The following is a 144,179-nucleotide window of genomic DNA, read 5'->3' on the forward strand; positions in this document are numbered from 1 at the left end:
TCACCGTGCAGTCAAAAAGATGCCTGGGTCTTTGGGAATATAAATGTTAAACCTCTCACTGTGTATGAAAACATGTCTATTAAAAGCAACATCAGACAGAGAAATAATCTGTGCTATTTTCCCCTCAAATGCTCATGGCACCAACAGAGCGAGCTGTTTGAGAAAAGTAAACATTTGCTTAAACATAGCAGCCTAGTGAGTGACTCCAGATTTTGGGTTTAGAAAGTTACATAAGTACATACAGCATTGTCTGTTCCTGCTATCACTGACAGAACTGACAATTCTGCCTTAATCCCGACTGCCCTGTTCAGCCACTTCACAGCAGCACAATACGAGCTCTGGACATGCTGATTATCCCTTGCTGGCCTGTGAGATCTAGTAGGGAGCTCTCTGTGCAGAGAAAAAAAGCTGTAAATTAGCCTTTGTCCAAAACATACCTCCTGGCCTTCATCTACTCATTCAAAACATAGCAGATACACTCAGGAGTTGACCAGTGCCTGCAGAAGTCCAGCAAGCAATGGGGCAACAAATGCCAAGGACAGCTCTGAGGAGGAGAGCTGCAAATTGCTTTAAATTCAATGTCAAACCTTCCCCCCACCTTTTATCAGAGAGCTATATTAAGAGATTTTCAAATGGGATGATCTGACCTCCGTGCTTGGTATAGGCAACAGAGATCATTTCTCTATTAACTGCTGTAACGCAGTTGTACTAGGAAGTCCATTGCAGGTCAAGTTTTTGAATAGCTTACGGTTACCCACAGGAGAATTACCTGAGCTCATAACATACCACATTGCTGAGAACCCATAGCTGGCCACAGTCAAGTCCAGACAGCTCTCTATTACCAAAGGTGTTTGGAGAAGCATAAGGTAGGATATCCCGTATAACTGAAAAAAAGATGTTATGGTACTAAAGAACATGATGCCTAGCCTGTGTTTACCAGCTGCGGCTACGACTATCTTCATTTTCCTGAAACTGTCCAGACAGACTTTTGGTAAAGGCAGCCACGATCACGTTTTTGAGCATGTTATGTGGGAACTTGGAGTAAAGGTGGGGAAGGACTGCCAGGGGATGCTCTCTAGACCCAAACTAGTTCCAGAAAAAAAAAAAATCAGACAGATGTAAAATGAAGCCATGTCTAAGATGCCCAGCTGTTTGCAGGCATATCAGAAACTCCAGCAGATGAAAGCTTTGAAGCAAAAGCCTATCAGTACAGGAGACCTCTGCTCCACCTCTACTCCTCTAAATAAAAGCCCCTGACAAGTTCAGATGTTACTTTTTGGGTTTGTCTCCACTTTGTCACACTTCTTGTTCTTACAGATAGGCTAATGACCGCTGGTCTAGAGGTTTATTACTGCACACTGCTATAGTGACAAGGTGAAAGCATCCTGACTACATCACACAGAACAACACAAAACAGATGGACAGTTTGATGCAGAAACTCCATCTGGCCCTTACTCAGCTTTGGGCAAGGCATACACACAGCACCCCCTACAGCTGCCAGCTCAGAGATCTCCAGACTCAGCTTCCAGCTCCTGGGTCTAACTATCCCCTGCATCCAGACCAGACGGCATTCATGGGTTGCTACAGCTGATCAGTTATCTTCAGAGTTTTGTCTTCCATCCCTATGCATATGTGCAATAGCAGCAGTGCTTGAATCCTGACCTCAGCAACTTTTCTTGGAGGGGTAATAAAACATGTAAAAAACATGTTCCAGCTACATCTGTCCTTATGGCTCCCACTGGACAACCAGCACGCTCCACTCCCTAAGGTGTGCTTGCTGGTAGATATGCTCACTAGATTATGAAAGTGATTATATTAGCAGCAGTTCTGATCCCTCATCAATATGTTGTTTCAAGAGATTATGCTGCTTAATAGAGTAAAATCTCTACCCAGTTTAATGGAAGACTGCCTTGAATGCTGATTAATAGCTAATTTTCCCTCATTGCTGTTTCCTGCTAAACATACATAAACATAAAGGCCACCATCAGCTCAGATACCAAATCCCCTCTATAATCACTGAAACTGTTATATATATATGCCTTTAGTAGCAGAAATACCCTCTAAACTTGTAGTTGCTGTAAATAACTTCCAATCTATGAGTATTAATTAGGCTGTTGCTATCAGGCAGCAAAAATAACACAGCAATACTTCAATGCTGCAGGAAACATTGCTTAAACATTTCCTCAGCCTGTTATCCAGGCCTCACTTTTGCCCTTCAGGTACTTCAAGCTGACCTGTCACCGTCGGGCGAGCTAGCTTCCTGCATGGGCTAGCTAGCTCCCTGTGGCCCTGCATGTGCACCCAGCTGCTTCCAGGCAGCAGCCCCTCAGCATGCAAACCCATCAGCTACAGCCTTCCACAGGCCCAGACCCAGCACACAGAACCTTCAACAGCTGCCAGGTGGCCCTGCTCCTCCAGAACCTAATGATGCTGCAGGTGGGTGGTTTTTAACCCCATCCCTAACCTGCTGTGCTACTTCCCAACAGCAGCACACAAAGAACAGCTACTTCCATCATTAGACCTGCGGTTTGAATCTGAACCTGCTGCCCAAGACACTGCAGGTTAATATATATCCCACTTCTTCACATCGGCTTCATCTGAAGGGGCTATTTATTTCATTTGCATTGCCAGCAGGGTGTACAAATGCTACCAGACCAGGACCTGTGTGAGACATCTGCCAAGGCCTGTCTGCGCATCACGCAGACACCACTCCCAACTGCCAGGCTAATGGGCACAGCAGATGGAGAATGTCCTCTCCCTCCCTGCAGGACACTTGCCACCGTTCAACCCCTCTGCATGTGCAGACATCGCATGTGGGCAGCACAGATGTATTGACACAGATTTTTCACCCCTACTGAGGCCAGATGTATAGTCAAGTCATCTGGGATATGGAAGTCAGAGGTACAGGAAGCAATGCATCTTAGGGTTCTTAACTACCTCTCTGGTATTAGGAAATTAGGTATTAGAAAAGCCTTTAGCTTCTTCTTGTTTAGTGGTTCCCTACTTCAGCACATACGTACAATTAGCATTTCATTCTCCTGCTCTGCAAACCTGGAAGTTTGCCAAACAGCATCCAGGGAAAGGCTGCAGGGTTTGGATGAACATCTGTCACTAAGTTTCTCCAGCCAGCAGCAGTCATTCCCGTGAGCTGAACACACTGCACAAGGGAAATGTCCAAATCCTCACAGAAGCTGACATCAGCTTCCCTTCCTTCCCAGACTGCTGTCACTTCTCACTTTTCTGTAGGACTCATGTATGAAAGAATGTGCAAAGCAGTGACTTACCTGGGAACAAGATAATCTACACCTTTTACCAGGCCAGCCAAAATCCCCACTGAATTATATTCTGCACCAGCTGCTCCCCACACAGGATATAAGGGAGAAGCTGAAGGAGAGCCTTTGTCCAAACAGAGGCAAAGTGCAGACTATGCCTCTCCCTTTGGTTCAGAAGACAGACCTGTTGTCAACCTTTAGCACCCAGCTGTTACCTACAGAGAACTGTGCCCTAGCGATGCTTCCTGCAGCACAGCAGCAGCCTCAAGTCTCAGCTAAAGAACTTTTACTTCAGGGTGTGTGAAGCTATACTGCCATGAGATCATGCCCCTTTCTCCTAGCTTGAGGTACAGGCAGCTCCACATAAGCAATCACTACACAGAAGCACTGTTACCATCCAAACTCCCAAAACTAGTTAGGAGATCCAGAAATTGGCTGTTAAAGGCATGTAAAGAGTTTCAGTCACCAGCCAAATTCACCCGGTACTCAGATTTTATTAAAAATAGGCTCTGAACAGTACAGAAACACAGACTGCGCTGCAGCATCCAAGATGCCCCCTCCCCACTTTACAGGCTGCCTGTGATACATCATTAAATTTTTCTGGATGACAGGAGAGCGCTGAGACTTGAATCCCCACTCTCCTTACACAGAAGGCCATCCTCCCATACTTGACAAGTGCTCTCTAAGGAGAGGCTTCCTTCTTTTAATGACTATGGTAGGGTAGTATTAGCTATCAGGCGGTGAATGCAGCCCTTGCAGACAAAAGCATCCAATTACATTAAACATGCATCAAATTCCAGAATCCATTACAGTAAACACCTCATACCAAGGGAAAAATACAACACCCTTCATCTGTAAGTTGGCAGGACACCAATTTATCCCTCCTGCTAGCTCTGAGAAAAGACCAGGGCTGTTGCAGGTTGATGTGAATGCTGTTGGACAAGGGATCACAGGCACCAGCATGGAGAGTGACATCATTAGCAGAAGACAGCTTTCTGCTAGTACACTGACATCACATCAGGTCCCCAGACAACGTCTGACAAATCGCAACCTGTCAAGAAAACAGCCAACATTTTGTCAGTCCACTCCAGCACAAATAGCAAATACATAGCTTTCAAATGCCCCCCCCCCCCCCCCCCCCAAAGAACTGTTAGACAGCAAAGGTTGCTCTGCAAACAGCAAAAACTTCTTCACTGCCAGGCACTCCAAAATAGGATGCACTCTTAAAACTGCACTGTGGGAGCTTTTAGAGTAGTACTTGATAAAAGCCTGGGGGAGTTGACTGAGCATAGAGTGCCAGAGTTAACATATTCGGTCAGCTCTACCAGCTTCGCCATCTGACACAGACCACTCACACCCCTTCTGAATTCAAGAGTACAATATAGAAAGGTCGCATTTGTGCTCTTCATAGATAGAGGTTACCAAGGAGACTTCAGCCTCCCTGTAGATACGACAGCTGCACAACAGGCACCTGAACAGCAACACAAGGCTGTAACTGAAGCCAGTGACAACAGCTGTTTACCCAATGAAGTAAAGTTGTTAAGAGTTTTCTAGAGCATTAGCGAAATCCTAGTCAAACAGCCAAGTTTTCAGATGTCACAAGAACACCAAAAGCAATCCCTCTATTGCAAATAGACACACTGCTAGAAGCTGACTTTCATCCACGCTTCTCCAAGGCATTGAGAACCTCCCATCAGGGGTGGGAAAAAGAATAAACATCAAAAACAAAAGCTCCCTGACTCTTTAAGAAGCACCTCGTTTTAACACTGCTTAAATGGGGCAAAACAGAAAAGCTATGCTTATGTCCTTAAACTGCCAGAACTTCCTGTCATTTCCTTGAGCAAGAATTCTTTCACTTTTGATCCTCAAGTCTTTCACGTATGTCAGATAGTGTTACACAATCAGTTACTGTCTGTGCAGACAGCACCCTCCAGTGCTGCCCGCCCTCAAAGCACGCAGTATACATGTAGTTTCCCTGCAATAGAGGTGCAAGGACGCATAGCCTCAATATACAGCCACATGAGGAACTGAAGCCTCTTGCATCTGTGGAATCAGTCTGGCTAAAACAGAAGTTTGCAGCAGCATTGCCAGTCTGGTGGGGGAAAAAAAAAAGTCCATACTCATGACAGATGCTCTTCAGCTGAACATTAAAAGGCAATCAATTACATTTGAAAAATCATGTCCATAACAACTGACAAGGTAATAATCCCTGCAGGAAAAATGGTAAAAGGAAATTTGAGTATTTCAACAGGTGTTGGTACTCAGGTCCAACACTTAAAAGGGCCCCTGATGCAATGCTCAAATCTACACATCTGTCAAACCTCCAGGGACACTGACCTGGCAAAGCATGGTAGAAGCAACCCCCTCGCAGAAAGGTGTTTTTTGCCTTATTTTTTTATTTATTTCAATGAACATAGGTGGATCAAAGACTTACCACTCTCCCCACCAGAGGGGCACGGATGGTGGAGCAAACCAGGCAACTGTCCCCATCACACAACTCATCACTGCCAGCCAGAGCCATCACATCAGGTCTCCCAGAGGCTCAACACCCCTGCTGCCTTTGCAGCAGCCTACAAGTAAAGCCAAAGAGAACAGTCAGCACCAGGCCCTGCCAGGGTATGGGACACAGCAGCACTTCCCCGCTGGTGCATCAGACATGATCTGGCTTGAACAGTGAGAAATCAACACTGTCGCTCTGATGGGGAAAAAATTCAGTCATCACGTACACCAGCAAGTCCCCAGGAGTTACGTGGCTGCACACCCCCAGTGCTGTGCGACACTGTCACCTCCCCCAGCAGATCCACAGGGACTGAGTGAAGTAATGGCAGAGAAAGCAGCGAAGCCATGCACACACATGGCCACCACCGAACACTGACATCTGCAGTCTCCTCACACTCCAAGTTGGCCAGAAAGGGGCAGAGCAGAAAAGACTCAAGAGGACCTAAGAGACACACTTCAGCCAGGATAGTTCCTGTCCCTTACTGGGGCAGCTGCTCTGAGCAGCAGATCACCCATTGTCTCCATGCAGGGCGTCCTTAAGCTTTCAGATTCCTTGCCCTGCTGTTTCCTGTTTACTAGCCACACCTGCCACTTTGGACATGCTGGAACAGGAGCAACATGAGGCACAGAGGACCTTGTTGCAATTCTTCTGCACGAGGGAAATCTCTGTGTTTTCACCTCTACAGTATCTACACTAATGTTCAAATTTACACATCAGTCAGTTCTCAGTGACAAAGACTTCTAGAAGCAACTCCCATGCAGAATGGTATTTCCTCCTTCCCCCCCTTCTTTTTTATTTAATTTAAAGCAATGACCATCAGTTACTTTAAGGACTTACCATTCTGACTTGCTAGAGGCAAGCATGGTAGAGCAAACCAGGCAACTGTCCCCATCACACAACTCATCACTGCCAGCCAGAGCCATCACATCAGGTCTCCCAGAGGCTCAACACCCCTGCTGCCTTTGCAGCAGCCTACAAGTAAAGCCAAAGAACAGTTAGCACCAGGTCCTGCCAGGGTATGGGACACAGCAGCACTTCCCCGCTGGTGCATCAGACATGATCTGGCTTGAACAGTGAGAAATCAACACTGTCGCTCTGATGGGGAAAAAATTCAGTCATCACTTACACCAGCAAGTGAAACCGTAAGCTGGTCTGAAATAACTCTCTAAAACTCGTTTTGGAGTTTTAGAAAGTAAGCATTCTTTATTGAGGTGCCAGACACACAGGAGATAGCTCCACCTAATGTGCACACTGGGGTATTTCAAGAGCACTAAATATATAGTTAAAAGTATATATATTCATCAGTTTTCTAAGAAATTATTAACATATTCATACAATTTCCTGGAACTCATTTAACGTATGCAAATGTCCTTAGCACATGCATCCTCATATTCTTCAGTGGTCATCGACAATCTTCCTCACTGTGTCCAGTAGCTGAACTCAGCTTCTGCACATGCTCAATCCTACTCCCCACCTAGCTTACATACCTCTATCTACAAAACCAGTCTGTGCTAGTACTGTTATAAACGGCCAGGATTCCAATCCAAGAAAATAACTGATGTATTATAAAAGACAATAAGCAAAGCAGCGCTGGGTGGGTAGGGAGTCTCCGCTCCGCCAATACGCACCCCGAGTTCTAAAAAGCAGCGTCTTTTATACTCTGGTACCATCGTCTTAGCCAATCTCTTTTCGTCAGATAGTTGTCCTGTTCTTCTTCCACTAGGTCAATTTGAGCTGCTGGGGTACGTGTCCTCCTCCTATTGAGTCTTTTGAAAGTCTCGAAGCCTTGGTCTCTTGGCGTGCTTTTCTTCTATTGGGTCTTTTGAAAGCCTCATGATTCCATCTTTCGGCGGGCCTTTTCAAACAGCAGTTATATCAGCTCTAGGAGGGGCTTCTAGGAAGCGATTGCATATCAGCTCTAGGAGGGGTTTCTGAGAAACGATTACATTGTTCCACACGAATAGCACACTTTATATTTTACCCATATATTCAAACATTCTTCATAATTATAATACAGGTTATAGTGATCACAAATCATTTCAGATCCTCACAGGGTACCATATTCTACTTTTACAATATTTCCGACAGCAAGATATTATGGTTTGACATTTACAAATCATTCAAGCGTAACGTACCCGCCTTGCTTAACTTAGCAAATTATTTACAATGGTTTATTACAGTCCCCCCTTTTTCTTTTTATACCTCAATTTGCTGGTTAAGCTTAAAAATAGCTTCTTTAGCAGCCCCTAAAAAGGTGACATCTTCTAGTTCAGTCTCTAATTGGTGTTCTTGTTGAGTTAAGTCAGTATATTGTTGCCTTAATATCATGAGTTGGACAGTTTCAATTCTGTTCTTAACAAGGCTAATTAATTTGCTTAAGATACAATAATCAGGGGTCCCATTAAGGTTGTTATTAGAGTGGTCATCCAAGGGGATTGATTAAACCATGATTCAAACCAGCTTTGTTGAGCTTCCCTTTCCTTCTTTCTTTATATAATGCCCTCACGCAGCTTGGTCATGGATTCCCGAACCACCCCAGAGTGATCTGCATAAAAGCAGCACTCTTCTCCTAGAGCTACACAGAGCCCTTCTTGCTGTAAAAATAGTAAGTCCAACCCCCTTCTATTCTGCAAAACAACCTCTGAAAGAGAAGTAAGGGACTTTTCTAATAATGATATTGATTTTTCAGTTCTTTCTAAATCTTCATCAACTGCAGCCCTTAAGGATGATAATCCTTTATGTTGTTGAACTAGAGAAGTAATTCCAGTCTCTGCCCCTGCAGTTCCTAGACCTATGAGGGTCGCAATTGTCAGGGCAGTGAGTGGTTCTCCTTTCCTTATCCTGAGGTTGTTATTATTCCAATATTTAAAGACAGTCTCTTTTGAATGATATAAAATCCGAGGCATGACTGTTATTTGTATACAAAATTCTTTGTTCTCATTAAACATAGTTAGGGACAAACAGGGAGTTAGTCCTGTCTTTGAGCAAAGCCACCATCCCCCTTCTCTTGGTATAGCCCATTTATTTCCAACTTTGTTTAATCGTTGTACCTTATTTTCACACAAATTCTTCTGGTTTCTAGGTACTCTTCCTATACATGTCCCTTTCCCTCTAACTTGTTGCATAGTAAGCCCGATTTTCTTTTTATTCCATTTACATTGTTCTGGACTAGCTTCATTACTTAGGCTGTATGTAACATTAAGTCCTATTCCTTCGTATAAAGGTGGTCTTACATCATAACACAACCAACATCCAAGAGTAGCGTTAGGATTGGTACTGTTAAGGGCTTGGTACGCAGTTTGTACCAATCGCCATAAGGAGTTAGATTCTATGCGTCCAATATTTTCTTGGATATTTCTTGTGCGTCTCAAAGCAGTAATATTTTCCTGGGTATTCGTGATGTTAGTTTCAAGGTTATCTGCTACTGTCTTGTTCTGGCCGATTTCATTTGTTATTACCTTATTCGGGCCTACGGGTTTAGGTTTAGGTGTCAGTGGGACAGGTCTTTTCTGGATCACGATTAATCCTCCCCTATCAGTTCCAGGTTCCCAATATCTAAGTCCCCATGTCCTACCAATTATCCATGCTGGATCCTCTGGCTGTAAGATATCAATTTTTAAATGCAGACAATTACTATGACTTATCGAACCTCCACTGAAGTCATGTCTGGGCGGATCACATCCTTCGGGGCCCCAACTTGTCTTTAAGAACTCATCTCTTGTTGGAGGAGACCAGGAAGAAGCGACTGTTTCGCAGCCCCAATAAGCACAATAATAATGACTAGGTTGATTACAATATTCTTTTCCAGGGTTGGAAGCAGGACACAAATAATAGCCTTTCAGATTTAAGCATGGCTGTATAGGCACTAGCTCACAGAGTGAAGCAGTAAAACTGGGAGGGCCTACTGTTGTGTTTCTTTTTATAACAACTGAGTCTTCCCATCGGGCCAAGATCCATTCAAAAGGTTGGTGTATCCAATCATTTGTTACACTTTTGATATAGATTAGGTATAACAACACTAGAATACGACTCATATTTTTAGGCATTGTCTTCAGTCATAGGCTGCTAGTGGATGTATTTTCCAGATTTTATCTCCACCGTTATACCCCTCTGTCTCCTTCGTCTACTCCTTTACTTGGAGCCACAAGGTATGAATTCTTCTCGACAGCAGTGGTATTCTTCAGGAGCTATTCTTTTCAGCAATAAACTTAATTACCTGAAGACACACAGTCTATTCTGAGTTTTATTCTAGGTTCATAATTGCCAATCGAATTTCAGAATCTGAATTTGTTGATATTTCCACCTATTTTGTTGTTGTGCCCGCTTCCAAGCAAATCTTGCGGCACACTGTCTTAAGACTTTGTGCCAATCTGCTTCATATACTTCCCAAGTTGTAGGTATCAGCAACTCCCATCCACAAAACAAGGTACAAATCTCTACTTGAGCAAATTGTTCTCTACTAACTATAATATTATCTCAGCATTGCATACAATAAAGTTGCCTTTTAAATGAAATACAAGACCATTTTCTATTACAATCTGAACATTGACAAGTAACCCAACACGAGTGTCCAGAAGTAGGATGTTTTATGCATGGAATTTCCAATATATTTTCTGTTGCGGCCAGTTCAGGTGTATCAGTTTCTGTTTCGCAACAGAAAGGATGGACCTGTGGAGTTCCTGTTAACTTATATAACCCCGCTTCCCCAGTTTGGTAAGGTATCCTTTCTCTCCTCCAAGGTGCAAAATACACTTTTTGTAAAGTATCCCCAGAGGCTATCTGGAGCCACTGGTATAGACTATTTCTTACTTCCCTTCTAGAGTGGGTCATTCAGTCATCTTCTGGTCTTTCCTTATAGTCATTTGGAGACCTCCCGGTTTAGATACCACAGTCCATTCCGTTGAAGGCTGCTTCACTGGTCCTTTAGCTCGAGTGGCGTGAGTCCAACCCTTTTCAGCTGTCCATACCGCAGTCTCTGTAGTTAGAAGAACAAGAAATGGTCCCTCCCATCAAGGGGATAAGCTATCTTCTTTCCAACTTTTAATTAATACCCAATCACCTAGTTGTATTTTATGTATTGAAAATTCGAGAGGGGTACTTTGAGCCACCAACCCCTTACTTCTTAGTTCTTGCATATGACAGTTCAAAATTGTTACATATTGTTGAATTGTAATATCATCCATTATGGGATGATCAAGGGGTAATCCATGAGTATAGGGTATTCCATACAACATTTCAAAAGGTGAAATCCCAGTTACTGAGTTTGGCATGGTCCTAATGTTTAATAATGCCAAGGGCAAGCACTTTATCCATGACATCTTAGTTTCAATCATTAATTTTGATAATTGCTGTTTCAAGGTTTGATTAGCCCTTTCCACTCTTCCAGAGCTTTGGGGGTGCTATGGAGTATAGTAGTCCCACTTGATTACTAAGGCTGTAGTGATATTTCTAAGAATTTTTGAAGTAAAATGTGACCCTTGATCTGAATCAATTACTCCTATCATGCCATATCTCGGGATGGTATTTTCTAATAATTGTTTTGCCACTATTTGTGCCGTAGCCCTGGTAGTAGGTATGGCCTCTACCCAATGGGTAAGTTGGTCTGTTATAACCAGCAGGTATTTATACTGTCCTGCCCTAGGTAATTCGGTATAATCTACCTGTATCCTTTCAAAAGGCCTATGGGCCAACGGTCTCCCTCCTTGGGGGGTTTGCCTCATGTGTTTTTTATTTATTCTTTGACAGTTTATACACCCTTGAGTTTCTTGTTTTGCTATTTCAAAAATCCCTATACATCCATAAAACTTTAAGAACAGGTCTACTAATGCTCTTGTACCCCAATGAGTCTGTTGGTGTAATCTATGTATTATTTTTCTAGCAAATCCCTTAGGCAACATTTCGCGTCCATCAGGAAGTATCCATTTATTTCCTTTTAATCTCGCCCCTAATCGTTCATATTCCTTGATTTCAGTTTCAGGATATATTTTTTGGTTCTCAACGAATTCCCCCTTTTCCTCGGTTGTAAATTTATCAACAGTAATCATTAGGAGTGCTGCTCTTTTTGCTTCTTCATCAGCCAAATTATTCCCTCTAATTTGAAACTGTAATCCCCTCTGATGTCCTTTAACATGGGTTATAGCTATAGCTTTCGGTTCCCTGATAGCTTGTAATACTTGCTTGATTAACTCTTCATGTATTAGCCCTTTTCCTTGTGTATTTATTAAACCTCTTTCTTCCCATATTTTTCCAAAGGTATGTATCACTCCAAAAGCATATTTTGAGTCAGTAAAGATCGTCCCTTGCTTACCTTTTAGTCTCCTTAATGCCTGTAATAGAGCACATAGCTCACAAGCTTGGGCAGACCAACTTGAGCTTAGGGGGCCCGATTCTAATACTTCCCACGTTTTCCCATTTATGATTGCGTACCCTGATTTCCTTTTCCCTTCTATAACCCGAAAGGATCCATCTACAAATAACTTCTCTCCTTCCTCTAGTTGTTGTTCTTCTAAATCTGGTCTTATTTTGGTTTGTAATTCTACCATATCAATACAATTATGGTTTTCTCTTTTCACTTCTTCCCAGTCTCCATATAGAAATTGTGCTGGGTTCTCAGCCGTTGTGGTTTTTAAATTTAATTCGGGTGAAGATAACAGGATTGCCTCGTATTTTAGTAGCCTATTATCTGTTAACCACTTTTCTGCCTTTTGTTGGAGCACTCCTCGAATGTCATGTGGAGTATAAAGTATTAAAGATCCCCCAAAAGCTATTTTCCTGGCCTCCTCTACCAAAAGAGCCACTGCCACTATAGCCTGTGAACAGGTTGGCCATCCTCTGCTAACAGGATCTAGTAATTTGGAAAAACATCCTACGGGTTTTTTACTTCCCGCCCAGTCTTGTGTCAAAACTCCATAAGCAGTATGATTACCAGTGTCTACAAACAACTGAAATGGTTTGTTCAAGTCTGGTAAATTCAGGACTGGAGTTCTGGTTAATATTTCTTCTAGATGTTTAAATTTTTCTTCATCTTCTACGGACCATTTTACTACTTCCGTGGTCAGCTTTTCGTAAAGAAATTTCACCTTTTCACTAAATCCTTCAATCCATTGTCCACAATATCCCAACAGACCTAATAACTGTCGAATTTCTCTTTTTGTTTTCGGGGCTGGTAAGGCTAAGATTCCCGCTACGCGGTCAGGGTCTAACTTCTTTGTCCCTTTGCTAAGCCAATGTCCCAAATATTTCACTTCAGATTCTACAAATTGTAGTTTGGATTTTGAGACTTTTAACCCCCTTTTCTCCCAAAAAGTTTAACAACTTAATAGTATTTTCCTTAACTTCTCCTTCAGACTTTCCTGTAACTAATAAGTCCTCTACATACTGTAAAAGTTTCACTTCTCCCTCACATTTAAACATTACCAATAGGTTCTCTAATGCTTGGCCAAACAGATTTGGTGATTCTGTAAAGCCTTGAGGCAGCACTGTCCACCTTAATTGTTGCTTTCTACCAGTTTCCAGATCTTCCCATTCAAATGCAAAATAGTCCCTACTATCTTTTGCTAAGGGACAAGCCCAAAATGCATCCTTTAAATCGATAACACTATACCAGATATAATCTGGCAGAATTTGATTTAATAATGTATATGGATTTGCTACCACTGGGAATCGGGTGATAGTCCTCTGATTGACTGCTCTTAAATCTTGTACTAATCGATAGCTACCATTTGGCTTCTTAACAGGTGAAATTGGGGTATTATGAGGTGATTTACAAGGTTCCAATGTTCCCCTTTTTATTAAGTCATCAATCATTGGTTTTAATCCCCTCCTTCCTTCAAGAGGAATGGGGTATTGTTTTCTTCTTATTGGTTCTTTGGGATTTACTATTTCTGTCTTAAATGGTTCAATGTCTATTTTGCCAATATCTCCATTATTATACCAAACTATCAGATTTATGCATTCCTCATCTTTTTCTGTTAACTGATATAATTTTACCATAATTTCCCCTTTTATTACTTCCATATTTATTCCCAGTTTAACAATTAAATCCCGTCCCAAGAAATTGCTGCTTCTTCAACTAAAAGAAAATCCCCTATACAAAATTGACCTTCAGATTCAAGTTGCACATTTTTGATGATAGGAACCCTAAAAGGTTCTCACTTCGCTCCCACCACTAGTGCAGTGCTTTTGCTTACTTAACGGTGGATCTTTCTGCTCCCAGTATCTACCAAAAATGTAACTTCATTCCCCTGGGGACTCAATTTTAGGTTTATCAAGGGCTCAGATGGTGACTTTGTCCCCAGGATATATAGCCCCTGACACCCCTAGTCTTCAATCTTACACATATCTTCATCTTTCATTCTCTTCCGACAATGCCTTTTGATATGTCCCTTTTGCCCACAACAATAACATTCGGGTATTCCCCTGGAAGAATCTCTACTCCTCTCTTTTGCAGTCACTGACCGCCCTCTTGTGTCGGGAGCAGGAATTCTTCTCAGTTGCTCCTTTTGCTGAGTTTCCCGGACTGCTGCCACAAATATTTCTGCTTTCGCTTTTTGTTTCTCCTCATCCCTCCGTACATACACTTTCTGAGCCTCCCCCAATAAATCCTGTAACCCTCGATTCTGCCAATCATCCAATTTTTCCAGTTTCCTTCTTATATCCCCCCATGATCTGGCCACAAATTGGGTTTTTAGCAAAGCCTCTCCGACTGGAGAGGCTGGGTCCACCCCAGAATACATTTGTAAGTTTTTCTGCAATCTCTCTAGCCAATCCATGGGGGACTCTTCCCTTCCCTGGTGTTCGCTGAAAGCCTTGCTAATATTATGCCCCCTTGGAACGGCTTCCCTAATTCCTTGTATGACCAATTCTCTTAAATCTGACATATTTTGTCTATCCTGAGCATTTTGATTATTCCAATTTGGATTCTGGTTAGGCCATTTCTGCTCTCCGGGGGGCCCTTGTCTTCTCTCCCACATCCACATTCCCGCCTGTCTTATCATAGATCTTTCTTCGGCCGTGAATAATATTCCTAAAATAGACTGCATCTCCTCCCAGGTGTAAGTATTCGGACCTAGGAACTGGTCTAATCATTCAGAAACCCCCAGGGGATCATCCGATAATCTACCCATTCCTTTCTTAAAATTTCTTACATCCCCCTGTGTTTAAAGGGACAATCACAAATCCAATTCCCCCTACATGCCCTCCCATCGGTACCTCTCAAAGAGGGGCTAAGAGGGTCACTGCTTCTTCTTTACGTGTTTCATTCCTCCCTCTCTGTATAGTTTTACTCCTGGTATTTTTAGAAGGAGGGGAGGGTGGTAGGCTAGGAGCCGAGGGAGTGGGATCCGATGGTAATTCTGGATATATTTGTTCAGGTTCCCGTTCCTCTTGCCTCTGATGAGGAGGGGGTAGGTTATCTAATGGTTCCCAGGATGGCTTCCCCAGCTCCTTGCCTTTCTTTTTCTCCTTCATAAGGAATAATGCGACCATGGAGGTTGCTCCCTTCCATACTGCTGCACAGTCACTTTCTTCCTGATTAAAAAGTTCCTTACTATCCACATATAGGTTCAAAGCTTGACATACCCAATCATCAAATGACCCAAAAATGGGCCAATATAATCAGTTGGGCCTAATTTCTTTTCCTCCTCAAACTTTAATGCAGTAATAAACCATCTTCTCTTTATTTTTTCCTTTTTGAGAAGGCCATAACCCCCAATATTTTATCATCAGCCCCAAAGGACTGTCAGGAGGTATATTTGGTAATTTGAACTTATCTTTTAAACTCATTTGAGGGTCTTTTTCCTGATTAGAATTTCGACTCTTGTTCTGGCCCATTTTTAGGAATTTTGTGGCAACTCTTGCCGCCCTTGTAGGGGTTTGGATCCAGGCAGTCGAATCCCTCACCCACCTACGTATTCCTACGGCAATTCCTCTCGCCCTTGGTTACCGGTAAGAGTGTCTTGCGGGGGCGTTGAACCCTTCACCCTCCCACGTACCCCTAGGACCCATGCTCCCTCCCGCAAGCCCTATAGGATCCGCTTCGGTCCTTCACCGGCCAAATCCCTTGCGGGAGTTTGGAACCGCAGTTAGACGACCTCCACTTTCGATTTGGAACTCAAATCCTGGCTCCGAAACTACTTTCGTCTCCAGAATAAGGCTCCGTCTCGCTCACACTCTCACACACAAGCAACCAACTCCCACCCAACCAAACGGCATCTCTTATACTCACGACTCCGTTGTCTTCGTTCGGATCTTCGTGCACGAGAATTACGGGTAAAAAAAAATTTTACTGCAGTTTCCTTTCCAATCCTGGAGCTCCAAACCTTTTGCTTATTGCCTTTCCCTTTTGTTCGTTAATCTCAAGGGGCGAGCCTTGGCTGGTATTTTCTAGGGCTGCAAGAATTAATTTGCGGGGCGCCTCCCGGGGAAACCCAACTCCGGATGCCACTCGGAGATCACGTCGGGGTCACCAATTTTGTTACAAACGGCCAGGATTCCAATCCAAGAAAATAACTGATGTATTATAAAAGACAATAAGCAAAGCAGCGCTGGGTGGGTAGGGAGTCTCCGCTCCGCCAATACGCACCCCGAGTTCTAAAAAGCAGCGTCTTTTATACTCTGGTACCATCGTCTTAGCCAATCTCTTTTCGTCAGATAGTTGTCCTGTTCTTCTTCCACTAGGTCAATTTGAGCTGCTGGGGTACGTCTCCTCCTCCTATTGAGTCTTTTGAAAGTCTCGAAGCCTTGGTCTCTTGGCGTGCTTTTCTTCTATTGGGTCTTTTGAAAGCCTCATGATTCCATCTTTCGGCGGGCCTTTTCAAACAGCAGTTATATCAGCTCTAGGTGGGGTTTCTAGGAAGCGATTGCATATCAGCTCTAGGAGGGGTTTCTGAGAAACGATTACATTGTTCCACGCGAATAGCACACTATATTTTACCCATATATTCAAACATTCTTCATAATTATAATATAGGTTATAGTGATCACAAATCATTTCAGATCCTCACAGGGTACCATATTCTACTTTTACAATATTTCCGACAACAAGATATTATGGTTTGACATTTACAAATCATTCAAGCGTAACGTACCCGCCTTGCTTAACTTAGCAAATTATTTACAATGGTTTATTACAGTACTACCCCTTTTATCTATTCTATTCAGAGATAGTGTCTCATAACAGGCTTCCTTGTCTACAAACATTTGGCCTAACTACACAATTCCAGTGGGAGAAGAACCACATGTCCTTCAGTTATTTTATCAAGAGAGCTGGATGGCTGGCCTGCTCAAGAGGCTCATGGGACAAGAGAAATACTGCAAAAATCCGGATAAAAACCACTGTTACATAGGGCTTCTGTGGCAGAGCACAAAGCAGCCAAGACAGATTTAACAGAAAGAGGTGGCCGGCAGAGGTAACGTGTTATGCACTTTCGCAGGCCCAGCCTTTACGGCCATGGAAGGCCTTCCTGACACAAAGGCAGGAGGTCAGAGCCCGGGCAGAGGCAGCAGCTCGGCCACGTGTACCGCGTGGCCCACGCCGTGGCCACCACCGCACAGCTTCCTGCAAGGGGCAGGGCAGGAAAGCTCCAGGAGCAGCCCCGGCTCCAGGGGCCCACCGCAGCCAGCCCGGCTCTGCCCCACGCCAGGGCTGCAGCAGACTGCCCGCCTGTCTCCAGCGTGGCCTGGTCCCCAGCCCCCCGGCCACGGGGGCCGTCAACCCAGCACCCTTCCCAGGCTGCAGATTTTGCACCCTTGCACACAGTGGGAGCGAGACGAGGCACAAAGGGCCTGGCTGCAGGAGGAAACCCTCTCTGCTGTCAGCTCCGCAGTACCTAGGTTAGTGGTCAAACCCACCCATCTATAAAGTCTCCAGGGACACCAACCTGACAAAGCACTGCAGGAACAACTCAGTTAACTTTTTTGAGAAGTATATATATAGATGGATTTCTAAACCAGTGAGGAACAGTTACTTTAAGGACTTACCATTCTCACCTGCCAGAGGCTCAGGCCTGGCGGAGCGCACCAGGCCGCTGCCCTCATCGCACGCCGGCCCCGCCGCATCGGGTCTCCCAGAGGCCCTGCGAGGAAAGGCAACGGGGGCGGTCAGCGCCGGGCCCTGCCAGGGTGCGGGGCACGGCGGCGCTCCCCAAGGTGCATCAGACACGATCTGGCTTGAACAGCGAGAAATCAACACTGCCGCTCTGATGGGGAAAAAAATTGTCATCACCTGCACCCGCGAGTGCCCGGGTGCCCCACGGCTGCACACCCGCGGCGGCCACGCCGTGCTCCCGCCTCCCCCAGCGGGTCCGGGTGAGCTCGGGAAAGACCTTCCCGGGAAGGGCGGCCGCTCCTCGGGAAACATCGCAGGAACCCAGCGAAGAGCACGTGGGGATGGGGCCCCGAGGCGGAGCAGAGGAGAGGCGGCCATGCCGCCAGCCCACGCGGCCCCGGCTGCTCCTCAGCGGGCAGCGAGGCGATGCCGGCGGCCACCAGAAGCCCGCCCAGGCAGGGAGGGCCGCCAGGAAGGAGCAGAGGGGGAGAGCCCAGACCCACCAGCCACCCGCCCACAGCCCAGTCCCGATCCAGAACTCACCTCGGCCACGCCGGAGCAAGAGGGCGGCTGAGCCCGCGCGTGGCGCTTTATAGGGGCCGTGGGCCCGCCCCAGCCCCGCCCGCGCTGAAGCGGGAGGGCGGGCGCCACCGCCGCCATGTTGGGCGGCGCCGCTGGGGGTGCCCGCGGGAGCCGCGCTCTGCTCTCTCCTCCGCTCCTCTCCGAGGGGGGGCTGTGGGTTCGGTCGTCCGCTCCCCGCCTCGGCGGGCTCGGAGCCGGTGGCATGAGGTGCGCCCGGCAGCGGGGGCGGCCGGGGCCGCCATTTCGCGGCGGAGGGCAGGACGTGGCGCTGCTCCCCGGCCCCCTTCACCTCATGGCGGTGCGCGCGTTTAGTGCCCGCAGCCCGGCCCGGGGCCGCCGCTGTGCCCGGGCTTCGTGCGAGGAGACGGCCGAAGGCGGGCGGGCGCAGCCGGTCGGCCGGTCCCCGCGCTCGGAGGCGGTCCCGCGGCGTGGCCCTGGCCCGGCGGCCACAGGCCTCCCGCCCGGCCCCGCGGGGGCCTTGGTCCCGGTGCGGGGTCGGTACGCGCGGTGCGGCACCGCCGGGGGTTGGACCGGGTAAGCGCGGCCCATGCCCCGCGCTCGGGCCATCGGTACGGCTGATGTGCTTCACCGGGATGGGCGAGTATGGTTTCGGAAATGTAATTTCTCTTTGTTTTTTTTGTTTTTTTTTTTTTAAAAAAACAACGCTTCAGAGATGTTTAGAGACTTGTCCAAAGGCATGTGCAAACGCAGTGGCAACATCAAACCTGTGATCCAGCCTTAATCCAGAGCAGGAGTCCCCAGGCAGTTAGTTCAAGGACTGACCGCTTACCCCGCTGTCTCTCCCAGCTCATGCGCGATCGGGTTTCAGCTCAGGTTTGTGTCACTGGGGGGATGCCTGCCACAGTTCAGGAAACGGGTCACAATAGCAGTTACTTTGCTTTCAGGTGGCCATAGGCAGGCAAATAATACTGCGTTAAATAGTTTGCCACTGAATAAAGAATGGAATAGAGAATAAAGGATGTGGTTTGCATGAGAACAGCCTGGCTTGTAACTCGAGCACGGCAATGTGCAGTGATTTTAAAGCTATAAATTCACCTTGGAAATGGGGTGTGAATCCAGTCATCCGTCTCTAGTGGAGACCAGCCACATGACATCCTTGAATACACATTGAAGGTATTTTCAGTGTCCTACACATGCAGGGACTGTGCATCTATTCATGTTCAGAAAGGTCAGCCAAGCACAGCGTTTCATCCCTCACCAGCGGTTGCTGTATAGCAGGGAGTGCCACGGTATGATTCAGGAATGTGCTTGCTACCATGACCTTCCCCTCCCAGCACCTCCCAGGGAAAGTAGGAACTTCTGTTCCTAGAATAAGACCAACTGAAGAGATAGGGTTGAAACGCAATCAAAATTTAAGAGGCAGGGGGACAGGCAGGGAAAGGCACAAAGCCATATGCTAGTTTTACATCAGCAGGGTGGTCTTTTGGGTTAAACACAGGAGTTGAACAACCCTGAGTTCTGCAATAAGTAGCTCTGGTCTAGACTAGCTCAAAATCATGTAATTGCTCCATGCTTTGAGTTTTTCTGTTTGTAAAATACACACTGGTTATGCCAAGGCACCAGGCATAGCTGTTCAGTCGCTCACTCTGAGTTGTATGAAGTGTTGGCATTGTGTGACTTGTCACATCAGTGCTTCAGCAAAACAGCTGTTACTTTGGTATCAAGCTCCTACAAACTGAACAGGGATTCAGTGGCAAGGGGACAGGATCAAGCTGATTGCAAGGTCAATATGTCCTGTGGGACTAATAGAAGGCGTAGTTCAAGGGTGGTCCTTGAAATGTGATGAGAGCAAGAAAAGGCATGTGGTCAGTTTGTCAGCTAATTTGCAGACATCCAGATGAGACTCTGCAAATCTGCCTGGAGAAGCCACCTGAGATATTTTACACACTCTGAAACAAGAAAGTCTATCTTATTTTTTTCACCTCCTTGTCTAGTAGTATCCAGACATACATACTGCAAGCACATATATAGGCTGTGTAGTATGTTTGGCATAACACTGCATAATTCAGCTGCCATTAAAATGCTTTTTCCAAATTAAATGTGTTTGTAGGCAACTAATTCTTGAAAGCAGTTTGTCAAACAGGACTTGTGGAATAAATCTCAATCCTATTCATCCAAGTTCCAGAACACCAAAAGATGAAAAGACAATCAAAGGAAGGACATTGTTAGAGGATTACAGGGAAAACTAATCTTGTTACACTTGCAAACCCATGTCACATGTACAATGCAAAAGGAACTGTAAATGTGATTTGTGTTGCCTAGCTTGGCAAGGAAGGAAAAATGGAAAGGTCTGGGATGTTAAACAGCTGCAGCAGAGCTTAGCATCGAATTTATTTTATTTTATTCTCCTTGGCAGAACCATGTTGAAAATATCTTTAGCTAGGTGAGTTCTTCGACTCACTGTAGCAAGACTGAACTCTGGAAGTTCCTCAAGAGGCAGCAAAAGTCAGAACAAATTCAGGTCCCAATTCTCCTGTTATTTACTTGCAGAGGGACCTCTTCTGTGGGGCATTGCTGGCCGGAGCCGACAGCCTGGGGGAGCTTTGCTTCGCAGTGGGTGAGCAGGACTTGGGGCCGCAGGACGGCTCCGGACTTCCCTCGCACGGGGGGTGACTCGCTGCAGCCGCAGGCAGCGGCGGGCTGGGCTGGGCCTCCAGCCGGGGTCCCTGGGCTTGCTCGTGTGAGTCACGCAGGAGCGGTTGCTCTGTCCAAGCTTGCAAGAGTGGCCAAAGAGAGGTAAAAGGTTAAAAGGCAGTTAGTCACGTGCATTTTTTTTAAAGTACCACAACCTCTGAAGAACGCTTTTGTATTACATGCCAGCCTTCACAGGGACATGTTTTCAGCTTCTTCCAAATGCCAACACCGAGTGCTAGCACAGAATCATTTTTTTCTCTAGGAAGCAGAAACCTGATGAAAGAAGAAATGCTTCTGAACTGCTAAACAAGACCTTGTTAATCTCACGGGATGATTAAATATTTCACATGCCAGCATCCAACTGCTACACTGTTACGTTCAGGGTTTTTTTTTTAAATCAGAACTAAGTATGAAGAAATCCAAATTTTAATTGGAGTGTAACCTCTGCATTCCTGACACAATAACCTAGACTAAAAACCCCGCACAAAATACCTCCAATATTCAGGAAATTTCTAATACAGATTGTATTTTTCCAGCATAAAATTTTGTAATAGAATTAAAAAAAAAAAAAAAGCAGCCATGAAAAGATCTCTCCAAACTGTTGGGTCAGCAACTTCACTGTGAAGCACTATGATGATCAAAATAAAACAGCACACTGGCAGGGTATTGAAAAAAATCTTTGTGAGCATCTGCCAACATCATACACACTGGTCTTTTGGAATATGAAAAATTCCAAACACAAAATTCACAGAATAGATTAAAGGGCAGTAAGAAGGAAACTGCCATAGTTTAGTTGTGGAGCCAGAATTTTTTTAGCCTGCAGCTAAAACTAGAAACAAATAAAGACTGTGAATGACCCAGCTGAGTTTCAGCAAAAGAGACCCAACAGGGAGATGTATTCAGATTTACCACTTCAATAGGCCTATTTGCACATAAATGACGTTCTCTCTTTTTTTTTTTCTTCCTACAGACTGCCTTCCAAAAATGACAGCAATGGATCACACAGGGTGACTGTAGCAGGAACTTCGAGCCTGTTGGCAGCAGCTGGTTTAGGGGTGGGTAACAATGGGTCACCAGGGACCCAAAGCACTTTTACCGAGAGATCCCAACATTCGTTTTCCAATGAACACAAATCTTCCCTAGGGCTGCTGCAGTTTTTTAGGGTATGACCGTTGCAGTGAGCCTTAGGGTGAGCCAGAGCACTCCACCTTGCAGGACTAGGTCCTTTGCTGATTTTATGCATCTGTTCAGGTTTAGCCTTAAAATTGATCAAAATGTTTCAACAATATTTTCAAGCTCAGATAAACCTATTAAAACATGGAAGCAATAAATACCTGTTAGAGGAGCAACTGCCTTGTTAACAGCTTTGTACTGCGGATACAGCAATTTCCGATGCTGTATGACACCAGTAATATTTTGCAAAATTATTGGCTAGAGTCTACAGAAAACATTTTTGGAGGGAAAAGGGAGCTTTGATGGCTTACAGATTAGTCTTTTTAATTATTAGCAAATGAATTTTACATAGGCATTGATGAAGGACACTGCTCTGTCAGAAAGAGATGGAGGAAAAAGACAGAGAAAATTGTAGACCAATATGGTGTTGACTTAAAAATGACTTTAGAAATGTTTACGTCCTTCTTTATCTTGCAAAAGTAACCCAGTATTTTTAGTCCATTTACATGGGACAAGCTTTGCAACTGCAACGTTGAAAGAAAATGTGCAAGAACTCAAATATATTACAAAACTTTTCAATTTAACTCAGATGGAAATGCTTTGGTCCAACAGATAAACAGTTAATCTGAACTGTGTATTATTATTAGCTACAATCAGGAAGGCATCACAAGCCTTGCTAGTGGGTTCTTGGGATCAGGAGGTGTCAAGGTCAGCAGCACAGGATGAAGAGAAAATGCATCTCCTAGCAGCTGACCTGTTTCCCGAGTGGTACAGCACCAGTTTTTGCACTGAGGATGACAACCCTGCAGGGTAGTTGGGTGAAGAGCAGAGGACCCCACACAGCCCTGGCTGTGAGCGCAGCTCGTGCTCTGACTTCTTCCCGAGTTTGGAAGAACACCTCATGGAACATTCTGTTGAAATGTGTTTCTCTCTAAGGAAAGGTCAGATACTTCATATACCTCACAGATGCTGGAATCTGTCCATCACAAGTCAGATAATCTCAAAGACTACTCTAAGAGATGTTACTTTTCTAGGAGTTCATGGAGAGAAGGGAAGGGGAAGAGAGCAAGCATCTTTATAAAGTAAAACCAGTAGTAGAAAGGGAGGGGTGAGCACGCCACATAGCTAAAGGCTAAACCAGCTTTCTAAAAGAAAGTGCCAACAGCAAATATTGACAGACAAGAAAATGGGAAGAAATGGCAGCATTCACAGGGAATTTGGAAACATCCCTCGTGATCCACAAGGTTCATTCCCTCCCTGGGTAGCCCAGAGGACCATGGGCTCAAGTGCTTGGAGATGCAGCATGTGCAAGCTTGTGCACATTCACGGTTGGAACACTTGTCACGTGCACCACATTCATGGCAAAAGGCCATTACAATCAATGAAGTTATATCCAGCTGACTAATGAATGACAAGAGGTCTGCATCTCACCCAGTCTCAGTATCACTTCAATCCAGGTACATCTTCCCTATCTGCACACAATTATAGACCAGCAGAATGGGGAGGGTTTAGACAGTAAAAGCTCTTAAATAACATTTTTTCTTTTAAATAAAAATCAGCATGGGATTTCTACATCAGTCCTTTAGCACATGGAAATGCAAGAAGTTAAAACACTCACTGAAAACGCCAGTTACCTTTGAAGTTAGCACAGTATGAGAGAGCACAACAGAGCTATTCCTAAGAATGCTTAGAAGAGATTTAAATGTATTTAGCCTTTGTGAGTTTGAAGTAGCACATTTTCTTCAAGTTTTTATCCACTTTAGTAATTAAAATAACTTGGTGGCTCAGCGTTTTAATACATAAGCTCCTCTGTGTCTACTTAACGAGCTTTAAAGGGAATTTACAAACTTTTTATGCAAATACAGTGGCAGGTTGTAGGACAGTTATACTGAATCTTATTTACAACAAACCATCGATGGATTTATTTTTCCAGTGATGCCTTCCTTTCCCAATTGTTTTTTCTAGGCAAGAACTAAATGGCCATCTCGGTTAAAACCAAGCTACTGTGTGAAAACAGCAATGGAAGCAATACTTACTCATCAGACCACAATAGATATCCCTACTGTGATGTACTTATTTGTGGCTTTAAAATGGTAGAACAGCAAGCTGGGAGATTGCACCCATGATGAAATGGGGAGCGTGGATAAGTGTCTGTAGAGATGCCAGTTGTCCCTAAACAGATTTTGCATTTGGACTTTGATACGAGACATGTCAGAGGTTTTGCCCCTTAACACAGGGTTGGGATTGCGTTCTTTGGGAGCACTAATCTCCCTTCTGAAGGAAAAAAAAAACCAAAAAACCCATTTAAACATAAAAGACTGTCTTTTGGTTGGAAATAGTAAAGATAAATGAAAGAATGGTAGCAGATGATCAAAGTACTGAAAGCATACTCTGTGAAGAATATTTTCTGCATCATTAACACGGGACATTTAAAAAAATCTAAACCATCCTCTATTAGCAGGTTGCTAAGAAATACTGTGAAATTGTAAGTGGGAGCACAAGTAAAGTTTAAAAGCACTATAATTTTTTCATTTCTAATCAAATACAATTTTGATGCATTTGGATACTGATAGCTGTATACAATTTGTAGGAGAATAAAATACACTTTTGGATAAATCTTATTTGCCATCTGTATGTTTTTATTCAGTTCTAATCCAGAGATTAAATGAATACCTTAGAGATTTTAATTTGCTCTAACAACTTCATTTTTTTCCTCAGCCTCCTTCCATTGGATGTTCAGGTTCTTGCTCAGAAGTTCCTGGGTATTAAATAAGTGTACGTATCCACTCGGCAGGTAAAGGGAAGCAATACAGCATGTCACAGCCACAGAGATGAAGTTCAGTATTTTCAGATTTGTAACCACCTCTGGAGCAGCATTCTTCGTCTGAGCTTAAACAGAGGAGTCACTTAAATATAGAAGCCCTCAAGGACAATATTACATTGATTCACAGTTATTCTGTTGTTTTTTATCTGCAGATTTCCAAAATAAAAGTAGCAAACGTTTATCTGGTTGCTTCACAAAAGAAGATTAGTGAAGTGGTATACACACATCCTATCCCTTCCTGCAGTTCGGCACTTTTGGAAGCTCCACCATTTGTCTTTCTACATTAGGACAAAATATAACTTTTTAACTTTCATCAGTGGGTTAGAACAGAATTTTGGTTTGATCCTTAGGTAACATAATAATTGCAGTGGAACTCTGAGTACAACTACATTTAACTCTGAGGTATGATACTAAAATTTGGCCAGAGAACTGAGAACAAGGATAACTACCCTGCTGACTCCACACTCCCCAACTGAGTCCTTTCAGACAGGCTTTATCCTAAGGAAATATCAGCTGCCTATATATCCCAAAACAAAATAACAAAAAGTTAGGGGAATGTATTTTAATATTATGGATCAAACAGGTATTGCAGTGAATCCAGGCTGCTTCTCATTCTGTAGGCACATTTTCACTACCCTACAGGTCAGCATTCCCAAAAAGAGATTTTGCACAAATCCTTCTTTAAGCTCTCCATCCTGCAACCAAGAGTGATGAATCACAAAAAGTCGTGTTTCTTCCTTTGGGGAGTCAGGACTTCCTACTATCAAATATTCTGCTTTAAAAAAATTCCATGACCAATTTTCATTTTTTTCCCCTTTAACTTCTACGTGATGCAGGTTTTTGTCTCAAGGACAGCAAACTGACCTGTTCAAGAAAGCAGGTAATACTCCAAAACCCCTGGGTGACCATGGACTACCTTCCTTCTTGTACACCCACTGCAGAGTGCAACCTGTTACTTAGAACAGGAGACTTGCGCAGCAGTCTTTAAGCTTGGTAACACAGCACTGGAAAATGCTTCACTTGTCAGGTTTCATATGCAGCACATCTACAAAGCCACTCTTCGGGTTCTTATCCTATGAGTTACAAGACATTTGCACCTCTTCAAGGAACAGTGGCACGGGATCATTCTTTTGACAAGAGCCACTATTAAGTGCAGCTGGATACTTGTAGGAATAAGGAAAGGCTTGAAGGAAAGCAATGCTAGAGCTGCTAAAATTTAGAGGTTGCCTTAAGGCTTTGAAATTTGAGAAAATGGTAATGAGTGCTTGCTTTCCAATACCAGAAAGGAACAACATGAAGACTGGAATCTGTCAAAGTCTAGACATGTGTGGGAGTCCAGGCAGACAGGACATTTTCTTTGGTGAAGGAAAATGTATTACCTACACTGTCTGGTCTCTGCTGATCTTATTTACAAGTTTACCTACTGGAAAATCAACATTAGTATTTCCAGAATCTGGTTTCCAAACTCCTCAGCTACTTCCTTTGAGCCTGTATGCTCCGCATTTGGAAGTTGGATGGGCAGGCATTAAAAAAGGTCCAAATGAACAAGACTGAAACGCACTGAAATTCAGTGACTTGTTCTGCCACGTCACATCTCCTGTCCCCCAGTGACCTGCCTCCTCAGGAATCGCCCTGACTTACAAGTTACTAAACCTGGAGCGGAAGCCCCTTAGGATCAGACCTCCTTCCTCTGCACTTCGAAGCAGCAGCCTAGGGGCAGTCCTACTTGCAGAACACTGGCTGTATGATTTAAGAGGCTGGGATAATAACGTGGTGAATTCTGAAAAGAAACAAATCACACTCTCAGTTGTTAGCACAATAGTTATGAGCCTGATAGATCAGACTAAATACTTTGTTTTCCTTACTCCCATTTGAAAGTGATTAAAGGGAAGTTCTCTGTAGCTGAACTAAACTGAGTATTTTGGGTGCAAAATTTCACAATTTACTAAATGTACAGCAGATTCAGAACACAAAACACAGGAAAAAATGCATTAATTTACAAAAATGTTTGTGGTAATTTAAGCAGAGTCAAATAAGATAATGGGGAGAAAAATGCTTGTGAAATCTGCTTGTGGGAGAACAACCCTAACCAATTAAGATATGAATATGAGAAAGTAATTTTGGAACAGACCCTATACTTAAATTTTCTACAATGGGATCATTACTGAAATGTGTGGCATGAAGCCCCAGCTAATGTACACTGATATTCCTATTTGGAAGCTGCAGCTCATTCACTTGCAGTCAAAAGGTTTTTTTAAGATCAAAAACAAAAGTAAAAACTTCAAAGAAAGAATCCAAAAAGGTGAGGTGTCTTGCAGACAGCACTTTGCTAGTATTCAGAAATGTATGCTCTAATAGCCTGCTAGACTACTGCAGCCAGAGAATTTCACCTCAGTTTTCTCATATTTGTATTTTTTCTAGAACATTTTACTATCTGTTGAACAAAAGTGTCATATAAGCCTTCAGGTGATTACATATAATATGTAATTATTCTTCCTAACCTTTGCTGCATCAAGCACAGATGAGACAAGAGAAAAAGCAAGTGACTGTAGTGCTCTGGAACTCACTTCGGCTTACCTAGAATCCACAGAGTGACCTGAAGTCTCCCATCACGAGGCTGGGATTACATGATTTTTGATGAAAGAACCTTCTCTTGCATAGCGCCTCTAAGATGACAGATGCATTTAAGAGTATCAAAACAGAGGTATCTATGGCAAAGTACCTTAATTCGGGTTCACATGAAACAGCATTACTGACAAACTAATGCTGCAAAATAGTCAGAATAGGCTCTAGTCCCATCCAAAGAGAAAACTCCTAAGTAGCAGCAGATAAATGTAGGGAGACCATTTACACTGCTATCAATGTGGTGTCTGTTTTACAATATAAATGGTTTGGTAAGTAGTTTCTAAGTTGTAAGAATTTGCAAAACAAAGCCTCAGCCTAGCAAGTTTCTTTTAATTTTTAAATGTACAGCATTTTAGTTCTACAAATGTAAAAAAAAAGAAAAAAAACCAAAAAACTTTACAATGTTTTTTTTCCGCTTATAATGATCAAACCCAACTTGATTCAATAAAATTTGATATGCAGTTAATGTGGCCCAACTGCCTTTGATAATGCAAATAAAATGGCCGAGACATTTAGCTTTGAGACACAGCCTATGCAGTAACTGCTTTCCATGACAAGAGTTACTACACGCACTGCAAACAGGTGTTCAGGAAGTGCTGCTACAGATTACCAGGTAAGTACACACTGAACGTAGTTCACATCCAAATGATACACTGTCATGTGTCCATCTACGGTGCCAGTTTTTGTTGCTAGAGGGAAAGTTTTGTTTTGTTTTCAAAGTACCAGCCCCCCAAAATTACTAAGTGCAAGGCAAGGTTGTGACTCAAATTACAAGCAAACAAGGAAACTTAAAAGTAGAGACTTAAACTTTGAAATCATACCAACCTGTTGCGCCAGGTTTCTTGTCATAATCATAACTTTAGTTTAAGCTCCCATTAATACAGTTGCACTAACACACTGTGGCACAAATAACAAAATGTACCCACATTACTTTTGAATTTCCTTGACCTTGCCAGGTTTTCACATCCTCCACATTACTAAATAGTAGTTATTTATATGTAATTGATAACCATTGTACAGTTACTCCATAGCTTTACAATACTGCCCGTACTATATCACAAGCATTACAAATCCTATAAAAAAAGCAGCCCCTGTAGTGGCATACAAGAATAAATTAACCAAAAAAATTTAGTATTACCATTTATTGGTGACAAACACTACGTTTTACTTACATTCCATGGGGAGAAAAAATTCCAGCGTAAACAATGAACTGAAGCAGTACTTAACTTGCAAGGCTATCGTGCTTTACCTGGACCATATGCAAAAAACTTTATTGCGCACAGTTCAGTGCGCAATAACACAACATCAAAAGCAACACAGTTTATATATAAACATAGGTAATTTTTTTCAGCCCTACATGGAGATGTAATTAAACAGTATAAAGCACTCAAGGAAAATCAATCTGCGGTTTTATATGCACTACATTGAGATCATATCCTGTAATGTAGTGAGCTGTGTGCCATCGATACACACAATCCTTAAAACACAGATCAGAGATCATTTAAAGTCATGTTGCATTCGAGTTCCCCTACCCCCCACTCAAGAAAACTAGAAATTAACCAAAAACGATCAAACAAAGTTTAAAATTCCTAAAGCGTTTTAATTCATTCAACCGTTGGATAATTACGCTAGGTTTGCGAAAATACTGAACTTTTTAAAATGGTGGGCACACAATTTGTTTCCAGTGAAACTTCGTTATTTCAATAAAAACAAAATAACCACATACATGGATATGATCTTCCCAAGTTAGTTCACAGATAACATGTCAGTCTCAGAAGACAAAGTTTCTAAACTGTGCTATTGTTCTAGATACAATTAAGAAACTTTTAAATGAAAAATTTATAGTGTCATTTCAATCAAAACAACATAATGAAACTAAAAATTTATCACTGTTTGAAGAGAAAGCAACGGTTATGATTTAGACACTACAGTAGGTTGTAAAGACTGTAGCACTCTAAAACAGTTAGGTTACATTAATAGGAAGCATTTGATTTTCTCTGGTGCTTTCAGGTTTGGGTCCAGTCAAAAGCCTTTTTTTAGGCAGTGCTGTCCAGTGTTTGTCCCAAAGTGTTTGAGTTAGCCGGTTTGAGAAGAGGGTCACTTTCCATTTCTTGTTTCACACATCTATAAATGACAAAACACCTGTTACTTAGGAGATAAAACACTATTTCCATGAATAAGATGCTTCAAAATCAGACACAAACAATTTGAGGTGCATATAACAACTTGTTTCCATATAACTGGCCTCCATTTTTGATCAATTAGCACTTTGTTAATTCCATCATTTTGACAGCTTATTATCTAAATGAGAGGCTAAACTTTTGCTGTGAAACCTATACATTGTTTACATTTTACATACAGAAGATTTCTAGTAAGAGAGGAGCAGCTGTAACAAACACACTGAAAAGTCACACTATTTACAAATCTATGTAAACGAATAGTTTCAGCAGAGGGATCACAGTCAGAACTGCTCTGTATCACAGTCATTACATTTTATCCACTTGCTCCTGCTTAGTAATTTGCATTTGACACATGAAAATTACAAGCTTGATCATAAAACCTACCCTCTCATCCGTCTGAAGAAGATAACAGCCTTGGCATTTTAACTTTTCTGGCAAAGAAAAAAACCCTCACATTTTATTTGTTTATAGAACATCACAGGGTTAGAGGTTTCCGTTAATGCAAGGGAAAGTCAATGGGTCACACTCACACAGACATTGGTCCATTTCCTGTTCTTGGCATCTCTGTGGTTTGTTGGTCCAACTCAGACAGCAACTTCAAAATATTCAATGCAGCCTAAAGAAAAGAGAGAGCATTCAGCAATTCAACCTGAGTACATTTCATTAATTTAGTGAAAGCAGTACTGGCACTCACTTAAAGTAAATGTCCTAATTTTGGATATATATTAAGATGCATAATCATGGTGGAAAAAATGCAATGGTGTAGAATTTCCTCTTGCTACAACAACAGAATGGTGCTGTGGCTCGGGGATTCCCATTGCATTTGTTTTAGCATGGGGGAAAATGAATTCAGCAGTACTATTAATATCAAGGAAAAAGACACTAAATTAGCAATGGCTCAAACTGTTCAGAGCTTAAGACAAAGGACATTAAAATACACCAAACCAAAAAGTCCTTTGCAGAAAAAGAAAACAAGTTACACAAGAATCAAGAATACAACACAGATAGGGCACGTGTGACTGTTTAAAAGAAGAGTCGATGTGACATGGCTAATGCAAAACTAAGTCATCTCCCTTGAGAACTGAAGATTTTTTTCAACTTTATTCAGATCAATTTCAGGTGCACCTTTTCAGAATATCCCCAATTAGTTATGGCACATGTATTAGTGAAAGCTGAATATCTGAACAGAGGAAGGTTCTCACGTTGGCCCAGTCGCAATGTTTAAGCTCTGAACTGGCTGTCCTTTTCCCTTCTACCCACTGCACTGACTTGTGTGCTTACTCTTACAGGAGCTCTTTACAGCAGGATGTAGAGACGGGTATGAAAACATCAAAATTAAGTGACAAGGATCAAAGAAATCTGTATCAAATTATAGCCATTAGAAAATTACTGCAAAATTTTTTAGTATAAAAATCAGTAAAATCAGGTTTTCCTAAGTGTATTTACATATTGCAAACTTTTACTTCAGTCTGTAGTCAGTACTCAGGTCACCACTGGATACCAGAAGAACGAAACTCTCTTCAAATTATAGTAGACTGTGTACATATTGTTAGCAATATGTAATGTCTTTTATAGACAAAGTTCCTTACAGTTTAAAGTCTAGAAGACTCATTCTTTCACATAGAAATATTCCAGCTACTGCTAATAAAAGACCTTATTTATAAAGGGAGCTTAACAGATTTAGAGTATCTCCTGCTGTGTAATGGTGAATTGCATTTCTTCCATTTTGGATTCCCTTCCAGCAACAAGTCTGGTAACGTGAATCCAAGTATTACAGTTCTCAATGAAATATCAGCCCATTCTGTTACGGAAAATAAGCTCATATGCTCTTATGTTTTAAAAGTTCCTGTTCATACATTTTCTTTAATATGTGCTCATGCAAATATTATCAAGATAAAGCAAATGCATTTTTGTAGACCAAAATTGAGAGCATATATTAAGCATTTTAAAGGTTATTTAGATTAGATTCTGATATTATTAATCAATTATTTCAGCAACCTGTGAAATACTAGACAAAAATTAGCCAGGGAATTGTACAGCATTTAATTAATTGCTATCCAGCAGTAACATGAAACCTTGGTCTATCCGCTGCATCCCTTAGTTCACTCAAGGCCAAAGAGAAAGCATTTCAGCAGTATTCATCATACCATATCGTGGCAAGATTCTACATCCTTTCCAATTCCATGGCTGATCAGTGGTGGCTGAGAGGAACAGTTTATAAGAGATACAAACTCGTTCTTGTTATTTTTTGGAAAGTCTTTATATTCAACCTGAAGACAAAAGAAGGATTTAGTTATTTTCAGTTAACCAAGTACAGGAAATAAATCACAATTGCTATAGATTATTTGCCCATATATGAAGCTGAACCTTACTTTCAATCATTCTGTCAACCAGTAGAACCATTTACTTTGAAGTCTGACTTCACTTGCGATGTTTTTTAGTAATGATAAGAGCTCTGCAAGCCTTCTGAATAAAAGTGGCTACTTAATGATTGTTGCTGGGACCTTTATTCTGATCATAGCTATCTGCATTTAAAATTTTCTCTATTATACTTTTTAATCCACTGAGCTTCTTTAACATATTAATATAGGAACTTAATGCAATTCTGATTAAAGGGAACAAACACAAGAAAACGTACAGCTTACAGCAAATCTTAATGTATGAAAGATTATTAAAAAAACTGATTTCAGATAAGCCAAGTTCAAGTTCATATTATGTTCCTACATCATGACAATTTTCAGAAAATGCTACCTTCAATTTTATTCTTCCAAGACGTCAGAGTAGCACAGAATTAAGGCTGAGGATGTAGTACAGAAATGCACATTTGAAAACTAAATAACAAAAGCTGTAAAATTCAGTACATTTCATAGGTGAAGTAAAATATTTACATGAATTTCAGCTTAACAAGCAGCCTCAGAATACAGCAGTCACCAGAACTAAAAAGCTTTAGGTTGGACCAGTTTGGGTACCTTTGGAAGAAATCTTGCAAAGCTGAACCTTTACCTGGATTCCTTGAACATTGGAAAGATAGTCCAGCTGCTCAGAGGGCCGAGTAAGTGGTCCGTGGGGTACATGGCCTGATGAGTTGTTATTCTTCAGTATGGTCTCAGCAGTAGGAGAAGTACCACCATACAATAGCTCTCTAGCAATCATTGCTGTTACTGTAGCCTTGGCAGGATTTGGGGCTGCCCTATTGAACTCTTTGGTGTGGTGTCCTTGATTGGCTCCTACAGCTTGTGCAACCTCAGGGACCATGGGAAGAATTCCAGCAGGAAGCTGCTGATGGCTGAGATAAGGCATCCTAAACTCATCTTCTTTATTACCTGAGAAGAGAGGGGTACATACTAAACAGATGCTAGCTACTTCTATGAAGCCTTCTGCAGGCACACTAAGACATATATAGGCATCAAAAGCCACTTCTGAAAAAAATAATTGGTTTCAAATTTTTTTGAAACACTAACTAATTTAGAGAGCTTGATTTGCCTTTGATGGGTCAGAGATGCAGCATCAGCAAGACAGAGTTTGCTTATTGAATAAATGAATCAATGTAACACCTGCTTCTGCCAAAAGGAGCACCTTTACCTCCGGGAGCAGTTTCTGCAGGTTAGTCAAGCTTACAAACACCTCAGACAGTTGCAACCACATTCCAGATATATCTTTTGGGTTCAAAATTTTGTATTTCATCATTTAGACTGTAGGAGCAGATAATGAAACCACAGAAATGACCAGAGCCACTGTTAAATATTGTAAAGACAGTGACAGATAATCCACAAAGTTTAAACTGTATATTGTGAAAACATAAACAGGTAGGTAAGGTTAAATGTAATGTTAGCACAGTATGAAGAAGCGAGAATGACTACAGCAAATATCCAACCACAGTCACCTGATAGCCGTTTAAAGAAATCAGGAAGTTTATCTAAGATCTTACGGATGCAGTAAAACATTACTAAAGTCCAAGTCAATCCCAACTATTTATAATTTAAACAACAAAATTATACTTCAACACATAAGGCACCTGAAACATACTATCCAGAACAGAAATATGTTGTGACAGACAAACTTTCCATAATGACTCCTCCCAACAGCTTACATTAGAGAAAGCCAACATCTGTATACTTGGTGGCCTGGTTTCGGTCAGTCATCTGTGGATCTGACCACTATAACCATCAACTGTCTGAAATAAATGCAGGCACAGTTCCTTGCTCTCAGTCATTAGAGACCAAGCACAAAGAGGTTGTTCTGTACTACAAGGCCGTTCCTTCCTACTCCAACTCTGCTTTAGGAAGACCAATTTCAGTTAGTACTGACAACCTTTCTCATCTTCATCAGTCTTCAACATACTGCAGTTATTCCCTCACATTTGTAAGGTGATATGGCCAGACTTAACATAGCTAACTCTGCCTCAACAAATTCAGCACCACCCTTCCATTGCTACTCTGACTCTGGCTTAGAGTGATGTTTCTGGGGCAGTCTTCCAACCTGCAATCATTCTTCCATTTCTAGAAGGCTATTCCCAGGTGGCAGAAATCCCAACCCATTTTCCAGGGAATCTGCTCCCATCCTCATTTGGACACTATACCAGAGAAACGTGCTGAGCCAAAGAGGCTGATCTCTCCTCTTCCCTTGACCACAGAAATTGCCCTCACTTCACTCCTGATGTTGGTTGAAGGAGCCTGATCCCTGGATCAGAACCAAGCTCAGGCCTGAACATTCATTCTTGTCCTAGAAAGCCCTAGACACAGATTAAAGGCTGTCCCAAGATCCCTCAGATCTAGGTAAGACAAGCCCAGACACTGCAGGTAGCAGCAGCTGCACCTCCACTAACTGCTCGACTGACCCATTAGCACACACACGCTTTTGGCTCACCACCTACTCCTTCCCCCGAGCCGGTGGCCAAGCAAGCTGAATACTGCGTGACTTGGGAGGAATAAGCTCTTTGGGATCTGAACAAAACCTTCCCAAGGCGTAGACTTAGTTTGCAGGCCAGCAGTTGCACACCTCTGTGCATCACAGTGTGTTAAATGACACTACTGAGGGGACTGAGAAACTTCTTACATGCACACACATGGGCCAACAGGGCCAAGCTTCTTTCATTAAGGTCACTTACTAGTTGAAGTCTCTTCAGAGCCCGGCTCAAAGAAGGTTACTTTTCTCCCATCACCTGGTTTCTTCACTGGTGTCTTAAAAATAAAAGGAAAAAAGCCAAACACACAATATCCCAAGTTTAAAAATTTTCAAGATGTAGGTGATCTGACTAATCAAAATTTTACTGAAAAATTTATTATTCAAAATACCAAGAAGAGACAAGTTCAGTGATTCTTATTCACTGAATGACTAAAACTATCTATAGACCAGTGAAGTGGTATTAAGACCACAGATGTTGAGAACTAGATACCATAATAAAGCCAGTTAAACTAACATTAGTTATTGGTATTGCCGGGGATAACATACTGGACACAAATGAGCATAAACACAAAAAGAGAACTAAAACCAGACTTGCTATTTTAACTGCCTGGTAACATCTGCTGAATCAAAAAGAGAATGCAAGGCTCTTTCCCCACTCAGGGACCAACCACAGAAAGAGAGCTGTAACAAACTTTTGACTGCAATTGGTGATAAGGCTGTGTAAATCTATTGCTACCACAAAGTCCTATAACCTACATGCCTGCAAGTCTCTAAGACCAATACATCAATTATCACAGGTTCTGAGCCATTGTATGAAGAATTTAGCTTTCTGATGAGATTTAGACTTACTTGTAAAATTGAACCCTTCATGTATCCAAAATGCACTATTTTTAGAGAACAGCCACCTCAGTACAACTGCTTCCTAGCCAGGGCAGAAAGCATGAATTTACTGCACTGCTACTGCCTTGCAAAGCTGCTATTGTTTCAACTCAGCTTTTGCTGTAGTATTAAACAGCGCTTGATTCTTAAAGACTCTTACCTTCTCTTCTGTCTTTAATGCTGGCTTTGGAGGTTGAGGTTGAGGGACTTTGAAACCTAAAAGTTCCAACATATTTTCAGCTGCATTGCGTTTAGCAACTTTTTTGTTTGTGCCCATTCCTTCAGCTGTGTGTACACCAACTTTCACCTGGACAAAAGAGGAATGAAAACCAAATCGATTCTCCAACAGTAGTATGAGAATTCACTTATTAGTGATCTGTGTCCTGAGCATTCCATGAGTCTCAAAATAGTTCAAGTGATTATTACTCTAAGCAAGTTGTCATTTATTATCAAATATCATTGGCCTCCAAGCACAAAAAAAACCAAACAGAAGTTAAACAAACAACTGTATTTCATCATCTCACCTTGGCAACAGCCTAAATGCTCAAAACTGGTATCACAGCAGATATAAATTTTCCAAGTTGAAGTTACAGGTTTAGAAGGTTTACAAATGTGATGGAAAGTAAGCAACTAACTTTCCTGTCTTGGCCAGGATAGGAGAGAGGTCTGGAGAATGCACTTAATTATTAGAGGCTAGTAGATGCTCAGTATTAAAAATACTACTATTCTACCGGGATTTGCAGTGCAGAAAGTGGTGCACTCTAAAGCAACACATGAAAACTCAGGGGAAGGAGGAAATGAAGGATACCCAGGTTCATGTTCATAAATCCTACATTACAAAGTATAAGCAGCTCAGTATCTCTTAACAGAGTATTAATATTCCTGTTAATGAAAACATTAGGCAGTTACAACATAGACTTCTAGTGCCCTATGCAATTTTTTTAAAAAACATGATTCAGATCACTTTTCTTGAACTTTTATCTTCCTTGAATGTAGCCCAATAGATGTATTAATAAATTTCATGTGAATTTGGCTGTAATCCTGTTGATTTTGTATATCATCATAACAATCTGATTACCATAACAACAACAACAACAACAAAAAGAGACATCACAGCCATTCCATTAGATTTCTCAAATTAACATACAAACCTGCATAACAAACTCCCTGCGCCTTGGAAGACCACGTTCTGTGATGAGCATGTACTCTGGTTCCTTCTCTTTCTTGGCCTGCTGTATCTGGGCAAGTCTGCTAATGGGATTCATTCCTTGACCATATTCTGGACTTGTTTGCAGCTATGTAGAACAATGTTTAGGAAATAAGCCAAAATTTGTGAATATTTGGTTTAATAGACAAAAATGCAGTGTGCCACTGAATTCATTCATCTCTAGAGTCTAAAAACACTGAATTAAAAGTTACTTAATAAAACACTACCACAGCCAGAGAAACACTCAATTTATTTGGCTCTGCTGCCACAGTTGACCACATATAACCTACCACTGGTAATAGTTTTACAAATTCTAATCCTGCTATATTAGGAGTGACAGGCTTGTAGCAGAATTTGCACAAGAAAGTCATGCAAAATCCAGAGCTGTAAAGTCTCAGACTTGAAAGTCAGAGCTTGATTTTTATGTGCCACTCATTCTTTTATACGGTTTCTCTTTCATCCTGAATTTACTGATAACTGTTGTAAAAGTGGTGTCAGAACCCCATGTGGGAGGAAAATATACTTTCATTTGTAGTACCAGACTGCTGATAAACGTTGAGCAGTTGAAGAATGTTTAAAATTAACTCAGAAACACCCCTCATCTGATGATTATTTACAACATTCAGATTTCCAATCTGTTTGTCTCTTACCTTCACTATTGATTTTGTTTTCTTTTTGATTCGTGGCTTCATTTTCTCAACTGTAGGAAGGGGTGGCAATTTTTTCAGTTCTTCTAGGACTGCTATTGCAGCATTTTTCTTTGAGATCTTCTTGCTCTTTCCTTCACCTTCACCCATGAATTCTCCAACTGACACCTTGGTTACAAAGCTCTTCATATGGGGAGGACCACTTTCCTTGGTCACCTGTTTCAGAGGGAAAAACTGAGTGAAAGCGTGATAAACACTTATTAAAAATGGTAGGGCACATTGTTTATAGTGTACATATAAACTTCTCTCAAGAACTACGGATAAAGAGATTTAAGAGTCTCATACAATCCAGAAAGTAGAGATGTAAATCATACTTGCTCTAACAATATAATCCCACCCAAATAAACATATACTTTAAAAAGGTCAAATGCAGCAAGCAGTAAACAGTATTTACATGAGTCATTAACCCATCTTATTTTACTGATTTACTCTTTCAATATTAAAATATGACTGTTCTATTTTGTCAGTGTGTACTTCCACACAGTTAACATCACTTCATTAAATACATCATGTTACAGTAACAGAACATTACAGAGAAAGCAATTCTTTAGGATCCAGTATTTTAGTTAAGAAATTGAGAATTCTGGAGACATCTAAGAGATAGCTGCCTACTACAGATTTAGTCTTGTAACTATATTAATAATATATCATACTTTAAAAATAAAATATCCATAAAGTCAAAAAGTAAGAATGAATTAAGAACTTCCACCCACAACTGGCTTTGTGTGACAGTATATTTTTATCAGTGATGCTCAGGCTAATCTACAATAATTGAAAGCTTCACGTAAAATTTCACAGAACAGTTTTAGAAGCAATTTAGTTACACACAATTGCATTTTCTTACTATAATAATTCAGATAGTCAACTTAAATGGTACTCTGCCAGCTCAGGAAAGCAGCATGATAAATTAATATTTTAGTGAAACAGAGATGCTCCTATGGAAGCTATTGATTGAAGATAACTAAAATGATCAAGGAGGGGCAAAGAGGCAGCAAGCAGCCAGGCCAAAGGGAAAGGAAAGTAAGATGCACATGAGGTCACCTCATGGCAAGAAAAGAAACCTATTTGTGAGATTCTGCAACTTGCGGGTAGTCCACATCAGTGCTTAATCAAGCAAATACTTCCATAAATGTCTTTCAGAGTGAGCTATACTCTTTTGCCTCAACTCTGCACTTCAATGTTCTAACCATTAATGTGTTGTGTTTCATTTCTTCACTGTAATACTGATTTTTCAAAAAGCCTGGGAAAAAGATTGCACAGACAACCACAGCGTAGCTGTTCACTCATGTTATGATTTTAGTGCATGAATTTGTGAACAGGTGGATTTTTCTTTTTTCTTCACTTTACCATATAAACTCCAAGACAATCAGGGTGACTGTCAAAGGTAAAAGTGTATTCACAACTAACAAGACATGTTAAAAGTCAGTTGTTTGGGTTATCTAGAAGAGACTCAACTTAATGTGTACCCTTAATATTCTAATAAAAACATATCTAGAGCTTGTAAAATAAACATACCTCAAAATTCACAGGCAAGTTCCTTTTAAGTGCAATCTCAAAAACTTGGCTTATTTCAGATTTATTGAGATTTTCATCATCTGGTTCTTTTCCGTTAACCTAAAAGAAGCATACTCTATTTAAAATAAAGATCCTATTAAATTGAATTTTATCCATCCAACCAGTTTACTGAACTCTCAGAATTTTAAGTAGTCTAACCTTTACTGCCATTTTACGTGAATGTGTAGAAATGCAGCACACATACTACAGAATTGAAACTTAAGAAGCTCATTTAAGGTGTATGTGTAAAAGCTAACAAACCTTCATATTTTCATGTGCTCGTTACAGGAAAGAACAAATGGAATAAGGGCCAATAGGTTTAAAAATCTATTTATAGAAAAACAAACTGAAGTGTAAAATTTCCAAATGGAAGTACCTTTATGAAATACAATTTTCATATACTGATTGGACATTTGTATCAAAAGCACTAAGACAGTATGAGATAAGAGAAAGGGCAGAAAAAAAAAAGATTCTGAGAATGGGACCAATGTGAATAAAGGATGGTTAATCAGACCCTGGCATAATCCTATCTTTTAACATGCTCGCTTGTAAATGCTTTGTCTGAATTTTTTTCTCATCTGAAGAACATACTATCAGGAACTTGCCTTAAATCAAATGGTGTACATCTCTGAGAACTTACACCTGCTAGGAGGACAGCAGTGCCAGGTGAAGCTTACCTACAGGCACTTCTACGTATCTCCAGGTAAAATTTTGATTGTGCTTCCAAAAATGTCTTCACTGATGTTGGGATCAACATGAACTAAGAGGCATGGTAACAGCAACAGAGAAATTTTAAGACTAAGTGTCCAGCAGTGATATTGGAAAGATTATGATAAAGATGAACAGCAACAATTTCACCAATTATATCATGCCACAATACTAGTTATGCAACCAGGTAACAAAAATGATTTAAAGGTTTTATTGGAGCAGCAGAAATATGCTAGAGAGCTCTCATTGATTCAAAGTAGTTTTGATGGTAGCAAGCATCCCCAATGTCTCTTTTAATCTAACTTGTTCATAACCTTGTATTGCAGGTTTGCACTGCAAACATTTCAAAAGAGGACATATAGCGCAAATCCTTTTACAATGGTAACATCTGATACTTCTGATCCCACTACTACAGCCAGCCTCCAACCTCTACACGGGGGTGTACACAGAACAATCTTCAGGTCTGCGAAAACTGAGACCACAGGATGGCACCACTCCCATAGGAGCGAGGCAGATGCACTGGGCATTAGACTGCATGAGAAACGTGGAGGCAGCGCCTACACTAGAGGAACCATACTATACCTCAGCAGAAGGCACAACGCAGGTAAAAATTGGCAAAACCAAGATTGAATACAGGAGTCAAAAGTCTTGATCATCATATTCTAAAACCTATTTCAAATGCAATTGGTAAGTTCAAAAGGAATAGCATCATATACCCAGAAAAATATTTGAACTACTAAGGTCTTATTTTATTACGGTCTAGGTGTTACAGCAAGTTTACCTACCACCAGCACCTCCAGGAATGACCTATCACTACCCTTACTGTCAAAACATTAGCACAATCACTTTAATTACAAATTTTTTTCCCTTCCTTGTAATTTTAGATATATTCTAGTTTTTCAAATTCCAACATTTTTCCTTGCGAAGGTGACCAGGACTTCTCTTTATTGAATTAGATTTTTCCCATTTCATATCCTTTCAAGAGAATACAAATAAATAGTATGGAATTATTTGCTATATTATGGTGTATATTCTTAACATATACCAAGTCTGTTCTGACAGTGTGAAACACAGGTACTTTTCTTCAGTACCTTTATCTAAAAAGAGTAAATTAATAGAAAAATAACAACTAACAGACTATAGCTATTTTACCAATTATTTCACCTCTACTTGAGTTCCGGATCAGTTTATTTTATAAATCAAAAATAATCATTTATCCCTGCACACCTCAAGGCAGATTACCTATAAAGTCTGCTTTTAAAGTAGTTTGCATGTGTGCATAGACCAAACTCTCCAGGGAATCTATGTCTCTAAATCAGAATGACACCACGAATATAAACATTTATTACTCTTCACTCTCATCAAATTCTTCAAATCCACCTCTAACAAGTGAAAAAAACAGTCAGAGAAAACAAAAGTGATAGATTAAAAAACTCCCAAGCAAACTGCAAAAGTCATATACTCCTTTAAGAAGGATTCACCTTTTCCTAGGAACTCTTTCAACAGGCACTTCCTCAAAGACTGCTTATAAGCAAACAATGAAAACCAGTGGAGTTGCTGATTAGAACTACATTGATTTCAACATAGCTATCAGTCTATTTTCTTCCATGTTAAGGGTATAAATAGCAGCTGATATTTACCAAATAAGTTGGCAAAAAACATAGAAGCAATTCTGCTTTTAGTATTTTTAGACAAAAGTTAGAATTTCTGTCTAAGAATAGTGCTAGGAAGTATAGCTTTCTAAGCTTTAAATTGATGCTTTATCACCTCTATCTTTGAACATGCAAAGTAACCCCATACTGCAACTCTGTCAGTGTGTCTTAACCCCAGCCAGACTAACTTAGGTTGGAAGGGCCCTTTGGAGGTCTCCTGCTACAGCCTCGCACTCAAAGCAGAGCAGATTTTAAAATTAAATTGCGTTTTTCAGGCAGGGCTTTGTTCAGTTGAGTGCTAATAATACAAAATTTTTTTTCCTGCCACTTGCTTCTAGATTTGCAGTCTGAGAAGGTGTGGGAAATGGTCATTCTTACCCTTAAAGTCTAATAATTTTATTCAATTACTTCTTCTTAAGCACTGAGTATTTTCTAATTTAAAAATACAAGAGTAAAATTCTGTAAATATAAAAATTTCTAAATTTTTTTTTTTTTTAAAAATACACCACTACCACCCCCCTTGCCCCCCAAAAATACGAATTTATGAGTTGAAGCATATTCTGTTTACATACACACAGAAATGGGATACACAAAAATAACTACATTTAAAAGGAAAACTACTGGCAACATCGAATGACAGGTAGGAAGTATCAGGGTTATGTCTGCTTGTGAAATCTTAATTTGCCTCCATTGTAGTAACACCTCTTATGATCTTACACTACCATATCCTTCAAGGACTTTGCCTCACTGAATGCAAGAATAAGCAGTGCTCACTTAGTGGTAAAATCTTCCTTATTTTATCTTAATCTTGTCAAGTGCAGAATGCTGTTACAAAAACAGCAATTCCTCAGACATTCCTAAAACTACAATATTTGAAAGTTACAAATACTCATTTAGGTAGCAAACTTTAAATTAAGATCTGATTTATCTGAGTACTTATTATAAAACAGTACTCTCTGTTCAAAGGATTGCTCTCCTTAAGCATAGCTGCATTTCTTACTGTTCATTTTCTAGACAAGTCAAACAGAAAAATAAAATGACAAATGCTTGTTTCTTGTGAATGGTTAAGTGACTTGCCCAACATATGTATAAGCAGGGTCAAGACAGCATTCAGCTCCCAGCGAGCTTGCAACTTTTTTATTCATAAAATAATTCTCCCTTCTTGCAATTTCTTGCATCATTCACAGTATTACTTTCCCTTATTGTATCCTTAAAAGAAGGATAAAGGAAAGACTCTGCAGGTTTACTTCATTTACCTCTCAATTTACACTCCTTACACTGAATGAGACATCCTATAAAAAAGATACACGTCATGTAAAGACAATCACAGTGTTTGTTCTGAACACCTCACATTACTCAACTTTAAATACAACTCTACAAATATTCAGAAAGTCACTTGTACAGAAGCAATTCTAAAAAAATACACAGAGGAGAATTCAGTTACATGTGATCCTATTATTTTCTGCAGAGTTGGACTCCTTGGGTCCAGTACACAGAACTTTGCTACCTGAGGTGGAAAAATGGCTGACGACAGTAGGTTCTCTTTTATAAGGGTGAGTGCAAAGAGAGGATGTCATGCATCACTGACACAGAACAACAGTACTCAGGAATTTGGAGTTCCCCTGCACTGAAGGGGAACATTCCCCTCAGTCTTGACCTCTCCTGCGTGAAGACATCCAGCTTGTCCCTGACCACATTCTGGCTATCAACAGTTCTAGATTTCAGCGCAGAACTCATCTCCACTGCTTCAGCTTCTATTCCCAGCATCACTCTGTTCTCCCCAACAACATTTGTAATCCCTTGACACTTAGTAGCCTCCATCATTCAATAATCTACATTCCTGCAGAACAGCTTTCTGTCACCTGAACCACTACCATGAGAGACTCCTAGGCCTCTTCCCTGAACCATCAGATCCAGTGTTTTTGCCTAATTATTTGGGCAATGCTCTCTCCCACAAACATGAGGTTTTAACTCAATGTCCCTTGGCTTCACAACACATTTCCTCAATCCTCTTGCTCTGTCATTCCTGGTAGTTCCCAGCTAATTTTTTTTTTCCCCTGTATGAGACCCTTTGTTACCTTCTTGCCCAATTCTTCATTTTCCTTCCTTCTCAGCCAGACTCCATATCTAGCAAGTTCTCATGCTCCCCAGATTGGAAGTTATCGGTCTAACCTTTGCTTCCTGTTCCTCACCTCTCTGGCAATGCCCTAGTCTCTCTTGCTTCTAGGTTCGTCTTGCATGGCCTCCTCCTCAACACAATCTAGATGCCAGCGTGGAGTACATCAACAGACCCCTTGCTCTTAGTTCTAACATCATGCCCTTTAACTCAGACATATATAATGAACCCATAAAGGAAAGAATAAATACACTCTTTGTAGTAGTCTTTGGCCAAAGCAGTCAGCCAGCACACACGGAGAGTGTGCACACAGCCAACCAGCCCCAGAAGCTACGGGTAACTTGTGTGCACACAATAAGACCTTCTGCCTAAAGCAACTTAACAAAGAAGCATGAATAAAACCAGTAACAGGGTCTTGGAATGGAAAGCGCTGGACAGCCATAAATATACTGAGGGATAAAAATTTGCCTCTTATATTCATATCAGAATGTGTGTATGAGTTTACTCTTCCACGAACTTCCTGCTTCTCTGGAATTTCAATGGTTCTTTCCAAAATCATGTAGGAATTTTGCCCAGGAAGCAAACCCATGTCTGATTTCTATGTTGCCCATACTAGAATGCAAGTACCCCATTTATGCACTTCTTCAGAAGTTTGTATATGATCTGTACCTGATAAGATATTAGTTCCTATCTATGCTTCCAGTGCTCATATCTGACAGAGGTCTATAGCATTGCTGTGGAAAAATATGACAGCAGAAGAATTAATATAACTTCATTCGGGAAAACTCTAGTTCCATAGAAATTTATGTTTTTAAATCAAAATGTTTCTGTTGACACAAGTAGGCCAACACTACCACAGAGAATTAAATTTCACAACTGTCATTTTCCTCTCAATAAGGAAAATATCTACAACGATATCTCAGTTTATCTTAGCAATTTATGCTTACAACACTAAGATTAATTCCCACCTCTGGTTTCTCAGGCAAGGGCTCATTCTGCAGAACTTTCAGTGCTTTAGCAGCTGCATCATGCTTAGCAGCTTGTCTTGTTCTTCCTTTCCCATGAAACTGCTGCCCTCCAATTGAAAGCTCAACTTGATAAAGTAAGGGCCCAACAGGAAATGGGTAAAAGTACCTGCAATGAGAGAGATTGAAATAAGCAAATAGTTTGACCTACAAAGTAAACAGAAACATAAGTTATGCTTAGAAGAATCTCTTGGATACCAGTAACCACAAATGAGCAGTAAAGCACTAGTATTAAGAAGCTGAATTTTGCTTTAAATTCTAGAGGATTTCAGGGAGACCTCTGAAACAAGAGTATCAACATTTCCAACTAGAACAGAGAAAGACAACATAACTACGCTTTTATAGACTTGGCAGTCCAGTAAGTTTTGAATTCTCAATTCCTGTGCCCATATAAAATTCTTTAAACTGAAGCTTTAATTTAAATAGTTTTAGAAAAAGCATCAAACTGTTTTCTTCACTTTTGTTTTTACACAGAAAGGAAATGCAAGAAATATTTAGCTATTCATTTCATGAAGGTGGCTATATCCAAATGCCCTCAAAAACACTTCATCATTTGGTTCAGTTCCCTTTTTCCTCCCCTCCAAAGAAAAAAACCCCTTAAATAAGACAAATATTAATGGGGTGTACTTATCAAAACCTTTTGCCTCATAAGCTGGCTATGTTTCAAGCTGAATATCCCTTTAAGGGATGCTGTATTTTTAGCCAGTTTTCAGAAGATAGCATCAAAGCACTCGGATGATGAGAGCGGAAGTTCAAAGATATGAAACTGCAAAACCAAAAAATTAAACAATACATACCGTGGAGGATAAGTACCACCTCTCATAGTATAGTTATAAGTGGATCTCATCCCCGTATAAGGATCAATAGGTTTGTACATAGGTTTCTTTCCCAGTTTCATGCAAAGTGCGTTTAACTCCACTGTGGGGGTTACACTGTCTAGATGAAAGGGAATATAAAGAGAGTTGTCCAACTGCCACAAGGAACTGAAACAATCTAAACTGTCATGCTGTCTCAAAGCAGCGAAAAATGAGCTCAAGTTTTGCCATAAGCAGTAGCTTAAATGAATGAATTCTGAATAGAAATGCTAATGAACACAAAGAAAATAAGTCTATATGATGTATATTAAATTAGCAGCCTAGTACAGTTGTGACAAATCCTGTTACAAAAAAGTGAATTTGCTGGGGGCTTTTTTTTCTTTTGGTTTTTTATTTTGCTTTAAACTTGTGAAGCTACCAGTTTATTTATTTTTACAGCGTATCTAACAATGTGGTCTGCAGAACAGAAATTTCTCTTCCAAAAAAATACTTTTAAATTAAATCAGCAGCCACGCTACATACCTTCTGTGTCTATTGTTTACTGAGAATGATCAAACGTTTCTCTCTGTACTCTATGACCTAAGAAAGGTTTTTATGACTCTTCACTTTCAAATTGCAACTGGAATTCCAAAAACCAGGTACATTGCTACTGAGGGCTATAAACATTCCTCTCAATGCAGATATCGTGTGGATGAAGAATTGACTCCCTGACTATTCTCATTTGAGAAAGAACAGTGACGTAAATGGTCATTTTTTCTACCAAAGACCTCACTGGCTCAAAACCCAGTGTGTGCTCCAGTACAACAGCGTTTGTTATAAGGCACTTGCCAAAAGAAAATGAAATTATGGAACAGATTCACAGACAAAATGAGTAATTGCGACCTTTAATATTTTCACTGTTGACTGCACAAAGTGTTTCTAAAGAACTTAGGTGATATCAGAAGACAACTGGCACAGAAGTTAAGTTTTAACCTTTGCTGAACATACTAATGCTATCCCAATAACTTTGAATTCAAGAGACTAAGAGTAAATGAAAAACAATCACACGTGCAGCTCAGATGTGAAGCTAGTTCATACTTAATCTTACATTTTAAATATATCTTAAAAGCAATCTTTGTAGTTAGTTCCCTAAGCATAGCAAACTACAACTTAAATGCTTTTATATAAATCAACACCTATTTCTCTTTAAAGAAGTACAAATGATGCAAATTCCTGAACCAATCCCTCAACACAAATTTAATAGTTTTGGTTTTGGGGTTGCTTGCCTTTTTTTTTTTTTTTTTTTTTAAATTAAACACTTCTAAAGAAATCTTTATTGTCAAGCTTTGAATTATCCTATCAGAATTACCAAACACATTCATCTGTCCATGCAAAAGATTATTCTTTGCGTGACTGAACTCATGTTTTTGGGTTTTTTTTTTGGTTTGGATCTTTTTTACTTAGTTCTCTTTTTTTAAGATTAGGATAAACATCTTTTCCAGGATTTCACCAAGTGTTACAATACAAAACAGTAAGTTAAGCAGTGGGTTCTTCAAGCCTGAATGATTTGATAGAAAAACCCTACACTTTTATCTTGTCAATATGATGATTTTTACCATGTTGCCTACACCAGAGATTAAATCAAGATTGTGTTCTCACAAAACTTGACAATTGCCATTGTTACATGCAGAATCACTGTTTTTATTAATCCTTATGCAACTTTAAAATATGTAATTTTTTGTTGAATCAGTTTGCTGTGGCATATACCTGGATTCTTGCCTTCACTACGAGATGGACGAGCCGTAGGCTTAGGGAATTTTGTCCCTTCCAAAGCTTTGGCAGCTGCTGCATGTTGCGCTTTTTTAATACTAGTTCCTTCAGCTTCCCAGTGCTGGTCTCCAAGAGTCAGTTGCACTGTAAACACCTCAAAAAGAGAAAACATGAATTTTATTACAAGCTGCTTCGGAATTCATATTAGACCCTCTTACATAAAACAATGAGTCTTTTAGTGATGCAAAAGATGAGGATATGGTAATCAAAGCTTTCTCAACTACCATGTCATCTCCAGATTTTGGGCATCGATAACATTTCCCTGATTACTGAACTAAGAATTTCAAAATAACTGTAGCTAGCAACTATCCTGCATACTGCATGAGATCATATAGGCTAAAAACCAAAAGACACAATGTGTATAGAAGTGACAGCTACATGGATAGCTAGTATGCCAACATTATTCTGAAGAGCAGCCTTGAAACGCAGACTTTTTTTATTCCACATAACTCAATTCTTGCTTTAATACTGTGGGGGTTTTTTGAATGATATTTTTCAGCAGTTCGAAGAAAGATAGCTCACATTGCACCATAAAAGCTTCTACATGCCCACAGGTGAGCACAAGCCTATTTGATTATAAAGCAAAGCTCTGTGGTACTTCTTTTTAAGTATGCGGGATAAGGAAGGATATATACTGCTCTATATTTTCACAAATTAATCAGACAACAACAAGCCAAGGTCTCTGTGGTAATTAAATGAAGCTTAATTTCAATCAGAATGAAAACAAGTGAACAGATGCTCTGAATGTTATTCCAATAGTTTTTGTAAATGCAAACCTTGCATCCTTTGCACATTGAAGGTGACATTACACATATTTTGGACAAAAGATTTTAGTTCTTAATATTATTCAAGGCAATTCCTCTAACATACAACAAACACTGTTCCAGGAAACACCTTAAGGAGATGATGTCAGATTAAGTAAAACACATCCCAGGCTGATTTTCCTTGTATGCCTTGACCCCACATCTCACACAAGAGAGATCCTACATACGGATTATAAAGTTTAATAATGCTAAAACTTCCTTCAGTGTTCTACTGCTTGTATATTTGCATATTCCAGAAAAACGATCTCTCTGCATACAAACAGAACACCAAAGGAACTGTGTATTGCTGAGATTTTGACACACTTAGAAGACATGCCATGATATGGGATGCACACCACATGCAGTCTACCCTGGGCATTCTTATAGTCCCACTGTGAAGGACTAAAGATTCTTTTGCTAAAGTAACTGTTCCAGAACAGGTGAATGGTCACTGCTATTCAATCACACTGTACTTCAGGCAGTAAAGAACCGATACCAAGATCTTTGTTTTCCAAATATCAGGCAATTAGGATAGAAAGGTTCATTTTATTTACAACTAAAACAGAGCAACAGCAAAGCAACATTCAGTTATGACATGCACAAAAATTTTTAATAAAACATTCCAGGCATATCAATATAGATTTGTACCTTGCCAACTACAAGACATAAAAGCACTACAACTCCTTATGTAGCATTTTTCCTAAAGAAACATAATTGTCATAAATCTTCCCACATCTCATGGGATAATTTGGACTAAGAAACTATGTTAATTTTTGAAGTTGGTGGGATTAATCTCAAAATATTAAAATGCACCACAGGAAGACACAGAAAATTTTCAGAACAGTTGAGATGTAGAATAAAAGCATAATATCTTTGCACTTCCCTACCATCGGTACTTTGGTGAGCTTCCCATTCCTCTCTGTTTTTCTGTATTATCTTCCACCAAAAACATATACTTTGCCCTTCCACTTATGAAACTGAAAGAGCATGAACAACAGCAATAAGAAACTTAGATGAATATTTACCTTAGAATGAGCTGGACCTTGCTCACTCAAAAGCTTATACTCAGGTTGAATCTTGTTGAAACGGGCTAACTCATTCACAAGACACATTGGGGTTTTCTCTTTGGGGTTTGCCATGTTTGAAGGAGCTGAAAGATTACATAAAATCAGATAAATGAACAAGTAGCTATGAACTCTACTACAATTTTTAATTAAAAAAAAATAAATCTCATTGGCTTAGTGTTTAGTTGTCTGCAATATACCACTTCTCATAAAAGATTTGTTGGAATGGACAGTTCTGCTCACTAGCCAAACTGGCAACAACCTACTGAACTTTGGGATTTCCAAGCAATGCTCATGCCTAAAAGACAGCATCATTAAATTTAATGCTTTAATGCAAGCCAGAAGTATGAATTTAGGAGACTCCCACATTTAGCTTGCATCTTATGTGGTACCTTTCAAGGAGCAAATCTTCTAAGTATTCATCATGGTCACTTGCTTTGAATAATTTCAAAAAGCCAGTTAATTTCGCTTTCTTTCTCCCGTTTTTCCCTGTTACCTATTTTTTATTTATTACCTTTTATTTGCTCTATTTTATTAGCACAATGTATTTATCATTAAGAATCTATCATAAAAGAACTAAAGATGATAGAACTAAACAAACTATTTCAAACAACACATTTTTTATATTTAAAACAAGCTACTTGTAGAAAAGACAGATAGCAATGTTTTAAAAATTCAATGATATACAATTTTAAGAATTCTTTACTATTACAAACATTTCAATTAATTATTAGAACTTTGTGGAAAACTTTCTGTCTCAGAGATTTCAGTTAATAGGGAGAAAGCATTACAAGATACTGTAATTGGACAAATATTACTTTAGAAGTACTTGTAGGTACAAAACATCAGAAATATATCATGTCAAACTATAAAGACTAAGAATATATACATTTATTAACACTCAATCTTACCTGCAGCTGCGTTGGTGGATGTAACTGATGCAGAGGGTAAAGCAGAGTTTTGGATAGGTCTACCTGCATTTTCAGAGGGCAAAGAACTAGTAGTAGAAGGAATACTCAAAGGCTGTGAAAGAGATGGGTTTTTATTCAATATCTGGCTCCCTGCAAGGGCAGCAGAAGGATTCTGAATTTGAACTTGAGACATGTTCACTTCCAACCAGAGCAAATTACTGTAGGTAAACAGCTTTGAATGCAGGCAAACTCAGTGATGAAGCCAAATTGCTGACCTAAAATGTAAAGATGAAAAAAATATTTAGCATTCTCTAGCTAAGAATCTATTGAAATTATTTCTCCATCAGCAAAAAGGGGAAAAAGCATTCAATCAAGCATCCATTGTTTCCATTTTGTATGCAATAAGTCACTTACTCATCCAGTTTTAACAGTGTATTTCAATCTATATGCCCTATCATTTAAGTTTCACATTAATTTATAGGAGAAGTAGTCTAGAAGCTTCATTTATGCTTGTTCATTTAAGAGAACCATCCATCTGTTTTCCTCATCACTAAATCCACTTACAAAGCAAATCAGTTACTTAAACTGATAGCCACTGCTTATATACTAAACAAAGAGCAACTTTCATGAACAGATTGCATTTCATGCATTCTACCATTTGAAGTTAAAGTTTTTAACTTGGAAGGGCAAGCAATAAATGCAGTCTTTACAAAACAACTATTTAGAGCATGCACACTTTATCATAATCATACACTTTTTTCCCCCAGGACCAGCAAGAAGAATGCGTAACCATTTATGAGGGGAAAACAACTGGTGTCCAGCAGAAAATGCCAAAGTAGCTATGACTGGGAAAAGCGAAGGTGTAAGAGTTCATAAACTATATAAGCTACATGTGTTTTGAAGGTTACTCCTATTTCAGTCAGAATGTGTCTCAGCCACAGTCCAAGCATCAGTTTAGTTATTTGGCCTTGCAACACTGTAGACAAGCACTGGAAGTGCTCACAGGCATCTATGTTCATTTAAGAAAAATCACAAGTGATGAACTTGTACCAGTCAATGTGAAGTATTGTGATAGGTCTCTCCTCCACTGACAAATCAGCATTAGATTTCTCTTTCACATGGATGCAACATTATCTTCATGCTCAAACAGTTAAACCTAAATATACACTAACGGGTTGCCAGTTTGAAGGCTATCATTGCTGCTAGAGTTCAGCTGCCCATATCCGCTTACGATCCATATATCAATTTATTTATTAAAAATAAATTTTACAGCCACGTAAATACATTTCACACGCGAAGGCACACATACACTGGTCACCTACACATTTTATTAGGGCAGCAAACAAAGGTTTATTCTTTCATAATTTATAGATGAAAAGGATAAGAGAAATCACTGCTCCAGATACCACCAGGGAGCTATTAGTAGCAACACAACTCCACTAGTGCTCTGTAAGCCTCAAATTCTGAACCTGTGAATGGACTTCCAAATGTAAGAGGAGCAGCAATGAGTCAGAGCGAAGTTTTTAGCCAGTTACTGACAAAACAAACCTGAGAGGAGAACCTAGATTAATACATTCATGAATACAAAGATTTATTTATTTATTTGTTCATTAAATAAGAGGAAAGAAGCTACTAGAACAGATACACCAACAAACCTACCATCTGGAATATTTTTACTTTGAAAAAACATCATAAACATGTCAGGCTTATCATACTACTGGTTGGATAACTTTGTTTTTTACTAGAGAGCAAAATTAGTTCAGAAGACCTATAAGTAGATTATACTCAAAACAAAACCTATATTTGACTACTACATTTGCAGAAGTTACACATCGGGTGCATTATAACTGTGAAAATGGTATTAGGGAGTTTATCTAAAGGAACTCCAAGAAGTTGTAAGACAAAGCTGAAAAGTATGTAGAATAAGACTCCAGGGTAATAATTTCATAATCACTAAGTTTCATTCCCAGGAGCATCACTAGAAACACTGAAAATTTTCAAACATAATACAACAATAATAATTGCCTGGAAAAGACTATAAAGTCTTGCAGTGCAATAAAAAAAAGCTAATTCTCCTTTCCTACTGAAGTGTAATGCCCTTCAAAGTAATTGAAGTTAAACAGTTTCTAATCCACACATTTTAAGAAGACAACACAAGTTTTTATTTTGAAGCCAGTAACATCAGGGTCTTTCAGATCATGCTGGAAAGGAAGCCTGAAATTCTTTTCAGGAACTCTCCCTACAAGTACTCTGCTTTTAAAGCAAGGCACTATCCTTCATTTATTTGCCATCACCTGGTTTTAGAGAACACGGAATTTCAGCTCCAAAATACATACATTAAAGTGGTTTTCTAGTCATAACAATGCAGAGAACAGTAGTATACCAATCCCTAGTAATTTTTTCTCCCCAAGAAGGGAAGTCCCTGACAAGGATATTATTAGTTCACTTTCTATATTTAACAGCAGAGTACTACAGAACCTCACAGCAGTACAGCTCAGGCAGCTCTCTACCCAGCCCTCTCTCATCAAGAGTTACAGCCCTCAGTGTTCAGCCTGAAAAAGCTTTTCTTCAAACACCTCTGGTTAGAATAATATTCAGGACAGACAGTTCAGATGATATTCACAAAAATCTGTGGAGACTTGAGGTCACATCCTAGTGCTTGAAACAATAAGGTTTTGGAAACCGATCCAATTTCAAATAGACTTCAGCTGTGCACATTTGACAACCAGACAAAAAAAATTGCTGCAGACACATCCATAGCTCATAACCTGTTTATTCTCAGCATAGAGACCAACTGCCCAACTTCTTCAGCAGTCTGGCTGCTCAGTCACATCTAGACGGACTAGGAAGGACCTAGAAAAGTGAAGTACACCTCCCTGGAATTCACCACACACCCCCCCCCAACCTTTCCACAAACTGCAAGAGTTCACCCCTTATGTACTTTCTGGGAATCCAAAGGACTTCCAACCTCACAAGAAACCAAGGATTGCCAGTTCAAGCACAGCTCGTTTTATAGTCTGTAAAATGGTAACAATCCCACCCACCTTTCTTTGCAAAATGCTTTGCAATTGTAAGTGTAGCCATGATTTGATGGCCAAAATTACCATACAAATACCTGGCCTCTGGAGCCATTAATTTAGCAAGAAAGAGAAGATGTACTTGACATATGAGCGGTCCCTTCCCTTCCATAACTGTTTCTAAAGGTGGAGGAAGGAAAAGCTGCAATACCTAACCAAAAAGAAATTTTAAGGAATCAGTAAGCTATATCTTTACTTGAAATAGAAATCTGAAACCTGTAGAACACACTGCTGCTCAAGGTTTATCCCCAAGACATTCAAGTAGCTGAGTACCTGGCCATGCCAGTCTTTTGCCAAAGCTGAACAGAAATTTATTATCAGGGAGAGAACTGAATTGCAATGAAAATAAAATTTTTCCAATGAATGTATACTTTTCAACCTAAGTGAATACAATGCTTGTTTCTACATAAATTGCTGTATCATCATCATGTTTCTCTCTCCTTCACCAATACACCAATCCCACATGTTTTTATATTCAGACCAAAAGTTGAATCTACATCCTGTAAGTTATCACCAATTCAGAACTATTTCAGAGTTGATTAGATTGAATTCAGGCAGAACCAAAGCAAAGTAGGCATTATAAACATCTTGTGAATTGCTGAAATTCCACTTTACAAATTTCTGACAATTTTAGACACTAGGTAGTAACTTAAAAGATTATACCTTACAAGTATATACATACAAATAAATATTATGTTTTCTTTTAAAAAACATTTAGCTCATGCTTTGACAAGCCACTTCAAAGAACACTCTGACAAAACAAATCCCAGTTTTGTTTATATTTTTTCAGGTACCTGTGAAGTTTATGATAGTGTAGTTGATTTATGTGAAGTATTTCACTAGGGTATAAGAACTCACTGTCCATCATTGCACATTTAATTATAGGCTATTTGGGGATTATAAAAGGGTTTACAGTGCTTTTACAAAGTAATATGCCCTCTACCCTGTAACAGGCTTACAAAATCCCAACTATCCAACAAAAAGCACCATAATCTAGAAAGTTGAGGCTAACAACTTATAAAGGCTGTTTCAGTGGATAGGGAAACAAAGAGACACCAGTATTTGACAATTTTTCCATGTAATCAGGGGTTAGCCACTTCAAACTTTTCAAAACAAATACTAGTACAAATAACTGACCCCTATACAATACTCGGGGCATTGCTAGAACATAAAACATTGAAACATCACAAACATTGAAAGATAGGTGAATGAACAAATGTTTTACTCATACCATCTCAGCCAGCAGCTAATCACATAACTTGCTCCTTTCCCACTCTTCCACACTTACTTTTTGCTAACTCACACGTTAGTATTTTAAATTTTATTGAGACAGTGTTGCTCTAGAATATTATCCTCGTGATGGTAATGGCTGCCATCAAACAGCTCAATGACCTATGGACAATAATAAACTTAAAGATATGGATTTTCAGATGACAGAGCACTGTTCCCCACTCCAGTTTTTAGATTTTTATTTTCTTTTGGCACTTTAATGCCTGGAATATTCCCAGAAATTCTGAATACATTAAAATGCAAAGTTCAGAAGTCACTAAGGTAACCAAAAGGCAAGTAAAGAAATGTACAAAGATGTGAACATAGTCTCAGGACATTCAGCCAAAAATAAATTAAAATCTTCCTATATAAAAGAATATAGCGTTTTCACATAAAAGTTCTCTTGGGGATTTTTTGTGCTATAATTCTCAAAGGTGTTGTAGGTAGAAGCCAGAGGATCAACAGACATTTTCTGTTTTACCACAACTTGTGGTTTCTTTAACATGAAGAAATAAAAGGTAAGAAACTTTAATGTTTTAAGTAAGTTTCCTGTACCTTTAGGAGATCCAGAGAGTGAAGATTTGGATTTAGTTCAGAATAGGATATTTATGATGGAGAATGCCTAAAAGGAAAAACAAAGAGTTAGCATTTGCGTCCTAAAGCTACAAAAAGCTCTTCTGTAGTAAATGTCACCACTATGAGTTTGCCTCATCTGTTTGGATGACAAGAATTTGTATGACCATTAAATTCTCACTGACAGACTGATCAGCAGAGCTATGTTTTTCTAAGCAGAAATTCCAACCTGATCCAGGAATTTTCTTTCCATGCTCTTTCCCCAAACCCAAGTGATTTTTCTTACACAAACTGTGGAATCTCACAATAGTGCTCTTTGCAGAATTATAAGAGTCACCTGCAAATCTTCTTTCTGCAGTAAGGCTTCCAATTACGTAGAAGTTAACCTTCTTCCTAACAGCCCTGAAGATCAGCTACTGAAATTAGACCTTAATTCACAAAGGCAAACCAAAAGCAAGCCACTAACCTGAGAAACTCTGGCAGCTATTAACTGCAAAAATCTGATACAAATTTTACCTTTTGGCTACTTTTCCAGTCTAATGATTTCACTCATAAATAGGCATATAAAAAGTCAACCTAGTGAAACCTATTTAAGAATAAAATTGCTTCAGTACTTAATATGAAACCTGTCACTGCATGGACTGCTCTAAATGGAAATCAAAACGTATTTTACTCTGCTTACAAATATAGCACAAAGTGTTTAATCCTTCTTTTCCATGACTAAAGCCAACTGCACGCAGATGCTAGCAACATTACTACCAGCAACAAAATGGGTAAGATCACAATCTTGATTAAGGTTAGAAGAGGATGTAGATAAACAAGCTCTTGAATTTACTTCAGACAGCCATTTCAAAACCCTACAACAAATGTTAGAACTATAACCAGTTATCTTGGAAGAGTCCTGCAGAACAAGTGAGGATACAGAGCCTGAAAAAGGCAGACATCATGTCTATTTTTTTAACTGGAAAGTGAAGAAGGGAGACAAGAGGATTACAGTCCTATCAGTTCAACTTTTCTTCTGGAAGTTTTTCGGGAGCTTAATTAAGCACCTGGAAAACAAGGAAATGGGTAATACTCTCAGGTAGGGTCAAAACCGAGTTATATAAAGACAACTGAATTTTCTCCAGCCATCTCTGGTGGTGTAACCTGGCTCAGAAATTAATCACTTGATCTCAGCAGGAACAAGTGCGATGTTCTGGGCAGGCACTGTCTGCTGATCAAACACAGGACAGAAAAAACACCAATTGACACCAGCAGAGTGGGAGAAGAGTTACAACCAATATAACATCGTTACTTCACACAAGCCAATGCTGACAGGCTCTTTTAGAAAAAACAATCATCATATTGAGATGCAGAAATGGAAAAATAGCCTGAGAGGTATCTGCAGTAGTCCTTCCACTCTGTACTCAAGTGTTCCTGAGCCCTCAGCTGGAGCACTGCATCCACACATGAGTACCACCTTGCTTTAAGACAGATGTGGACCCAGTTAGCAAAAACAAAGTAGGAAAATCACAAAACATTCAGCTTTAGAAAAATATGACCTATAAGAGAAACACTAAAGGATTTGGGCTTGTATATGCTGAAGAGGAGAGGGCTGGCTGGGACCTGACAACCAGCAGTCTTCAAGTACATAAAGAGTTTTTGGAGTGGAAAAGAAAAATCTGTTCTTCATGCTTAAAGTGTCGGATCTAGAGGCAAGAGGCTTAAAAGCGCATCAGGAAAACGCTTTCTGATAGTAATGGCTGCAATGAACTATACTGCTTTGGGTGGCAGAGGTGACTTCACTGTTGGCAAACTTTAAGTCATTGATAAACATCCATTTAGAACGAGGTTGGCATACCTGACACCGCAGAGGGATAGACTACTTCACTCCCTGGAGTCCCTCCCAGTCCAGATTCCCATGATTGTGGACACACTTTTGTGTACCTGACTGTAACAGTGCATTTCTGTCTCTTACCAGAGGAAGACAACGGCCTGGCTGTTAAACAACAGGTTTGGCAAAAAGAGGGATCTCCCATGGGTCCTACCGCAGACTTGCTCTGAACTCTGTAAACCACTTAAAAATACAAGAGAGATTAAACCCGCAAAGAAATGGGTTTTAATCACTGTCAGGACCAGAATATGGAAAGGTGTCCTGTTCCTTGGGATGTGCACATTCAGAAGGCTGGAAGTTAGGACATCTCACTATGCTGCCTGCTACAAAGTTGCTTGTGGACCCCATTAAAACATCTTTGCATTCATTCATGACCCACCAGCACCTGGCAGGGAAGGCTTTTTACTGAATGAGAGCAGAGTAGAATGAGAAACAGAACAGATACCAGATAAAACCATCGAGGATCAAATTACAAGGACTTCTTGACATCACCAACTAAAAATCATGTCATAAACAATATCCAAGAAAAAGTTTTAGCTATAGGAAATGAGGCTTTAAATTAAGCATTAATTTCTTCCTGAAAAACAGATGCTTCATAACGTAGTTCATCTGAACAGTTACTGACCCTTCAGTCACGTAGCAAGGAAGATTAACTGTTCCTTATCAACAACAAACTGTTCTCAAAGCAGAAAAGTTCATTTATCCCTATTTCACACATGGGCAACTAGAACACAAACCCCAAGTCCTGTCCCTGCAAAAGGATGTAGGTATCAGAGGTGGGGGCTAGGCAGAACCGACACCACTAAGCGAACGGTGGAATGCACATTTACTCTCTGTCACCTGTATTTTTACATGCCCGTAGCTCTGTTGCCACTCAGTGTCAACCAACCCTCATTTGGGTAAAAGCACGGCACTGCAGTAGCGCTTATCTGCCACACAGGAACAATCTGCTGAGCTGGTCTGACAGAGGAGGCCAATCCCCCACAGCTCAAATCAGAATTTATGGTCACATCAAAGACAGACCCACTGTCCAACACCACCATTTTCACCTACTGTTTGCAGACTGGGGAATATTACAGCGCATTCATTACCTAGACAAAATACCAGTTAGAAACATTCCCTCTCTCTCCCCTTTTTTTAAAGGAGCTTTAAATAACTCAATCAAGATAAAAAAATATGGTGGCTGAGTCTCTTTTGTCCCACACTCAACCATTTTGGAGCACGAAGAACAAATTCCCACAAATTCTGGAAGGTTTGTTGAGATGGTTGCTTTCCTAATATACCTTTGAAAAACCCACATCAGGGGTAGCTTTGTAATATATAGCATAAAATTCTAAAGTGTTTGACTGCTACAACAGCTTTTAATAACAACATCTAACTATTTACAGTTAGAAAGTCTAAATAAATATTCGCTACCAATCAAGACAAAAAAAGACTACAAATTTTAGACTTAAGACTATTTACACAAAATGTAAAACATTAGCTGAACAATGTTTTCTTCTTAGATAAATCTTTTTCTATAATATTTGGGCAAGACAGAGTACATCTCAAAGGCAACATTCACTGTAGAAAAAGATTATGCTCTTTTTGAGTATGGCAAGATGAACTTTCTAGGGCGGAAATGCTGAATATTAAGCAAATTAGTTTGGGAGCTAAGACATGGATTATTAATAAGAGAACAGGTGATGAAAAGCTAAAATTTGAAAGTAAAATCTGAAGGAAAAGAGGGAACTAGCAGATGTACACATAAACCAGACAGTTCCAAACATAATGCAACATAATAAACCAGAAAGTGATAAGTCAATCATGAATAAAGATAAATGCTTAAACGCTTACTTCTAGCTGAATTAGTACTGCAACAAAATATTTAATGATTTTTTTTTTCCCCTGCAGTAGAACAGGTCAAAAAAGCCCACTGATACTGATTACAGTTATCATGGTAATCAGTGCAGAGATCTCCTCTATTGTTCCAGTTCCATCTTCAAGAACTCTAATAAAATAATCAACCCCTCAGCAAGGATCCTAGACAAAGCAATTAAAAAAATTTTTTTTGAAAGTTCCTATGTCTTCAGAATAAAGTTGCTGTTCTTCAGTAAGATCTGAAAGGCACAGAGCAGTTTTCAGTTTTGCTCTGACTTTGTACAGTTACATCACCCCAAATTTATTTCAACCTATGAACACTTTAATTTTGCCACGAAATACCTAATACTTTGACTGACTGGTATTGATAGTGAAAACATGATTAATGACAAATGTTATGAAAAATTTCAAAGAAAGAAAGAGTGACTGCTTAAAATAATAATAAAAAAATAATTGTATCTTGCATACACCCTTTTAAGGAGAGTTTTGAAATGAGATTCTGATCCAACATCAGAAAATAGAAAATACAGTAAAAAATTCAACTCATTGGCTCTTTAAATTTTCATCAAGATGTGACAGACATCCAGTGAATATCTCTGTAAAAGTTTGAAAATACAAATTTGTTGCATATATGAGATGATCGATAGATAAATCACTTTATTACATCATAGCTATAGCTGTATCATTAAAACTCAAGTTCTGATGTTCACTAGTATTTAAAAAAAATACATTTCTGCCAGTTTGAGCAAGGGAACTATGTAGTACACTTGCATGTTCTAGTCAGAAAAAAGATTTTATAAATATACTATTCCAAAAGCAGACAAAGGACTTCATTCAGTTATTTTATTTCACTGCTATATATACACCTAGCTTTCATTTACATTCCAAATGATGTTTCTCCCAGGTTTGCCTTAACCCTGCCAGCAAAGCAATGACAAAAATACCCAACAGATGCATAAATCAGAAAAATGGCTGTCAACGTTACTAGCTATAGTATCACCTAGATGGACAACCCAAACAAATTAAACCCTGTAAAACCTCTAGGACAGATAGAAGCAGTGTAAAGATTTAAAAGGAACTTGTTGCTGTTACATCTCCTGAAAAACTAGTGTTGTGATCCAAAAACAGTGAAAAGAAAAGTGAGGCTGGTGCAGTGATGGCTGCCAAACCCAGTGGGCAATGAGGAGAAAGTGTGATGATGCCAGTGTTCAGAAAGCAAGCTAAAGCTGCTAATACCAGCTGTCTCAGTGTTTGCACTGTAATCTGTACAAGAAGGCTGGGGGCGTCTCCTGCTGTTGTCACCATATCTACACCTTTTATCAGAACAGTCAGACAAGTCTAGTTCAGTCTCTGGAGTTTTGCTACCAAGATCATGTGCCCCTGAGACTTTGCAGAAGTCTGTGACTGTTGTTACCTGCTCTGGGCAATCTAGAGAAGTGGGATGGCTACAGCCACTTTCTCCAAGAGGTTCAGAGAGCCTAAACCAGCTGAGCTGCCACCAACCCCTGTTCCGGGGGGGCCCGAAGCCACCGCTGTCGCTCTCCCAGCTGAAACGGGGACTACGGGCAGAGAAGGATTGCCAACATCACCTGCCTGGAGCACTCGGGGTGCCTGGTGCTGCCGCTTGCCCCGTCTCACAGAGCTCAGGGAGCCCAGCCCCGTCGCTGTCACTTCCCTCGCCGGGGCCGGCCAAGTCACCTGCCGCCCCCGCCACTCGCCCCGCGGGCTTGGGGGCGCCGCGGCCGCTCGGGCAGGGGCCTGCGCTGCCCCCACCAGCGGCCCTGCCGAGGCTCAGCGGGGACGGCCCTGCCGCGACCTGCCCCACTCCCCCCGCGCCGGGTCCCCGCCAGACAGTGGGGACAGGGCTGGGGGCTGCCCACCCGGCCCGCCGCCGCCCCCGGGAGCCGGGCAGAGCCCCGTGGAGGGACGGGAGGTGGGAAGGGGAGGGGGGGGGGGGGAGGGCGGGAGAAGCGGCGGGGGGAGGAGGGGAGCAGGGGGGAGTAGAGGGGGGCGGGCCCGCCCGCCATGGGGGCTGTCCCCTTCCCACAGCCCCGCCGGCACGGCTCGGCGCGGCCCCCGCTAGGCCCCGCCGCCGCCACCCCCCGCCCCGCTGCTTCAGCGCCGGGGGGAGCCCGGGCCGCCTCCCCCCTCACCTGGCTGCCTGGGCTGCGGCTCCCGGGCCGGCTGGTGGTGCGGGCCAGCGGGCGGCTCAGTCCATGGGCCGGGTCCCAGGGGGGGCCGGGGGGCGACCGCGGCAGCGGAGGGAGGCGGCGGGCACAGGGCAAACACTAAAGAGAATGAGCGGGGCCAGCTCCGGCCGGGGAGGAAGTGACGACACACGCCGGGAGGCGGGGCAGGCGGATAGCCAATCAAGAGCGGCCGAGCCCCCTGGGGCACCGCCCCCCTCCGCGCTCTCAGCCAATGGGCGCGGGTGTCTGCTGGGAGCACCACCCCCTTCGCGGCGACTACAAGTCCCGGCGTGCCCGGCGAGAGGGCCGCGGCCCGCCTCGGGGCGGGGGGACTACAGCTCCCGGCCTGCCCCGCCAAGATGGCGGCGCCGGGGGGAGCGGGCCGGGTAGGGCCACTGCTGCCACTGCTCGCAGTCGGCTCCTGCGGGCGCAGGGTCGCTCCCGTCCGCCTTTCTCCGGGACTGGTTCCCCTCTCCGCCTGCCTCCTCCCGCTCCGGGGACCGGCCGCCGCGCTCGCTCAGCGGGCGAGGGGGATCCGCCGGCCCTAGTGCGGGGGACCGTGTGTGTGCGCGCAGGGCTGGGCCGCGGCCGACAGCGCCTGCGGGGCGTGTGCGAGGCCCCGCGGGATCGGAGCCCACCCTGGGCCCGGCCGCTGCTGGCAACGCGGCTGCGTACGAGGGGCGAGAGGCCGGCGGGCCCGGAGCCCCCGGCGGGGAGCTGGGCTCTGCGCGACGCCCGCCGTGTGCCTCCGCTTCATTTCGGGGGGGAGGGAGAGCGAAGACGTGTCTAGGAAATACACATCTTCCATCACTGCACTTCTGGGAAAGGAAAAATCTGAAACGAAAGAAATGCAGAACTTGCTTGGGGCCCCTGGGCAGCCTGGTCTGCTTGTGAAGAGAAAGGAAAGGAGGCCGAAGGCGTATCCGCATTCACCGCGGGTGCATTCAGGTTAAAAGTCAGGGTAAAGTTACTTTCAAATGAGTTAATAGCGAATGTCAGCCAACACAACTAGGGAAGAGCATTTAAAAAATCTCAAATTTCAAAAGAGAGGGTGGGAAGGAAAAATCATGCCGAACCTAAGAAAATAATACAAGGAAAATCAGTAAATAATACACACAAAATCCTTTGAGCAGATACTGCCCAGGAAAAATTACACAACTTGTGTGTACAGCAGCACATAACTGACATTATTTAACGCAGCAGCTAACTGGAGTACACTTAGATTCAAGCTTTAAATTTGAATCTAAATAATATATGTAAAAGGTATATAAGCTAAATCTGTTTAGTTCCTATGCACAGCTTTAATTTGCCCTCTTGCATCTATTCCCCCATTTCCCAAAGTCCTCCCCCCAACTGCCAATAATTAACTGCCACTACCTCAGCCATGGCTCTCAGTTATTTTGTGATTGTTTCTGCTGGACTCTTGAAATTACTACCTGGAACGAATCCACGTACGTAACTAAGTCAAAGCAAAAATTTGAATGCATTTATTTTGCATTAAGAAAGCAAAAATTCCAGCATGCCACTACTGAAGTCTATAATTTTTAGTAATTTTAGATTTGTCATACAAATTGAGCCTTTAAATACTGTTATGTTCCTTCAGAGACCACAGCTCTTGAAAGAAGAGTGAAAACTACATTAACAGCAGCATGCAGCTGTCCAGTTAACTCCTGACATAGCAGAAGTTTCCCTTCCTGGGTCACTGTACCAACCAAATTGCCCTACAAGATATAAATAAACGCCATCATCGATTTTTTTAAAGTTAAGTATCACTAAGTATTTTAAAGACAACACTTTTCCTAACCTGTGTGATTTCTGAAAGCAATATAACTGCTTTTTATAACAAATCTGTTATAATGCAATGCAACTAGCAAAAATTACAGTACAATATTAAACAGTCCGCAGTTGTAGAAAAGGGCAATCCATTCTGTCAGAAAAGATACTATGAGAACTTTTTGTTTTAGAAATATTTTATCTTTCTTAATAGGTAAAAATACATTTTAAGTTACAAGGTTGCATTTAAACCCTATAGCATCATTAAATTGCAAGTCAGTAATTTCTGCCATTGTTCAGCAAAAAAATGTGGCATCCAGCCCACAACACTTACTAACGAAATACATGTAACTTAATTCTACAGTAAATGCAAAAGCCTTCATATTTAGTGGGGAGAATCACAACTACAACGTTTCAGCAAAACCAAATTAGAAATAAAAACCAATATACCTAAAGCTCCATATTCATTTCTGTATTTAATGCTGATCTGGATTCCAAAGATACCATAAAGAAAATACATCATACACTTAAAATCAATTGACAATAAAGCATTTAAAAGACATTCTCCAGTATATAAGTATATAGATATATATCCCATATCACATTTAAACACCTATTTGTATGTTCTTGTGGTCTGTTGCATAATAATATGTGCTGTTAGATGCTTTAATTATTCCAAGCCAGCAACAGTTATATTTCAGAAGGAAATGAAATTTCAACTGTTGTGTAATCATTACCGCAAGGCTTAATGTTGTCTGTAACAGAAACAACATTTGTGCAGGTTTTTTGTAGAAAGGTAAGTGGAGGCAGGGAATTACAAAGCTAACTTTTTTTTCCCCAGATTGAGTTACATTAAAAATTCAGGTTTGTGTTCTCTTTTTCCAGAAAATTGTGAATGTCTGGATAAATGTAAAATCTGCATGACTGGGATGAAAAGTATCCAAAACCGGATTACAAAGTTGAACATAATTTAAGCAAATACATATGCAATTCAAAAGTCAGAGGAACACTTGGCACGCCACCTCAAATACCCAACATGTCTGTCCTTCCATTTGAAGGACATTTACTCCTCTATTATGTGTATGATTATTAATTATTCAAAAATGTTACAAAAGACTTTTCCACTCTTCTTTATGCAGCAGCTTAAACAAGGACAGAGACTTATTTCTAGCTAATAATTTGTAAAACATTTGAAACTTTCATTTGCTTTTATGAAGGAAGCAGTAATTACAGTATTTTCAGATGTTCGTGTAGAAATCTGATATTTGTTATTAATATATTTTCTTTGTTAAATACTTACTTCAAAATACCCTTATATCAGGCACAGAGTATGAATTTCTCTTCACAGCTTTTGAAAAAGAAAACTTTTTACTAGGAAGCTAAATATATGAACTAGCCACACTAAAACCCCTTTATTCTGCTTTTCTGACATGTTACTCATCTGTAACAAAATATCTTTTACTTTCTATTAAGATGTATTACTTTATTATTAAAGTATTTTCTTCTATTCTCATCTTGAATACAATACAGTAAGTCCAGCATAAGATTTGACTTCGCATGAATTAGAAGATTGTTATTTTGAGAGAAAATTTTTAAGCCTATAGTCACTTTGCAACTAGGGGTCAACAGAAGTCATTGAACTTTTCATATACTAACTAGTACCTATTATTATAGCCCATATTCCCCATGAACACCTCAAATTTCCTCTAAATTATATTAAAGGCAATAATGACTTCATTTAAATAAGTAAGGGTAGAAAGCTAAGGGAAAATAAAGCATTTATCCAACTTTCTGATGGCTGGGTAGATTTATAGACAGGCTTACATTTTCACAGAGAAGTCATGCCTAGAGCATATCTTTGTCAGTTAACAACTACACAATTTTAAAAGTAAGTGCCTAAACCAGGAGAAAACACAATACTTCTGCTGGGGGCTAAAAGAACATGCATGACTCTTCTCTCAGCTTTTTTTGTTGATGGAATCCACAAAACAGATAACAGGTATTGAGAAATACTATTGTTTCTATGAAGAAAGTATTAAGGTGTTTTAAGACAAAAATCAAGGTTTGACAGTGGGGAGCTTTGGTACAAGGAAACTGCCCATTTTGGAGCACGGCGTATAGCTGTATCCAAACCAACTTGCCATGAGCCCCTGAGCGCAGCCTGGCAGAGGCAGCTCTGTTTGTCAGGTGAGACAATTTACTCCACCAAATAGAGCTGGATGCCTGCATCTCGCCACTGCCACAGCCGAGCGGTTTTCATTAGCCAAGCTAGTGCAGGTGGATAGATGCTGCGCTGCAAACTTCCTCCAAAGTTTTGTCAACATGTTTTCAAAGTGATTCACCAGGATTTTAGCAGCATTTTTGACAGCTTGAAGCATGCAGTCTTGGGACTGATCAAGGGAAGCTCACTGAATGAATGATAAACCTTTTCCATACAAGAAGGAGTGAACTTGAGGGAAGGGTAAAGAACTGTAAACAGACAGATTGCTGTGACCACCTTTGAGCCAGAATCTCACACGATGCCGTATGGCTAACTCGTGCTGGTGACAGTACAGAGACATGCTCTCACAGCTTTAGTCCAGCCTATCCCTTCTTGACAGCATTACAGCTCTCAGGAAGGCTGTTCTTGTGGAAAGGTCATGGAATGAGTACAGAAGTACATGCAACAGTCGAAGAAGTGGAGCCTGATGGAAGGCACATTCAAGCAAGCTACTGAGAGCCGGAAGAAAATCAAGTTTTCTGAAAGCAGAAGTCAGCTGAGAGAAAGAATGTGCTCTGGCCTCATCAGAGAATTTTTAGAATGAAACGTCTGGCTCACTGACAGCATGACTCTTAGCACATATTTATACGAAGAAATAGAGAAACAGAACTTCGCTTTCATGTGTACCACTAACATGGCAGGAATGCTGGTAGTATTGCAGCCCATTTACAACCCAAGAAAACAAGAATATATACTGGTCTTGAGGGTGGTGGTGTTTTTTTTTTTTTTTCCTTAAACCAGTAAATTATTTCTTCTGCTACAAAAGCCTCAGAACATTATTTAGAAGCTGACAACCACAAGACCCTCAGTAGGCTCCAAAAAAGGACAGCAGATTAGAGTTCCATGGTGTCAAAAGATCCCAAAATTGGGTGTCCCTTTGTCCATTTCATACTCAAACAAGAGCAAGTAATCTTTTTTACCCTTGAATAATCCTACCATTATCAGCTGCAAAGGAGAATTGGCTACGTATTTCAGAAGTGTTTCAGAATATCTCAGGTGATGGGCAGGAGTTAATTGTCTAACATTGAATTAGATGCTCCCAAGTCCTCAGAAGATCCACTGACACCAGGTGTCTCCAGCCAGAGCTTTCTAAAGAAACTAGTATTTGCCAGTTTAACAAGGAATACACCCAAGGGTGGCCTAGAGAAGTTCAACAATCTTGCAAAAAAATGTTACAACACTGCTTGCATCAGTTTCCACTAAAACTAACAGATAAATATAGTTGGAACATTGTGTTGTCTTCTGAACCTTGAGAATGGGAGGTGTCAGAAGTAGCCATAAGGTCTCCACCTAAATGAAGGTGAGGGCACTGCCAATAACATTTGCCTGTAGTCTGAAGCAGAGATGCATCTGCTTGCCTGCACTACACTTGAAAAGTTCATTTCCCTGAAAGGGTAAGTGCTCTATATAAACACTTGCATGCCTTATGAAATCTGCAGAATATGTCAGGACTAAATAACGTCACAAACAGTGCCACAGCCATGTCTACAAAATGTAAGTTACTCAACTCTTCAGTGAACTAAAGGACAAGTATGCCACTAGTATTTGTTGATCTGAAGTCACGTAGGCACTTATTCACACAGAATGTCTGTCCAACAACAAAAAGTCACACGTTGCAGGAAGTGCAAGATAGCAAACATCAAGATTCACTGATAATTTTCCATTCAGAAAAGCCTGCCTATTTTTCTTTGGCTACCTCTCAAAAAGGTTCTGGCTTGTTGCTGTAAATCCTGTCCAGTTCCATCTAAGTTGATACTAATAAGATAAGAAACATCTGTTCACTTACATATCTCAGCAACCTGTCCTGTAAAGAAATCTTGCTTAGAACAGCACAACTAAGATGGTCTAATATGAGCCCCTTAATATTGCATAGTGCTGAAGAAGCCCATTTCAGCAGAAGGTTACTTAGCATACATGCATAATAGTCTGTCTACCGGAATAGATGCAAAGGTAGCATGTCAAATTACTGTTACATGACCACCAGTACGAATTTAATCTTGGTTCTCTGAGGCTGACAGGAAAAAAAAGTCTGCAAGTTCCCTGTAGAATTGTTCTCCCTATTATCCAAGGAAAAAGACAAAGCTGCAGAGCAGACAGGGTTCTGAGTATCCTTTTGGCTTGCAGGTTTTGAATGACCACAGCTCAATTAACATTGACATTCGAGGTAGGCATTCAGTTCCTTGCAAATGTCACACATCTCCCATGTGGTTTCAGCCTGTCTATTGAAATTCATTCTGCAAGGCGCTTCGGCAAACTTCTAACACACATCACAGTCTCTCTCATCAGCATTAAGGCAGATACTTTTCATGATCACCACTTTATTATTTTACTCTTGAGAATTGCTTTCACTTCATACCTATGAACAAAAAGGGTCTGAAACTGCATGACAGACCAGATTCAAGAAAACCTGTTGATGCTGACTCATTTAATACATTTTTAGGCACTTAGTAGTTTAAATCCATTGTCTAACAAGCAACTCATTTCTTTATATATTAAGAGATATGGCCAGCATGCATTCTCACATGGCAGCCACAGACACTAAGGAAGAACTGAAAGACAGCTGATTCCACCCTGTTTCACCCTCAGTAAATTCAGTACCTTTCTTGATACAAGGCCCAGCTTCAACAGGCATTCCATCTACAAAAAAATCAGTCCTGATTCAAGTCATCTGCAGAATTTCTGTGGACAAGTAGCTAATAAAAAAAAACCTCTCATGTATGACATTGCTTAATATCACGTAAGTCTGAGACTTCACTCTTATTCAGGAGTTTTCCAGTCTCTATAATTAGATTTATTCATATCCCTGCAGTACCAGTGCTCTAAAAGCCTATGGTCTAGCAGTTTGGTGCCCAGGCCATCTGAGAACACAGTGAAGCTCAGGAATTTAACTAGTCACTTAAACAGCCATAACTACAAGATAAACTGATGCATTTAGAATTCAAGGCTACCAAACCTAATCAGTATATTTATGAGGAGACAGGGAGAACATCCAAGTTAAGTTTAACGCTAAGATCACCGCTTCAGTTTTAATACATCACTAAAAATCCACTTGGAGACCGATACCCACTTTAAGAGGGTATATTACTTGCTTTTGCTGCACTATACTGACATGTCTTGTTCAAAGAGAAGGGGTGCACCTGTTGATGAATATCAAGAGTGATAATAGCTTTGGATCTTCTGCCAAGGTTTTAGATTTGCTCAGTATGATTCTACAATGTATTTAAATTATTACTTGAGATAAAGAAAAATCCTCACAGTCCCACTATTTTATATACTACCCTAAGTTTAAAACATTATCTTCTTTTAAACCAACTACATTCTTCTAAAACAGTAAGCGCACAGTGACAGGCATTTTAAACAAGTACTTCTTATTTATTCACAATTTAGATAAAGTTTAAGGAAAGACAAAAGAAATACAAACGACAACATCAAAACGAAAAGGAATTTTAGTGACCGAAGTGAGTTTCTACAGCCAGTGCTCTCCATACAATTCAAAAATGTTATCCAAACACTGCAGATGCAGATTTCAAATAAATCCCATAACAAACCGCTATGACTATTCCCTTTGAAATTAAACTGGGAATGGAAGTTAGCCACCTTTTATCTATGAGTACACAAACCACCAAATTCTTTCAGTTTCTGGTTAAAGCCACATTTATCATTTACAAGATGGATTCTGAATACATTTTCATGTAGCACTTTTCATTTTGTCTGAGCTCTGCTATAAAAAAAGTCAGTGTCAACCTTCTGTATAACAAAACCGCTTTTGATCTTGCTTGTGGAATATATGCAATTCAGAGCAGTGTCACACTTGCAGCTTGGAGGTATCCTTGGAGATACTGCAACGCTTCTGCATTCAGACTAGTACTCAGCATTGATGGAACCTTAAAACATACGACAGAGCAGAAGTGTCAATGTCTGTATACATTAAACTGCTGCTATACGCTGTTAATCACTGTGTCAACATACGGCACAAAGTCAAACGACATCCCGAGAGCAGCAGTTTTTCATTGTGAAAGCAGTTGCTGGAATTACAATTCCTGATGCTGACAGTTTTATGTACTACTTATCTGAATCAAATATGAAAAAAGAGCAGAGAAAACCTTCAGTCATTAAAACAGATATTTGTATGCAGCAAACATAGATCTCTCAGGCAATCTTTACTTACCAAAATCTTGAACAAAACAAAGATGCTACAGGTTAAAATAGTTAACTGTAAACTTAACTTTAATTCAACATGAGTCGCCTGAAATTTCCTGTGTATGTACAGCTGAGGTGGCGATAACTATTAGTTATATACAAACAAGGGGGTATTCATTTAAGAAATGGCCTATTTAAGCTTACTGCTAAATTAAGTAATGTGAAAATATGGCCTTTCTAAAGGTTACTAGGAAAAAAAACCTTACAAAAGCTCTATTCCATTAAAAAATAAAAGAGAGCAATACCTTGCATTCTGGTTATAACATACTACAGTTTGCTGATTATCAAACGCTGGTAAAAGAGACCCATTATCAAAAAAGGACTTCTCTGTAGAATTTAGCATTAGCATGCTATGTATCAAAGTCACCTACCCTGCCTGGGCATGCTGTAGACAGTTTGTGAAGAGACTGTGCCAGATGGATTCTAGGATTGTTCACCATTTGACCTACAGGATCGTGTTCTTTTTTCCCTGCAAAGGCTAGCTGAGAGAATGCAGTCTGATATCCTGGAGTATCTTCTATGTCAATGAAATGTTCTTCATCAGGGATAGTGTCATCCTCAGGCAGTTCAAAGAGGCCAATGAGGGCCTGCAGCAAAGGAGTCCTGCATGTAAAGAGGGAAGGATAAAGTTGGAGTACTTAAAATACGGTAAGACAGGGTGTATTTCACAAAAATGTTCAAATTACTTGGAACCCTTTACAAATTCGCCCTTGCAGGTACTTGCTTAGCTCCTGAAATTGTAAGTGCCTAATCTAAGTTGGACTCAAAGAATTGCGGATCTGTGCATTTTACAGGCATAATGTAGGTGCTCATATTAAAAGCATGAACAATGTATTTATTTTTTAATCAGGTCAAATTGTCACGAAACATACCTAAGAAAAGCAATTCTTTTCTACACCTATTCTCTAAGTATATTAAAAAAAAAGTTCTAGTTCAGAGATCCAGTTATTGTCATTGAGTTCAGGCTACCTGACACCTAGACTGCTAGACTGGCTTACAATCTTCCCAGATAGCTTTCCTCAAAATTCTACTGTCAAGCTAAGATCTTACAGTCTCTCTGACAGGTTTTAAGTAGACTAGCTCAGGTCTCCTGACTAGTACAACAGTTATAAGTCAAAACTGGTACTGAAAGCTAAAAGAAAGCAGTGTATTTTCTTAAATGCAGTCCTAGCTAGCTCCATCAGTGCTATTTCCATCACAAAAATCTCAAACCAGTTCTGGCATCTGCTTTGAAAATACAGTTTTATTTGTTGAGAAAAGGAAGTGGTATGAAAAGCCTGAAACTCAGCCTCATAATAATAGCAGGCATGAAGAAATCACAATGACGTTTATTTGAAGAATGTATTTTGATGATAGCTCATTTTCAGAAAATCAAATAGCCTCACTAACAGAACTTGAAGAAGTGCTCTACATACCACAGCTTGGTGTACTCAGTGTCCATCATAGGAGGACATTCTGTTAATATTTTTGTAATACCAACAGCACAGATTTTCTTTTCAACTTGTCCAGACACTTTCTGGATTTCAGGAATTATAATTTTCTCCAAAACCATTCCAAACATCCTATTATGACATTAAAAGAAAAAGTATTAGAAAGCCTTATCAGCCTTACAGTGACAAAAGGAAACAGAAAAAATATGAATCACTAGGAAAAAGAGAAAACCAGATAATTTGTGAAGATGCTGCCCTGTCACAGTGGATGCCTGGTAGAAATTTAAACATACAAACTTTTCAAAACTGAAAAAGCATAAAAACATTACTCTTCCCCTCTTTCCTTTTTATGATCTGCTTAGGAGATTAGTACCTTGAACTATCAATGAGGAACTGTGGGCAGCAAATCAGAACAAGAAAAATGGCTAGTCAAATAAATCAACCACATTAAAAGAAACATTTGGCTAGTCAAATTAGTGACAAAAGCAGTTTCCAGTTTTAGCTAGAGGAGACAACTATTTCCTACTTTAAGAGACAAAAATTACACAGCAGTCTTAAATAAATAAATAAAATCATACTAACTTTGGCTGTATGCTGTCAAATATTTCCTGCAGAGCTAATGCCCCATATTTTATGCAGTACAAGTTAATGAAGACTAGGAAACCTGTAACCAGAAAAAGGTCAAATTAAAACTCATTAGAATGTATTTTGCTGCTGACTCTAAAGCTATTCTTTTGTTTTTTCAAGGGGATAAAAATGGCAATCTTTATAAATGTTCAGTTTTAGTTAAGTACATTGACTTGCTACCCTGAAGTTTGCCTAAAAACTGCTGATGTTTTCACATACTGCACCACACTAAAACATGGTGGTAAGACAACCAAGACAAGATTCAGTCCTTTTTCCCCTTATAGCAGTTACAGAGCATTAGAAAAGCCATTTGCAAATTTTTCAGATCACAGACCAAAAGAACTCTTCAATGCTTTTAACTGAAAACTTCACGCAATGCAGTTTTTCAGATCGGTTGTGAATCCCTTTGCATGGCCTTTGTACCAGAGCACAGACGGACTGCATTAAAAGCACCACTTAGATTTTGTTTGTGAAAAACCACTATAAGCAATCCTATCATTCTTGCTCCTATCAGATGGCATTAACCAGATTTGACAGGATTAAGTAATAGGCATTGCATAATTTGTATAGCGTTACTATCATTAAAATAATTTAATCAGTATCACAATAATCTTCCTGTTACAGCAGGAATAACAAGAATATGTATTTCAATAATGTCACAGCTTTGCTAGTTTAATGTTAAATGTTATCAATAACTTAAGTCATATTAAGGCAGAATGACACAAATGCATGGAATATTTAACAGTAATAACACACAACTATATGGAACAAAAGGAAGTGTGGTCAGTATTACTGTGTTGTACGAGAGAGAAAGTTTGCTGGTATTAGTTGAAGATTAAATGAAGACACTTTCAGATAATTAACGATATCCCACAGGGTAAGAAAGTAAGAGGAATACACAAGTCTCTTCCCTTATTTTAGTTCCATTCCTTCAGTTTTCATGAAATAAGTGTCACCTGCTGTGGCAACTGCCCTATATGCCACCCTTGGTTACCCAAATAATTTGAAGCAAGTCACTGATGTCCCTTCATCCACATAATCACAGGAAATGATACTTATTCAGTACAGCTGCATGTTCTAAACTGTTGGCATCACCTGTGCTGAAGCTCTCCATATAGCAAGGAACTTACTTTTAATAAATTTTGTTGTTTTGGAATTTTGAAGTCTTTGGAATAGTAGAATGAAGATCTGTTTCCTGTACTGGTCAACTGATTCACTGGAAATTTAAAAGAATAGTTATTCAATTCTTACTAGTATTTTAATAGTGTCACTTCACAGAAAACATGTATGAATTGTTCAAATCTGTTTTACTGATAAATGTGACATTTTTCAGTTGTTAAACATTAACTATGAAGTGTACAAACATAGCAAACATTAAAGTCTACAGAAATTAGTTTTGAATGTAATTTCAACTCATACTCACGGAGGCATATGCTCTATAATACTGTTTAGAAGATAGAATCCTTGATGGTCATTAGCTTTAGAGGCAATCAACTTCTGGAACACACCTAACAATCCAGGCTGTAAGCAAAGCAAATATAAAACTCTGTATAACAGTTTGTCATATGTGACCTACCAAAAAGTTGGCCCTTACCATCTAAGGCATACACTAAGGTAAAAGCTGTCATAACTGAACCAGGATTCCTTTTCTGCAGTAAAGGACAAGGAAGACAGATTTCTGTCGGGATCAAGTGATGTTCCTTTGAGCATTAAGATTAACCTTGATGAAATGAACACCAAAGCCAATTTGAACATGCATGTCTGCGTCATCAATGGCATTGTCTAATCAAGTCTGACTATAGCAGATCATGCAGCAGAAATAACAGAAGTTAAGTATGCAGAATAAATCTCCCATTGAATTCACTAATCCTCAGATCTCCCAACATTTTGCCTCCTCCTCACTCACTCTTCTCAAGACTGTTCTGAACAGAACCTCTGAGAGTTTTCCTGATCCACAGTGTTCAACATGACACAAATGAGACAGGAAAATTGTGGAAACTTAACTGCTTGCAAAAACTAAGTGCAAGAATTTTACATTGTCATTGACAAAAGCATGACAGTCTAGTATTTATCTTATCCACATAACGGAAAAGCATCCAAAAAGTCTGCATTTGTAGTATTTTTTTGTCTTTCTACATAAGCACCATTAATTTGAAGTACAAGCACAAAATCTGCACAAACCCAGCTATTCGCTAAAGGAAAAAGTTCCTCATAATTTTTGATCTTAAATCAACATGTCTAGAGGCATACACTGTAACTAAATCAATCCAACTTACAATTTTGTCAGCAGCAGCACTTGCTATTGTATTGGCACCCCGCTCTAAATAAGCCTGCAGGAGTCGGACCAAAGGAGGAATGTTTCCTGTCCTTTCCCATAATACTGGCTGAAGTAGATGAGGAAACAATGCCATATAGGATGATGGGATTTCGTTTTTATGCATTTCTAGAAGTAGGGACATCACTTGAAACACATATGGAATAAACTCTGGAAAAGAAATTATGACATTTACAAATTCAGCAAATATGGTCACTGTCAATTCCTAGGAACCACATATCTACTGACTGAAACTACAATTTTATGATATTAACACAAAGATTCCAACAAATAAAACCTTGGAGAAATGTATCACTTCCCAAGTTTAATTATTCAAAACATTTAGTATACATACAATTTCTACTTCCATGTTTTGGAACATGGAAAACGAACTGCTAGAAACAAGGCAATATATTTAAGAATAATAAGAGACTTTGGAGTAGTGATTGTTAGATACTTAAAAAATACAGCTTGTTTTAAAAATAAGTTAATACATTTGATGTACCCATGGAAAAAGCCAGTCACTTCCTAAAAATGTTTATTAGGACTGTGAACATGCTGTGTTCTCACTTGAATTTCCTGTGTTACAGAAAAACTGCCATGAGGTAAATCACAGCAACCAACTATAGTAGAGAGAGCACACGAGCACTTACTGATTTTAATTTACCTTGCACATCATTCTGTAGTATCTCAGTGAACACCATAAACAAAGCCTCTTCAAAGCTTCCAACTGCATCAGGGTTTGCTTTGCATGTTATCCTTATCGACAAGCATATTGATTCAAACATGTAATGGTTAAAGTGAGGTTTGCTTGGATTCTAAAAACAAGTTATAAACAGGTGAATCAACCCAAACTTGCATCCAAGTCACATATTTAGCAAAATGTATTTTTTATTTCAACTAAAGTCTAAAGCAGCTATTGTGAATAAGCATAATTATGGCTTATTAATATGCTAATAAAATTAATTCCATAGATAAAGCAAACAAAAACCTTTGAAGCATAAAGAAGGGGTGGTTTTTATAAATATTTTAAAGACAACAAGTGTTTTTCAGAAGCTCTGCATAAACTAGCAAGCAGTTAAAGCATCACAAAACAAAAAAAGGGAAGAAAATTATTTTTCAATCCTGTGTCTAGTCAATTCTTTATTGAACACTTTTTACACTCTGCAGCTAAATTTAAACCTTACATAGTAGAAGTTTTCTGGATAGCTGATGAAGGTATTCTAAAGCATCCCCTAATGTTCAAGAATATTAGCCCAGCCTGAACGAAAAACTAAGAGACTTCTACCCACCAAAAGCAGGAGGGTAATTTATTTAATTTAATCCCACATTTCAGTGCCTAAATTTAATATTAGCCTCAGAAGCTTCATGGACAAAGAATAAAGAAGTTATGAGAAAAACAGATTATTGTAATGGTGGCCCCTGCTCAAGCAAACATATATAGTAGAACAAAGTAGTACTACAAAAAGATTTCATATGCTGTTGCCAAATTTCAGATGAGAGCAGGGGGGAATGATTTGAAAGTATGTCCTACAAGAAAGAAAGTACTTCACTGGAAGGCTTAACTTTTTCTAGTCAGAAAATGTTGAACAATTTACAGTATTCTAACAGAACACAAACAACAAGGTATACATAAATCTTTAGAAAGGCTGCTCTAAAAGGTAAAAAGTGAACATTTTGCTCAGCCTGTTTCTTTACCTTACTGACAGCCAGCAGTTTCTGTGTAAGCTGTGTGATGACAGAAGGGATGTATGGAATTATGGATTCCTGTAGCAGAGAAAAACTCCTCATGATGGCTGCAAATAAATCGGAAGTATTATCTTCTGGAGACAAACATACACTTCTGTCATCCATCATATGCCTAAATCCTTTACCTTTTACTATTAAATCGGATCCCAAGGAATTAGGCACAGTAAGAAAGAGCACCTGCTGCAAGAGCAATCAGTCTATAATCATGACAAAGGATAAAGCAAAGCCTCATTATCCCGATTCTATAGATGGAGCACAGAAGATTAAGCAACTTTGCAAAGACCATAATTTATCTTGGACAAGTTTCAAATCTTAGCATACTATTAGCCGTAACCCACTCAGATGTCCTACTGACACTCCTCAGGAAGCTGTCCAGATTACAGAGACTACCATTTGAGAAATAATTTATCACAATACCATTATGTTTAATGTTTCTCTTTGGTACCATAAATTTAGTCAAAGATGGCTTAGGACAGCCTGGTAAATAACTGCAGGCTGCATATACCTCTAGCACGTTTGCATAAATTAGGTTTTTCAAATAGCATTTCAGTGGCCTGTAACTATAAGCCTTTACCTCAACTTAACAAAGTTACTCTTATATTGCAGAACTCATAAAGCATTTACCTTTCATAATGTATTCATTTTCAGATGAGCCAGGAAGCGTCAGCGCTTTAAAGAGGTTTGTTAATAGCACTTCTACAAATGGCGCCATTTCTGCAGCTGTAATGCTGTTAAGTAAAACACAGCTCTTTAATGATGAAAGATATTAATAAACTTCAAGCATTTTACAGTATTGTAATACTAAGAAATAAAAGATCCCCTACAGATATTTCTCACCCTTAATGGACAAACCTATATAGTAATGAATTTATTTCTGCTTGAAAACTTACAGGGTAGTATTATTTGTCCCTCTCATGGTAAACAGTCTTTCAAGAGCATGGGCTGCATAAGTATGGACGACAATACTTTCTGCTTGAAGATGGTTGATTAAGAGAGGAATAGATACCAACAGTTGTTCTTTAGATACCTACAAAAATATAGCAACAAATTATACATATGTTACATAAAATACAGATGGTTCAACACTAGAGCATAACCACTCCGAGCTCATCAGATACAAAGTGAAAGTCTGGCAGAGGAAGAAATTTTAGAAGGCTCCTCCAGTTGCTAGATCACACCTTGAAAACCAAGAGGTTCCTATTTCTGTCATTGCCTGTATACTTCCCCTGAACATCAATGTTACATTTGATTGACAGTAAGTGCATATATTCCTAATGCACGTCTCTTTTTCCATTTGACTTTGTCTTAACAGGCAATTAAAAAAAAAATAAAATCAAGCTTTTTTTAAAAAAATCAGATATTTCATGAGATGAATAAAGGTAATCTAAAATTTCAAAATAATGTATTTTCTTACTGCATCTCACAAATCAGTAAAGGCAAAGGACAAAGTTGCTGTAATCTAACAACTACTGCAATGATACGAGCAATCAAGTATATTTGGACTAACATTCACTTGGAAAAGTCTGAGTGTGTCACAGAACTAAGCACACTAAGATGTTCAGTGCTCCCACAGCATATGGATAGCATACCGACTACATGTTAATTGGATATTTATAACAATATAATTTACTTTCAAAACTAAAAACTCAGCATGAAGTGTAATACATGGCTATCAAGCACCTGTTGAGTTAACATATGGCCAAGATAAATTAGGCTTGGCAAGTATAAAGTAACAAACTACAATATGTTTTTACCATAAGACTAAAAGAAAAACTTACTTGGTTTCTAAAAATCATGATATATTTGATACCATCTGCTTTTAGCACAGGGAATTCATTCACTGCAATAGAAAAATATGCAAATTTTGTTGATATTTTTAATATAAATGTGATTACTGAACATATACTATATAGAGACGTGACATTAAGTCATGATTTTTCCCCTCAAAAATAATACACACAATATTCTACACTGCTTAGTTTCTGCATTTCTGTATGGCACTGTTAGAATACCAGTTTTAGGCACAAATCACACCTCAGTACCATTAAGTGTACAGTCCAACTCTTTCACATGAAATTTCCCCTTCTGGCTCTGATTTTAACACCCTCCAATTATATATTCCAAGACAATGCACTACATTCCAAATATAATAAGATAATTGCTGAAGCATAAAATAAATTATGTGGCTTAAATCTAGACATCCATCGTCTCATCAATATGGGCTGATAGAGACTATGACTTAGCCTTCAGTATTTTAACTTCTCATGTTTTGTATAGTATAGAAGTTTGCCATAAGGTCTCAAATACAGAAATCAAATTACTTTGATTTGACAAGTTTAAGCATGTAGCTGATAGCAACCATGTGTGTACATGCTCTGATCTTGCAGATAGCATGTGGTAATCCACCTTTGTTTAAAAAGTTCATTCATTGCAGGCCAAACACATTTGAACTACTTCCCACATGCCAGGTGTTAAGTCCTCTGTCTCAGAGATTATGCTGATATATGAGTGCTTGAGCCTTAAGAAACAATGGTCACTGTCAAGGTTGTAGATATATCACAAAAAATGCCGTATCAAAATTAACATCAACTTACCACTAGCAGACTTTAAGTCAGGTTGAATGTGATTCACAAAGAATTCCGTCAGATTAACAAGTTCATTGGCTTGTGTTATTCCATGCTGGAAAAACAAAAACCAAAGCAAGTCTGGCGTTAGATGTTAACATTCAGCTAGTTTTCTTACTCATTGTTATGTCCTCTTAACAAAAGGAATCTAAAGCGTGCATGTGTGTGATGAGATTGTTGAACCTGCATCTTCAGCAGAGAGCCACCCAATTTCTTTTTCTTAATGTTTTTAGTGTCTCGGTTTCAGCTGTAGCACTACTGAGGTTCAAAGTTACCAGTTCCGAGTTGAGGAACAATAGCACATAATGCAGTAATAATCAAGCAAAATTTTAGATATAAAATATCAGCGTTTTACTAACTAGACACTTTTTTTGTGATAGGCCTTTTGAAAAGGAAAAGTTGAGGACTCAAACTACAATTCTGAATTAGAGCAGCAAAATAACAACTACCGTTTTCTCTTATGAAAAATGCAACTAGTTTTTAAAACAGGATTTTCAGATTAATTTATCAATTAAGTGTTCCAAGTGATGTTATTCCATATTTGCCACTAAAAGCACAGAAAGATGTACAACTTCACCATTTTCTAATTGCTAGAAGACTCTGGTTCACATTATGCATCACTTATTAGCAATCGCTGTGCAGCAGTATACCACTAGAGTTTCAGGAAAAGACTGAGAACCTTCAGCAAAATTGCATAAAGACGCCATACAACATATTTTACTATGTTTGCTTCAAATCTGTCTTGTAAAGCCACTGAGACTTTAACTGTAATAACATTTAAAAGTGTATTAAGTGTATTAGTATATTAAGATCTGTTCCATAGCACATTCGATACAATGTAACCGTTTCTAACTACAGTTTAGCTCCCGTGTGGCTTTTCAATGTATCCAGCCTATTAGTTGCTTTCTCCCAGACAAGTGATGAGATCCATTCCCAGCCACCATTAGCATTCACATGCCATTTCCAAATCATAAACACTCAAATAACAGGAAACATTGGGAAATAAAAGGACAAGAACTGTAAGAGTCATTTAAATTCCTTCTAGTCCGCTTAACACTTCTGATTTTCATCTGTAGAGCTAAACTTGAGCTTCCATAGTTTACAAACTCTGACTTAGTACCATTTAAAAGTTCAGAGCTTCTAGACCCAAGCTAATTTTCTTTCTTTGTATGGCTGCTTCACACATGCTAGTAAGACCTGCCAAATTGTCACATGTGATTGTTGACTTTGCCCAATCTATCTGAAGATCGGATACCACCAAATTACTAACTGTGACAGGCTTATGTAATGGACAACTTTTAATCTCATCAACATTAAACTACTACAAATACAGTCACTCCCATTCTGAAGCAGCATAAAATGAACTGCAGTCCTCATGTACACTCTAATATTTGAATGCATATGGATTAAAATGAATAGAATGTAAAAGTACCTTCTGTGTTTGAGCTTTGGATGCCAAAGATGTAACAAGGTAAATAGCTGCATCTTTGTGCTTCCAGTTAACAGATGGATTCTTTGCATATTCTTGCAGCATAGAATTAACATATCCAGAAAAAATCCCTGTCACAGGTCCTTCAAAAAATTTGCACAAGCCTCTGACTAGATCACAAGCTGCTCTGCGCCTGGTGTCAATATCTGCATGGGAAGCAAAGATTCTTTGGGTATGAGAGAGTACACAGCTTTTCATATTAATAAACATAATAACAAAATAATGTACAGCTTCTCAAATTACAGCCACATCTTATGTTAATTACTGCAATCCTCCACACTGATGCATAAGAACACATTTAAGTCTTTTACTTACTGTCCTAATAGGGACTATTTGTACAACAAAGAGGAATGGGCACCTACCAATCCTGCATGCAGATTCACAGGTTTTATTGCCCTCTAGGAAAGATTCAGCAAGCATGCAGGGGGAGGCTTTTTACTATTTAGACAATTATGCACCCAAATCTATTGGTCTGGTTGGGATGGAGTTAATTTTCTTCATAGCAGGCCATATGGTGCTGTGTTTTGTTCTGGTGACTAAAACTGTTGATAACACCCCAGTGTTTTGGCTGTTGCTGAAGAGTGCTTGCACAGTGTCAAGGCTTTCTCTTTTTCCTGCTCTGCCTCCCAACAAGCAGGCTGGGGGTGGGCAAGAAGTCAGGAGGGGACACAACCCAGATAGGTGATCCAAACTGACCAAAGGGATATTCCATGCCATTTAATGTCATGTTCAGCAATAAAAACTGGGGGGAAAGGTTTTTTGGGGAGGTAGCCATTGCTCAGGGACCAGCTGGGCATCAGTCCACTTGTGGGAGGTGGTGAGTCACTGACTTTTTTCCCTCCCCCTTCTCTTTTCTTCCTCTTTCTTTCACTTAAACTGTCTTTATCTCCATCTATGAGTCTTCTCACATTTACTCTCCTACTCTCTCCTCCATGCCATTGCAGTGGGGGGGGGTGGAGCGAGCAACCTGCTGTGTGGTGCTTAGCTGCTGGCCCACCATACCAAATCAGTACATTTTTGTAAAAAAAAAAATATTAAAAATTTATATATTTTTGTATATTTGTGTATTTTATAAATATGTAAAAATTCCTTGTTTCAAGAAAGAAAAAAAGTGCCAGCTGGTCTTTAATACAATATACTAACAGAAGGGACAGAAGTAAAACAAAGCAAGTCAATTTAAATGCAATAGAGGACATTTCTAAAGTAATTTCCATAGAACACAAATACTTCTTGTCTCAACTCTCTTGAAAGCAGAAGTAGCTAACAAATAAAAGCTTCACAAATACCTAAAACGCAGCCAAATCCTGGATAAGAATGATAAAACCTTTGCTTGAAAAAAAGTTCAAAAACATTTTCCTCCAATTTCGTCCTCCACTGCAAGCGTACAGTAATTTCTGAAATCTATTATGAAGTGTCATTAATCTGAAAGCGTCGGTCAGTAAACTGTTAGTGGCACAGAACAGCACATACAGAGTTTTCATACAGATCTAGATTTGGTTCATTTGTGCTCTGCCCTGGCTGAAGACCAGACAGCTACAATCAGAAAATCAAGTAGCTCTGTTAGCACAGCCCTGTGTTTTCAGGACGGTTACTGTATCGGTTTGAACACAGTGCCTGCATACAAGGGCTGGCTGGCGTCCAGCTGGCTTGATCACAGATTTGTATGCAACACCAGTCAGAATTTCAGTTTAAACATGATAGACTACTAAATACAGGCACAGTCTTTCCATGTTATTTAAAACTCTACACATAGGAACTAAATACACAACTGTGGCTACTATTCAGCACTGACTTACAGGCTATATTTGCTGAAATGAGACTGAGCAGTGCAGGAGACATACCAATCCAATTAAGGAAAAAAACCCTGTAAGAACACTGTTCAAAACAGAAAGACACTGTGATGGGCATATCGTGACAGTAGACTTGATCAAAAACTGGATAAAATTTATTGGTGGGAGGGAAACTTCCCAATTTCAAAAATAAGTTATAAAAGCTTCAGTAAATTGCTTCAGAGTTATATTTAAAGACCAAGTATTCTTAGTATAAATCTGTGGATTACCAGATCCTTCCAAATCCCTTCTTATATATTCTTCAGAATTGTCTTCAAATGCTTCTTCATCAGCCGCTGAAAATATACAATACATAGAAGTTTAAATACTGAGGTCTCCGGTCTTTGTGGTAAAAAGATCTGTTATCAACTTGCTATTTTTTCCAAGTAATGTTTTTCTATAATATTAATAGAAATTAATCATAAATATCCAGCCAGACTAGCCTGTTCAGCTTGCTCCTGCCCCACAAATTAGTCTTTCACACACATGAGCTGATGTATTCCTGATTTAAAAAAAAAAAAAAAGAAAAAAGCCATATTCAACACTAAAGTGTATTTACAGAGGCTTCTAGAGTCATAGCCTTAAGAGAGAGAAGCTTCTTATCACTGCAATACACTGCATTTTAGATACTAGGATCAATGTGAGCCCATCAAAACTTGGAGAACTAGACATTACAATTTAGTAGGCCTGATACCCATGCCCATTTAGGCTTCTTGAATTATTCTGATTCTCACTTTAAGCATGAAAAGTTATTGGTGGTACACCACCTTGACTTCCTATACTTTTCAATTTGAAATCCCAGTTAAGACAGAAAAATTAGAGATATTCATACAATTCTACACAGCCCATAGGACAGCAATCTATTGTAGAAACTTGGTTTTGAATCTAGTACCAAAGTACACAAGAGGTATATCATTATAATTACAGTTAGATTTTACTGTGCCTCTGAAAACTTAACTCTCAAAAAGTTACCTCTAAATTCCATATTGGGAACAATAACTTTTTCACAGATGCTTGTCAATGTATTCTGGTCCTCAAACAGATGCTTGTAATGTGGTCTCTCACAAACCGAGGCCAGAAACTGGATTGCATTACTAACCAGCTAGAACACCACAAACAGAACACATGCAGTTTTAGCATGACTGACCAATTTATAATTCATTATTAAACTTGACAAGATCAGTTTATAACAACTTACCAAGTCATATTTCACTTCCTGGCCTGTTGTGACTAACAGATTCCAGATTGCCGTTACAAAACGTGGCAGGTAGGGCTGGAATTCTTCATCATATTTTTGAGCATATAAAGCAGCATTATCACAAATCTGTGATTTCAAGAGCTCCAGTAATCCAGCTTCCTCTTCATCCTCACATAAAACAAAACTAAGAACTTAAACATCCAAACTTCAACACTACTTAAATATCAACATATTTGAAGGAAATATTTACACTATTATTTTACTATGTTCTAAACAGGTAGAAAGAAATCCCTCTCACATCCCTACAATTACTGTATTTTGCTGATTTGTACTGGAACTGCACTGCAAGTTATAAATCACACCTACATTTCAAATGGAAGTACTATGCACTTCAAATAATTTAGACCTGATAAAGTTGAATATGAAATTAATTTATGAATGTAATAAGAAAGACAACACAAGGCATTGAAAAAATATGCTTAGAAGACTTAGAAGTGTATCTTGCTACTTTAAATTGGAATAGTTGTAAAAGTAGTTCCTTCCCCTTCTACCAGCACAGATGCTTGTGGAACCACAAAGCAAGTTTAACTGGGAAATTGAGCAGGAATTAAAGAAAAAGAACAAACCAAACACCACCCCAGTTCCATCTCCCCGCCTCCCCACAATCCCCACCTTCCAGTTTTAATGCACATCATTTATGACTTCCTGACTCAGTTCGGCACACTGCTGCATGAATGTCTGTGCTGGGCAATAGCCCACAGACAAAAGAGAAAAGAGCAGCAAAGCTTCTCTTCACAGCAGCGTTAACCTAAAGCAACTGTGAAACTATAGCACAGGATACACTTAACATGCCTCCCTATGTCTTGTAAAGAAATTTATACAGTTGCTTTGGCTCCATCATGTGGCAAACTATTGTACTGTATCTGGAAGACAGCATTTAAAATGGAGAAAGCATGCACAAAATTAATTTGAGCTTTGATGACTTGGTATCATCTTTCACCTGTGAAACTACTAATTCTTATAATTAGACAAAGACAGCAAATGCTAAACTAAAGTACTCAGGGGTGTCCTGCCTTCTATGTTCAACTGTTTCAAGTTCTTTAAGATACCCTGTTTTCTAAAACACAGTGCATGAACCAGCTGAAAGGTATAGAAAACCTGAGCATTGTGACTCTCTAATGATCTGTTACTTCAGCAGATGTCCTTGAAAGAATCTACTCATTGATGAGTACCTGTAATTTGATTTCTGTGCACAGCTGGGTATACCTGTAACTGAGATACAACTTCGAGAACCAGACCTCAAATTTCTTAGACAACGGTGCAACTTCTCTTAAACCCCATTTCTTTATAGTCATTCTATTCCTTTGTTTACCCAACAAAGAAAACATTGCATTATTCAGACTTAGACTTAAGTTCTCAGTCAAACCTCTCCACTACACAGAGGCAAACCAGGAGGTTTATGCAGTACTTACATCAGTCTGCAGAAGTTTATTATCTAAAGTTAGAAGACTATGAAAATTTGTCATCCATGTTTCCATGTTATCTTCAAAAAACTCAGGAAGATCCTGTGAGGGAAATGCATATATCTACATTTTCATTTCCGATTACACTGCTTAGATAACATACCTACATTGTAAGTATTATGTATCCACCTTATAACCTACTGAAGGACAACAAAGCACAGAAAACAATCTTCAAAACGAAACACTACCCCCTCCTCCTCCCAAACGAAAACCCTCCAGACAGAGGCTTTGGAATACAGTATTTCCAAATAAACTAGTTGCTTACACATTATACAGCCTACAGGTTTATAAAGAAAGAACCTTATTGCCTCTCACTCTCAGAACAAGAAGGCACAAGACTCTCTTTTAACTCCCAGCTTGCTGTTTGACCAATACTGAAGAACAGCCCAAGCAATGAAGGCACAATTATCTCACTTCACAGACTTATGTTCCTGTTGAGGCACTAATTACATGTCACCTCAGCAAAGTAGCTTTTTACCATTTTTCATATAATACATTTATTTAATTATGTTAGAAATTTAGATTTGATTTCAAAACAAAAAAACCCCCACTGCTACCAGAATTACTTGCTACTATACTGTTACAGAGCTACTAGTTTTAACTGACTTTCATCTACATGACTGAGTTCACGTCAGCACAGACATATTTATAAAGCAGCACGGTGAGTACAAACACAGGCATTTGACTTCTGTCTTTCACGGCTCATACTCAGAGAGCTACCCATGCAACGTTTCCTTGCTATGACACCAGCTTAGACTATCTTGAACTGTTGTTTAGATAGGGACAAGCTAACATGTTAATTAACCCTATCCTTACTGTGCCTTTACTCCAGTGTTGATGCAGACTGTCAACTTCTATTTTTGTGATAAAGCATGGCCTTAAAGGCTGCTTCAAATGGATCCTATAAATAAGAGCATAACAGCTTCATGAGATCGAAGCACAACTATTAGAAGAACAAGGAGATTCACCTGAAAATTTAAACTGTAGAACAGCTTCGCAATTAGAATGAGAGAAGAGAAGAGAACCTTCAAAGCACTAGCATCATTTGCATGTGTGCTGCAAAGTTCAATAGTTGCCTAGAAAAAGACATAAGATTCAGTCAAATTACACACACACACAAACCACATTGACAAGAGGTATTGAAAAAGTGTTATGGAACATTTTTTTAAAACCAGAAAATATAGTTCCTTTTCCTCCCCTTATTGATCCTGTCAGGTCTCACTTCACTACTTCAATTTGAACCTCATTAACAGTTTCAAAGAACTGTTCTTAAGTTTTCATTTTACATTCAATTCACAACAAGCAATTTAGAATGTTAAACTTGTTTCCAAAATAATTCAACAAGAAATACCTTAAAGAGATTTGTCAAGGGCAAAGCAAAGGCATCAAGTACAAGTTTGATCTCTGTCCATAATTCATTTGACTTAAATTCATGGCGGTACCTGACAAGTGAGAGAAAAATGCACGAAAAATAAAATACAGTCTTCACATTTATTATCAAATTAACTTGCATGCAATTAATTTTTTGTGCTGAACCTCAAAACAAATACTGTCAAGTAAACAAGAACTAAACAACATAGTTCAAGACTATGCAAGGCGTACAATTTAACAACCACTTATTAAGTCTTATTAAAAAGTCAAGAAGTGTAAGTAGAAGCCACAACTGTAGACTTTCTAAATCTACAAAATTAAGTCTCATGGTAAAAATTTAGAGTTGAAAAGAAATTTTACAATCCATATACTAACTCGTTTATTTCCAATACCTTTTAAATAAAGAGTGAGCAGTGCGAAGGACCCCATTAATGACATGGAAATCTCCACTTTGAAAGCGATTCACCATTTCTGTCAGTAAGTCTGGCCATTTCTGAGGAAAGTCTTCCCGACCAATAATACTAATAGCATCACTTAACTGGAAAGGAAACATAACCATTGCATGATATAATAGCAGGCTCCTCATTACAAAAAATGCAGCAGTCGTGCCGGATGCTGCAAATATCTGAGAAATGCTTGTTATTCTTGTCAGATGTAAAAATCATTGGGTTAAACATGTACTACTTTTCACCACAAATAAATACATCTCACTTTAAATTCAATGTGTACACACAGTCTCACTCTCTAGACTTACTATATTTAACTGCCTAATGCTAGAACTTTCTATAAGATTATACAGTAATTGCCTTTAAAAAAAAATAAAATAAAGTAGGTAGAAGTAACAATATAGTCTGAGTTATCTGGATTAGGATGACCCCATTGGTAAGGGAACTGAGCTCTGTCAATAACCAGAGCCTCTAGACATGCTTAAAATGTTCCACAAGTCTCACGGACAGAAACAAGGATTGACATATTACCTGCTTTTGAATTTGTTCTGGGCTGCTAAGCATCAAGGGCACTATGTTGGCTTTAATGGCTATCCTATCTGATTCACATATTTTGTTTGGTTCATCCTCAACCTAAAATTAAAACAATAATTAAGTCACAGGCATATCAGTATACTTTAGGCAACAAGCGAATATCAGCATTTCAGAAACTAATTGCTTATACCGATTTATGTAACTATTACATTGTTAAAGAAACTAAGAAGAAGATCTGTTAAAAATATTGCCTACAATGAATCTGTAATACTAGTACCTGCAAAAAGCTGAAACTAATTTTTTCTCCTCTAACAGTGACTTCTCAAATCAGCAATTCAGCAGTAGTAAGTGTGGGTGTATATGCCAATAACATACATAAGTTTAACCAATAGTCTCCTCTTCTACCACACCAGATCACACCTCTGTCCTCACTTCTGCCAACTTTAAAGATTTAGTTTGTGCAAGCTACCTCAAGCCATACTTTCTAGAAACTGTACATGAAGGTGCAAGTTACAGAATCAAAACCATAACATTAACTTTACAAGTAATCCAATCAGTTCAAAATATCAATCACTTCAAAGTCCAGTCAGTAGTGCTGAGTGGTAGTAAATTAAAAAGTTTCTACTAAAGAAATAAAATAGTAAGAAGGCTCATCACCAACCAGTGACAGCAGTGACAGTCATATTATCTGTGACGAGAGCACTGGAGTTCAGAAACCTAGAAATTATCCAGCAATTAAGAGAGGTAAGCACTTCCAGAGAGTAATTCAACCATCTTTAGATGCCTTTGACTAGATGGCACTACCATCTTCCTTCTCATATTTCACCATCTTCCCATAAACTTGAAAAAACCAAAAGTAGCAATTTCAAAATTTCAAGTTATGCTTAGCTATAACACCGGTCACAAGTGGTGTTCCCCAGGGCTCAGTACTGGGGCCAGTTGTGTTTAGTATCTTTATCAATGATCTGGATGAGGGGATCGAGTGCACCCTCAGTACATTTGCAGATGACACCAAGTTGGGCAGGAGTGTTGATCTGCTTGAGGGTAGGGAGGCTCTACAGAGGGATCTAGACAGGCTGGATTGATGGGCCGAGGCCAGCTGTATGAGGTTCAACAAGGCTGAGTGCTGGGTCCTGCACGTGGGTCACAACAACCCCCTGCAATGCTACAGGCCTGGGGAAGAGTGGCAGGAAAGTGGAAAAGGACCTGGGGGTGTTGGTCGACAGTTGGCTGAATATGAGCCAGCAGTGTGCCCAGGTGGCCAAGAAGGCCAACAGCATCCTGGCTTGTATCAGAAATAGTGTGACCAGCAGGACTAGGGCAGTGACTGTCCCCCTGTACTCGGCACTGGTGGGGCTGCACCTCGAATGCTGTGTTCAGTTTTGGGTCCCTCACTACAAGACAGACATTGAGGTGCTGGAGCGTGGCCAAAGAAGAGCAACAAAGCTGGGGAGGGGTCTAGAGCACAAGTCTTAGGAGGAACGGCTGAGGGAACTGGGGGTGTTTAGCCTGGAGAAAAGGAGGCTCAGGGGAGATCTTGTTGCTCTCCACAACTACCTGAAAGGAGGTTGTAGCAAGGTGGGGGTCAGTCTCTTCTCCCATGTAACTAGTGATAGCACAAAAGGAAAGAGCCTCAGTTGTTCCAGGGCAGCTTTAGACTGGGTATTAGGAAAAATTTCTTCAGAGAAAGGGTTGTCAAGCACTGGAACAGGCTGCCCAGGGAAGCAGTTGAGTCACCATCCCTGGAGGTATTTAAGACGTGTAGATGTGGTGCTTAGGGACATGGTTTAGTGGTGGACTTGGCAGTGTTGGGTTAATGGTTGGCCTTGATCTTAAAGGTCCTTTCCAACCTAAATGATTCTATAAACAAGCAGTTATAAAAATAAGACACAGAGAACCTGCTCTTCCTCTTCTATCACATTGCACTGAATCAGAAGAATGTATAGAATCATTTTATGTACATTAAAACACAAAAAGATGATCTTTAAAATCTAAGCTTTACAAGTTTCTATGATGTGAAAGGCAACAATAGCTTTGCCAGGCAAGCTCCAAGTAGGGAGGCAGGACTCACTGCTATGCATTTAAGCAGAGGAGGACAGAGATGGTGGAGAGATCAGCAAATCCTACTATGGTGTGGTTTTCAAAGAAATGAGATCTTTTTACAAGACATGAGAGGCAGCACATAAATGAGTATTCTGTACATACTTTAAAAATAAATTAAAAAAAGCAAACTCTTCCCTCACTCCAGAAGTGCACTGTACATCTGGCTCTCCAGGCTCTACCAAATCGAAGTCCTTGAATAGGCAAAAAAAAAACCCTTTTGCTTCCACTGAGCTTTGTATCAGCCAAGTTCAAGGCTGCCAAATTACACGACATGATCTAGGTAAGCTAGTCTTACGGCTGTATTTTATGTTCATACAGCTGCTCTTGAAATGAAAGCTTCAATTTTGGACAAAACAATGTGCTTGAAGCCACACAGCAATCATTACAGCCCTCTGGATGCACTTACTGCATAGCATCTCCACCTACTCCAAAACAAAATCTCATCCTGAATTACATCAGCAAGCCATAAAAAGGAAGCCACTTACAATTTCTTCTGTAACAGACATTATTTCTACTTACAATATACTACAGATAAAGATGCAATTTGGGAGAAGTGACTGAGAATACAGTATTACAGAAACAAAGTTCTAGAAATTCTATGTCAGACTGAATGCACTAATCTTATCAAACATAACCAGATCTAGAACTGCTATAGCTTCTTAATATTAGTATGAGGGGGAGGGGAGAAATCACATGCAAATTTGTAAATAGGTACAAGCTAAGATGTAATGATGAAATACTTAGCAGTTTCCCTGTAGTAAAGCAACATTATACATTTGATATTTTTCATATACACACAGTACTTTCAGTGACACAAAGTATAAACAATATCAATTAAAACCTCTCCTTGCTGAACAAGTTGAGCTCTCAAATGTAGTACTTTCTACCATAAAATAAATTTCATGAATGCTGAAAGCTCTGAGTCAAAAATGTTTCTGACCTCTTCAAAACAAAGGATAAAATAGGATTAAAATGACAGTACTTCTATTTGATGTCTACAAATACTTTTAAGTGTTAAACTGGCAAGGCCACCAAAATAAACTTCCCCACACTATTCTACGCCCCAGAAGCATTTAGATGAAAGAGAAGCTAGTATCATCACTTTCAGCTGCAGTGCTGGCTTCAAATGTTTGTAAAACTATGACAATAGACACAGGCCAAATTGGCCAGCTCATGTGTATAGACATTTCATAATCATTTTAGTTTAAATAATATTACTGTTAGTTAAATGAGCTTTAAATATTGTGCTTCTACAAAATATGCACATAATATTAGAGAAAATTATTTATTCATCATTTTGTCACCCAGCTCTAGTTCTTTTTAATAGCATGGACTCCAACGGTGCAGGCTGTAGTCCCTCATCAGTAAACTACACCTTGTGTTCGTTCTCTGAATGATCTACTTTCTTTCACAGAGTACAGACATACACACATTTTTCAAGGTTACTGTAGAACATCTTATTGTACCTTAAAAGAATTACTAAATCTTAGCACAACTACTCACTAGGATACCTACAATTCTCCAGTTCCTTTTAATATAATTCTTGAATGTTACAGATGCACAAACTTTGATGACATTTTCCTGTGATTTCTCCAGCAGCGTTAAGAGTAACAGCGGATAATTCTGGCTTCCTTCGACTGATTCAAGAAACTTTTCCGCTGTAAGAGAACATACTAAGGTTAGCAAAAGCTGAACTGACTTTTTCCTAATGGGAGTCCTTTGATTCCTCAAGTGTCTATTTAAGCATAATCAACACATGAACACTTCCACAGAGTTTCACAAGAACAGAAACACAGAACAAGTCTGACAAAAGGTACTTTACTTATTGCTTCTTTACTACTAAGCTCTTTGATGCTTCTGCTATTAACAAAAGCTCTCAATTCAGAGCAGGATGTGGAAATATTGCCTCCTCACCATTTTTAAAAACCATAACCTGCTAGAAGTAAATCCTGGTTTACTGTGAACAGCAGCACTGTTTTAAATAATAACAGTAAAAAAAAAAAAAAAATCAGGAATACTGGAAAATCGAATTACAAAAAGCAAACAAAATAAATTTATATTTATATCCATCCTTCATCAGTTTTTTTCAGGGTTTTTTGGGGTCTTCTGTTTTAAAAGGATACTGAGAACTTCTGCAAAGAGGTTATTGCATAAACATCCACTGAATTTTGCTATACACAGACAGAAGAGCCAAAAAGAAACTAAATTTTCTTGGTCACTCACGAGAATCACTTACCAGGACGTCTTATAGCGGGGTCAGGATCTAGTGTTTTCTTTAGATACTCAGTTAAAGTCTGTAAATTGGCATCACTCAGCTCCATTTTGGCAGAACCTAAAACCCGCAAGTAGTTTTGTTATAGATTTTCTGATCTGCATTTATAAACTACACATATGTAAAACTGCATTCCACAGAAGACACACATCAGCTCTTTTTGACTATACCTCATAAAGCATGGTCCTATCTTATATGTCTCATCCAAAAAAACAACAGCTAATGTGTACCAAGCACAAACCAGAAAACATTCAGTTTCTTCAACTACATGGAACTGTTATTGTCTAGCTTACTGAAACCAAATTCCTAGAACAGGATCAGCAAATGATGAACCAGGTACAGCCAAAAAATGGTCTCTTGCCCTTTCAGGACAACAGGAGTTTGGTTTTGCTTTTGAGAACTACTATCAGCTCCAGAAACTTGTTCCTGGTTGAGAAACCTGAATAGTCCTGCCCTACATAATTGTAAATAGAACAATTCGAAGTGTATTGTAGAGTCAAGGCTTGTTTAAAATTAAATACTCATTATCAAAGAAAACTCGCATCAGAAAATTAATTTTTTATAAAGAGACAAAAGACTGTGCAAAACCAGAGGGTTTGTGTACCCCGTAAAATTAATTTAGATTAGGGTGGGAGTTAATTTAAACTGCAATGCTTATTACAGAATAACTCTTTGCAATAGTCCAAATTACTCCTCTCTAGTAATCCTCCCACACACGTTCTCATACTTTCCACAGTGATATATTAACTTCACAGCTTTAATTAGAATAATTAAAATTACAGTAACTAAAACAGCAGTAAGACATGCTTTAATGGACATGTTGTTACTCAGGATATCATCATCAATTCTGTCCATCTTTCTTACCACCAGCAGCACAGTTTACTCACTACAGAAGTAATGAGGAAGCAAAGATTTCCATTTTTTCTCTGGAGTTTTTAACTAGTAAGACTGAAATTTGTCTGTCCCACTTAGGATTTGCTTTATGTTGATTATCAGTGCAATAAAAATAGTTTTTATTTAACCACGTTTGCAAAGGCAGTATGTTTTAATGATGCAATTTTTAGTTTATAGCATCTATATTATTAAAAGAGACAGCAACTGTATTATCTTGAATTAAATGATGTTAACGAGTAATTGAGATCCCAAAATATTTTGCAAAAAGTAAAATCCACCCAGAAAGTCCTGCCTCGTGTGTTTCACACCCCTCCCCTTTTGGGGGTTTACTTGTCTGTAGTCTTGTTCACCAATTCACATTGATCAACAAACCCCAAAGAAGTACAGCATGAGCAAAAGCCCCAATAATAGCTGGCTCGTCTGTTCTACAAAACGGCCTCATGCATCACTACTTGTTGTTGAAACTAATACTTAAATCTTTCATAATTAAAAAAATGTAAATTATGTGCTCCAGGGAAGGCTGAGGTGCAAACCCGTGCAGAAATCATTTATGAAGACTAAACTTGACTCAAATAGGAAACCAAACTGAAAGAACATGACAATCATGAATGGCCTTTTACAAATACCTCACAAACATATGTAATGTAGGGGCCCATGTAAAAAACATACACCTCAAGCTGACTGTGAGTTTTCTTTGAAGGCCAAACGCTAAGATTTTAATCTACTATTCATTCCATCATACAAAAGATACTTTCACCTGCTACCTACTTATTCTTATTTCCTTCTCTTCCTCTACCACTACCTACTTATTCTTATTTCCTTCTCTTCCTCTACCTATTCATTTTTGTGTGTTTTCCACTGCAAAAAACCTGGTGGTACTTGCTAGAGTGATATGCTGCTTTTTGCTATGTTGTGACATATGCCTCCTGAAAAGGCCACAGAAAATGAAAATATTTCCAGACCACCTCTCCAGAACAAAACCCATAAAATGTGCTTAATGCATTCACTACTTCAGTCAAATTAATGACAGACCACTTAGGGGGAAAAAAAACCCCAAACCGGCTGTCCTACCAAGCCTTGTGCAGCAAAAAACTTCAGAGAAGCCTGTTACCGCATTCACTCACCACAGCACTTACCAAACACCATCTACGCGCCCAAGGATGTTTATGGTCCAAATTTTATGGAAAAGACTCTCTTTACACCATACTGAAGATCTTTACACCCACTTCCCACTTCACCAACCGCAGGGGTTGGGAGAGAAGCACCAGCTGGCCACGGGAGCAGGAGGGAGGCCCCATCACACCCCCGCGACCGCCCGCTCACGCCGCTTCCCCACAGACCAACCGGCGACGCGGGGCGGCCGCCCGGGGGCCCTTCAGCAGGGCGGGAGCGGAGCCCTCCAGGCGCGGCCACCGGCGGGGCTGCCCCCGCTCTTACGACCCCACGGGGGCGGCCCAGCCCCCTCCCACCGTCTCAGCCCAGCGCACCCCGGCGCTTCCCCGGGCCCATCCTGCCGCCTGCCTGGCCTGAAGCCGCCGCGTGGTTTCTCCGAGGGACGGGGCCGCTCCGTCCCGCCCGCCGCCGCCAGACTGCGCCTCCCCCGCGGCGGCGCTCACGCTGCCTCATGCGGCGGCGGCCCGGCTCGGCTGCGGCCTCCGCAAGGCGGGCCCAGGTGCAGGCCGGCCTGCGCACCCCCGCCGGGCCGGGCCGGGGGCAGGGCGGGCTGGCGGCCGCGGCGGGGGAGCCCCGAACGGCACCGACCGCCCTCACACTAACTTGCTCCCCTCCCCCTCCCCGCCACCTCCAGACTGGCAGCAGCGGAAGCCAATGAAGAGAGCACATTGCTTAAGCCCAGACACCACGGGCCAATCGCGAGCTGCGGAAGGAGGGCCGAAGCACCCAGCATGGTGAGCTGCGCCTCTCCCTGCGCCGCGGGCCCAGCGCCCGAGCCCGGAGCGGAGCGGCGCGGCGGCCGGCTCGCGGGCCATGCGGGCCGCCGGGCTGTGGGGCCGCCCCACCGCCAGCATCACCGGGCGGCACGTCCCAGCCTCACCTGGCGACTCCCCCCGGCGGTAGCGGCAGCAGCAGCGGCCCCGAGAGCTCCGGCTGCGCTTCACATTCAAACTGCGGCGAGAGGGCGCGGCGGCGGCACCGTGACCGCATCACGCAGGGCGGGGACACCGTTGGGCCGCCGGGCCAATCAGCGGCCTCTCCCTCCCTGACGCGTTCCGCTCTGAGCCAATCCTCGCCGCGCTCACCGCGGGGGCGGCCGACCAATGGCCAGGCGCTTCCCACAAGGCCCTGGGACGCCTCTCGGAGCCGCTGGGCCGCCGCAGGAGCCCGGCCCCGCCCCGGGCCTGAAGGGGGCGGCTGCCCGCGGGGAGGCGAGCGGCGCTGGGGGAAGCGGCGAGCGGCAGCTGGGCCAAGCGGCGAGCGGCGCCGGGGAAGCGGCGAGCGGCAGCCAGGCCGGGGGTACGAGGAGGCGGCGCGGCGCCCGGATGGGACTGAGGGCGCGTGGGGGCCCCGGGAGGGCAGAAGCGGGCGGGGGGACGGCGGCGGGCGAAGAGGAGGAGCCTTTATTCGTTGTTTTTTTTTTTTTTTTTTAAAAAAAGGGGGGTCACGGCCTTCCCACGGAGGAAAAGAGCAGCGAGGAGGAAGGAAGGGAAGGGGTGGTGTGTTAAAAAAAAAACAAACCACCAAACCCAGAAAACAAACACAACCCCTAAAAGTGAAAGCCCCAGCATTAGCATCTTTGATCTAGTCTCATGTTGAATAGACCCTTCCAGTAAACTACACGAAAACACAAGCAACACTTCTTAAAACTTTATTGATTTACCACTTGATTAAAGCATGGAGTATTATAACAGTATTATACATAGTATTTTCATGTAGAAAACTTTACATAGTTTTTCATATTATATAATTTTGGTATTCTCTCAAAAATGTATACATCCATTAGGCAAGGAATGCTCTTTAAATTATGGATATTAAATGCACTTAACAGAGATCTTCAAAAAACTTAGGCATTTTAAATATGTGAAAACATACATTTTACACAGAAATAACATGAAAGGTGCTGAACAAACTGAATTTACATATTAAAGGGAGCTGCACATTTGACAGAAAAAGCTTAGTTCTACTTCAGACTAAAAGTTACTATTTTTAATCTCTCTCATTCTTAATAGTAAGACTGAGCTAAAATTTGGGATTATTTGCTTGTATTAACATTGTTTTAGGTTGTTCTGTTTACAGTTCAGAAAGTGAGATGAGACATAGATAACAAACCACTGTAAAAATATTATTTTCTTGTACTGTTAAGACACAATAGAATTAACATGAAAGGGAGTTTTTAGGGTTTTCCTCATTGGCATCCTCCACCTGCCTAACTATCTCCTAGAGGGTTCCAAAATAAGGAGTAATAACAAATATCATGCAGTCTCCATATTTATACCATTATAGGTAAATCAATTTATAGTTTAATTTGTTGCATAACACTACTTTAAAAGTCTAAGAGGTTACCTTTTATTACTCCATGTATTGCACAGATGTCTCAATCTCTACCAGGATATGCTGACACAGAACCTTGTTCTCATTCATAGTTCCACTAAAGCCAGTAAAAACACTACAGGCAGGCAAAGTCTGTGTCAGCAGAGTCAGGACAAGATCGGAACCAGCAGTCACTACTGCAGGAGTTTTGGCTCAGCATTTTTAGCTTCATTAAGATATCTATGTGTTATGATCTTTCTGACTGTATAAGGAAAACCAAACAGCTGATGTGAATACACCTGTTTCAGGTATTACACTTAACATACCATTCTTATTGCTTTAACATGTACAATCAATTCCAGAAAACGGACAGGATTAAGGCTGTTATAATCCAATTGCATTCCAGTCCCCCCCTTCTCCTTCATGCACTACAGGGTCTAGGATGTTTTAATGTCACACACCTAATTTCAGCAGTTTATTAATGGTATAAATACAATGAAAGCTTTAAGTAAAAGAACAGTCTCAGAACTAAGGCTGAAGGAAAGGACTGATTAAAGGCCCTTATTCTATATGCAGACACAGTACAAATATTGCACATTACAGTAAAGAAAGCCCACAATGCAACTGTAAAGTAATTTCAGATCTGAAAATTAGAAGACTTGTTTCAAGACATGAGTTGCAAGGCTTTCAAAACTGTAAAATACAGGAAAAGCATGCAACTTTAAGAAGTTTGTGGTTTGATAGGAGATAAGGGTATACATTCAATGAGGCAGTGACACATTCAAAATCTGAAAAATAAAGTCTCAAATATTTTCTTCACAACTATCTAGGAACAGAAAAAAGGAATACCCTATTCTTACAGATTTAAATAGAATTAAAATAAATACTTCATTTTTACTGTAATTGATGAAGTGACATTACTAGGGAATGAGCAACTATAAATGCAACACAAGAGGACATTTCAAATGCAGCAAGTATCAGCATTGCTTATTTTTCAGTCTTATTGTAAAATACAGCCATATATTCTCTTCTAAATACTGGTGTATAGATTTATAATCTAATGGGTTAAAGAGCCACAACCACCATTTATTTTTCTTTGGTTAAAAATAAAAAGTAAAAATGAAAATGTGAAAGCTTTAGCACTACTATTGACTGCAAAACCATTCTCAAACAATGCTTATGTAGAACAAGCCAATTTACTGAAGAGCACCATATGAACCCTTTGGAAATAGCTCACAGAAAAACAGGGGAAAACCAAACAAAAAAAAAAAGGGAAAAAACCCCAAACAAAAAAAACCCCACACCCAACCCTGCCCCAAAAATTAAAACCAGAAAACAAAATAAAAAAAGAAAATGAATCCCAACACCTCTGAGTGGAATATCCCAAGACAACCTCAACTAAGGCCACTCTACCAGGAAACTCAAAAAGCAAAATAACAGGTTAAACACTTAATACCATTCAAGTAGGTTAAGTAGGTTGTTTGTTTGTTTGTTTTTTTTTTTTTTTTTTTTTTTTTTTAAATAGTGTTATACTTTAGGTTTGCTACTATAGATAGCACAGCAGTTAACATAACACCTTTGTTTACATTATTTTAGGAAGTGGAACCTCTCCTCCCATCCTGCCACACTCTTCCAAGTTTACTGAAGTCTTAAAATTTGAAATTAACATTATTTCAAAGGACAGACCTCAGTCTACAGTACTTCAACTGTAAGCTGGTGTACTACCATAGAAACAGTTGTTAGAGAAAACGGATGCATTTTGAAGAAAGAAAAATGTCTAGGGCAAGCAAAGCTGCAGTGCTACGTCATGTTTGCTTCACAGATACCTTCAAAGCATAGAAATGTATTGGTAACTCTTATAGTACATGAATGAACTTGTTTAATTTTGCTACAGCAGTTTCATGGGAATTAATTTTTTTTAGATCACAATAGGAAGTAATAGTTGAGAACAAAAATCATTTGCACAAAAAGACAAATCAGATGTTTCAGATTTTCAGTGAAAAGAGACAACCTCATATGTATTAAGGACAGGACTTCTTGTTAACAGACACAATTACTACTAATACATTGTACTCAAGGGTGAAAAGGATAGTTTTATTTGTTCTGAACCTTGTTTTTAATATTACTGTATATGCTCTGTCCATAATCTGGCAATGTATGAAAGTAAATGGAAAGTTTAAAAGTTTTCTTTATTTTTGTTTTTTTAAATGCCTTTAACTCAAGACTAACAAGCTAAGTAGAACAGATGCTGTTGTGTGCTCCTGATGTAAAACCTTCCATAAAAACAAAAATAGATCTCAGAAGATGAAACACTGATATTAAAAAAAAATTAAATGACTTACTTAACAGGAGGAAAACCCTTTCCCCAAATATCCTACAGGCTGTCCACTTCAAAAATGGTAACACACTGCCTGGTCTAGTCATGTACACACAAAGAAAAACCCAGAATGATCTTAGGTGGTCATTAGCCACTGCAGTATAGTTTATTATGAACACATGTGCTAACATCACAAGGCTATACAACTATATTCATTATTTCCAAGGGGCATAATTTCTATTGAGGAATCCAGCTGATTTATCAGATTTAGCTGGGATGCAAGACTGAACAATTGATAGAAGAGATAGACTTGATCATAAGGATGACTAGCATTGAAACAAAGAGACTTTACATCTACTGTGTTAACTCTGTAAGCAATAATTTAAATAAAACTGCTGATAGTTTTGTAGGATGGACAGAACAGGATTTTTTTTCCTCCTCCCCAAATGCCATTGTGGTAAGAGTAACTTGCTGCTGTGTTGATACACCAGGGTCCCATTTTTTCCCCATCCACTTTAATTCATCTCTGGAACACAGCTTTATGTACAAGCCAAAGTAACCAACCCTACTTTGGGCTACCATGAAGGTAAGTTCATCCCAGTTGTCCGTATCTGCTCCTCTGTTATGCAGATTTTGAACACAACACCTATACGCAGGAAGAACTTCCGTAGCACAGCTCGAAGCTCAGGAATCAGGTCAAATTGCATGATTTCACACAAGTATGGATAATATGTTGAAGCATGTGCCCTAAACTATCAAAGAAGATACGAAAAAAGAACGTTATTCTCTATAACTATAGGACAGCGCAGAGTTTTTCTACATTCATGGCTACACCAACTTGTTAAAACACAAGATCTCACCCAACAAAGACCCTCATAGATGGCCAAAGGGCCATCAAGCCCAATGTCTGTTTTCCACAGCAGCCTTAGCAGATGCCTACAGGAAACCATACACTGAGCATGCATTTAGCTTTACTTCCCTAAAATAGAGTCAGACTATTTTGTGGCTCAGGGATTTCTCAGTCCAGAGGTGCTGTCAGGGACTACTTGTAGAAACATCCCCTTCTGGTATGACTTTGTCCAGTTCCTTCTCCAGCATCTTTAAAATATCATCCACAATACATAACAAAGCCTTCCACAGCTGAACCAGTGTGTGAAGAACTATCTCCATTACGTGTTTGGGGTTTTCTTCCCCACCAGTAATTTGCCATCTCCAAAAATCATTCACCATCTCCTCCAGTCTAAGTTCTTCCATTATCAGTTGTTTCCCTCTTTTCACAGTAATAATGATTTTATGCACCTCTCATTTTAATTTCTCTTCCAGATAAAAGGTAACTGAGTAAAAGTCTAACCTATGTACAGTTCTGTGTATGGGAGCCAGTCTATATCCCTTATTCCTGTTACACTCTCTCAACCCTTTTCCAGCTCCATTACACCCCTTTCAATATGGGGGATCAGAACTGCAAACAGTATTCAAGATGCAAGTGTCATGAATTCACACAACATGAAATACGTTTTGTCCTCTATTCCTTTTCTAATAATGCTCAGTCTTAGCTACAGGGAAAGTTAATGGAACACACTTACCACAGAACTTTTATAACAAGATACTGGGATTGTGTACTAAGGAATGGCCAAGGTACCGTTTCATCTACAAAGAGTTCAGACTATTCTCACAATACACCATAACCACAGGGACATCACTGAATTGATGCTACATGGAGAAGCCAAGCCTCCACTACTACCCATTTCTTAGAATACTGGTAAATTGCAATAAAACATTTCAAACTACACAAGAGTGAAGTGAAATTACACTTTGCAATACAGGAAAAAAAAAAAAACACACCAGGAAAAAATACACTTAAAAAAATAAGATTAAGGTCAACAGTATTAGAAAGTTTAAAGAGAAGTAAGGAACTTCCAGAAGTTTTTCTGCATGTTCTCATGTAGTGAGTATTTGCATTCACCTTTTCCTCAGAAGGGCCGAGATCCTGAAAATTATTTTTTTTGCAATCACTGTCGAGGAACCAGAATTTCAGTTTTCTGGTGGTGAAATTTACCTCTACCATTCTTGTGCAGCTGTAATATGGCAGAAGCTCATCCTTCATTGCACTTTAATATGAAAGCTCTGCAGTAATTCTATCAGTATTTCTATACAGCTGTGAATTTCATGGATACAGTCCGATTTTTACAATATCGAATGCTTGCAAAAATGGAGATGTAATGACTGCTGTATTTCAAGGAGAGTACATGCTATGTCAGTAAGTGAACTAGCCACCTTGCAATACAGATGATAATAAAGACCGAATTCAACGGATGTAAAAAAATACCTGAATGCAAACAAGACATGACTTCCAGCCTGTTCTTACCTTTTCATCACTGATTTTTAGTGTTTTTGTTAAAAGCAACAGCAGGAGATTGGTCCAAGCTTCTCTGTGGCTTTCTGAGTTCACAGTAATAAAATAGGCCAGGGCTTCACTGCATACACTACAGAGATAACAGTTCAGACAAATGAAAAAGAAAACCCATAAAAAGTTTTTATAATGTGCATTTTTTTGTCCTCTCAGTGTATTTTTGTTTTTCAAGCAAGATGCATTTCCATGGGAAAGTTTTCAATCACGTGCAGCAACTTTCTGTTACAGTAGTTGTTACAGATAACTGAACTTACAATAGTTTTCATGTTGTCAACAAAGAACCATGGAGTCAGAGGTGGAAGACTCTTATTTTCCTCATAAATATTCTGTAATTAAAGTGTTGTCACCTTTAACCTGCAAACATTATTTCCTGATCCTTACACTGGGACAGCTTAGGCAACAGCAATATGAAAGAGCTCTCCCTGCAAATCTAGACAACTTTAATAAAGATCTCCAGAGCTCAGCATCACAGATTAAAGAGGGATTACTACTGTATTAATAAATTCTTGGTTCTTGCTGTAGACTGTCAACACAAGGTACAAACTGTACCACTTACTATGGCTTTTCGGGAGGCCCTATTTTAAATAAAGAAGGAATGGAGCTTCCTTTTTTACACCCTAAAAAGATTAGTATGTCCATAGATGCTGATAAATCAGAATGTTACTGAAATCCACTGCATTAGTGCCAATAGCAAGTTTAGGAGTTCTTCACATTTGATTAGAGATTAGTACTCTGAACTTTTATGTACCAGCAACTCACTTTCAAATAAAGGGACCCCAATACCCTTTTATATTAATTTAGCATCATTTTCTACATTTACTGAAGTTCCAGGTATACAGCAGGTTATACTGCACTCTGTTTAGATCACTGTATCCTATTATACCTATGAATATCATTATGTACTCAGATGTGAAAAGTATTCATACACCACCACTTCTGTAAAGAAAAGCTTGTGTCAGGCAAGAAGGTGCTTCATTTATTCCAAGTAGATTTCTAAATTAACTTTTAATAAAGAGTGGTCACCTCTCTCTCTCCTTTGCATGCTCTGCTCAGCAACTTAAAACAGGACATGTGTACCCAGGGATGCACTTACTGGCTGACAACAGAACGCATCAGAACCAAGCTGGTAGTCTTACCTAAGCAGCCGTTGTTGTATGGCATCCCAGGAGTCTCGGCGGTTTTCATCCACGTACATTCGAAAGAGTATTCTCAAGCAACAAGCCAAGCTGCTGGTCTCTTGTTTTAAGAGATTGGGTTTTGACTTACCCTTGAACCCTAGAAAGCAGTTATGCACAGGGAGAGAGGGAACATTCACATCTGTATTCACTAGCCAAGAAGTAAAGTTTATCAACAATACCTCTACTAGTTAACAGTAATGATTTCTTGTCCAGATAGTATTTTCTCCTCCTTGGTTTTAATTGAGACCTAATCTATTTATAAAAATATTTAAGTACAGTAGCACCGACTGTATAGCTCTATTTTAATCAAAAAAGCAGGTAATTTACTGAACAGTATTATTCAAGATATCAGGAAGGAGACAAGTAATAAAAGCACATAACACTGTCATATTAACTGTAGAGATTATTGCAATGGTATCCTTTTGTATCTGATAGCTAAACCTTAAGTGGAGCTCAACATTTTTATCAAACTAAAAATAAAAGCCTCACCTGCTCTCCATAACACAGTTCGCTGTTCATAATTTGAATTAAAGGCTTTTGAAAATGAATGAGATTCTTGCAGACAATCTAGTAACTTAAAGAGGTGATGTGAAGACATGTATTTATACATTCCTTGGTCTTCTGTGTCGATGTGGATATCTGCATCCAATGCATCTCGCTGAATGAGGGGGAGAGGGGAGAGAAGGGAGGGGAGAAGGAGTGTCAATAACATTCTTCTTATATAAACTTAGAGACTTTGATACTTCACAGACCATATACCAGTAAATTGGAATGTGAAAAAAATGGAATCTGAATTTACTGGTGCAATACAACACAGAAGAATGGTCCTGTCAAATATCAGAGTTGTACTCTTTTCAGTAGGATGTTTTAAAAGAGAGAAGTTATCATCTATCCTAGGTATTGATAAGAAAAAAAAAAAAGAACAAGGGAAGAACCTCCCTTATCAAGGCATAAAAACCTCATAGCAATACAATATTCTTCTCTAGGAGCTGACTGAGTAGGTCTGTTGAATTCTGAAAAACATCAAAATGAACCACAAAAATAGTGCAAGTTTACATGTTATATAGTGTAGAAACTCCCCATCTTTGGCTAATGTCAAATGGCTAATGTTCATTAAAATTGGTCAATATTTTTAGATAATTTCATTAGGAATTTAACTATACCATCCCCAAAGCACAACCTGAATGCACTAGCCCAAACTTCTAGCCGAGGGCTTTATTAACATAGCCAAGCAAGAGCTACCTTGCATTATTCCCTACAATCAGATTTTTCAGGTACAAGGACCTCTGTGAGGCAGGTAATGAGTTAAATCTTGACTATTTACCTTGCTAAAGTTCCACTTCTGCATCTCCTCCTGTGTAAACACCTAGAGACTAAGCAAAGCCTCAGCTAAATGAAGACACTCAGGCTAAACAACAGAAAAGAATGCTCTCCCCAAACCAAACAAAAAACATTCTTGATGAGTATATATTCATTATAAAAAGAATAATACTATATTGATAAAAAGAATAATGGTAACATAATCATAACAATCCAACAGGCAAACTGCCAGGAAACACTGAAGTCAGTCAAAAAGAAAAAAATATCACAGCTTAAGAGCAATGACACACACGTTCAGGGTAGTGCCAAGGGTTAGAAAGAGGAAAACTATATACTCGATTTTGTAAACACACTTCAGAGCATTCGACAGTCTTTGTACTTTACTGCCACAACAATGGTAATAAATAAGTCTGATGGTACCTGAGCTGCAGCCATGTGCTCAGCATCTTCCTTCTTGCTTGTTGCTGGATAGAACACTATATTATCAATGGTCTGTATCAATTCCAGCTGTACCACACACTTTATAAGGAGGCCAGCAAACAGTTTCTGGTCTAATGAAATAGAGTAACACAAGTTTCAGAAGAAAACTTATGACAAGTCACAACAGGCAAGCAAAACACTACATCACCATTAGCATTTTGATATTTAGTGATACTGTGAATTATCTTATAAAGAGAAGATTTCTCTGCAAGGCATAAACATAAGTTGTAAAGATGTACCCCAAGTTTAAGTGCCCAAAAACATCCTCTACAGAACTACAGAAGTGGACCAAGAGTGGCTATAATAGTTCATTTAATAAACTTGCATGTTTTCCTTACTTGTGTAAGGACCACCTTTCCAGCTCTCATCTGTTGGGTTTGAAAATTGACTTTGTCCTCTTTCCGAAGCATTTTTATCCATGCTGCTTAAAGACTGGTGATCTAGGTCTAAATCCTAGAAAAGAATGCAGAACAGTTCTAGCAATCCAAACCACCAACTACCAACCATCTATCAGTTTTCAGATGACTTCACTAACCTTAGTCAAGGCCTTCCTGCATCTAACATTTATATCTTATTTTACAATGATACCAAATACAAGCTAATGTCAATTCCAGCATTTGGTGTCAAGTGTATTTACTGTAATAAAGTATTTTGAAAACTAACTTAACACACAACCTTCAAGTTAGTTTGTTGCACTGAATTAATTCTTACCAAGTGTTTTTCAGCAGAATCTTCCTCCATTCCTGCTGGCCTCCATGTCAGCAAGCTTCACAAGGTTAAAAAAAAAAGTAAATATTGTTGCTCTGGAATCACGTATTAGTACAAGAATTAAGTTTATGAACTTACACATGAGGGATAGTAGTTTTGAAGATTTCTAGCATACAATTGCATGTCTGGCCCCAGACTTCAGGGCTGAATTTCTGTCCGTTTAGAATTACCAGGTTTTCTAGGCAGTTTGTACCTGATCGAGCCAACTGCTCATTATCTGTGAAATAAATGTTCCATATTTATCAACTTCTACTATATCAATGAAAGATTAAGCATTCTCTATTACTGCTCCATTAAACATTTTTACCAATATTGTGAATTGCATGGTATCTTAGCTCAAAGCCTACTTATAAAGTGTATTACAATAATATCAAGCTTAGGAACCTACTGAATGAAAAATACTTTAAAAATAGACTTCATGAGATTTTAACCCAAACAGGGAAGACAAAGGACAGGAGAGAAGGAGAAAGGAAGCATAGAGTGAGACAAAGGGAAGAAAAAGCACCAATTAGAAACCTATGACTTCCTGCAAGGTAGTCCCCCCATATTCCATGCTAGCAGTATGCACGATTTCAGGCATAAGAGTTGGAGCCCAAAAGAAAACACGTTCTTTTGAAAGTTGTATCTAAAAGTACTTGGGGGGTTGGAGAAAAAGGAAAAAAATCAGAATTCATACATGCGTATATATGTGTGTGTAAATAAATGAGGTATTTCATCTATGCAGCCAAAAGGAAAAAGGTTGTTGGCAGAAGATTCAACCAACTCTTTAAAAGCTTTTACTCCATCACAACAGCACCATAAACACATTATAAACACATTAACGGAAGAACTGCCTAACCAATTAAATAGAAGGATCCTCAAGTATTTAAAATACTGCATCCACCTATTACACAACATACTGTCCCAGTTGTAGTTTTTATTCTTCCAAAATTCGGTTAACTTCCCTCTTAAGTAATGAGCATTTAAGAAATACATTAATCAAAAGATACAAGTAAATAAGCTACCTTGTTTTACACACCAGTGTAACTGTGCAAGTATGTCAGGAAGAAGGATCTCATTTAAAGCTTCATAAAATTGCGTAAATACATCACAAATTGCATAAAGTGCATGGTTGCATGTGGTGGTCATCCATTCAGATTTCTATGAGGAAAAAAAGGAAAAGTCTTTATTATGTGGGTGTTTCTATGATAGCACTTGGCTTACGCAGAGCTATTCAACAAAGGACGTGACCTCTGAGAATAGAAGTAGAATTCAGGTAAAACTAAGAAGCCTCACTACTGCAGATGTCTTGTCAGAAGCATTTACTTGGTCACATGAATAATGTTCAAAAAACTATACATTTTCACAACAAAGTGTGAATATTCTCCTTGAAAATATTCAGATAGACAAAACAGATAGGTCACAGGATACTATGAAAATCTCATACATACCCAGAGAATACAGCCAAATACAACAACGTATCATTACGTTTTGGGACAGGATGGGGTGGAAATACACTGACAAGACAAACAATACAAACTGCTGCCTTGATTGTTCGAGTTCTTAAGAAAAACAACTCTAACATTTGCTTGCCTTTTTTGTTTTGCTTTGGTGGGGTTTTGTTTGTTTGGTTGGTTTTATGTTTTTTGTTTTTACCTCTGTTTGTTGTTCAGGGAGTTTCATATTATCAAAAATCCGAAACACGATTCTAAATAGATCTTGCCACCAGTGCTTTTCAAAGGTATGGCCATAACTCTTCATTATTTCAAACATCACTGTTAAGCCTCTATAAACAAACCCAAACAAATAAAGGAAAAAGTGTTAAAATGCATACCCAAGATCTCTTCACTAACTGAAAAAAAAAAAAGAAAAACTTTATCACCTTGTTCGAACATCTAATTTGCAACGATTGATGATACAAGAAAGTTCAAATAAAATGGGAAACCATCCTCTGACCCATACTCTGTCTCCAGGAGCAACATTCATGTCATCACTTGTGTATTCTCTTAATACCTTGGAGATGGGCAGGAAAAGAGATTTAAAAAAAATAAGTCTCAAAAATCTTTAAATCTGACAGATTTAGATACTACTAGTGGCACAGACAGATGTGAAAAGTTAGCTTAGTTTCTACCATAACACTCAAATCCTGTAAAATATAAGTACAAAAGTAAGACAGAACTATTTGTGAAAATATTGGGAAAAAACCATGGAAAATAAATACCTAGATACATTTTACTTAGGTCCTGCTAAAGGTTTTACAAGTTGCAGAAGTCTGGACTTTAGGAAGCAAGATTAACACTGACAGGCAACAATTATATAAATATAGGTAACAAGGAAATCTAAGTTTGGCATAAACCAGTTTTACACTTTTCTGGCATACTGAATACAGCACGCACATCTTGCAATGGTAACACACAACTGCAATCTAACTCCAGGCTTTTTTCAGCAAAGTGATTATTATATTTAGTATTCACACAACAGACTGATGTAGAAAAATATGCATGTTTTGTAACCAATTTAACTAGACATAATTAGGGTGACAGAACAAGAAGTATTGTTTTCTAGGTCATCCTAACATTATAAAAAATAAAAAGAACTATTTCATTCAGTTATTTCCAATTTGGACTGATGAGACTTAAAATTTTTTAATTAGTCCTAGTTTACTGCTTTCACAATACCAGAATGACTCCTAATTCTGAATAAGCTTTTAAACAAGCACTTGCTGCTGGGAGACTGAAGTTTGAGTCTGAAAGCTCTTTCTTAGTTACAAGCTCAGTCTCAGTTTAACAGTAGAAGATAGCTTAAGAACACACAAGGGTAAAAATTGAAAGAAGATACCTGTGGTCTTTCTGAAACATATTTCGCACAATAACGAATAAGTCTAATTGCTTCCATGCTGGTGTCCGGAAATGCAACATTACAGGCAAACTCAGAAAGACATTTTACTGCATCCTGAAATGAGTCAATTGCTGCTGGGAAGTGCTGCTGAAAAATATTTGCTGTGAAGAACAAACACACTTTTTAAAATTTACTGATATTGAAGTCCATAGATAAACTGGCATTGATCTACGTATCTCAGCCACGGTATACCACTCCTGACTGGACAAACACGAAAGGACCAGACCTTCTAGATTAAATATGGTTCTCTGTATTCCCTTGCATTCTTCCCCATCCCACCCCACCCCCCAAATCTGTCAGCATCACGTTTTCTCAGGTTGGGTAACCACCGATTTTATAATTTAACATCATGGCTTCTTACATGGTTCAGTTTCCTCCCACAGCATATGCAATCCAACGCTCTTAAAATATTTTGAGAAATAACACGAGTAAAGCTTGATGTTGACTTCCCTGCTGTGAATGAAGTTACCTGAATTCACCTAAATTATCTAAGCCTGTAATTATTCACATTATGTGGCAAGAGAGGAATAAGCAGGTAGATTTCAGACTTAAGGGACAGACTAAATACAAACCAAATCCAATGTGTACAAGCTTTTGAACAAACTACAACTCCCAAGTTCTATGCAATTCAATTTAGCAAAAAAGTTTTGTTACTATTTGCATGTATTAATATCGTCCATAGCTCTTTTTCCCCGTGCTACTTAATGGGAAGAGAGTAGTTTCAGGACATTTAAGAAAGCTATGACCAATATTGAACATACATTTCAAGAATATGTGAATTGGTTGTCTTCCTTTGAAAGTGAGAGCAGTATGTTGTTCAAATATACTTTTAGAGCACGTAGGCTGTATGAACTAAACTCTACAAGCAGTCACACATCAGTGTCACAAGCTTTACGATCCCCACCATATGATACTGAATCAGCATGGAAGTTCATGAAATGGGTTCCTTAATCCAAAACAAGTTATTGTGGCACATGGGGCAACATACAAACTTATTCAATCTATTCCAAACTTCCAGAGCTCTATAGCAGAACATCTATATGCAGTTTTTCCTGTCCATAGCAGTCAGAAGACTTAATAGGTAAGACCTAGCTGCAAAGTTTAAACAGTCTGGCTGTAAGATCCTGTGTTTATTTACCTGGAAATACAAAAGTCTTATTTAGATGGGCCTTTTAAACCAGAATCACAGCAGCTAAGCTAATTTGGATACTCGTATCTGTCAAGCCTTACTTACTAACTATATGTGCTGTAGTTTGAAAGGCCAGTTCCACAATATTCCCATCATGGTCTGATGCTGCTTGATGAAAGACTGCAAAGATATTTTTCCAGCCTGAACGAATATTACCAGCTTGAGAGTTCACCATCTGAGCAATACAGCGTATTACCATGTCTCGAATAGTTGGAGATCTTAAAAACAAAGAAAAAAAAGTGGCACAATTTTACACTGGCACAACGTAACTGTGTCACTTCCAGTACACAACAATCTAACCCACACCAAGTAACATCTTTAAGTAGGAACAAAGCAAGCTAACACAGAAATTGCAGTACATCGTACCTGTTTTTCTTCATAATATGCTCAAAAGGCCTTAGGAAGTCTTTCTGGAAGCGGAAGTTGGCTAACTCTCCCTTCTCAAGAAATTTCATTGACAGCTGCCTTAATGAATCTACTGCAAAGATGGCGACATCTTCATTGGGGTTACATCCAACCTAGAAGAAAAACATATTTGCAAACACTTAACAGCTAAGTTATTACTTATACGAGTAACAAAAACATCATTCAAGTTTCATGTCAATCCTCTAAAAATTGCTAGCATGTTCCAATTTTCAGATATTTAGAAAGTAATTACTTTCAGAGAGGGGCTTTCTCAGTCATTTCATCCAACTAAACAGACACGTGGATTTTGTATGCAACAAGTGCAGAACTATAGTAGCCATCTAGACACAAAAAAATAATAAAAAAAAAAAAATCTTACATTAAAACACCCCCACCCAAACATTGTCCAGTTTCCTAAGGAAAATAACTTAGTTGTTCAAGGATCATCCATATATATTTTAGAGGAAAACTGATTTAGCATTTGATCAGAAGGATAAGACAATTACATAAAGAAAAACAACAAACACAAAATTAATTATATAATGAAGTGATTAAAGATCATTCCCATAAACATTTCCATTTCTATTTATACACTTCAGATTTTTAAATAGGTGCTTCCTTTAGGATCCTTGAATGGATTTTTTTTTTGTTAAAATATCACAATCTACACCACCCAAGAACATAAAGGGAAAAAGCTGGTTAAAGAATTCCTGCTATTCATGTATGCTTCGTAACTTGATTTTAAATAAATACCTTATTGAAGTGATCTCCAATCACATGCCAAATCCTTGACCACTGCAGCCTAATGCGATTCATGTTGTAATATGATATCTCCACTATCTTCTGCAGGCTGAACATGCGTGGATGGTGTGGGGAAGCCAGCTCATCCATGGAAACAGCACACAGCCATCGGACAAAGTCAACTGAACGTTAAAACACACTACTGTAAGTTCAGGATATTACACTGCAAGAGTTCCTGTAACCCACCAAATGGTCAGCATACATACCTATTGCATTTCCATCCAGCCTGGTTGATCCTGTAAATATCCTATGAAACAAATAAATGAGTTGCAGTTTTAGTTGCACATCCAGAAGAGTCAGTCACATCTTAGTGCTGTAGGCAAAAGTCAGCATGTTCCTTTACAATCCTCCGTGCTACAAACTCTGCAACTATTTTATCCTTACTCCTTAACACCAGTTCATGTCCTTCTAGTCTAAGCATTCTCTTCCCTGTTGCAAGTCAGTCTACTATGCTCCTGCCCCACAGCAGGAAACGGGCACAGGCTCATGATTTTATCCAGGGCAAGTAGTGCTAGAACACTCATTTGGGTGACAGTATGTTAAATTTCATAGGGAGAATAAAGAGACATGAATAAAGTTTTGCTGCAAGACTTCAGTGGATGCCAGCCACCTGCCTGATCTTTACATGGTTCAAGATACACTAATACATTAAGCTGTGGCCATCAAAACAGATAGCAGAAAGACTATGGATGCACTATTGTCCTTCCCCTTCAGTTGTTCAGAGTCTTGCGTTCATATAAAACACTGATAAGTGAAGAATGTTCCCAAATCTTTTAGATTTTGATATGGTAACAGACACATTTACGTTACAATAAATACTACAAGTTTGAACGTATGATTCTACAGAGTTGCCCAATAGATTCAGTAATTATATGAAAGTCCCCTTCCAACACATGGTTTATGATAGAAGCATCTCTTTAGACAGTATTTTTAGAAGGACACATGAGAAAGATAATGATTTAGACAAGAATGCAGTGACTACTGAATAAAGAGCTGAAGAACAGCAACTAGAGAAATGCTGAAATACTGAAGTTCACAAGACCAAAGAAAATTGCATGATTTAACAGGATAAGGACATTTATTAATTTCAGATACCTGTCCTGTTCAGGCTAAATTTAAAAAAAAAAGAAGAAAAAAGAAACCCAAATACACAGAACACACATGTAAGTGACAGACAACTATCAGACAGATTTGTAAAACAAAAATAGCTAAATAATGCCAACCTAGTTCCAGTCTTCACTGGCTTACTCCGAAGAAAAAGCATAAACACATGCATATACACAATGCCCCTTCTCACAATACACTACATTAGTTACACTGCTATTTAATGACAGTTTTTACTTTTGTGAATATTACACGCCTACAGAGATATACTTATTGGGTCCAGACAAAACATCTAAGTATCAGAATCTCTCACAAGAGAAACAGGCTTCAAGAACATAAACCCCTATCAGAGTCTGCAAATAAAGTGAGGATGGTTGGTAACTTCGACTCACCCTTTCCCTAGAAAGAGCTTATATTCTCAGTACCTGTCTACTGCTACCACCACACTCTGTGAACTGGTCTCTCCCACGGACTCTTGAATGCTCGCCATGTGCCGTTTATCAGCTCCGCTTCCAACGAGGTTACCTGCAATAAAAGCCATTAAAAAAAGTCAGTATTTAGCATCATGAAATCGTGACTTTGTATTACCCCAACTTTATATAAGTAGACAAAGAAAAGTGACTACTGCTTCCAATTAGCTTGGAATTTATATGGAGCAGATGGTACCTTTGCCAGATCTGTGCCAGATTATTACAAAATTAAACATCCAGTAGGAAGTATGTTTCTCTTCCCTCAGGGCACTGTGTTTTGACCATCAAGTTTATTAAGTTAAGATGATATAATGCTGTTAATAACATAGGAAATTATAAAACATTATTTTAAAACATGAACTTTAAATCAGATAAAAGTAGTTAATGATGGGCACAGTTCTGTTATATTCAGCATCATCATCATGTATAGCATCAACTTCTGAGTATTTTTCAAATTAAAAGGTTTCCTTGATGGTTTTCCAAAGATTAAGGCAATATGCCTTGTCCCTCTAATTTACAGCTTAAAATCTAAGGTTTTTTTCTTGCACATACTGCAGGAATAGGAACTGGAACAGCAAACCCAACATGCAGAGATAAGAAATTCCTTTGGAAAACCAATTATCAGATCACTGAAACATCTATTAACTCCTAAAGATAAACGGCTTATGTTTTTATTATTAAAAACAGAGCATAAAAAGAAAGAACTGGTAATACTGGTAAAACCATGACTGAGTAAGTATTGTAAAACAGTTTTGACAACAACATATTCCAACAAATAAATCTGGAGGAGTTTTGTTAAATAGCTTAACCCAGTTACAAAGTTAAAACAGATTTGGTAATTATGAATACATCTTGCAATACACAGTTCTATTTTTTTAAGTTCCATTAATCCAATATAGCTTCCCCAGAAGCAAGTAAATATATTTTAATATCTTATAACACTGAGCTTTCTTAGCCATCATACTTCATTTATATGTGCATCTTTGTGAAGTCCAAGATTATTAATCTTACCTAATCCCAGGCCCATAAACTCTTCCCCTCCAGATGCATAGCCTTTAATGCTTCCTTCCCTTTCACGCCCAGAGCCAGATAAATACCGAGTTTTCACTCCAGTTCCTATAAGTTGTGCTAGTTCCAGCTGGCTAATACATTTCAAGATCTAAAACCAAAAATATTTGAACATTGTGTTTCTGGACACCACTGTATTTTTATTCCTAGCATATTTATATTTAATATTTTAACTTCCCAGGTTCTCTAACCTTTAAACAACTTTGACAATGATAACAGTTTTAATGTAGCTGAACCATTACTAATACAAGTAGAAAGTAAGTTGAGTGATTCATTCAAGGTCACCAGCTGCCAGGAATCATTTCAATATGAGAAAAAAATAAACAGCACCCAAAAATCTAACTTGGATCTCTAACTACTAGAGGAAACCTTTTTATTACTTCTCACAGTATCAACTTCCTAAACAATAAACAATTTGGAGTTGATCTTCTAGAGTCCCAGAGAGATGAAAAGGCTGAATTATTGCAGCTACCACTTTGAGTAATGATGTTCCAATGTAGACAGTGAAAATGCCAAAATCGTGCCTTGCCGTCAGCACAAAACTGACTATCTCTTCCTTCTTACTCCCCCTCTGCAGCATCCCTTGGACTGGCACAAGCATTTGTGAGAGTATGCTGTAAGCCAGGTCAAGTAATTTGTCAGCTAGAGAACCTTTTGGCTCATGTTATCACGTAGCCAAAGACTATTGCCAAAGAACATAATACAGCAGGAATGCCCCTTTTAACAACAGCACAGATTTAAATCTGATTAAAGAGCTTCTGGAAAATATGCTTTAAGAAAATACATATGATCCCAACAGCCTGTCCTTACTTATCCCCCCCAAGTTACTTTAGCCTCAATTTTTCATGTTATCATGGTATAAATGTTACCAAACACCGCACAGACAAGTCTGGACTTTTGAGCTAGAATATTTTTGTTTACATGAACAAAACCGCAATAGTTTCTGTGATGAATTCTCTGAAGTCAAATGAGATTTTAATATGGTTTTAATTTCATATCAAAAGCACCTACAAAAATTACAGTATTGGTCACACAGTGTCTATAAGGTCTGCCAAAAAATGCAGTGTATTATTTTATATATATTCATACATACATATAAGAAACGCTAACAAAATAATGCATTTGCATCCACATTTTGAAGGAGGTTCTGACACACGTTGGGATATAATGCAGTTATTAAGACTGAAAGTATAACAACAACATCCTGCAAGTTGTCAGAGGACAGCACAGTTGCACTACTTAAACTAATAATGTTTTTACCTCATGCCAAGAGTTCCCAAGATAGTTGCCATCTGTGTGAGCGACTGTAATAAGTGTCTTAATAGTATCTATGTTCTTCTGTTTCATTTCTGTAATACTGGAACTGGCAGTCAACAAGGAAAAACGAGCAAGGGCCTGTACATAAGCATCTCGTTCAAGCTACAAGACAGAGAAACAAGCATTGTAATCAAGTCCCCAAAGAGCTAGAGAAAGCTATTTGTCCAGCATGCCTACACAATTTTCCTTCTATGTACAGTTGGCAGTATTAGAGCACTTTCCATCTGAAGGAGAGTAGGAGGCAAGTTAGCAAATGCTTTTAATAGAAGACTCAGCGATAAAAGGAAAGCAGAGTTGAAGAAAAGCTTGTTTTAAGATCTTGATCTTGTCAAACTAAAACAGGATGACAATATTTTATGATTTCAGGAATGTAGATGAGACACTTGATTTTCTATGTATAAGTTCTTTGCAATTCTTCATCTCCCTCCCAGAGCCTGCACTGCCCTTAGGAAGCTCCATACTAAGTCTTATACAAACCTGCATTCCAAAGATACAGGCTATTCTAATTGCACATCGTATTCCTTCCAAACAAAGGGATGCAACTTCTGTGTCATCACAGTTCTGCAAGCCAACACTGTAAGCTGCCAGCAGTGGAGTCCATACAAGCTAAAGAAAGGAAGAAACTAAGTTCAGAAGTCTATTACTATTTTAGCCCAAAACACTAGGTAACTGAAACCAAATATATCCAAAGAGTCCAGCTGCTGCATTACCTAACTCTTCAAAGTAATTTTCCACTTTCTTTCCATGCTTGAAACTCTTAGCAATGAAGAGACAAGGAGAACTCCATACTCACTTTGAACATGGGTCTGACATGATCCAGATGAGTGGCACTAGTAAAAGGAGCCTTTGCGTGGCTTACTGCCTCCATGAGGGCTTTAGCTGTTTTAGCCATTTGTTCCATTTCCAAGTTGTACAACAACCTCCGCTGCTTCTCATTAGCTACATCTAAGGGGAACATCACACAGCTGCATTGGTTTCTTTTTTATAAAAGTATATTCCACGTCTTCGCGGTGAGCATAACAGAACGTTAAATAAAGGTATTGGTAAATTAAATGTCCCTGCCCAAGGCCCCTTCCAACCATTCTATGATTCTACAATAAATCTAAAGATAAAAATCTTTCAGACTGTTAGAATTCAGAAGGCTGTCAAAGTTGCAAGCAAGGAACTCCAGCACTAAAACCCACACCCCAACTTAAGACTTTATTCTGTACAAAATAACTAATTCAGCCCTTTATTATACGTCACATGTAATGACTTAATCCTTGGAAGTCAGAGAGGCATACTCTATTAAGTGAAAATGTAAAAATCCTTCATCTTCTTAGGCTGACATCATCAAAACAAAACTAGCCCTTACCAACTTGATCAGTAACTTAAGTGTTTCTTTACCCTTACACTAAAGGCTGCAACTTCAATTTTCAAGCAAGTCAACTTCATTCCTATTTTGACCTAGGAAACTTGCAAATAGCACGGAAAACACTGAAAAAACCCACTATGCTGAAGATTCAGAATTCACTAAATTGAATTAAATTAATACCAGCTATTCTGAGTAAAAGCAGAGTACAGCTGGGGATGCTGGTTTCTAGTGTACACTACACACACAAGTCCTCATTTGGTCTAGAAGAGGACAGGAGACTATAGATCATATCAAACTCTGATTTCTCTTTTTCAAACATTATCAGGAGGACTATGGCACTTACCAGCCTCTAACCTACTACATGCTACTGATTGGTTTTTTTGTCTCCCTACCCAAAACAAGCATGTGAAAACAAGAAGTTAAGTTACAAATTAAGTGCCACCTTCAGTTATTCTACTATATCTCCCCCCTACGCTTCTGTTTCAAATCCCACCCCCCCCCCCCCCCCAACCAGTTTCCTGTGCCTCTCTGCAATGGTGCCAGATGCACGTACACAGCTGTGCCCATCACAGAAGTAGCAGTATTACGTAATAACTGAGCCAGTTTAATTCCAAATATCTATCTTAGCCACTCTAAATGTAATTTCTGTATTGCGCAAAGATGTTTTCAAAAAAGGGATCTGAACTCCACTATGCCATCCCAAAAGTTACTGCAATAGTTCAAGAGCACTGTGGTCTTTCCAGTTTCTAATTCCTTCTTACTTGGTTTACTACATTTGGTTGTAATTGCGTATTCTTTTGTCTCTTTCATTGCAATTTTCTTTCCTTCTATTTCTTCATAGATAGTGGATAAATACTCTACTGGCAGGTCTTTACTGTCATTGATTCCCCGATTCATTTTGATGTATTGATCCTTTGTCATTTTATTTTTCACCTGTAAAAAAGAATGGAAGTTGGGTATCAGATTCTGAATGCAAGTTCCAGGGAAATTTGAACTTCTACAAATCTGGTTTTTTTAAAATTTTTACCTGTGGACTGTGCAAGTCTGTAGTCAGCATTATAATAGAGTATGCCAAAACATAGGCAGTGTCAGCACTAGCAAATAGTGTTTGCCTAAGGGAAGAAAAAAACCCAACAGGTTTAGAACCTTAATTCCTCAATCCATTAGCTCTATTTCTACATGCAAGAAAAATACCCAGAAGTACTATGCATTCAACCAAAGAGCTAAGAGAGCTAAAATTAGCCTTTAGAAATGCATGAAGGCCCAAAGTATTTTAAAATGCAAATAAAATGGGAAAAAAAAAAATCCAAAAGCATCTTCACAATGTTGAAAACTAGCAATGAGTGGACTTTTCACATACATTCCCAAAAGATTATACATGATCCTTCTTTGGGTAACCCTACAAAAGCTAAAGAACAGCTTATTTTTCACTCCCAGGGTTTCGTAAGGAATTATATAAAACCAGTGATGCAGCAACTGGACTAAGGAATGGGAACCAGTTAAGTCTGAACATGTAGCTGAACTTCAATGCTAGTTTATTGCATTAGATACAATAGCAACACTTCCTTCTTGCTGTCCCCCAACATATATACATTTTGTTCAACATCTAACGGGCAAAACCAGGTGCAACACCTTATTAGCTATTTATGTCATGTATTTTTAATTTTAGCAACTGCTACTGCTTAATATTGTTGTTTACACTTGACTGATCTACATTTGTTTAAAGACAGAACAGCTAATACAGAGACAATTTAACATGCTCAGGGCTTCCCTCTTCCAATAATTCCTTCTAACAAGTATTTGGAATTTCACGAAATACCAGCATCAGGATACTTTCTATCCAAAGTTTCCATTTTGCCTAGCTGCTCGAAGAGGTTCAGCACCAAGAAGAGCAACAAGACCTGCTCTGCACACAAGCCTGTAGAAGTTCCTGACCTACGAGTATGGGTTGCACCTTGCCCCTGAGGGTCACAACCAATACAGCTATTCTTCAGGCACTTATTCAGTATAATGGTTTTGAATTACCGTTGGTTGCATTCAATATATCTAGCAGCAAACTTCTCCATTAATCTATCGATCTTCTGGGCTTCACCTGGCAGACGAAAACCTTCCAGAAATATACGTAGAGCAGAGACAAAGTCTTTTCCACAGAAATCAAGCTGGTCTACATAGGCATACATCACTTCCTTGTTAAACTTGTTGCTTTCCCCAAGAAATTCCCCTACTTGAGTCTAAAAACACAAGAGACAGTTATTACTGTGTAATCCAACTGCCAGCTTTGCAAGAAAGTTTATAGTACAAGAATTGCACAGCTGTCAGTTTTGTAAGACCGATACGCTTCACTGAGCGGGCAGAGCAACCGTTAGAGGGATGACAAGAAACCAGCGTCATTAGAAGTGCCTTTACTCTGCATATTCTTGCTTCCCTCAGTCCCCAAGGCAAGATCTGCATTACTGTAGAGCCAAGGAAAGCTGAGCTGTGCCCAATCTCACATGCAGCAGAGAACACTTTGCCACTGCAGTACATGATATTCCTTTGCTGGCAAGATACCTACCGCTAATGCAGATATAGACAAAACGCATGCTCCCACTTACGGGGAATCCCTTCAGCTACTTTACTAAAAAGCCTGGGACAGCAAATAAATAGAAAGTAGCATTGGTATTAAGAACCTTCATTAGAACCCTTACACTTTCAGTTGCCTATTAATGAAATATGAACTAAAGAGTAAGTGTGTATAGACATCAAAAGACAGGGGAAAATGATAGGTACAAGAGTATTAATTATCTTAGGTTGCATATACTCTTACAGAACAGAGGCGTTCTTCTTGGTGCAAAAATTGTGCAATGTCCTCTGCTGTAGTGCCAAGCATTCCCTGCTCCTGTAGATATTGTATCCCTCTCTTTGGTTTTTTATTAAACCTGTTCAGACAAAGACATGGGGAAATTAAGACATACAATTGAAAAACATCACAGCCTATAAAATTTTTTGGTTTAGAAGGGCTCTGTAAAACTAGATTCTGTGATGTAGCTCTATGTTTTTTTTCTAGTTAGAAAAGTGTCAAAGAACATGTAACAAATGTATTAACTGTATTGCACCATAGGCTACATCTCATAAGGTACATTCACAGTTGCTGATAAGCTTAAAAGTTATTGCTGGAAAACTCACTTAAAAACTGACCCTTTGGAAATATTAAAAATTAGAGAATTTCCAAGAAATGTTAAAAATGTTGCTGTTCAAGACCTTTTCATAGCATTTACAGATGTAAAGACCTTCAAATTAATGAAAAAGATGTAAAGCATAGCTGGACAATGATTGAATTCTCCAAATTGTATTTCAATAAAAGACCACAAATGGTGTAAGAGCTGTACGACAACATTAAGCCTGCTTACTCAAATCAATTTCTCTCTAGGTATACACACACTTTCCCCTCTTGTGTGGCTGAACCAGCACAAAGGAAAGCTGTGAAACCACCCTCCACTCCACCCAAGATTTTACTGAATGCCTTTTAACTACAATAGCCTCCAGCCTTAGCTTTTGACAACAGCAGGCAAGAGACTTCAGCATTGAGATCAATTTGCAAGGGTCCCTACAGGCTTGACTGTGTAAGACCCTAACAAAAAATATGGTTGTACACATAGATTTTTTACTACTGTGTTTATTTTCCTGTCATAGTGGACTTACAGTTCTATCCCATGTTCAATTATTTCCTTTTGTTGCTTGATGACTTCAAATTGCTCAGGATCATCTGGGACAGCAGTCTGGGTACCAACACTTCCAACTCCTGACGACACAGTGGAGTCCAAGGAACTGACACTACTCCGTCTCCCTCCACTCTCAAGGCATTTACCTTCAGCCATTTCCTGCTCAGATGGTTTATAGGAACCTATTTATGAACAGGGACAGACTTACGTTATCTTGTTCAGTCAAAAGCTTTTAGTTATAGAACTTTTTAGTAGAAATTTATGAGTCAATATTCCTATTTTACCACGTATAATTTTTGGCAGTCTACATGAAGATGCTGTATTGATGCAATTCTAAAATAATCCAACTAAGGCAGAGAGCAGTAGCAGCTATGGAGAAATTCTTGCACTTCAACTTAGTAACTGCAAGATTTGTCACGTCTGTTCTACATAAGCCAGCTTTTATAGTGTAGACAAAGACCTGGCTAGAGCTCTTAAACAGAACCTGGTTATTTGAACCAGACACATGGAGAGTCTATTACTGCAACAGCATTAACAATTGTTTGCAAAATACTTCATTGGTATAAACAAATCGTTATGTAAAAGCCTAGCATCCACACTTCCAAATAGCTTCTAAACACTGAAAAAACACAAGGACAAACTTATTAAACAAATTAGTCTTTCTGTAAGGAAACCACCTTACCCAAGCTAGCCTGATGATTTGGGTTCACATAAAGGTCTTTGCTCCATTCTACCATACATTTTAAAATAGAAACCAAACATTCAAGTCCTTTTTTCCTCAGGCTTAGTTCCTAAAAAAACAAAAATAAACACCAAAACAAAAAAAACCAATCCAATATATGTATATCCACAAGTTTTTTAGGAGGCATTACATCACACCATTCAAATCTTAGCAAGGTCATCAGTCAGGGGGAAATCTATTGCAAAGTTTCTGCCCCTTGACTATGTAGGCTGAATACATCTGGGCCAAAAGCAACCACAAGCAGACTGACACCAGAACACATTCCAGCTGCTTTAAGCAGATGGTCTGTTCACAGCTGATGAGTACAACCAAGGGGCAACACACACCAAATCCTAAATACAGCCCATTTGTTGTATGAATGATTGTGACCATCCACTAAATCTCTACAGTGTCAGATCTCTCCACAAGCAAGACCAGTGTCTCACTAACTCAGCTGTACAATAAACAGTTCTATTCAAAATCCCAGACAAACATGTCCTGGTTTTTACTTTCATTTTCTGGTTAAAGGACCACAGGGAGCGGGGCAGAAAATCAAGCAAGCACATATACAATTCTAATTGAAAGTGTGAGGCGCACTCAGTTCTGAGACCAATGCTGGCACCAAGTTCACTTCCACCCTGAAAGCCACTAGGCTGGGCTAGAAAAATGGTGCTGTAGGACAAGGCCAACACCAGAAATATCTGTTCTTGCTGAAAGCAGTCTGTACTCCACTCTCCCTCGAAAGATGAGGAAAGTATAACTTTAAAAATAAAATACTTGTGCTAGAGATATGGCACAAAAGGCTTGTGCAAAGCAAACACAAGACGAAGGTACTGCTGGTTCATAAGCCCCAGAAGGAAAGTCGTTTGAGCAAGGCAGTGGAAGGCTCATTTGATTCTCTCTCCCACGGCAGCCCAACAAAAGAGCCCACAACAAGCCTAATCTCACAATGCAAAAACGCAGCAAAATCACCAAATAAATTAATCGTACTGCTTCAGCATCCAATTGCAAATTAGCTAACTGATAGAAAGTAAGTAACATCAGTAGGTTACAGACAACACAAACCACTGGAAGTATCAATAACGATGCAGAGACAGCACTGTTTACAGAAAAAAAAAATAAGTTGTACCTTATCTTCAAAGCTGATTTTCTTACCTGTAAAGGCGTCATTCCCAACTCATGCCCACTTCGTCCCTGTGCGATTTTGGACAAATCATTTACTAGGCGTTCAAATATATTAGCAGCATTTAAATCACAGTCATAGTTAACATAAATATCCACTACACACTGGGCATCTTGAAAATAAAAGAAAGTGTGAGTATTAGGATTCAGTATAATAGCATTTTTAAAAGAAATCAGTTAGTTGCATCAAGCACATTGGCTTAATGTAGACGTTTAACCCAAGCACTACAGGATCAAATTCAATTTTTCACACTTAAACAATGTGTGTGGCATTTGTCTTCAAAATAGTTTTCATCTGCTGCCAGAGGAAGTGACTATTTTTCACAACAATGGAAATACCTGCACAAATTCTAGTTAAAGTCTGAATCACCATCCATTTGTGTTCAAAGGAGCTTGAAGAAGTTTCTAGAATATTCAGGAAGATTTCTTTGAAGAACACCTGCAAAATAAATGAGAAAAAGGACTTGACGATCTGAAATTTATTAGAACAGTGTCAAACATAGAGATTAACTTCTATTCAGTAATTTCTCTTGAATCTCATGCATATTAGAATTTAAATACAGTAGTAATATACTAGTTTAGTAAGCAAACAAAACTAAGATATTAACTTCTAAGTCCCAGCTGGCTTCTTATCATTGCAGTATTTTTATTTGAAAACTAGACCATCATACAAATGATAGATAAAAGTCTCTCACCTCAATCTGCATTTTTAGATGGGTCTTAAAATTTGAAAGCAGCGTGAGAAAGATGGCAAGAGAGAGCTCAAATACATCAGGAACAGAAGAGACTCCATTTTTAGATAACGCTACACAAAGATATTGCTTGATTGCATTGATGAACATTTCATGTGTCCTGAAAACTGGACCAGCATTCTGCAGTACCGAGAGAAGAAGCTGGAGAGACACTATCTTAGAACGCAATTCATGGGATCTAGAAAAAATTCAACATTAAATACATTTTCATTGTATTTCTGAATACAATCTTGTATTCAACATGACCACTACAGCATTTCTTCCACATCAAAAAGAAATCTCTGCTCTTTTAGTTTGTTTCAAGGTGGGGGTGGAAATCAGCCTGTGAGTGATTTTGGACAACACCTATCATTTTAATTTGGAAGTTTTCCAGGAATATGAACATGTTAGACTAGGATAACAGATGAAACTCAGTGCTACCAAGAAGCATTCCCGCATTCCCCCACTCCCCTATCAAAAACTTCACAAATACTATCATCAAGGCCACTTCAACTGATAAGATTAATAAGCCCATAACACAGAAAACAACCCTCAAGTATTAACTGTTTAATAATTTGAAGCAAGTTTCAATCCTAGATTCATCAAGGGAACTGGACAAGCTAAACAAGGGCCTGACAGATGAATTTTGAATACCTGTTTTACTATACAGCAGCTACTTAACTGTCTCCAAAAGCTACCCGAAGAGGACAGTGTAATAAATACAGTCTGATTACTTGGGATCTGGTGGTCCATCACCAAGTGGTTTCATTGAGAGCTTGCACAACGACCTGAACACAAGGAAGGCATCCTTTTGTAGAACATGGGAAAATTTGGCAGCAGCTTGATGTCCAGATACATCTGTTTCCTTGACAGCAAGAAACACATTAGATCCTCAGTGAGACAAATGAACAGAGCAATTAGGAAGATTCCACAGCTTCTCTGAGAATCAGCTACAGATTTTAAAAAAAGGGTACATTTGGGAAAGTTTAAACTAAACCTGAATGGGACAAGTGATCTGGATCTTTTCACACATGTTGACCAACTCTTCCCCTCCACCCCCACCCTGTGTTAAAATACAACATAATCAATTTTAGAACAGTTGTTTTCAGTATCTACGTAAATTGCAATTGCTGCTTCCTTTCTGAACATGAGCGGGACGCATACATTAAAGCTTCTGTCCCTTCCCTCCCCAAAATCCCACTGTATTACTTGGCATGATAAAAACATTTCTCTAAATATACATTAGCATCCAATGAAGTTATTTACCAGATTATCAGTGGAGGAAACAGATTGCCCATCATCTGGAATGCCGTTCGTTTGTACGTTTTCATTACTAGAGCCAGAAAGAACAGTATCTGCAGTCTCTAAAGCAGGTAGAGCCTTAACTGTTTCTGTTACCTGCTTTTCTTCAGCCACTAAAGGGGAAAAAGGATAACTGATTAAAATCACCCACTGAGCTTTTTTATCCCATGACTTTGTGAAGCTCTACAACCAAGTGGGACAGAAGCAGCACTGGTAAACTAGAGCTTCTCACCTACCCGCAAAAGAATATTGTGAGACAATAAAAACCTGTTCTTGCTGCTGTAGTAGGCGTTCTTGACAAGATATTTAGTCACAAAAAATAACTTCCATGCTTTTATAATCACAGGAATAAAAGTTTGGCAATACACATGCATCTATTTTACTTTAGAAGATTTTGCTACCTTTTACAGCTGACTTGACCACATCTTCCAAGATGCCTTTAACCATTTCCTTTCCTCCATCAGTTGTTTCCTCTAATGAAACACACAGAGATAATTTTGAATTTAGTCCTTTTGTTTAGGAAGAAGGTGGAAAGGAAAAGCATGACAAGAGGCAGAAGGGTTAAAAATTACAGATTTTCTTTAGTAGTTCTCCTCTAAAGCCACTTCCAAAACGTCAGACAAAAATACTCATTGATGTTATTTCCATTGTTTAAAACAAAGCACTGATATTTTTATTGCAGCAATTTTGTCACTTGTATTTATCAACTGTTATGAACTTCTAGTTTTGGAATATCCTATGTTTCTTATTTGGATTCACTATATGGTTATGATAAGGTCTTCATAATACACATTATTTTTACCACAGGACTTCAATTACCTCAAAATGATTCTGTCACTTCCTACATACTGTGATTATTTTCTTCCTTTCCCTCCCCTTTATCAACCTAATCAAGTCAAATTCCATTATAATTCTATATACATAAACTATACCTAGTTGTACTAGAATTCTAGAGAAAACATGAGCCTTTCTTCAATGGTTATAATGTTGTAGACAAATTAAGGATGGCCTGTATACTCTGAATAACTACTGAGAAAACACAAGCATGATTTGAGCCAATAACCCCCATCACTTCTGCCCAAAATAGCCTAAAAGAGCATCTTCCAATAGGAACACTGTAACTAAAAGCAACAGACACAACCCATTCTTGTTCACCTGATGCTGAAAGAGTCAGATCCTGCTCCAACTTCACGTCTCCATTTTCTGCCCTCTCAGGCTCACCGTTCGTTAATTCTGCACTTAGAGGAGCAGTGGGTTTGCCCTCCTGATAGCTGTGTTTTAACTGGCCCATCTTCGGAGACTTGGACACCACTTGAATTGCAGGCGACTGGGATTTTTGCTGATTTGTTTTTTCTACTTCTCTGGATTCTTGTATCTTGAAAAACCAATGTGTAAAAGTTAATCTAAGGCACAAAACATGGTAAGGGAAAACACGTGTCTATGATGACCTATGTTCCTTTGTGAATTCACGTGTTAACAAGGAAGGAATAGTGAAAATATAATCACTTGACCAATCAAATTAAAAAAGATACTCTTCAAGCTTATTTTTAAAGTATCTCATTATTTGTTTATACAAAGCCATTTGGCAGAAACTAGTGTGAAACCTTGTTACCAGCAATAAGCTTGATATTTTATTTTTAATCAGTCAGTATGCTTCAGTGCAAGACTTGACACGTTTTTTTAAAATTACTAATCAATAGACATCCAACTACAATGACAGACCCATTCAAAATAATAAAAGTTTTCTGTTCATTTGTCAAGCCTAAACATTTGAGATGAGCAAAAGTAATAGTTACATACAGCTTGATTTTCCATCCGTGTAAAAATGACATTTAACATCTGTGTAAGGGTAGCTTTGGCAGTTGTCTGATTAATAAGATTTTTACTGGCCAGATAGATGTTGTAACAGGTTCTAACAGTCTGAAGAATTGTTCCTTCATGAATTTCTATATACGGAGATGTTACTGCAGTGAGGAGTGCCTGAAAAAGTCCGTAACACAGTAAAAATTAAATCAAAGCAAGCAGGCAGCAATATACTTCATGCAGGTCTTCCATAATAATCAGTGAGTTTGTTATGAAACACATATATCTGTTTGTAAGACTTTGTAAAGAACTTCTAGTTCTCTGAAATGACATTTCAAATCAAAGACAGTTTAACAGAACTTCCATATATCTCTGTTCTCTCTGGAGCTGTTAAAGTGTTTTATCACAACTAGCTTTCCACTAAGGGAGACATTCCAACTCCAAACAAAACAGTTGTTATATTCTGTGACTAATTTCTGTGAAGGGGCCAACTGGTCTACACTGTCATGAAACTAAATGACTAGGTTTACCAACTTCTAACCTCAGCTACATTAGCCCAAGTAGATTTTAGAACCAGAACACACACCACTGATACTACTGCATCCAAGAACATACACTGCAAGTCTCTGCAAAAATGGACATGAGAGCAGACAGACTAGAGCAGCGGGCCATGACACTGCATCCCAGTTACAGTGCCTTCAGTTGAAGGCTGACAGCAATTCATTGGCCTAATGAATGTGGGCATTACTGAGCCTAGAAGATGAACATCAAGCTGCCTGCAAGATAAAGTATCCAGGCCATGGTTCATCCCAGAGAGAAAGACAAACACTTAAAGTACTGCCTTATGTTCTGCTTGACCAAGGGGAAATACATTTCACATACCAAGTTTGACCTCATGACAACCTCTTCAAATTCAACGACACATCTAACAGCGTAAGAAATAGAGAAACTGGGACTTAAGTAGTGCTTCGCATTAAATTTTTTTCAGTTACAAAATCAAAGACAGAGAAAGCAAATTAATATCACACCAAAATGAACCAAATAAAATACCTTAATTATCTGCAGTTGTACTCCTTCATCTGTTTGAGGGCCCTGAAAGCAGTTGCAAATGGTTTCAACTATTCGGTCAATCAGTCGTTTTCCAGGAGCTCCACTGTCTGGAGCATTGCCAGTGATATGTCCATATGCAATGAGTTTCTAGGTAGAAAGACTGCAGGTTAGACAGCCATATACTCTTAACTAAAACACAGTTAAGTATGTCATAAAAAGAGGGTTTTAGACAGCATACCTCACTTAACCAGTTTTAACACAAAAATTTAACACCATCAATAGTCTGGCTACCAAACACTTGGACTGTTTGCACATCTAGATAAAACAGATTTATTAAGTGGATACATAAGCTTTTTCCACACAGATCACTTCCTACCATAACCAGACAAAATATTTTAAACATCAATCTTTGTACCTATTCACAACAGAAAGGTTCTGCCCTGAAATTGCATTCATTTTTTCTGTAAGAATCTAAGAAGGAACAAGGTAGAAAGATTCCAGAGTCTGACCTCCCATCACATCAGCACTGCAAGAAACACCATGGTAAATACTCCTTTTAGAGCATCGCAGACAAATCATCTTTACTGAATAATGTAAGCATTCATGAGCTTCAATAAAGGCTTACTTCACTATAAAACAACACACACATATTTCTGGCTTTGACAAGATGTACTTTCAGCCAAGTCCAACAGTAAGCTATTACACATGGTTTATATGCCTAGGTAGCCATAGTGAGCATCTTCACAGCTCTGTGCACTCAGGACAGTATTATTTCTTGACTCTAAGGATGCCAACAGCACAAAAGATTTTGTAACCGCATGTTTCTCCATTTCACTCTGTCCAAGTTTAAACAGAAGAGTTACCTGTAAACAATCCAGTGAAGTACTGACAATGCGTGGAGACTTTGACTGGCAGGCCAGTTCAAATGGAAGGAAATATTTATCTGCTTCAATGAAGTTTGCTTTTGGTGGAGCAGCAGTGCCTTCTCTAGGTCACATAAGAAGAGTTATTAATTTTTCTAAACACGTGTATCACAGCAAACTACACTTCCTCCTTTTCTAAATTTAAAGCTGAATGGTACACAGCAGCATACAAATGTAATGCAAGTTTCTCTCACACATACTTTCTTAAAGTTCAATTTTCTTTAAAAATCGATATTGCATCTGGTCTTTTTCACATATTCTTCAACTTAACTCTTCCCTCACTACACTCCAACACTGTTCTGTTACCTGAAATACTGGGGAACTCCCACACAACTTGGATGATAAATCTATCAAAGTTATTTCAAATTAACTAAACAGGGCCCATATGAGGAATACCAAGCAAAGAAAAACATATTCAGGGCTCATTTTAAATTACAGCACACTGCTGGAAAAGTGTTTTAAAATTTGGATTTAAATTGGTATTCTTGATCTAGGTTGCTAAGAGCATATACTATAAAACAGAGGAAACCTACTGTTCTTTATGATTTCCTATCAGGCTATATTAAGCCCAGTAAAAGGAAGTGAAAAACTAGCACGTTTTAGAAGTTTTGCAATTTTTTCATAGTGAAATTCAGAGGCAATTATGGCTTGAGTACCCATACCCACAAACATTCTGTAATTGGAACACATGGGCCATATCATGTTTTTGGCAGAAGGTGTGTAACTGGGTATTCACAAATTCATTGCTGTAATGTATATACACTCTTACATTTCTGCTATCAAATTATTCCACTTGCTGTTTTCTGCCACAGTTTACAGAAATTAATTTACCTTTGCTTTTCCAGCTCCGTTTTTATTTCATCTGGAAGAAAGAAAAAAATTCAACGTGTTTAACACACAGCATAAGTTATCGTTATCAATAACACAAATAGGGAAAATGTAATAAAGCAAAGCTTTTTCAAACCATAAGTCTTATACTTCAGTATTTGCTATTCCGTTTCTATAATATCTTCAGCTTCAGAGATCAGACAGTTACACTGTTTATTGGAAGGCATATCTCAACTTCTACATGAAAAAGGTAGTTTTTCCAAACATTCTTAACAAAAGATATCTTTAGAAAACACAGGTATAGTATGCAGTTTTTATTCAAGAGTCAGTCTGCATCATAGAGAGCTCAGGTCTGCAAAAGTCTTTAAGCCACTGCATAAACCATTAGTTCAACGCATCAGACCTTCCTGTTAACTACAATACTAGTTAACCTGCTTTTGTTAAACTTCCCAGTATGACATCAGCTGAACAAACTCCCAAGAGATAAATGCATGCTGTCATTTTGCCGGCAGAGCTTTTTCTTTTTTTTTTTTTTAATGACACTTTTAGGAAGCTTTTCATAAAAGTAAATACATTAAAAAAAAAAGTTTCTTTCTCATTTCTCTTGTATACAGCAGCAAATCACAAAGATCCTAGTATGGCTTCCTGAGGATTTCTAACACCTCACCACGATGCACAATACAGACCAGAACTGCACTACCCCAGACACTGCATAAGTGCATACTGTGAACACAGACAAAAAAAAATATCAAAAATAGCACACACAGTAAGGCTGCACAGCTACAATCATTTGTAACACCACGTGGAATGCTGTCCATCCCACCCCATCTTAATGTGCCTGCAAATTATCAGGCCTACAAAAATTTCTTCAATTGCAAAGTTACCAGAAACAGCTCATTCACTCAATACTTGTTCTCCACAACTCTGGAGAGGCACCATTGTTTGGGATGTTCACAGTTCGGATTATTTCAGTGCTGTTTGTGAACCTCAATAATTTCTTCTGTCTCACACTCATCAATACACAAAGCATACTAACAAACAAGGACTGCAACAAACACATACTGCAGGTTTTTGCACAGTCCTACTGCTCAACATTACAAGCATTAATCTTGGCAGAGTATGTCTATTTTGTAGTATTACTACTCCTATTTTATAGGGAAAATGGAAACAAAATGCAGAGGAAACCTGTATAATTACAAGCTGTGAGTGATAAGCTACATCCAGGACTGGGACTGGCTATTCTATCTTCCACATTCTCTCATTAATGAAAGTCAGTCTGACATGCATTAGCAAGAAATGATGTGACAAGAACTGAAGTATTATTATCCACCCTATAGTCAACAAAAGAACAGACAACAGAAAAAAATTAAGAGTCACAGGCCCACAAGTGCATCATGGCTCTGTTCAGAAGCACACCATTTTCTAATTAAGTCCATCATGCAGATAATTGTGTCCAGTAGTTTTAAAGGAGAGACAATTTTCACTTGACCGTATTGCACAAACCAGTGGCACGGCAACAAACTGAGCCAAGCGCATAGCCCCAGTGCCTGGGAGTTCAGAATTAGAAGTAACTTTGCAGCTCCGTGACAATGCAAACCAGCATAGTCATCCCCTCATATTTCAGGCTTCAACTGGTAAGGAGAGTCAACAGAACAGACTGCTGATTAAGAAATAGCCAAGTTTTCCCATGCCAAACAGACAATGTAAATCTTAACTCAACAGCACTTCTTGGATCACTGTTTCCTTCATTCCAGTATCCAGTTGGTTTATCAACAAGATAGCTAGTCAGAAGTTCAATTCAGCGCTCTTGATTTTATTAATTTCCTTATCTTTAACATCACGTTACGATCCACAGAGCTACTGAGAACAACATACACTGAAGGGCTCGCCCATGACTGTGTCCCTACCTAGATCTGTCTTATTATTAGAGCAGTGTATCCCTGTTGCCTACGAGAACTGGCTGCTTAAAACAAGGAGTTTTCTGGGTAGCTTTACACGTTCAGAACACTTAGTCCTGCCTCCAGGTCTTGGCAGAGAAAGGCATATTTTAGCTATAGCCAGAATTCCAAGTACAGCAAGGTGCCAGGGTGGTCAGCTATAACACAGTCAATGCTGTATTTCAGACACCCTGTAGAAGAACTAGGATTTACAAGTTTTTTTAATGATTGCAAAAACTCACCAACCTCTGAACTAAGTTTATTTTTACAAAGCAGAAAGACTGCTCAAGGTAGCCAAGTGGTCCTCCTTGCACTAAAAATGATAATATGTCTAGTCTGGAAATTAAAGGCTTCCTTGATTTGATAATGTTTTGGTCAAGTCAGACTAGACACCTTTTGAATACTCACAGGTATTTCTACAGCATGTGAAACAGAAAGCTATTTTACATATAAAAGAATTGCTGCAATTTTTTTCCTACTGACCAATCAATAAAGTAAATATCATCAGAGAGATAGTAAAAAAAACCCCAAGCATATTTGATACATCTAGCTCAGTAAATGTGAGTTTTCTTTAGGGGTTTACTTGGTTGCACACTTACCCACTTCCCAATCCTCCTCAGCAGCTGCCACTTCAGAATTTGTGCACAAGTCTAACTTTTGTGATCTTTGAGCTGAAATTGAAACCTGTTTAGTGTCCACTAGTCTGGTCAGCTATTACTCAAAACTTGTCTCAGTTCATCCAGTTCAATTTTGGCGTCCTTCTTTCCACTGCACCTGGCTGCTGGCAGAAGGAAAGCTGAAGGTCATACACACCATCTTCATTCTCTCATATTATTTTGTCAGATGTGGACAGGGAGGGCTTGTTGGGGGGGGGGGGGGGGGGGGTGTGTCTGTTGGAGGGGGGGGAAGAGTCCAAAATATAAAATCCTCACTTGAAAAATTGTTTGTTAAAAAAAAATTCAAACCACAGTAGGAATATTATAGCAATGAGTCCACCCAAGAAAATAAAAAAGTTATTTTGTAAAATTCAATCACGAAAAAAGGTTTCATTGTTAGGATATGTTATTCTTAGCTACAGAAGAGCTCATTTCCACATTTAGGGTGTAACCAAGCAATGTTATTTTTTTCCAAGTCTCTATATCCTACTGAAATAATTTCTCTTTCTTTCAGAGAGATCACTTTCTCCCCATACTGTTTGTTTGCAAAGCAGCATAGCAAAAATGTTTTGAATTGAAACTTCACAAAGATTCTAGCCTTAATGAGACAGGATCATGCCCATCTTTACTGACAGCTATATTAGATCTTGCATTGGAAAAATATATAAGACTAGTATCCCATATTAGAGCACTGACAATTCACTCTCAGAAATACTCCATAAACTTAAAAAAGAAAATCTAACCAAGGCCAGACCAAGTTCCCCACAATTTTATTATATAAAGGCTTTTCTAAAGCCATATAAAAACATCTGCACCACAAGAGTATTTTAATAGATAGTGCTGTCAGAAAAGAATAAATGAGGAGACAAAAGCAAGTTACAGGCATGCCTCTGCTACTGATTGCATCAAAACAGTTTGGAAATCTCCACATTTGAAGCGCTCATTTGGTGGTCTGACCACCAAAAGTGAGTGAAACAGAAATTGTTACCTAATTGAAGTCTGTTGCCATGAGCAGCTTGCCAAGCCCTGACCAGGCACAGGCAGCTTCCAGAAACCTACTGTCACAGTCACTCTCCCCTTCCAGTTACAGGATTAAGGGGCACAGCTCAATTCCCTTTCACAGCTGCAGAACAGTCTGAATTTTGGTCAACGTCTGGTCATCACAGCACAACTGACTCCTCACTTGGTGCTTTCAGCACTAGAGCTACCTGCTGCCCTCAAGGCCAGAATGTATCGGCATACACCGTGTCTACTTCAGTCAGAAACATCTTCAACTCTGGGCACTGTGTGTGCTGCCCACTCAGACTTTCAGCATTCCCACCAGGCAACACAACTGGAATAACAAGCAAGGCCTCGCAGCAATTTCCTCCAGAACTTCTGGCCATAATAAGAGCAGGATGAAACTTGTGCTGAGAGTACTACCATTCCATAGTAGATGGAGGGTTTAAGTCTGCTTGAACTGAAAACCATATATTAAAATATATGGAGGAAATAATTGTCTGCCTGCAATTAGATGCATCTTATGTTAATGTACAGTCAAGTTTGTCTCAGTGGATGCAAACTAGTTCCTGTGCAGAAAATGGCCTAGCTTGTGTTAGCACAAGGACACAAGCAATGTCTTTCCATGGCTTGTCAGAACACCGGACAGCAGTGCCAATATAAACACACCAAGCAGCAGCAAAAGCTTCCCTCCCCCTAAGCCGGTAAAGTTACTGCATTGCCTAATTTCAGGCAGCCTTAAAAACCTACATCAAAAAACCCAACTCCCCACATTTATTGATTCTATTGATCTATAGAGAATCCTTTAGAAAAGCCTGCCACAATGAAGCAAGACTATCTCCTCTTTGTCCCAGCGTTCTCAAAACATGCTAGCCAGGAGGCTACTAAACTAAGAAAAGCAAACTCATTTTAGACATCTGTCATTTATACCCAGAGACTTCTTAAACACACAACTAAGTGAAGGCATGGTTTAAGAGATCATTTTTTTTTCTAAACTCATTAACAAGCTACCTAACCAAATTCTGTTGTTTACAAAGCTCAAAGATATGTACGTGGACATGCCTAGGCAATCAAAGGTCACATAACCAGGCTGGCTGCACAGTATGTCATTAAAAACAGTCCTAATAGGGCAAGAGTAGTAGTTTATATGAGAGATCCAGCCATACAATTAGCATTAGACCAATATGAACTGCTGTGATACATACTGGGTTACACTGTAAATTTTTCAGGATAGAGATTATTTTAGTAGATTTACTAAGAACCAGGTGTACCTACAGCTCCATGTAAATGCTTATTAAGTGACTATTTTTATACAATACACTAGCTGTCTGTTGAAAACAAGTTTACTTAAAAACACAGTTTTCTAAAGCAGAGCAGAACAGCTTCTCTGTTTGAAAACCTCCATTTCTCCCAATCTCTCCTGGGGCTTACTAGTACTAAGAGTACAGGATACAACCGTTACACCTACTGATGAAGCAAGGGACTGAATGAAGGAATCTATTCAAACTCTGCTTACTCACTATTAACACTGTATATTTCAAAGGAGGGGGTGGACAGAGCAAAAAACCCCCTTCAAAACCACCACCCGGAACTGTTTTTGTTCCTTTTCTCCCATACTTTTTGTGTTTACGTCCTATTTGAGCCTATGTTACTTCTCATTTCTACAAAGTCATGGAGATATTTTGCAATTTGAAACTGCACAGTATTAGTCCAGTGAAAGGTATACCACTGGGAAAGGAAGAGAAAAAAAGGGTAAGAAAAGTTTAAAATTAGAACAGATTAAAATTAGAATGAAAGAATACCTATATCTCCCACCTAAGAATAACAGCAATTTTCAGTAGTAATTTACTTAAGTGCTCCGGAGTTGAACACATTCAAAACAATAAAGAACTCATGTAAAAGAAGACAAGAGCATCATTCCCACAGTTAGAAATATAATCCTGTGTCTCACCAAACCAAAAATTGAAAGCACATGTAATTAAAAGAAACACTACTGCAGTACCACTACAGCAGAAATTGTAGAAATAGTTGCAGGTTAATTTACATTAGGTGGCTGTAGTTCCTCTCTATGTAGAAAAAAAGATGCATCACAGACTTCCCTAGTACCGAGAGCAGATATCATTTACACATAACCCGTGTCTATGTTGACTGGTTTATAAATGGTACAACACCTCAAGGAGCCATTAAAAAGACCATTACATAAATAAGACTGTACAGCAAATGGAATTTAGTAAGAGGTAGAAAGGGATTATTCGAAGTGCCACATGGAAAAAAGAAAAAAAGGAAGACAACAGCTGACACAATTACCAGTTTCATAAAGTTAAGTTTACACTTCTCTCAAACTGAATTAATTTTACTCAGAGTTAACTGGACTTTTTTATTATTATGCAAAACACTGAAGCTTCTTTCATCCACAACAGTTCGCACAGATTATGACGTTTGGTCTGAACTCCTCAGACTGCAAGTAACCTTCTTCCCACGTTTCCTAGTATATTTACTATTGCACAGGGCTTGACAATTAAGCTAACACTTTTGAAACTGGAGTCACAGTCTTAGTTAATATAAAGTATAAGCTTAATTAAATTTGAGTATATGCAAAAAAACCTGGTTTTTTTCATTTGAGTAAAATGAGCTTAGCCTAAACGGTTTGGGAAAAAAATTACATGTAAATAAACCACATTCATGTTGGGAACTTAAAATGATGCAACAACATTCACTAAATGTAACAGAGATCCTTTAGTACAGTATTCAAGGCCCTGCTAGGGCAGGACAGTTGGGCAACAGAAGGTTATCTATTCATGCTGACCTCTGCTTTAGTCCAGGAAAGCACACAGACTTTTTTTTTCCAAGCAAGATTAGCAAAAAAAGTGTCCATCATCACAAGCATTAACTACCCTCAAATGTACTGTACCTTAAAATATGCAGACACAGAATAGTTATAATCCAACATGCAAATGCTAATGGAGACTATTGCACAATACCCCTCTCCCAAAATAATAATCTTTGATGTGTTAGCAAACATAAAGACCTTCACTAGCAATCCTTCAAGAAAGTTCCCTTTCTTACCCCCTAAATGTATCTACATAGCAGCAAAACAGGTTCGCAGTCCTCTAAATGGGTTGGGTGCATGTTGGGGAAGAAATAAGGAAAAGGAAGTAGGAAAAGTAGTTTCTAACTGCTGGGGGACACATGTCATACTGCTGCTCACAATGTCAACTTTAAATCATAATAAAAAAACTACCCTTCTGTCTGGTTACCTTTCTCTAGATATACTATTACCACAATTAGCTCCTACCAATTTCTAGAAGTTAAGATTGTGGAAAGGAAGATAAAAATGACAGCTATTTTTCAAGCTTGCTTTCACAGTGCGTTGGACAGAACTTGCGTCTGCCCAGTTTCCTTACGGACTCAACCTGTCTTCTATTCTGGATACAGCAAATGTTTCCAAATTAAAGGAAAAATATTGGTGCAAAGCAACCAAATCTGTAAGAGATATGTTACTTTTGCAAATCAAGAAAGGCCATAGATAACTCCAACTGTAAGAGCTATACTGCTTTATCCAGCTTATTTTTTCCCCCTTCATGATTTACCATATGTTTTCAGAACTTTAACACAGAGATCTACTCCATCATTTTGTACTTGCAGGAGATTTCAGGATCAGCCCACCAACTTCACAAAAAGTATTTTCAGTTCTGCAAGACACCACAGATACTGTATGTATCTGACTACACCGCTAAGAGTTTGCAGCAAGTCCAACCATGAACTGGAGATGTCAGAAGATTACTAGCCCTGGAAGATTTGAGACTCTGCAAGTTGAGAGCCCTGACGAGCCCATTTCCTAGTTTAAAAGATTAATTCTAATCTTTTAATCTTAATTTCTCTTTCATCCCGAAATTGGCTCGAAAGTGACAAGCCCAAATCCCTTTTCTTTCCTATCGAGCCCACAACTTAATAAAGCAGGTACGTGGGGGTTCTCCCTCGCATGTGCGCGTCACGGATTAGAGAGGGAACTTTCCCCCCACTCCAAAGTCCCGAGCTCAGCCGGGGACCCGGCCGGCAGCCTCGCAGCAGGGGGACCCGGGACGCGATCGCACCCGGCCGGGGATCCGACGTGGCGGAGGACAGGACCCGCAGCGCGGGGAGGTAACACCGCCTCCCACCCCCGCCGCACCGGGCGAGCAGGAATGTCCGCGCCCCCCGCCGCCAGCGGTGCCCTCCGTCACCTCCCCAGGCCGGGGAGGGGGCGCAGGCGAGGGAGCCCCGCGGGCCGAGCCGGGCCGGGCCGGGCCGGGCCGGGCCGAGCGGACTCACCCAGCGCCACCTGGCAGGCTCTCCGCAGCTGTCCGTGCGGGGGCCGCTTCGCCTCCTTCTCCGCCAGGATCTTCTCCAGGGCCCGCGACACAAACATGCTCTTGGTGCGGGCGTCCTGCTCGCGGGCCGGGGGCTGCATGGCGGGGCGGCCCCGCCGCGGGGCGGGGCGGAGAAGGGGGTCGCCGGGGCCGGCGCTCAGAGCCTGCGGCCGCACCGCAGCCCCATCATCCGGAAGAGACGCACCTCCCTCAGCGGGCGCCACCGCGCCGCCGCCACGGCGCCGCCATATTGGCACCGTCACGTGACTCGGGCCACCGCCCCGCCTTCCCGCGACGACCTCCGACCCCTCCGCGGTGCCGATGGCGACGGGTGGCGGCGGGGGCGGGGCCGTGCCGGGAGCGGCGGTCCTGAGTGTGTCACCGCGCCTCGCTGCTGGAAACCGAACCGCAATTAAACCAAATTAACGCCACCTCCGGGGACCGCAGCTTCGGGCTTCTGGCGAGCTGCTAAACTGGTCATGGCGATCAGCGTGCGCGCGGGCCCGTCTGTGTGCGGTGTCTGCAGGCGGGGCCTGCCCCGCGTCCCCGGGAAAGGGAGCCCCGCACACCCCGTGCTGGGCGCCTCCCGGTTTTTTTTTAAAAAGTGGCCCCTTTTCTTGTCCCTACACTTTCTGGGGGCAAAACCCGACTACATTCCTTGCTGCAACGCAAAATACTGAAGTGGAAATTGGGCTGTTGCATCTCGGGTACGAATTTCAGTATCAGCAAGAATCACAAGTACAGTTACTGCTGCAATTATTTGTATTGATTAAGTTATAATTACCGAAAGGGAACTCATAATACTCATAATCCTCATTTTTATAATGCCTCTGATCTAAGCACCTCAACATTTTCATTATCACCATTAACTTCCACAGAATGAGTCCTGTAAAGAGGCACTGAGAAAGTACACGTGAAGGACCTGAAGTCGTACAGTAAAGAAGAATCACTAAAAATTAAATTTCAAGTCCCAAAAATTGAGACTCCTCTTATAACCTTATGCCCAATTGTGTTTTATCCCTTTACCCTTTGGCCTATGTGGTAGGGTACCTTACACCCCAAATCAAATTCTGGACTCTCTGAAAGCCGGTATAATCTGTGGAAATAATCTGTAGAAGTGTTATGACCTGGACTAGGAGCCCAGGGAGTCGTAAAGGTTTTGTGATTCCCTTGGGTTAAATTAAGGTGAAACGACATTAAACAACTGGTTAAAATGTTTTACTTGCAGTAGAAACAACTTAAGCTTGGAAAAGGATAATAAGCAATGTGGTCTCTTATTGATAAATCTATAAGAAAGAAAAGAAAGGAAAGAAAAGAAAAGGAAGGGAGAGAAAGAGAGTTAAAGAATCTGGATCACCACCACAGGTTCCAGTGTTGTCTCAAGTCTGGTAATCTTGAGTGGTGGGTGCACACACAGCAAAGTTTTCTGTCGACTTTTAAGTTCATTTTATCAGCTGATTTGCATACTAGACAAAGAGAGGCAGGTATTCCTGGAGCATGGGTTCTGCCTGTGCCTTGGGATTTGGGTGTGTTAACCCTTTTGTGTGGTTGAATCAGTGGTCACAAGCCCCCTCTTCCACCTTTACCTTTTCCTCAGTTTTTGTTTCCAGTCATTAGCTCCATCTGGTGTCAGTTGTTTTCTTTCTTATTAGTCTTTTAGCTCTTCTTCAAGGCTATGGTCGTAAATTAAAGTGTAGTCATTAACCTGAACATATGATTTTATTCAGTCTATGTCTCCTCCCTTCGAGGCTTATCTAGGGAATTTGGCTATACATCTGCAAGGGAGCGGAGTCGTGCACCCTTCGATACGCTCTGCGCTTCCCTAGGCAGATAATTCATTCCTTAGACTAACCACAAAGGCCACAGTTTGTCCTTGAGGCTTTTTCTGTTGATGAATGTTTGAGGCGTTAACTCCTTCAGTTCCTCACAAGAGGGAATTTACTCCATTGACACTCTCCACCATAATCTGGCAACCATTGCTGGAACGCAGTCATCTCTTCTATGTCGTTCCACAATGGATTTAATCAAATTAAGGCAACCACATCTAACTGAGAATACAGGTGCACATTAGATTGTCTAAACTGTAATTTTATTTCCTTATTTTCCAGGCAGCAGGACTCTTAATTCTTTAAAAGGTCATTAATAGGTCCTTAGTGTCAAGTTGTCAAGAGCTGCAATTTTTGTCCTAGAAACCACTAACAAAGGCTCCAAATCCAAAACACCTGTGCAAAGCATCAGTTTAGTATTATTTCACAGGGAAAATGGACAGGTGCTTCGTGATCACCTCTACTGTCCGGAGGTTTATGTGAACTGGTTCAGACAGAGCTGAGAACTCCACTTGTATGAAAAATGTGAGTTAGAGGATGGGAAATCAGAAACTATAACACGGCTGGATAAGAAGCAGGGAAGGGCCTCTATCTGGAAACGGTTTTTAAGGTTTGCTAGTATCTGAAGACTTGGGTTTTCCTTGGAGATCAGCAGTTCAAGTATGGGCGTGATATGAGTGTGATTTCATGGCTTGTCATTAAATCACAATTTATCAGGGTGTAACTGCCTCAAAAATCTACTAGTTATTTCTGTTCTCTTGCCAGTAATAGTATGTTCTGCCTCTTCTGCTACCAGAAAATGTACCATGTAAAAAAGGTGAGACACCGTTGAAAGGTTAAAGTCCTTCTGAGAGTTTGTCAGATGAAGCTATCATAAGGCAACCGACTTGAACTTTCCTCTGCATTGAGTGAATAATATAAGTTCAGAATGAATCACTATTCCAAGTCAGAATCACAGAGTGCGAGGCTGGGAAGCACTTCAATAGATCATTTAGTCCATCTCCAAGCACAAAGGCAGAACGTTGCCTCTTCATGAAAAGCTCTAATAGAGGAGGTTCAACAGCTTTCCAGTTAGTTGCCTCCAGTGTTTTGCTAACTATCCAATTAGGAAATTCTTCCTAGTGTCTGGTCTGGATGTTAACTGCTGTCCATTAGCAGATGGAAGGACTCTATTACCATGGTGATGGAAATATCAGAAAAAATAGAGACAAATAACGTAGAAATCAGGGTATGAAATGTTTTTTTAAAAAATGAAGACACTTCCAGATCATGACTATAGTTTTGATTTTGTTTTCTACTGAAAGTGTCTTATGGTCTGGTTCTTTTTGTATTTTGTTTGAATTTCTGGTCTCCTATACAAAATATATTCTTTCCTGTTATATAGATGTGCTGATTTCACTCTTATTGTAGCCTCAGTAGCATAATTGTTTTTACACTAAGAGTAATTTCACCCTCAAGCTTTGTGCTGATACTTTGTAATCTATGCTTCTTTAGTAGCAACTAACTCCATTAAATATTTAGAAAAATGCTGCTGATTTCAGAATGCTGAAGTAGCCCATATTTTTTCGTGGTGTTTTCCTAGCAGGATTCAGTATGCTACTATTTTTAATTAGTATCAGCTGTGTAATCATTTTATCTATTTGCTGTTTATTTTTAAAGTATATTACACATCTAAAAGTGTTGAGTATTAAGCCATTACATGATCTGGCATTTTGTATGGGGTATCCAGTTCCATGAAATATTTCATAATATCCTTTGGGTTTGTGAACATGCTAAGGTTTAAAACCCTATTTGTATATCTTTGTATGCCTGTGATCACTTAAGTGTGCCATTTCTGAGTAAACCACTTCGGGTATCAGGGGGTTGAGAGACAGTTTACGTGCCAGGTGGTTTAATTCATTTGCATTAAAGACTAAAATACAGATAGTATTATGGGGTTTAATTGTAGTTTTCAAAACCTTGTTCCCAGAAGGTGAAGTCTGAAAAATAGGCTTTTCACATTAATGCTGATTCAGTGTGTCTCTGGGAGGAAATTAGGAAGGTGGCTTACTGTGCATCTCATGACTCAGCTGCCTCCTTTAATTCCAACTCCCAGCTCCACTGTAGCTCTGCTATACCGCAGGCTCTCAAATCCTCTCCACAGACTATCTCACTGACTATTTTACTGACCAGGCAACATCTAATTTAATTTGCTCAGTTCTGAAGGGCAAGCAATTCAGTATAAACCTTAAAAGTCTCATTACTGACCAAAAAAAAAATGACAAAAAGGAACAGTATTAAATTTCTTCTGGCTAGTTTAATTTAGCATGACCAAAATGAGAAAAGGTTTAATATGTCTCCCTAACAATGCCTGTCTATTAGAAAGGGAGCAATGGAGAAATAGTAGACAAAAAAGAGAGAACAGGATCACCTGTCACAGAGTCAAGTACTGACATCAAGATCTCAGAAGTTAAAAGACAAACTGATTATGCTTGGACGCTAGAGTCATTTCATTTCACTGCTGAGATCTAGTGTCTTGGTATAGGTAAGAATATGCCTTAGAGAACATGATGGCCAGGTTAGAAGGGAAGATTTGGCTGATACAGGTTAAGCAGTAGTCAGACCTGAGTGAAAAATAGTTGTGTTGGGAAGGTAACAGAACGTTATAGCTTCCATTAAGATTTTATTCTAAGTAGTAATGGTAAGGAGATGAGACCTATCTCTTGAAAAGCTACAAGTTCAGCCATAACAAGATAAAATGTTATTAGAATAAGAAAAGGAGCAAAGAACCCCAAAATTAAGGGATTCTTATTAAAAAAGGGGGCCTTTCCTTCCCATTTACACTAAAGACTGTTGCAATTATTTACCTTCTTGTGGAGAGGTCCTTTTTATACTCTGAAGCTCCTAAAGAACCTCATCCTTTATTGTTGCAGATAATGTTCAGGTAAGTCTCTGCAGACTTACTGTTCTGAAGCTCTGAAGCCAGCGGTATAGTTTATACAGGATACTGCTTAATGCTATATAAGGATCCAGTGTTTGTTTTATTGTATGGATACATTAGACCTCCACATGCTAGTATTTTTAGATGCATATTCTTCAAATACGCTCACAATCAGAAATGTGATTGCAAAAACAAACCCCCAAGTACTGCCTGCATTTGTTATTGCTGTCTATACATCTGATTCTTCTTTCACTTACATTACTGTAAATCAAGGGTAATTCTACTGTTAGCAGTGAAGTTACAGTGATGCAGAAGTGACATAACTAAAAGGCAAATAAGGTCATGAATCTTTTTTGAGGGATGCTGACTAGTTATTGACACAAAAAAAGCTGTAATTACTGTCAGCAGCATTGCAGAACTAATTAAGTGGCAGAAACTCTTCATGTATTGTCAGCCAAATTATCAGTTCTGATTTTAGGATTTTTATTGTGGGACAGGATTAGTTTTCATTGGAGAAGCGAAAAAACAGGCTAGATTTTAGGAAGTGAATTGAACAGACAGTTTTACAGATTTTTTAACTTGTATATCCAGCAAAAAACTTGTCTTTCAAATCACACAGTAGTATCTGAATTCCTAGGTGTAGGGTTACAACTGAGGTTATGGTTTGGACTTAAACAAGACAAGAGTCAATGCTAGGCTTCAGTTACAATGAGCTCTTTGTCTCTTAGTGGCATATGAAGAACATCAAGTTGGTGAGTGGCAGGCTCTCCTATTTAAAGTTTGGTTATAGGTAGGGTCAAGTTTGAGACTTACTGAGGTTAAAGAACAGGTATCTATGACTTTCACTAAGTAACAAGTGCTCATACTGGGAGATGGAGTCTATATAGTTTTCAGACAACTTTCACCTCTCCTTGTGATTTGCAACAGAATCATTACTGTGATTGGAATTTGGGTTGTGGAGCTAGAGGAGAAGGCATTCGAGTATAGTGCTTAGTATTAATAAAAAGTTCAGGTTCAGAGTTAGGGAAAGGGTTAGGCCCTTGTAAGAGAGAAGAGCTAGTGTTAGTATTAGTACTAGTGTTAGTCTTCAAGCATTTATTTGGCTAAATTAAGGCAGGAAATGTCAATAGGTACTGAAGTAGATTTAGTTTCAAACTTTGTCAAGGGTTGAGTTTTGGTCAGGATTCTCATTAGGACTGAAATACACTGGACTTTTTGCTAGGCCTATTTTACAAGGACAAATTTACATTAATTGAGGGCTGCTATCATCAGTGACTACAGACATATGTTTGTCAGGCTGAAAGCGTTTACTTTCTTCAAGTTAACAAGAGAATCCTCTGGATTAGGTTTAGGGTTAGGATGCAGGTTAAGCTTTGGGTTCTGACTCCTTAAGGAAGGTTAGGCTAGAGTTTATAATAGGTCTCTGGGTTCATGGTAGCACTCATACTAACACCAAAGCTTGCCAATTACATTCATCTTTGGAGGTGATAAAGGTCTTTTCTTAGTATTAGAATTATGGTCAAGGTAGAATTAGGGTTAGAATTTGGGCTTAGCAAAGGAAGTGAATTAAGGTTAGGCCTGAGTCCGAAAGGGGTGTCTACATGAAATTTACAGCAGGATCTATTGGGATGATGCAGACTGTGTTCAGTTTTAGAAAGGGTTGGAGATGGATTTCCTCCTCAAGTTTAACATAACAAAGTTAGGACTGGAGTTAATGTTTGGGGTAGGATTCTGATTCTCTTGCGTATACAAGGAATTGTTCAGAAAGGTATTGAAAAAGCAGACAAGTTTACTGTTGATATCATCAGGTGTTGATGAACAATTGTTTTTCAGACTGCTATAGGCCACTAGCTGAGAGCGAACAGTAAGGTTTATGAGCCCTAGACTTACGGCTAGGATTAGGGTTAGATAATAAATTTGCTAGGAAAGATGAGCTAAGATCAGGCCTTCATTTACTGGGATAAAATAACAGATGTTTGGAGAAGTAATATTAATTTTGTGGAGGAGGAGGACTGCTTGCTTACAGTTATCAACAAGGAGGATGTAGCTTAGTCTAAATATCAGTTAAGGTGATCTCTTAAATGTCCAGGAAACTGAATTTAGTTCAGGAACTGGAAAATTAAGAGGAACTTAGAGCTTTCCATATAGTTAGAGAGTTTAGTCCTAAGTTTAGGTTGTTAACTGTTACAAGTCAGCAAACTTAACTAGTTTGCTGACTCACATCCTTTTAGCAATTCCTATTATGCATGACACCAACATCATTATTATTTTAAACCAAAAGAGACAGTCAGTCATCCATGCCAGATGGGACATCTTGCAGGAAACAGTTTTGCATATACAGTATAATCTGAAAAAAAAAAATATATGCCACTCCTCACTGGGTGCCATGTGCTGGAAATATCACAATATGGAAAATTCAGGCATCTGAAATGGATTTGCAAATTCTTTTCTAGAAACAGGCATAAAAAATATTAGGTGTTCTTTTGTCCCTGGCAAATTCCTTGGACTTGCCCCAGGAGAGTACAATGGATCCTATATGTTGCATCAGTTTGTTTATAGGACCTGTTGTTTCTGCTTGACTTCTCTTCAGTCTGTTCTATTTTCTCACCAGTTTGCTTTTGTATTACTTAGAATGTCCTAAGAAAACTTACTGTGCCATTTACTCACCAAAACAGCACACCTGGTAAGAATCTATAGCTTATTCTCACAAATGTAATAAAATAGGAAATTTGAGGAACTGAAATGTGATCTGCAGGAGTACTCAAAGGTAGATTAAATTCTTTCGGCAATACCATAGTTTACAAAACCTAGGGGACAAGATAGCTCTCCAGCAGAGGGCTTCCCTCAGCCACAATAAAAGTAACTCAGAAATACTGGTATTTATGCCATAACAAGGCATTCACCCCCATGATGATATTCTGCCTGGGTTGGGGACCATGACAAAGGATAACAGGTCTGTTATTTATATGCTTTCCTATTTTATTATTGACCTGTCTCTCACTTGTTTGTGCTATTACAGGTCTGCCGCTGTGCACAGATGTGACAGGGATCACATGCTAGGAACTCCCACCCACAACCCAGAACCACTCTCATTTCTGTTTTCTTGAAATAGAACGCTCTTCCTCTTTGTTTCTTTCTCTCTTTTTCTCTTTCATAGAAATTTGAGTATTTTTAAAATACAAGCACATTCCTGGATAAGTTGGCTAAAGAGGAGTTAGCATGCAATTGGATATAGAGGCCAAGGATACTTGAATCATTTATACCAAACTAATGAGTTCACTAGATCAAACACTGCTTGAAGATTCAAGAAGAAAAAGTGGAAAAGGTGGAGAATAGTTCTTTTAAAACCCTGTAATTGATAAGAAAGTGCAACCCAATGGTTGCAGCCTTTATGAGAGATTATGACCTTTTTCCATTACTCACATGCAAAAATGTTAGGCTGGGTATTATTCTGAGGTGTTCACTGGGGCAATATCTTCTCTCACTGGGTAATATTCTGGGCACACATAACTGGAGACAACTAATTCCCACAGAGCATTTTCCATGCTCACTTAATATAAGGACAACAGCTGCAGAAAGATGGGTTAGTTCTGGGTGGGACCTTGTTGGGGTGTCAGGAATTTAAGACTATGAGCTCAGAGAGCCAGACTGCTACTGAATAAAAATGGTGTCTGCATGCAACATTGGCCTTTCAAAAGGCTCATATCCTTCTTCTTGTCCCTGCCTGTTTGAAGCAGCACTTACTGCTAAAGAAACTAGTTCTTGTTCACATGTTTAGGTAGTTTTACTTTGCCCAACTGCAATCCATGGGTGTCTCTAGTTTGTATTTTATGGGTCACTTCATGCCTTCTTTCAGAATGGTTCACACTGCAGCAAGTCAGCAGGACTGATCCAAAAGTCAGCTGGAGGGTATGTTGCAGATTACAGTTACCCAGGCAGACTGAGTGGTGTAATATGTCCTTAAACAATCTGTGATCAGGTGTTGTGAGGCAGCCATGTAAACGGAAGGCCACAGCCAGTTCTGTGGCTGCTATTCAGAGGCCGCACAGATTAAACCGTTTAGTCTTATTTGCACAGAGTACTCAGAACTCCTTTTCAGTATTCACACTGGGAGAAGCATGAATTTTATTGGAGAAAGCACTGCTTGACGCAGCTAATAGAAAGTTTCCCTACAGCTTCTTGACTAGAATGCTTCAACACAGGCAATTCAGTGGTACAGGGAGGGATCTGCCTGCACGTTTGCAAGTAATGCTACAAAAATGCAGTGAACCAAAGGTTACAAAATGAGAGTAAATTCCCTTCAACATTGTGACAAGCCAACAGTCCACAGCATGGCCTGATTCTCTAGGGTCCGTACGGATTGCACAGTGCAGAAACAAAAAGCTTTCACATTTTCTAAAACACTTTACATCTTTTTTATTTGCTACTTGTGCCTGAACTGCCCTTATGGGTTTTCAAACCACTTCTGCTGAGTGCAATCTAGCTAGGGAATAGAAACATTTCCGTGCAATTTACATAACCAACTAACATGATCAGCTTGAATTTCAAACATTAATTGTCAGATGGAGGCAATGACAGAAAGTGATAGATGTAAAATAATCTATAGACAGAATATATATATTTTTTTTCCACTCACAAGTGTATCATCATGAAAACTATGCTTTACTTATAAATTCCAATTCTTCAGGCACCATACAGAAAAAAACACATTGTGGAATCAATACACGGAATGAAACCCAAGCCCCCAAACCTGCAGAAAACAAATAGAAGAATTTGAAAGACTGCCTAAAATCACATCTACTTGGGAGCATTCTATGGAAAGAAAAAACAGGCACCACCCATAAGCAAAGCATTCCCTCTGACTTGCTAACCTTTGATCATAGCTCCTACTGATGTCAGTGTAAGGTTACTGCCTCTTTGAAAATCAAGCCTGTTATTTAGGTGGTCATAAATGCTATTTGAATTTATCCTAATAGTTAGATGTCATAGCATTTGAAGTATTGTTAGCAGCTGGGAGCACATCTGCATTGGGCTTACTAATTTGAAAAAGCCAAGAGAGCTGGACGCCCATGCTGAGTAAGATTCCCTGTTTCTGATTATAACAGTTTTCCTTCGGAATTGTGTTCTTAGGTTGGTTTATGCTTTTTCCACCCTTAGCACTTGTTTAAACAAGTTTTCTTCACTTGAGGGCGCTAAAGCCCTAGCTCCAGAAAGGGAA

At 39.4% G+C, this 144,179-nt stretch overlaps 4 protein-coding genes, 1 long non-coding RNA gene and 3 other non-coding genes across 17 annotated transcripts; 1 reads left to right on the forward strand and 7 right to left on the reverse strand.

Annotated features, from left to right (window-relative positions):
* Positions 1 to 3,746: 3,746 nt before the first annotated feature.
* On the reverse strand, positions 3,747 to 19,212 carry LOC141931233 (uncharacterized). The gene is made up of 6 exons (XM_074843119.1): positions 19,184 to 19,212; positions 18,362 to 19,065; positions 17,752 to 17,846; positions 6,610 to 6,744; positions 5,707 to 5,842; positions 3,747 to 4,323 (listed from the first exon to the last, which is right to left on the reverse strand). Exons 1-4 carry the CDS (start codon positions 19,210 to 19,212, stop codon positions 6,700 to 6,702), a joined length of 873 nt encoding a protein of 290 aa, XP_074699220.1. The 3' UTR covers positions 3,747 to 4,323; positions 5,707 to 5,842; positions 6,610 to 6,699.
* Positions 5,914 to 6,004, reverse strand: LOC141931489 (small nucleolar SNORD12/SNORD106). The gene has a single exon (XR_012625596.1). It is a non-coding gene; the product is annotated as a small nucleolar SNORD12/SNORD106 (small nucleolar RNA).
* LOC141931488 (small nucleolar SNORD12/SNORD106) lies at positions 6,814 to 6,904 on the reverse strand. The gene has a single exon (XR_012625595.1). It is a non-coding gene; the product is annotated as a small nucleolar SNORD12/SNORD106 (small nucleolar RNA).
* Positions 17,916 to 18,005, reverse strand: LOC141931490 (small nucleolar SNORD12/SNORD106). The gene has a single exon (XR_012625597.1). It is a non-coding gene; the product is annotated as a small nucleolar SNORD12/SNORD106 (small nucleolar RNA).
* A 4,212-nt stretch (positions 19,213 to 23,424) lies between the features above and the next one.
* Positions 23,425 to 24,849, forward strand: LOC141931149 (uncharacterized). The gene is made up of 2 exons (XR_012625511.1): positions 23,425 to 23,685; positions 24,194 to 24,849. It is a non-coding gene; the product is annotated as an uncharacterized LOC141931149 (long non-coding RNA).
* A 3,955-nt stretch (positions 24,850 to 28,804) lies between these two features.
* Positions 28,805 to 60,978, reverse strand: STAU1 (staufen double-stranded RNA binding protein 1). 4 transcript variants are annotated; one of them, XM_074842959.1, is made up of 16 exons: positions 60,818 to 60,978; positions 54,914 to 54,980; positions 50,013 to 50,287; positions 49,063 to 49,187; positions 47,172 to 47,328; positions 45,408 to 45,546; positions 44,554 to 44,719; positions 39,071 to 39,169; positions 37,499 to 37,711; positions 36,793 to 36,936; positions 35,802 to 35,948; positions 34,965 to 35,037; positions 32,861 to 33,180; positions 32,005 to 32,127; positions 30,388 to 30,473; positions 28,805 to 29,801 (listed from the first exon to the last, which is right to left on the reverse strand). In XM_074842959.1, exons 3-16 carry the CDS (start codon positions 50,203 to 50,205, stop codon positions 29,714 to 29,716), a joined length of 2,073 nt encoding a protein of 690 aa, XP_074699060.1. In that variant the 5' UTR covers positions 50,206 to 50,287; positions 54,914 to 54,980; positions 60,818 to 60,978; the 3' UTR covers positions 28,805 to 29,713. The 4 variants fall into 4 exon arrangements, with proteins under 4 accessions (XP_074699060.1, XP_074699057.1, XP_074699061.1 ...); XM_074842956.1 differs by having other exon boundaries at positions 37,499 to 37,729; XM_074842960.1 differs by lacking the exon at positions 39,071 to 39,169.
* Positions 60,979 to 68,237: 7,259 nt separating this feature from the next.
* CSE1L (chromosome segregation 1 like) lies at positions 68,238 to 93,644 on the reverse strand. Of its 2 annotated transcripts, none has more exons than XM_074842817.1 (25): positions 93,543 to 93,644; positions 90,560 to 90,655; positions 89,839 to 89,981; positions 86,218 to 86,319; positions 85,633 to 85,778; positions 85,221 to 85,311; positions 84,838 to 84,945; positions 83,819 to 83,911; positions 82,347 to 82,514; positions 82,121 to 82,250; positions 81,379 to 81,444; positions 79,263 to 79,465; positions 77,801 to 77,885; positions 76,985 to 77,046; positions 76,097 to 76,233; positions 75,831 to 75,934; positions 75,156 to 75,253; positions 74,125 to 74,275; positions 73,420 to 73,628; positions 72,567 to 72,664; positions 72,274 to 72,359; positions 71,099 to 71,180; positions 70,502 to 70,648; positions 69,458 to 69,689; positions 68,238 to 68,770 (listed from the first exon to the last, which is right to left on the reverse strand). In XM_074842817.1, the coding sequence occupies exons 2-25, from the start codon at positions 90,642 to 90,644 to the stop codon at positions 68,681 to 68,683; spliced, it is 2,916 nt and encodes a 971-aa protein (XP_074698918.1). In that variant the 5' UTR covers positions 90,645 to 90,655; positions 93,543 to 93,644; the 3' UTR covers positions 68,238 to 68,680. The 2 variants fall into 2 exon arrangements, with proteins under 2 accessions (XP_074698918.1, XP_074698917.1); XM_074842816.1 differs by lacking the exon at positions 93,543 to 93,644 and adding an exon at positions 92,626 to 93,440.
* A 653-nt stretch (positions 93,645 to 94,297) lies between these two features.
* On the reverse strand, positions 94,298 to 134,463 carry ARFGEF2 (ARF guanine nucleotide exchange factor 2). 6 transcript variants are annotated; one of them, XM_074843499.1, is made up of 39 exons: positions 134,178 to 134,462; positions 126,278 to 126,308; positions 125,387 to 125,510; positions 124,524 to 124,670; positions 123,471 to 123,650; positions 122,826 to 123,045; positions 122,072 to 122,143; positions 121,635 to 121,783; positions 121,103 to 121,233; positions 120,333 to 120,567; positions 119,977 to 120,076; positions 119,611 to 119,750; positions 118,417 to 118,525; positions 117,715 to 117,916; positions 116,840 to 116,951; positions 116,059 to 116,264; positions 115,061 to 115,145; positions 114,795 to 114,966; positions 113,473 to 113,624; positions 113,157 to 113,285; positions 112,623 to 112,781; positions 111,306 to 111,453; positions 110,250 to 110,349; positions 108,927 to 108,967; positions 108,673 to 108,842; positions 107,881 to 108,032; positions 107,560 to 107,732; positions 106,266 to 106,426; positions 105,310 to 105,440; positions 105,084 to 105,213; positions 104,453 to 104,588; positions 103,527 to 103,665; positions 103,392 to 103,446; positions 103,019 to 103,133; positions 102,621 to 102,751; positions 101,370 to 101,538; positions 100,839 to 100,977; positions 99,658 to 99,775; positions 94,298 to 98,044 (listed from the first exon to the last, which is right to left on the reverse strand). In XM_074843499.1, exons 1-39 carry the CDS (start codon positions 134,314 to 134,316, stop codon positions 97,868 to 97,870), a joined length of 5,379 nt encoding a protein of 1,792 aa, XP_074699600.1. In that variant the 5' UTR covers positions 134,317 to 134,462; the 3' UTR covers positions 94,298 to 97,867. The 6 variants fall into 6 exon arrangements, 5 of the variants coding, with proteins under 5 accessions (XP_074699600.1, XP_074699604.1, XP_074699605.1 ...); XR_012625573.1 differs by lacking the exons at positions 94,298 to 98,044; positions 99,658 to 99,775; positions 100,839 to 100,977; positions 101,370 to 101,538; positions 103,392 to 103,446 and having other exon boundaries at positions 102,735 to 102,751; positions 134,178 to 134,463; XM_074843501.1 differs by lacking the exons at positions 94,298 to 98,044; positions 99,658 to 99,775; positions 100,839 to 100,977; ... (2 more) ...; positions 103,019 to 103,133; positions 103,527 to 103,665 and having other exon boundaries at positions 134,178 to 134,463.
* Between the last annotated feature and the right edge of the window lie 9,716 nt (positions 134,464 to 144,179).

This window comes from Strix aluco, chromosome 17 (assembly GCF_031877795.1).
Source record: "Strix aluco isolate bStrAlu1 chromosome 17, bStrAlu1.hap1, whole genome shotgun sequence".
NCBI classification, from domain to species: domain Eukaryota; kingdom Metazoa; phylum Chordata; class Aves; order Strigiformes; family Strigidae; genus Strix; species Strix aluco.

Bases quoted from the DNA above. Each gene is read 5' to 3' on its own strand.
- CSE1L (XM_074842816.1), bottom strand. The intron at 75,254-75,830 runs GTAAATGCTTTA...ATTTATTTGCAG, and splicing joins AAATGAATACATTATGAAAG to CCATCATGAGGAGTTTTTCT. The intron at 70,649-71,098 runs GTTAGTATGATT...ATGTCATAATAG, and splicing joins TTTGACAGCATACAGCCAAA to GATGTTTGGAATGGTTTTGG.
- STAU1 (XM_074842956.1), bottom strand. From the start codon at position 50,205: ATGTCTCAAGTTCAAATTCAGAATCCTTCTGCTGCCCTTGCAGGGAGC. The intron at 44,720-45,407 runs GTATGTATTGTT...CTCTCATTGCAG, and splicing joins GGTGGTACTTATCCTCCACG to GTACTTTTACCCATTTCCTG. The intron at 33,181-34,964 runs GTAAGTGACCTT...CTCTCTTCTCAG, and splicing joins CTCTGAAGAGACTTCAACTA to GTAATAAAGAAGATGAGTTT.
- ARFGEF2 (XM_074843499.1), bottom strand. From the start codon at position 134,316: ATGCAGCCCCCGGCCCGCGAGCAGGACGCCCGCACCAAGAGCATGTTT. The intron at 112,782-113,156 runs GTTTGTATAAGA...TCTGTCTTGTAG, and splicing joins CCTGTATCTTTGGAATGCAG to CTTGAACGAGATGCTTATGT. The intron at 106,427-107,559 runs GTAAGTAAGGCT...TGTTCTTCACAG, and splicing joins AACTACAGCACATATAGTTA to CAAATATTTTTCAGCAGCAC.
- LOC141931233 (XM_074843119.1), bottom strand. From the start codon at position 19,212: ATGAGCTGGGAGAGACAGCGGGGTAAGCG. The intron at 19,066-19,183 runs GTCAGTCCTTGA...ACATCTCTGAAG, and splicing joins GAGAGACAGCGGGGTAAGCG to CGTTGTTTTTTTAAAAAAAA. The intron at 6,745-17,751 runs GTAAGTCCTTAA...CTTTACTTGTAG, and splicing joins GCCTCTGGCAGGTGAGAATG to GCTGCTGCAAAGGCAGCAGG.